General features: G+C 41.8%; 2 protein-coding genes across 12 annotated transcripts in view; both read right to left on the bottom strand.

Annotated features, from left to right (window-relative positions):
* The window catches only part of Sdc1 (syndecan 1), a 21,480-nt gene extending 2,191 nt beyond the window's left edge, over positions 1-19,289 (bottom strand). The window contains exons 1-3 of the mRNA XM_051143381.1: positions 18,916-19,289; positions 889-970; positions 1-67 (exon numbers count right to left, since the gene is read on the bottom strand). The exon at positions 1-67 is cut by the window's left edge and continues 418 nt beyond it. Of these exons, the coding sequence (XP_050999338.1) occupies positions 1-67; positions 889-970; positions 18,916-18,981 (215 nt within the window). The 5' untranslated portion in view covers positions 18,982-19,289. The remainder of the gene's footprint in view (positions 68-888; positions 971-18,915) is intronic.
* A 23,967-nt stretch (positions 19,290-43,256) lies between these two features.
* Pum2 (pumilio RNA binding family member 2) lies at positions 43,257-122,053 on the bottom strand. 11 transcript variants are annotated; one of them, XM_051143292.1, is made up of 24 exons: positions 121,918-122,037; positions 114,077-114,122; positions 102,389-102,457; positions 101,310-101,436; positions 100,298-100,371; positions 94,775-94,883; positions 88,757-88,944; positions 87,914-88,080; positions 85,279-85,549; positions 84,954-85,047; positions 76,822-76,947; positions 75,276-75,418; positions 73,422-73,560; positions 68,764-68,907; positions 68,348-68,635; positions 63,700-63,936; positions 50,418-50,685; positions 49,917-50,046; positions 49,087-49,221; positions 46,571-46,708; positions 45,703-45,828; positions 45,394-45,515; positions 44,960-45,152; positions 43,257-44,390 (listed from the first exon to the last, which is right to left on the bottom strand). In XM_051143292.1, exons 7-24 carry the CDS (start codon positions 88,934-88,936, stop codon positions 44,259-44,261), a joined length of 3,033 nt encoding a protein of 1,010 aa, XP_050999249.1. In that variant the 5' UTR covers positions 88,937-88,944; positions 94,775-94,883; positions 100,298-100,371; positions 101,310-101,436; positions 102,389-102,457; positions 114,077-114,122; positions 121,918-122,037; the 3' UTR covers positions 43,257-44,258. The 11 variants fall into 11 exon arrangements, with proteins under 11 accessions (XP_050999249.1, XP_050999233.1, XP_050999245.1 ...); XM_051143276.1 differs by lacking the exons at positions 100,298-100,371; positions 101,310-101,436 and adding an exon at positions 113,120-113,268 and having other exon boundaries at positions 121,918-122,036; XM_051143288.1 differs by lacking the exon at positions 114,077-114,122 and having other exon boundaries at positions 121,918-122,015.
* Positions 122,054-144,179: the final 22,126 nt, after the last annotated feature.

The following is a 144,179-nucleotide window of genomic DNA, read 5'->3' as shown; positions in this document are numbered from 1 at the left end:
GTCAGGAGCCACACATCCTTCCAAGTGGAAGATGTCTGCCGCGACAAAGCGATATCTGGCAAAGAACCTGCAGGGTCAGAAGTGGGGGGAGGGGGGTCAGGGGAGGGGAGATCTTCAGGTGTCAAGCCTGACGCATTCATGCTATAAGGAGGCTGTAGCCTGGGCCCCCCACGGTGACCTAGCCAAGGCTGAACTCATGTTGAAAAGTAGGCCAGAAAAGATGCCCTTTGCAGCTTCACCTGCCTGGGAGCAGCCTGCTCACTGAACTGTGAGAACGACCTCAGGAATCTGGGAGGACCCTAGCCCCAAACCCACACCCATTCTACCCTCTTCCCCAAAGGCTCAGGCTCTGGAGAAAACGTAGCTGCATCTTATCTCTAGCTCCCAGCCCTCTGCTCTCATCTTCTTCCTACTGCTATTCCCTTCTGGGCTCCCCCTTCTGCTGGGAGACCTCTCAGGCTAGCTGAGAGGCTAGCTGTACCTCAGGGCCTTCTCTTCCCCCAGAGAACCGGTATCTATGGAAGGAGGTGAGGGCTACTCTATAGCCAGCGGGCTCTGTGCTACCTGCAGCTCCCAACAGCCTCTGGGTCAAAGTACTCCCCATCTCACAGATGGAAATATCAAGGCCTAGAGGAGTCAGCTCCTTCTCCAAGGGTTGGCTCTTGCGGCTGCCCATGGCCTCTTGGAGCCACTTCGCTTCACTTCTGGGAGGGTTTCCCTCAAGCCAATGGTTTGATCTGGATACCATTCTTCCCTCTGGTACTGGCCCTGACTCCACTGGCTGAGAACGGGATGGGGAGGAAGGGGGCTCACTAAAAACTAGGCGACAGCCCACTCACCACTCCGACCATGAGCTGTGGCCATCTTAGGGCTCTGGGTCAGCCTTACCTGTGCCTGAGCCAGAGAAGTTGTCAGAGTCATCCCCGGAGCCATCCTGGTCTTCAGGAGGCACATTTACGGGCACGATTTGCTGCGAAAAGATCAGAAGTGGGTGTGAGATGAGGTGTGGCCGATGCGCAGCATCCCTGGGTTCCTCTCTTAGCAGCTGAACGAGCTCAGCCAACCATCCCAGGTGCCACTGTAGAAAAGCATTGCACGTGGCTCCTAATTCTGAGAAATCCCTGGTCCTCCTCATATCCCCAATGTTGTAATAGTACAGCCTGGTGCCAGGTGGAGATGATGGGGCATGGTCCTACCCCCAGGGTGCTCTGTCTAGTCAGGAAGCCCAACCTGGGAACAGAAGCTGTGATCCCTCTTAAAGCCATCAATTGACACTACCCCGAGAATCAGGCTTTGGGGCCATCAGTGGGGAGCTTTTGCACCTTTCCCCCAAATAATCTGTACTTAGAAAATCAGTGTCCAGCTGAGCTAGACACTGTGGTACAGGCACAGAAGCCTCAAGTGTGAGAAGCAGGGCAAGGCCTGGCATGGTTGAGCTATCTGTGCTGAAGCAGCTCTGCCCACACAGGGTGGTCTCAGGCCTTGTCACAAGGACCATTTTTCTCAGCCACAGGAAGGACCGTATCCTGGCCTTCTTAGTGAAGAAAGGAACAGGGCGCCCTTTGGGCTGGGGATAGTAGAAGCTAATTCGAAAAGGCGTCTGCATTAAGGAGGCTCCAGTGAATGGGCAGTAGGCCTGGGATGGGTTCTCCTTGGCAACAGCAGCTGCAGGAATGTGGCCCGCCTTGCCTGCTCCAGCTCCAAAGGGGCTGCAGGTGGTGGAGGACAAACACAGTCCCACAGGACTTGGGCAGGAGTGGAGCACCACCCCCAGCTAGGCAGGCTGGGGAAGGGGGCAGAGAGTCTGGCCCATGGTTGCCCCCAGCACTGGTTCCAAAACAGCAAGTGTAGGATGACCCAGGTAAGCCGGTGGTGGGGAGGGGAGATATGGGAGCCCCGCTCAGCAATGAAAGCAGCCCAAATAACCCAGTTCAGTACAGACCATCTTACAAGACCCCAGCACAGACCAGAACAAAGAATGAATTAAAAACACAAAAACAAAACAAAAGCATAACAGCTGGAAGGAGTGGCACATGCCTACAATCCTAACATTTCGGAGGCAGACGTAGAAGATTGCAGCAAATTTGAGGCCAGCCTCATCTTTATATGAGTTCTGGGCCATCCAAGGGTATAGAGAGACAGACTTTGTCTCAACAAAACAGAAAAAGAACTACATGGTTCAGCTAAGGGATCCAGAGGCCTCCTGACCTCTGTCACTTACCAACTGAATGCCCTTAGGGATGTCATTACAAATCTTACAGCCTCAGTTTCCCCACGAGTGCCAGTGGCCATTAATGGTGCCAGCACTAATATCTACACTACAAAACAGTCACAAAACTCCTGTGCAAGTTAAAAAAAAAAAAAAAAATACAGCATGGCAGGTAACAAGTGTCCGTGCCCATTGATCTAAGTACCGAGTGAGAGCCTCAACTTGTGACAGAATAGCAGGAGGGAGCCAGCTCACCGGGAGCCTCTACAGACCATCAGAGTAGCCCAGCTAAGGCTGGGCACCAAGGAAACAGGGTGACCTTGGCCCAGGAAGCCTGGCAGGTCTAAGACACAGTCCTACTGGCCTCACTCGTCAGTGGAGCAGAGCAGGGAGAGTCAGGCACAAGACCCACGAGAGGAAACTGCTGCCATGTAAGCACTCCCTTTAGAAGTACAAAAAATAGCAAACGCTTCTCCCCTGGGACAAAGGTTTTGAGCCTAGACAGGCCCATCTTCAAGGACAGTGGGTTCCCTGGGGCTCAGCTCCAGAGAGCAGTTATAGCCCGTCACGGCCCAGACCCAGTAAATGAGTGCTTCTCAACCTTCCTAATGCTGTGACCCTTTAATACAGTTCCTCATGCTGTGGTGACCCCCAACCATTAAAGTATTTCGTTACTGTTTCATAACCAACTTTGTTTGCTACTGTTGTGAATTGTAATATAAATATCTAATATGTAGCCCCAAAGGGGTCGAGACCCACAGGTTGAGAAGTGCTGCAGTAGACACTCAACGTTCACTGTGGCCCACGCACGGGAACAGTTAGACCCCATCCCCTTACCACATATCAGGCCACATCCTGTACACACTGCCCCAGGGGGTACCCCAGATTCCTGTGGTAGCCTTCCTTGTGGCTGCCACCCTCAGCGATGGAGAACAGCCCCCCAAATCATAGCTTCCTCCCCATTCTGGGTCCCAAACTCCACCCTCTCCTAGCCCACTGACTCCCTCTCCGGGAGGGAAAGCTGGAGGTGGTGTAGAGGTTCCAGATCCAACTAGACCAGCCCAAGCCACATGTCAGAGATGCAGACATTGTTCAACATGAGGTAGCTAAGGCTGAGAAAGGAGCCCAGGCAAACACGGGGTAGCTAGCATCTCTCCTCCATAGAGAAGTCCCAAAAGTCAGCAATTTCTCAAAAGGGAGGGCTTCTCTAAGAGCTAGATAAGGTTGGGTCTTCACAGAGAAGCAATTTGTTCACCCGGCTTTGCTCAGCTTATCCCACTGTGATCGTGTTTACACAACAAGCTTCTACAGGAAACCTCCACAGAAACCAGCAGACCAGGCCCAGGGCAGGGAGAGGGGGAAGAAAGGCAACCCCCTCCTATGCCCTAAGCCTCCAGCCTCTGCTAAAGGAAGAGAAGCTGCTCCCTGACTGCCCCACCCTCACTGTCAGCTGGGACCTTTCTGATGGTATCACACACACACACAGGGGAGGGAAAGAAGTCTTCAGTTCCAGAACCCTCCCAGGTCCTAGCTGACTGACTTCCTCCACATGCCTGTTGGGATACATGTACACCAAACGGATACAGGAAGACACACGCACACACACACACACACACACACTTTTAAAAGAATATAGAAGAAACCTCGTGGTAAGAAAGATTTTCACTGTCTGTGCTATCAAGCCCAGGGCCACTCAGCTCCCACCTACTGGAGCAGAGCCTGGAAGCTGGCTGACTTGAAAACCCAGAGTTAGAGGTTTGGCTACTTGGAAGGATCCTGGAGGCGGATACATGGAGTGTGGACCCAGAGCAGAAGAAAAGACTAGTCAACACATGTCCTTCAGGCATCCCCTGGGCCTGTATAGTATGGACCCTGGAGAGACAAAGCCCAAGGCAGGGGCCCAGTCCAGGAGAAAGGAGGCAAAGGCCTCAGCCTTCCCTGGGGATGGAGATCATTTTCACCACTCATGCTGTTTCCTACACCTCCCCAGCAGCTCCTCAGATCCTGCTGAGATTAGCATCTCTGATGGATGAGGAACAGCACTTCCCAGGGTGAAGGTACCTACCCAAGGCCATCAGCCAACAAGTGTCCCCACACTGAAGCACATCTTTTCTTCTCCACTCCCCAGGCCCAAGGACCACCACCCTAGGCTGAGCCCATTTGTTTCAAGCAAAATGGCTTCAGCTTCTTTCCATGGCTGTAGCACCAGGAAGCAAGATAAGTGCCTAGCAGCCCAGGTGGGTACCACCTGGTACCACACACTTGGATGGTACAGAAGGAACGGTATAGGTCAGGACAGGGTATGGGAGGGAGTTCACCTCCAGCTGCAAGCCATTGCCGAAGAACGTGTTTGGAGCTGTGGGTAGAGGGCTGCCTGGGATGCTCAGAGGCAGCCTGGAGCCACTTCCTGCCAGCTCCCACACCCACACTGACTGGAAGGCAGGCCACCCTCTGTGGCAGGCACTGCAATCTGATGGAACCCTGTGTCCGGGCTGCCTGGGACTGCGGGGTGGTCTATATTCCAGCACTTTATCATATTATCCTGAGTATGAAGACACCTGGGCTGTGTCACAAATCATGGTACCAGGTGATGGCTCTAAGAGGTTCAGAGGTTACAGGTGTTTTAGAGAGAATGCCCATCTGCAGCCACTGGGATACAAAATCTTACAGCTTCCAATCAGCATCCCAAGACACTGCTGTGTTGCCTGCTGTACAACTTCAGTGACACCCAAATCACACAGCCCTGACTCCGCAGGACTGTATACTTTGACTTTTGAGGATAAAGCATACACCTCCAAGCCTGATGACCCGCGTTCAGTCCAAAGGACACACATGGCAGGAGGAGAGAAGGGCCTTCGCCGAGTTGTCATGTACACACACACACACACACACACACACACACACACACACACACACACACGTACACAAAATAATGTGTAATAAAAGAAAAAATTTTTAAGATCACAGAATTTTGATATTAAATGGATCCCTTAACTGCAAAAATCTGGACTCATCGCCTGGGAACTTGAAGGTATAAACAAGCTAAGAAATAGCTTTGTCATGACCCTAACAGAACTCCAGCAATGTCTAGCACCCCACTCCAGGGGCTTCAGGAAGGAGAAGCCTCAGAGGCTGGGTTAAGAAGAACTCCAGTAGAGGATAAGACAATTCAGAAGTCGCTAATTGGGCAGTGCTGGGATGTCACTTCTACGAGTGGGAGAGAGAGACAGAACTACAGCTTGTCTGCAGCTGCCTGGTGCCATAACAGAATCCTCCACCACCACCCCCAAGCTTCTATGGGTGGGAGCCAAGTTACTGAATCAACAAGTCCCATTAGTCACAACATCCAGTGACAAAGACCTGCTGTTATCCAAGGAGTTGGGTCACAGCTATTCCCAAGCAGCCTCGATCCCAGCTAGTCAGGGGCCCCCCACACTTGTCGCATGGTCTCAGTCCACTCAACATGCTACACTGGGAAGTGCAGGGATACATGCCCCCAACCCCACAGTCACAGCAGGATAAACACTCCAGGGTGATTCACACAGGTACACAGTATGCAAGAGCTCTATTCCCCCCTCCCCCAAGTCCAGGGTCTTGGTCAGACTTGTGGATGTAAGAGCTATGGGCTATTCCTCTCACTCCTAGAATCCACAACTCTGGGGTGCTGAGCTACAGAACTAACTCTTGGTTTCACACCTCCCTCTGTACACCCGGACATGTGACCTGAGAATAACACCCAAACTCCCACCTACACCCAGGGACCCCCAAGAACTGCCACAAGGTCAAATGGCACTTCCTCCTCAGAAGCTGAACTCTGAAAGCAGCCACCTGATGAGGAAAGGTTCCACTCAGAGGGGCCTGTGGCCAGGAGTTGGGGAAGGCAAGAATTCAATTCCCTAACTGAATCCTGTGTTCAAAGACAGGTAGCACAGGAGCTCTGTAAGGCAGCCAGGAACAAAGCAACCTGGGAAGGCTCTTAGATAGTCCTTACTTCGATGCCTTCACTCTTAGCAGACAAACACCATGGTAGCAGGAGGGCCTGCCTCACCAAGGAGCTGAGGGCAACATCCAGCCTTCTAAAGGCCCTTAAACCCACCAAGAGAAGCAAGAACCTCCTTCCTGCCAGGGTTCACCAGTAACAACCTTATTTCCCCAAGTACTTGGCTTCCCAGTCCAGCAGCCCCTTCTTCACACTAGCTGCCCCACAGTGTAACCTTACAGCCATCAGGAAGACAGTGACAATACTGAGCTATCCCAGGGGGCCCAGAGGTAGAGGTGGGGCTCAAGGGTGCCTGTGTTACAAGGTCCCTGTGTGTCTCCAGGCGCTAAAACCTACTCCTATCCTGGTAGACCTCAGCTCGTTTCTTGGTGCCACAGTCTGGGGTCTTGACCACTCTCCTCCCCACAGTCATCTTTTCCTCTAGTCCTCCCTGGAATGCTGGGAGCATGTAACAATAGGGTGGACTGACCCAAAGCTTCTCCAAAGGGGCCCTGGGGGACGGTACCAGATCAAGTGCAAATACTCCTACGCCGGGTGTCTGGGCGGCTCCCTGTGTGTCTCTGTACCCATCTCGCTGGTGAGAAATGAAGGGGCCTAATTGGATAATCCTGAGCTCCCTTATGGCTGTCACAGGTCAGCCTGGACAGTGTGTGATGACAGGAAACCAGAGATTCATGCTGGGGTGGTGGTACCCAACCCCTTCTGTCTCTCCCAGGGAACTGAGAAACTACAGGGAGGCCTCAAGACCCAGAAACCCTCTCCTGGAGCCACCTCCAGGAGGGAGGGGCCCCATTGGTACCTTCAGTCACCACCCACATTTCCCACTGACAGGTACCACGATTTATCAGCTTTCTGTCTCTCTACCAAGGAGCAAGCTGGAACCTGCAGAGAAGGTGACTGGTGACCCAGCAGGGAGTAGGGAGTGAATGAGGGACCCAACCCAGGGTGGGGCCAAGGGGAGGACTGGCAGGTAATGAGGAGTGTTAGCTGCCTAGCTGAGGAGCACAGGACCCCAAAGCACCTCCAAGGCCTAGAACCCTAGCAGCAGCACTTCCACTGCGAGGAACAATTTCCCAGAATCCCCTGGGAGCACATACATCATCCACATCCCCACCCCAGCAATCCCTGCTGTGGCTCCACGATCCCAGTGTGTCATGGGGGTAAGTATGGCTCTAATGACCCCTTTTTGTCAGCATTCCCCTTTAGAGTAACATCAGGTGGCAACCCAAGGTCAGTGCTGTCTCCCAGGCCCAGCCCTCCCCCCACCCGCTCCCATCATCCCTCCAATCGGTCAGTGTCACTTGAGTACCCTGATGCCCACACCTCCCTGAGGGACTCGCACCTGCCCTGCAACCCACATGCCAGGACTAGTCTCTGAGCAGGCTCAGCTGAGAGCTGGGTGTGGAGTGGGGCTGGAAGACCAGTTCCTCTGCAGCTCCCACCTGTCAGGAGGACCCAGCCAGGACAGGCAGAGTGAGATTTCAGGCGGTGTGGAGCAAGGGCACCTGGCCCAGGCCCAGCCAGCTTCTCACTAGCCACTTGCTCCTGGAGGGAGCCAGGCAGGACCTATTGCCCAAGACTTGCCATGCCAGCCACCTCTCTTCAAGTCCTTTGGCCCTGACCAGCTGGATGTGCCAAGCGAAAAGATGGCTTATAATTCAGGCTGGGTTTGGAACATGACAGAATGAAAGCCAAGAGGGCTCCCAGGGCCCAGCCTACAGCTTTGTACACCACATGTTCTCTGGCTCGGGGGGGGGGGGGGGGGGGAAGGGAGGGGGGCATGGGGGTCTGGCTCCCCATCAAGGGGCGACCAGACACAGTGGCTGAAGCAAAGAGCAGCAGACCATAAGCATGATATCCAATAGTGGCAGTCAGTGGAGGGCAGGGAGGCTGAGCCCCATGACTTAATGTCATCTCTCTCTGCTTTCAAAGAGCATTATGGCCCAGGTGGCTGCTGAAGATGTCTAGAATCAAAGTGTCTCTGGGTAGCAGCCCATGTAGATAGAAGGGCTAGAAAGGCGTTCCCACACTATCCCTACCCAACCCCTACCATGCTGACCACTGACCCCAAGCTATCCTAAAGAGAAGCATAGTGCCTCAGTTTCCCTTGGGCGCATCTTGTTGGTCAGGGTCAAGGGACTTGAAGAGAGATGGATGACGAGTCTGACGAGTCTGACAGTCCTGTCTGGAGCAGTGTAGGAACCCCACCACTCTTGCTTCTGGGATGTAAACTAGTCTGCCAGCACCCCAAAAACTGCTACCTAGCTGATTATAGACTCAGCAGGGTATGGGGGTACCCAACACCTGTGACACATAGAATTCCCATGGCTGTTCTGCCCCTGAACTGGCTAAATAAAGAATCTTCAAGTTTCAAAGAAACTGCAGCTTTCAACACACCTGCATCAGCCAGAGCCCTAACTGGGAGGTTGGGGACAGGGCTCCAACTCTAATCATCAAATCTCTTCTTCACGTCCCTGCAGTTGTGCAATACCCTCTTGAAAATTAAAATGCCTGTGGGAGGGGCTAAGGGACACTAGTCATTCACATGACAGCATAAACCGGCTTCCTAAGGGGGAGGGGCTGATTCTGGAACTGGGGCACTGCAGTCGGGGAGGGGTGCAACTGATGGGAAAATATTATAAAACGGAGACTAGAAGATACAAAGAGGAAATTTCCTTGATCTCTGTCAGAGTGCAGGTGACAGTAACACCACACCCAGGAAACACACTAAATTTCCTCTTTCCCCTTGAGCTACGAGATGCCTGTTCTTCTTGAAAAGGCACCAAGGCTACTGGGAAGCAAACAGGAGGCAGAGCATGCTGGGAGTGGTCCTGTGGCAGGGTAGGCTAGCCTGAGGTGTAGGACTCTCTGGGAGGAACCTGTATTTGAAAAGGTGGAGTTTTCTCAGCCCACACAAGAACAAAACAGCTTAGGCCCTTTCACTGACTTCTCACAGCCTCAATAAACTGCAGGCTTGCGTAACGCCACAGCCTTTGTAGTTGACACAGAGGTGGCTAGAAGGGAATTTGGGGGCAGACCCAGGAGTGGGTGAGAGAACCTAAGCGCTCAACCCTGGCCCGTAGGGGCACATGAAACACAGAAGCAAATCTAGACCTTAGGAAACCAGCCTTTCCAGCCACTACTTCTTGAGTAATGTGCCAAGTACCGGTCTGAGCACTTTCCCTGTATTAGCTAACTTATCTTTAAAATCACTTTTCAGAGCTGTATCCATCTTGCAGATGTAGAAATTGAGGTAAAGAGGACAGTCACTTGCTTAAGGGCACATAGCCATCAAAGTGAAGAGAGGTCAGGCAGGTTTGTTTTGCCAGACCCCAGCCACCATCCCAATGCAGCCCAGAGCTCTCACTCCACACTGGCACTGGGTGGGCTCAGGGCAGGGGCCCACGCCCACCTTGCACCCTTGCCCAGCCTTTTAGAGTTGCTCTCTCTCAGGGTTAGTGAGAAGTTCCAGGCACGGGCCACAGCTCTCTGCTCTCCTGAGCCCTCACTCCAGGTGCCCAGTAGTTGTCTGGTCTCCCCTGACTTCCTCCCCATTTGCCAGCCCCGCCTACACAGCTCAGGCTCAGTGGAGATGTCTGGTCTGCCAGGAAAGGCTTGGATTTCTGAGGCAGGACAAAAGCCATGTTTGCAGACCCTGTGACATCATGACTAGTCTGTACCCTCCTGCTCAGGAGCAGCCACTGGGAGTGTTACACACTGCAGGCCATGTTCAGTACCCCTGTAGACTTGCTCCAGTCAAGAAGAGAAAGAACCCCAGCCAGTTCACTAATCTTTTCAAGAGCCCTTCTAGGTAGGATATGAGGAACCCCATTTCACAGCTGAGGAAACTGAGGCGTAGAGGGAAAAGAGTCATGTGTAAAATCACATAGGAACTGGTAAAGCCAGGATGTGGTCCAGGTAGGCCAGATTCTACACCATATTTCACTCTAGCACAACCTGGGCTTAGATCAGGCAAGGTGAAATAGCCGGCTAATAAGCTAGGAATCCCTTACTCAAGCCCTGAAGATTGGAGTTAGCTTGGACTCCCAAAGGCAGGCAGATTCAGACCTCTATGGAAAGACAGGTGGCTGGCTGGTGAGTCCAATGTACACTCAGCCTGTCCTGGTCTCAGATTCTCCAATGGAGCCCTCAGGATCATTTCTAGGAATCTACAATCTGGGCCTGTGTCCTCCTGGGGATGAGGGAACAGAAGGAACACTGTGCCTACGTGGAACGGCCTTCAGAATGCCTTTGGGGCAAGGATAGGGATGTAGGACAGAACCTAGAAACCATGCAACCCACAGACTGCAGCCTACAGGCCGGAAGCAAGGGCTCCGTCCCTCCTCGGCATGCCATTCAGGGAGAGCGGTGATCCTAACACTGCACCACACCCCCTTGGCTTTCTCTTGGAGAAGCTGGGATGACGTCAACCTCTACAACGGTCTCGGTGGCTCCTTAGACACTCTACAGCCTGGGGCCCTACGAGCCCAAACTTGACCCCCATATCCACCTAGAAGTCTCTTAGAAGGGACCTCTGGGTCAGCAAGGAGGCTGAGAGCTGCTGCAAAGAGTATCAGAGTTAATGCCACTCTCTGCTCCTCAAACACAGTCAAGTCCCCAACCAGTGAAGCCCCAGGGATATCCTTAGCCACTACTGGTATGGCATCCTAGGGCCAGCACATGCTAGGTGCCACAGACAGATACTAGTTCCCCTAGATCCCCCAAGAACCCCTATCCTAGGGAGAGTGATCCCAGTCTATCCACTCACCCCTGGTCTAACATCCGCATCCTGTGTTCTCAGCCCACCAGATCTGGGTCCTCTCTCACCTGGCCAGCCCTGTGGCGATAGGTGGGCAGACCCAAGCATCAGGCCAAGAGAAAGATGGTGTGCTAGGAGAGGGCCACTGTGGCCACAGAAAGAGCTAGGACAGACCCAAGTGTGGATAGACTCTCCCTGTCATTGTACTGGAAGGGTTCTCTTACCATCCTTGGAGATGGGGGTGCCCAGGAGATAGCAGTGCCCAGTCCTCTTCTACTTTCTGATGCTCCCACCTGTAAGACCTTTCCAAGTAGTTACAATACCCAGAAAGACTGTAGGCATAGAAGACCACTTTGCAATCCAGGCTCCCGACTGGATCCTATGGTCTTGCAGAATCTGAGATAAAGCCCTCCAGCTGGCCAGGAAGACACAGGCAGGGGCTGGATCGTTATTGCCCTTCACAGTCAGTGTCTCTCCTAAGCCAGAGCTTAGTAGGCCTACTCCGTGGATGGGCACTCTCCCTTGGTGCATTTCCTGCACCCCAGCAGGTGCTCTAGGCAGGTTGGTACATTAAGGCAGACTCTCCCCTGGGACAGCAGAGACACCCACAAGTCCCACGACACAGCCAGGACAGGTCATAAACACCTGAAGTCATGAACTCCCCTTTACCTCTCAGCCCCCAAGGCCTGTCTTGTCGCACTGCCATGCCCCACCTCATGCCAGTGGGTCAAGGTGGATTGGGTGAGTCTCCCGGGAAGACTCATGGGGCCTGGCATCATGACTCAGCTGATGAGCACAGCGATAAACACGCCCACTTGCCCACTGCCCCAACCTGCCCGGCACAGCTTTCATTTGTACTGATGAGCGGACCTTGGGGAGGGTGCCAGGATGCCTGGGTGTGGGTGCAGAGAACAGCACCTGGCCTCCACCCCCAGCCTGACCTTGCCCAGAGGCCTCATCTACCCTGGTTCCCACAATGAATGCCAAGGGCACTGATCTGAAAACCTACCTCACCTCCACCTCCTGAGTGGTCTATCCTGAGCCACCTGGAGCTGCTAAGTCCCCAGAAGGAATAAAGACAGAGCAAAAGAAGCTCAGGAAGCCCGGCAGGGTCACCTTTACCCATCCCAGGACAAGGTCTCTCTGCCAGCACACGACTCTTAGAAATGGAGGCCAGTGGTGGTACACATCTTTAATCCTAACACTCAGGAAGGAGGCAGAGGCAGGTGGATCTCTGTGAGTTTGAGGCCAGCCTGGTCTACAGAGTGAGTCCCAGGACAGGCAAGGATACACAGAGAAATCCTGCCTAGAAATCCTCCCCCTCAAAAACAAACAAAACAAAACAAAACAAAACAAAAAAAAAAAAAAAAAAAAAAAAGAAAGAAAGAAAAGAAATGAAGGCCCTTGAGATTTCACAGGCCCAGAGGGTCAATTACATACCTGGGCCACAAGGAGTCAAGGACAAAGCTAGGACAAGGAAGGAATACTTTCTGCATGAGCCTAAGCAAAGAGCATGAAACCTGAAGTTAAGGGGAAGCACCCAGAAAGGGAGGGAGTTGCAAACAAGAGGTGGCCACGTTTCCCAGATGTTACCACTGCTCAGAACTGAAAGGAAGCTTGACAGGGCGAGCGAGAACACAAGCACTATGAAGGCTGAAACCAGCATGGCCACGGCTCCTGAGCATGCCTGTGTGCCTAAGTGCACACGGCTGCAGGCCTCAGGTGAGTCACTGGGCAGAACTTTCCGCAGGGCCGGAGGCCAGAGGAACATATCCTCCCTATGTAATTAGGCAGCCCACGAAGCCATAAACACTAGGAGATGGGGAGACCCTTGAAAGGCTCTGAGTGGAGCCACCTTTGGAAGCCTGAATCCCAGAGTCAGCAGGAAAGATCCCTGGACAAATCTAAAGGAAGAACAAGTGTACTGTCACCACCGCCATTGCCGCCACTACCACACCTGCCTGTCAATGGTCCAGTCTTCCTATTGCGTTCCCCCGGGTCCTGCTAAACTTGCCTCCACTTGCAGCCCTCACCAGACCTCCTAAGTCTCCAAACATGCAGTACATGCCAGGCAGCAGGATGCCCCTCCTCCAATACCCACTCCTTGTCAGGACTTCCCCAGCCTCGACAAAGGGAAGTTAGCTGGGAGGCAGACAGCAGTATCCTAGACCAGAAGAGCTAGCCACCCCGAGAGGGCTGTGCAGGAGCCTCCAGTGTCCATCTGGAGCTGAAATGGCACTAAGTTCAGGATCTCACTCAGGGGACCTAGGGACTACAGTCTGCACCTGAAGTTACCTGCTTATGGTAAAAGACAAACAGATGCCCATGCACTTCTGGCACTTGTCAGGGCACCCCTGTCACACTCAACAGAAGGTTCTAGAATGTGCATCTCCTCCTAAAACCCAGTTTCTCAGGAAATAGCCAATAGGGATATGACACCATGCTGACTCTGCTCCAAGGCACAAGGCCCTGGAGATGAAAATACTTTCTACAGACTTCCTGCTCCAATCTCCTTCCTCTTCACACACTAAGGCAGGCTCTCAGAAGGAATTCTCAAACCCAACCCTTCAAAACGAGGGGGTGAAAAAACAAAAAAGGCAATTAGGAGACAGTATGTTCTGTGTGCTTTGGGACTTGAAATAATTTCATGTCCAAAACGTTCCCCTAGCACACTCTAGCCCTGGAAAGAGCCATGGGGGGATGCAACATGGAAGCCAGGAGTCTGGGGTCCCAAGCTTATGGCCACGATGCCCACCTACCAGGTGGGCATCTATTAAATCTCTAAGTGTATGCCCCAAGCTCAAGATAAAAGACAGCATAAGTTGGGTACTGCCTGGGGAAAGCAAGAAGGCACTGCCCAAGCCAGATTCCTCTGCACCCAACCAGCAGCTTGTGAGCTTCGTGTAGCCCCAGGTGCACACTGCCCACCAGCAGGACCCCACTGCTATCTCCTGAGATCAACTTTCTATGAAAAGCTCTTGCCTGTACCCAAGCAATCATCAGGTACACACAGCCAAGGCCTGGGGTGTTGCCCAATATTCAGAGTTTGCCCAAAGGCACAGTGTAGGCCACAGCCCAGCCAAACACCCCCTCCACACAAAACGCTCACAACCAGGAGTGTCCAAGTAAGATCTGCAAACAAAACACCAGGCAGGGCCTCACGGGGTTCACCCAGAACCCTTGTGGAAGTGTTCTTGGGGGTTGTAGACATTTGCCAGATCTACAGTGTATGCACACCATACATATACATAAGCACATGTGAGCATGGAAGCAAGTATACACGTGCAAGCGCGCGCACACACGCGCGCACACACACACACACACACACACACCAAAAGGCCTGTTTCTGACATTTTCTTCTCTTTGCAGAAGCTGGCCTCTGGAAGCTCTTTCTTCCTCACTCAAAAGGCGAGGCAATGATACATATCATAAAGACTTAGGAGAAAAGACTAAGGCGGAGTCTAAGAAAAGTACCAAGCACTCGGTAACAGGCAGTCGATAAAAGGTGACCGTAGCTATTATCAACAGCTAACTGCCCCCGGCACTTCCATTACACAGCACTTTCACACCATCTCTTATGAAATGAATACGTCAATGACAGAATGAGGGCAGAAAGAACAGGTATGTACAGTGATGTCTGTTCTACAGATAAGAACAAGACTTGGACATAAGCGAGTCATTTGAAAGTACATAGTAAATTAATGGTAGAGTTGAACTTCAGCGTGGGGCTCTACCTGACCCAGTGCTGTTTCTGAGCTGCCAAACAGTATGGGTGCTAGCTTAGGTAGAACGGGTACCAAACCGTACACCAAAGAAATGGAGAATGGACCAAAGCCAAGAGCCATAGTCAAAGATAAAGTCCAGTCACGTATGGTGGCTCATGGTGTAATTTCAGCAATTTGGAAGTCGGGGCAGGAGAGTTGCTAAGAGTTCAAGGCCAGGCTAGGCTACAGAGTGAGAATCTTTCGCAAAACAAAAAAACAAAGTCCTTTGCTCATCAGTATAGATAGTGAGCTGACCTTGTTAATCAAAGGTGGCTGGCGCTGATAAGTCACGCATGAGAATGACCGCAGACCTGGGGCTCATGGGCACATGTGCTTATTGGGATTGTGCGCATCTCTTCACAGAGGGAGTTCTCTAGGTCCTTTGCCTGGTCAATGCCTCTTCATCACTCTAGGTCTAGGACAGTAGGGTTGGCAGGACCCTTTTGTCCATTCTCCATCCCCCCAGCCCCCCAACCCACACTGCAGTGATCTCAACGGCAATCCCTACAGGACATCAAATTCACATAGCCTGAGAGTTACCCAAAGGTGAGACCTTTGATTTTTGTTTTGTTTTGTTGTTTTCTTTTTTTTTTTTAAACAAGAATTATAACCAATCTGATTTGTTTTTCAGGCTGCTAAAGAAAATAAATTGGAATTGAACAGAAAAGCTGCTATGCCCAGGCACACCTGGGTCACTCTGGCTCCTAGAGACTGAAAAGGAAAAGAGTTCAGAATTCAAACTGCCAGGCACTGGGACACAGGCTCTTTAGAGACACCCAGAGCCAGGAGACTGCTTGACCTGGCACCACCCAGGGAGGAAGGCCCATTATCAGGAGGGACTATAGACACCTAGTATTTTATCATTGAAGATAATGGGAAGGAAATAAGGGTCCCAGAATCCTGCTCAAAATAAATGTACTTTGTAAAATCGGGACATAGTGACACACAACTTTAAAGCCAGCACTTAAAATCAGAGGCAGATGGATCTCTGTGAGTTCAAGGCCAGCTTGGTCTACATAGTGAGTTCCAGGGCAACCAATGCTACATAATACAGAGACCCTGTCTCAAAACAAAACAAAACAAAAAATCAAAACAAGGATACTTTGTAAGGAGGAGACTTTTAACTCACTTAAAAAAAAAAAAAAAAAAGTCTGGCTACCATGATGATACAGTCTCAAAGGACTTCAAGAATCCAAAGTTCTGGGGGGAGGGGGAGCAGGCGGAATACCAGACTCATGGTAGGGACTGGAATTGGGACTGGGACATTTAGAAAGTACTGCCAAAACCAAGCTTTCCCATCATTCTTTCCAGGTCCTTTCCCCACCAATGCGTGTTAATGAGATTTTACTGAGGCCCATCAAGAGTCACAGGTAGGCTACAACCAGCTCCACCCTCCCAGGGGAGCTGAAGCCAGCAGTGACATCATCTCCAAAGTCGGGCCCATGACTCCCCCACTCCCTCCCACTTTGCCAGACCTCAGGGGAAGTGTCTCTACTAGTCCAAATAATTAAGGAAAGGGAGAGGAAAGAAAGAAAGAAAGAAAGAAAGAAAGAAAAAAAGCAAATAACTATTCCAGAGTGACTTTTTCCCCCCTTCTTTACATAGGCGAAACGAAAGAGCACAGGACACGCACACTGAGGGACACCTTAGACAAACCTGTTTCAGTCTCTGGGGAGAGGTTCCTAGCAGCCTCCCCTTGCCCATTCAAAGGCAGGCACCCAATAGTCACTCCCTATCTGACTGCTCCCCAGGGGTGTGCTGACCTGCTTCCCACAGGAGCTTAGGGAGCCCTCAGAAGGGGACCAGATCTCTAGCAACTGTGGGGAATCTGCTTCCACCAACTGTGTCCATTCATCAGGAATCGCGGAAGCTCTGAAAATGCCCTCACTCTTACTCACCCCCTTTTAAACAAACGTGGATTTTTGCTGAAAGAGAGAAAACAAACCAAAGTTTATTGAAAAAAAAAAAAAAAAAAAAGGAATAAGCAAAAAGAACTTCCAAGTGGGAGTCTGGTCCCAAAGCTCACACAGTGACTTGGGGACTCAGCCCAACTTCTTCCTTCAGGAAGCCTTCCCAGGACTATAGGTCCTACCATTGGGACAATTCTGCTTCCTAGGCCTTGTGTCTCCTTAGAGGGTCCAACTTCCCAGGCCACAAAGGCCTCCTGGTGTAGTGCCTGCTCCTTAGCAGGCACACAGAAAATACCAGGAAACACAGTCCATAGAGCCTTGGTACCTCCAATTGCCTTCTCAGTGTTAATAATGGGTACTCGAGGGGCCTAGCTCACCGGGATATCTTCTCACCAAAGACAGCAGAAAAGCAACCGCCACCTTTCCAGGTCTTGTCTGGTAAGAAATGCAGAACCGCAGGTCTACTGCCCCAGTGAGGCCTCCCGTTGGGCCTGAAGAGTGAGTGGAGCCGGAGGTAATGCCAGGCGGGCCAGGGAGGCATGCCAAGTGACTCCACTTTCTTCTCCACAGTGGTAACTATGATTCCAGGCATAATCTGAGTCCCACAGAAACCACAACGCTCAAGAGCAATTTTTTGGACCTTAAAGCTAGGAGTGCACCAGAGACTCAGTTCGGAAACCCTATCCCTCCCTGAGAACCCTGATTTGGCACCCCACAGAACCCCATCTCATAGACAATTCAAGTATGGAGGCCCTCTCTTGGGACTCCAGAGTGATGGAGAGCACAAGTCACCTGGGAAGCAGCAAAGACAATGCCCATTAGCAGCGACTGGAAACGTATCCAGGTGCCACTTTTTATGTGCACGACCTGGGTAGCTACCAGCGCTCAGCTCGCCTTCCCTGTGCACGTGTCTGCCTTTGCCAGGACTATCGAAGTTAAGAGAGCCAGATGTGGCGGTGGCAGACTGCCACTTCCGGAAGGGATAAAGCCTAGGGCTCTGCACCTCGCCTCTGCCTCCCAAGGGATGGCCAAGTAGGTCAGTGGAAAGGACCCCTGGGACTCCACATCGGGTGCGGGGGCTAGGGGCGTGGACACCCGGAGGGCAGCGCTGACACCTGGCGGCGGCCCAGGACCCGGCCCACGTCAAGGGCTGGCGCTGCGGGGCGGTTCCCAGGGAAGGGTTACAGGGGCCGAGAACAAAGCGCCCCCGTTGGGGAAGGCGGGCTAGTGGACGGGGGCTGGGGCGGGAGAGCACTTTCTGGGGACCCTCGACCAGCTCTTTGTCGGCCAAGTCGCTCATTAGAGAGACCGACCCCCGCCAAAGGTGGATGGCTGCATCCTACCCAGAGGCCTCCCCCTAACCAGTCCCCAGCTTCACGTTCGTCCCTCTTTCCCCGCGGCCCTACTGGGCGGGCCAAGGGACCCGCCTTCCCTGCGCGCGGCTTCAGCACAAAGCCGAGTCGGGGGAGGGGAAGGGCCGTACCGGGGTCCACTCGCGGGAAGGGTCCCCCGCGCGGGCCATGCGGAGGAGGCCCTCCGGAGGGCAGCACAACTTCAGCGACCCCAAAGTTGGGTTCTTAGGGTCTTTAGCGTTGTGAAGCCAACTTCCCGAAATCTCCCTCTGCCAGCTCGGCCCGGCTCACCTGGGACGGCCAGAGAAAAACCCAAGGACCCCGCGCCACCATCCTGTGTCCCACGCACAGCACTGATTCTGTGCCTCTAGCTACCCGCATGTCCGCCCCCTCCCGCTCCCGCGCCGGCTCCTCTGCGCCCAAACTTGTCCCGGTGCAAAGGGCCGGGCGCTCCGGATCCGCGGCGCTGCGGGCGCAGCCTGCGGTCTGGTTTGAATTAGGACTATGGAAAGGGCGTTGTGGCCATGGCCACTGCATCCCGCCGGGTCACTGGCGGAGGCCAGGCCGCTGAGGTGGCCAGCAAGGCAGCAAGCCGAGAGAGCGACTCTCGGAGCCGCCGAAGGCCGGAGCACTCAGACCCATGTGGAGTCATTTTACTTAATTGAGCGCGGGGAACCAATGGAGGCTCCACTCAGAGGGACTCCGGGACCACGAGCTGTGAGACCGGCATGGCATCCATGGACCGTGGAAGGAATTGGGACGAGTCCTCATTTAAGGGCTCACCATTCCTAGATCCGCCAGGCAGCGCGGGAAGAAGTCCCCGCTCCCCTCCCCCTCCACGTGCCGCCGCCTGCATGGCATCGGCGGGTGGCGAGTACCAGCTTCCCGCCGTCTTCCAACCCTGCCCCGGGCCACACTCACCGGGAGGGCAGGCTGCAGGCGCAGCGCCAGCGCGCAGAGCCAGAGCCAAAGCGCCGCTCGCCTCATGCTGCCCAGACCGGCGGCGGGAGCTCGGCGGGCTGCACCGGTCGGAGTTGCGGGTTGCGCGGAGCTCCGGGCCGGCTGTGCTGATTGCGCTGCGCTTTGCTATGCCGGTGCCTGCCCAGCGCGCTGCTGTCCCGGCTGCAGGTTCCACCGGCTGAAGTCAGCTCCCGACTGCCAGATTCCTTCTTCTGCGCCAGGCTCTGTCTGTTCTAGCCCGCACCTCTCCCGCCGAGCTCCGCCTTATAATAAACCCACAGGCTCTTTGCCGTTGCAGAAACTAGCCGCCCACCCCCGGCTCAGCGGGCCTGGGTAGCCCCAATCCCACCCGTAGGGCCCCGCCCTCTGGACTGCCCCGCCCCTTGGAGCGCCCCACCCCCGGGGATCCAGCCACACCCCCTTCCACGCCTCCTTGGATCTAAGCCCACCCAACTTCTCGGCTCCAGCGGGTCTGAAGCCAGCCTTCCTCCCCTGAGCACTGGTGCGGGCAATCTGTGATTCCCGCATCGCATCTTCGTTGATGCGTGCTTGATGGAGACCCAAGTGCACCGGCTACTAGGGCCTGGTCCCGAGTCTCGGAGGCGCTGCCTTGGAGAAGGGCGACTGTTGGTTCTCCAAGCTTGAGGCTGCAGCGCCCTCTGGGAGAGCACGCCTGGAGCCCTCCAGGTGAGCAAGATTTTGAGGCGCACCTCAGAGCCCCACAGCGAGGAGGCTATATATAAACTAAGGGACAGATTATGGTTCCTACCTCCCCACCGGCTGAGGATGGAGCCCCTGGAGTCCTGAAGCACTTGTCCTTCCCCGCAAATTGCTGGAAACTCCAGGCCTTTAAAGAAAGGGCACTATCTGGAAGAGCTGGCTTTTTGTTCTTGTTGTTGTTTTGTTTTTTAAATTTTTGGTGTTTTTCTTAAGAGACAAAGCCCTCTGTCTTCCTAGCCCAAGACCAAAGGAAACAATAAATGGCCTCTTTGTTTTCAGGTGACCTCAGGCATAGCCATCAGGGAAGCTCCTGTTGGGTTCCTGCTCTTTAATGATTCTCTATAGGGCTTGGACCTCATGGTTTCCAACACCCTTCAAACACGCCAGTCAAAAAAAAAAAAAAAAAAAAAAAAAAAAAGCACAGAGAGCCTGCGGGTGTGGCAAGCAGCAGTGAGAGCAAAGGGGAAGAACCGGCCCTGTCTTGCCCGCAATCTGTAGATGGTGCCAAAGACCTTTGCACCTGAAAGGCAAAGGCCAAAGACAGCATCTTCTTCATCCTTGTTCCTTGGACAGAGATCAAGGCCCACCTTGGTCAGCCTGGACTGAAGCTGGGTCTGACCTCCAGTGTAGAGTCTACACTACGGAGCCCACCTGCTGGGAGCTCAGCAGCCTCACCCTACACACACACACACACACACACACACACACACACACAGAGGCCAGCTACCCATCACCCAGAGTCTCATAGGGAAACTCTCCCTTTTGGGGGTCTCAGCTATCCTAGGTTTATCGACAGGCTACAGATCCTGCCAGGGTTTTGCTTGGATCCTTGCGGGTCTTGGTAAGGAACGCTCAGTGGCAAGGCTCAGGGAGGCTTAGGACTTAAAAAGCATGTCCCTCCTACAGTGTGGCTCCAGGGCCTCAAGTCTGCTCTTCAGTGCTTTGAGCCCAATATATGGAGGAAAAATAGGACACATTGGTATCTTACCTTCCTGTCCTCTCAAAATAGGAAGGAAGAAAAAAAAAATGGGAACAGGAAGGGACTGGTGAGGGCGTTTTCATGTTTTAAACATGGCCAGTTTGATGTTTCCTTCAAATTGAGTAAATTTAGTCCACGTCAGTGAGGCTGTTTAGGGGCAGACAAGGGAGAGGCTCCTACAGGGTGACCCCAAGAAAGACACATACACAGAGGAAGGAGGCAATGGTCCTGTCACTCTTAGAGCCACAACCTTCCCTGGCTTGTGCTTCCTTCCTGCCCTCAGTACCAAGAGAGCCTTTGTGGGGGGGGGGTCCCCCACCTTACATTTAAGGAGTGATGCCTCCTGGTACCTCCTACAGCCAATATATAGTTCTGTGACTAATTGTCCCTGCCTGTACAGGAGGGCCAGGAGACTCGGTGCCCTGTTCACTAGAAAGTTAGTAGCTGGCTCAAAAGGAAGCCCCTAACCTTCCTGGTGAGGGGCCTCATGCCAGGACACCTTGGTTTGTGTTCTAACCATGGGTTATTAAATAGTTTGCTTTCATCCCTAAGTTCTCCCAAGGACAAAGTCATTCTCCTATGGGTCACTTTCTTATTCTTCCTACAAAGTCATGTGGCTGCCCTCTGGGAGAAATGCATGCTCTTGGTTGAGATGGCAGCTGATGGAGCGTGGGTAGGAAGCTTAGCACCTGACTGCAGGGCTGCATGCCACAGGCACCTGAGCTGGAACGGACTGTCTCTGCAGAGGCTGACAGCATCTGTCAAGCTGAAAGTACACCAGTTCTCTTGCCCAGGAAGACTTCCCAAGGCCATGGCTCTTCCCTAGTGTCTCTTCTGTGCCTCAAAGGCATGCCTGATGCCCAGCACTGAAGGGAAATAGCTGAGTGGCCCTGCATTTGAATTCTATGTAGTATTTCTAAAATGAAGATCGTTAGCTCCTGACATGGAAAGCTTTTTCAAAACTTATTTTGAGCAGGCACTGGTGGCGAATGCCTTTAATCCCAGCACTCAGGAGGCAAAGGCAGGCGGATCTCTGAGGTCAAGGCCAGCAGAGTCTACAGAGCTAGTTCCAGGACAGCCAGAGCTACACAGAGAAACCCTGTCTCAAAAAAGAAAACAAAACAAAAAAATTATTTTGAGGCAAAATATGTATTTTAGGTGAAATTTGTCTAAATATATACCACATATCATGATATATGTACATATGTTTATTAATGGCCAAAATGTTCTTTAAGAATGTATATACTAGCCAGGCATAGTGGTACATGACTTTAGTTCCAGCACTTGGGAGGCAAAGGAAGTTGGACCTCTGTGAGTCTGAGGCTAGCCTGGTCTACATAGTAAAATTCTCAGACAGTGAGATGTACAAAGTGAGACCCTGTCTTGAAAACCCAAAAAAATTAAAACAAATAACTAAATAAACAAAAAGTATATAATAAGGAGGATCTGGGGGAGAAAGAGGTATTCAGAACCATGGAAACAGCTCTTGTGTTCATCCTCTATTTTTAAAGCAGTTAAAATGAAAATATTTATATTACTTGTTTCATTTTTGTTGGGTTTTGGTAGGTATTTTCTTTGTAGGCCAGGTTGTCTCAAACTCACCGGAATCTCCCTGATCAGCCTATCAAGTGCTGGGATTACAAGTATGCATCATTTTTTTTCCTTCCTTGAGACCCATGTATGCCAGGCTAGCCCATACTGACTATATAGCTAATGATCTTGAGCTTCCAATCATCTTCTGCTGCCCAGGTGTGGGGTGCATGGATGCACCACTACAGGTGGTGCTAGGCAGTGTGGGAGACCACATCCATGGCTTCACACTAGGCAAGCTGAGCCTTTAACATGCTTTTAACTTCAACCAACAAACGTCCCTCCAGCCTGAAGAACAGGGCCACTACGATTTGTGTCAGAACTTGCACCCTAGCCAATAGCCTTTACCCACTGAGCTATCTTGCTAAACCCTTTTTATTTTTTAATTTATTTTATTTTTTTTATGAAATGGAAGATTATAGATTGTGGTAGTTAACTTCATGTGTTAACACCACTGGGTTAAAGGTACCCAGAGAGCTAATAAAGTGTTTGCAGTTTGTGAGGGTGCTTCCTGGAGAGGTAAGTATTTGAAACAGAAGACACAGTAAAGAATATCCATTCCCACCAAAATGGGTGCACATCACTCAGTCTGCTGAGAGACTGGTGTAGCCATTGATGCAAAGAAGAGCCAAGTGCGCTCTCTCTCTCTCTCTCTCTCTCTCTCTCTCTCTCTCTCTCTCTCTCTCTCTCTCTCTCCCTCCCTCCCTCTGTCTCTGTCTGTCTGTCTGTATCTCTCTCTCCCCCTCCCTCTCTCTGTCTATGTCTCTCTCTGTCTGCCTGTCTGTCCCTCCCACCCCCCCACCCCCATTCTGTGCTCTCTTGCTTTCTTGCTCTCTTCTGGAACTAGACGTGCATTCTTCCCCATTCCCGGACATCAGAGTGTCTAGCTCTTGAATGCAAAATGAATTACACCACCACGTTAATTTGGGGTCTGTAGCACACAGGCAAGGAGACTGTGGGGCGTCTCTACCAAGATCATCTCAAGAACCAATTCCCATAGTAAATGTACTTGTTTATACTTATATCCTGTTAGTTCTGCTTCTCTGGAGGCCCCTGATTACTACACAGACACAACTGGCTTCTCCTAATTCCAGTTCTGTTTTAAGAGTTAACTCCTGTTGACACTTGTATCCCTGATTCATGTGTTTTAATTGCTGTATTATAATCCACCTCATTGTTGCAATATAAAAATGCCACAGTGTATCTATGGACATTTTGTTGTTTCTGGTTGTTGCTGTGCTGTTGGTTTTCAGATGTTATATACAATGTTATTGCCAGTTCTTTGCTTTTGTTAGTGTGTGTGTGTGTGTGTAGGAGAGAGAGAGAGAGAGAGAGAGAGAGAGAGAGAGAGAGAGAGAGAGAGAGAGAGAGAGAGAGACTGAACACAGAATATGCTAGGCAGGTATTCTCCCACTGTGCCCTGAAGAAAGTCTTTATGTCTTCCCCTCAAGTGTGTATGTGAGAGTTACTGTAGAAATGCAATCCCTGGATTATAATACAAATATCCTCAATTTTCTTTTACATTATTTTAAGCAATTTCTCTAAACAAATTGGTCTCCAAAAAGCCCATAACTGTGTATACTCCCAATGGCAGGAAAGCTGGCATTTCTTCTTTTGAATATTTACAGGTATTTATTTTGTGTGTCTATGGAGAACGGGAGACACTATATGGCGCATGTGTGGAGATTAGAAGGCAACTTCTAAGAGTTGTTTCTCTCCTTCAACCATATGGGGCTTGGAAATCAAACTCAAGTTACCAGGTTTGGTGGCAGTCGCCTTTAGAACTTCGTGGTTAGTCAGCCTGACCATCCTTCCACGTTCTTTTCTAAGCCTCGGTGTGGATGGACCCTTTAAGGTATGTCAGTTGGATTCAGGTCACGTCGCAGTAGCTGTTGTTTGATTTTCATCATCCTTCCTATCATAAAGCATCTTGCTGAAGCTGCTTGTGGCTGCCTGGTTGGGAAGACATCTCTGGTGGCTTCCTGGCCTGTTCTTCATGCCTTTCTCAGCAGAAGTCTCCCTAACTTGGGTCAGCGAGGTGGCTTAGCCAGTAAAGTGCTTTCTGCACCGGCTTGATAGTTCTACCCCTGGACTCCACCTACAGGTAGAAGGGGAGAACAGACCCCACAGAGTTGTCCTCTGATCCACAATAACAATAAATACTATTTAAAATCCCCTAACTGCCGGGCGTGGTGGCGCACGCCTTTAATCCCAGCACTCGGGAGGCAGAGGCAGGCGGATCGCTGTGAGTTCGAGGCCAGCCTGGTCTACAAAGTGAGTCCAGGACGGCCAAGGCTACACGGAGAAACCCTGTCTCGAAAAACCAAAAAAATAAAAATAAATAAATAAATAAAATCCCCTAACTTTCTTTCTTCTTTCTTTCTTTTTTTTGGTTTTTCGAGACAGGGTTTCTCTGTGTAGCCTTGGCTGTGCTGGACTCACTTTTTAGACCAGGCTGGCCTCGAACTCACAGTGATCCGCCTGCCTCTGCCTCCCGAGTGCTGGGATTAAAGGCGTGCGCCACCATGCCCGGCTAAAATCCCCTAACTTTCAGACGCGTTCATAACCACTGCAAGCAAAGAGTACCTCTACCAGCATCTTTTTCAGGTGTGTACAGCCATGTGATTTGGAGTTTGCCCATTGCCAGTGATAAATGATCAGAGATGGGGAGCAAAAGGAAAAAAAAACACTTCAGGGAAGCGCTAAGAGAAGAAGGCATAGTTCCCCTCACCCCCCCCACCCCCTGCCCTCCCCACGTCCCCTACCCCCCCACCCTCCCCACCCAACTCCCCCCACCCCCAACCCCCCGCCGCTGCCTTCATCTTTCCTCCTAACTAGAACACGGGCACAATGGCTGCCGGTGAACTAGCCATCTCGGGCCATGAAGGGAGCTCAAAGCAGAAGCCACGCATGGTAGAGCTGCTGCGTGAAGCTGCATAGGTCCCTCGCAGACCATCGTACTAACCCTGGACTGCCCACCCAGACTTGCACATGATGGCAGGCTTACTTTTTTGTTGTTTAAAATGCTTATTCAGGATTTCCTATCCCTTGCCAGCAATTTACAGAGTAAATTGGCCTTTTATGCATGACTAAGAAGATAATCCCAAAAGAGTGTGGGGAGGATATATGGGAGAGGGAGAGAGATGCCCAGGGAGTGGACAGGGAGAAACCACTTTGAAGGTGCCGCTAAAAGCTTCTAGGAAATAGACTAGCCACTTTCCCAGGATGGACTACATGCTAACCTTTGCACATAACTCCAGCGATCTAACAACTCCTGTTCCCAAAGAAGAGTAGACAGAACGCAAGTGAGGCTTTACTTAGGACAGTGGTTCTCAACCCGTGGGTCGGGACCCCTTTGGTGGGTCCACACCAAATATTTGCACTATGATTCATAACAGTAGCCAAATTACAGTTATGAAGTATCAACAAAAATTAGCTTGGGGGCATCACCAGAGCATGAGGAACTGTAGGGAAGGGTCTCAGTGTCAAGAAGATTGAGAACCACTAACTTAGAAGAAGCCCGTCTGGAGGCTGGTGCAGCCTTCCATCCTCTCAGGCTTTGTGGCATTGCTTCATTACTCCAACAAAACATGGCCTGACTCCCGGGGTGGGGCACAGCTAGGAATTAGTTACTGCTTTTGGTGTTGCTGGGACCCATTAACTGACAAGAAGCTACTTAGGGGAGGAAGGGTTTATTTTGGCTTACAGTTAGAGATGATGTAATCCATCATGGTGGGGGGAAACGCGGAGGCAGGAGCATGAGGTGAACTGGCACACTGAGTCAGCAATCAGGAGGCAGAGCACAGGCAGGGAGTGGGGCTCGGCTATCAAGCCTCAAGGCCCTGGGTTAGCAAGTTGTCTCAGTGGGAAAAGACACCCCGCACCTGCCACCGCCATGTCTTTAACAGTCAGGAGTTAAGTCCCCAGGACCCACCTGTGAGAAAGAGAACTGACCCCCTGTCCTCTGACCTTCCCATGTACCAATAAATAAGATAAGCAAGGTCTGCCTTCACTGGCTCACTGCTTCCAGCAACGTTCCACCTCCTAAGTGTTCCACAAACTTCCAAAACAGTGCCACCCACTGGGAACCAAGTATTCAAACACACGAGCCTATGGGGGAACATTTCACATTCAGACCACAATCGTCTGAGCCCCAGCTGCTGCAGGGCTGTTCTTGGGCGTGTGGGGATACACAAAGACATAAGGACTTTGGAAAAGCATTGTTTTCTGCTGAAGAGATGGGTCTACTCCCATAGATACTGAAAGCTGTGTATGGTGGTTCCAGTTTTGCTTTTGTGTCCCACAGCTCGGAAGCAGCAAGTGACTCAGTATGCAGCATCCTCCTTGGTCAAGTGTGTCATCGTCCTCGATCATGTGTGTCATCAGCCCCAGTCATGCGTCGTCCCCAGCCTCGTGTCTCTTTCCAACACATAGTCACCCTGTTGCTAATATTTGGTAGAACATCAACAAGGTGGAGAGGGAGAAAGAAACGAATACACTTCTCACACATATCACTAGACTCTACACATCCATGCCAGACTACCTGCTTCCCCAGTGCAGCCCAGCCCAGCCCAGCCCCTGGCCATCACATTCCACCATGGTGCTATTCCCGAGAGTGCAGAGACCCAGGGGCCTTCTCCAATGGGGAAGGTGGTTTATAATCATTCACTTGATAAGCCTGTCCACAGTTGCTGCATCACTTGAGCCAGGAACCATGGTTTATAGCCTTTTCCACAAAAATGGCCCCAATCGTCCTGTGTGCTAAGAATTCAGATGTGTTTGAATCCTGCATGAAGGCTGCTGTGAGAGCTGGACTACCCCGCCTTGTTACAGCTGTAGAGATCCTATGGACGTCAGGCCTAGGGCTGGGTCCTGGAGATCCACAAGTGAAAACATACGGTTCTCATTTTCTAAGAGTTCACACGGTCTTTGGGGAGAAAGAGATATAAACAACCTTTATAAACAACCCTTATAAAACAAAGGAGTGTGTACATTACTGGCCTGTTTACCGGAAGCTGGGGGCAACGGCTTCCAAACACAGGGACAACTTTCCAAATGGCCTCATAAGTGAGAGTGGAGGCAGGGGACATTAAAGCCGTTTGAACCTGATCTCGGATGGAGAAAGAGAGTTGGGCGTGTATATGAGTTTCCTGTGGCTGCTGTGACAAATTACTACAAATTCTGTGACTTAAAATAACACACATACATTCTATTCCAATGCTGGAAGCCAATCGCACAGGACCGCCATCAGAAGCCAGCAGGCCTGCACTGCCCCGTGAGGCTGGGGTGGGAACTGGTCCTTCCTAGGTCACCTAGAGGAGGGTATGCCTCTCCTCATGGCTGCATGCCTCCATCCCTTACAGCCAGAATCTTCAGTTCTTTTCCATTCCTCCTGTGTCAGTTTTCTCTGCTTCTCCTCTGTGTGGAAAAGCCTTCCATGGGCTTGCTTTTATAATAATATAAACAAAAGACTGGGGAGATGGCTCAGCGGTTAGGGACTGCTCTTCCAGAGGACTTGAGTTCAGTTCCCAGCACCCGTGTGTGTGTGTGTGTGTGTGTGTGTGTGTGTGTGTGTGTGTGTGTGTGTGTGTGGTGGAGTGGGGGAGGGGTAGAAAACATAACTACCTGTAACTCCCAGAGCACCTCGCACCATCATGACCTACATGCATGTGCCACACTCTCACAAAGACACATAATTAAAAATGAAATAAATCCTCTTAACAAACAATAAAAATAAAAATGAATGCAGTGGACATGTTGGTTCATGCCTGAAGTCCCAACACTTGGAGAGCTGAAGCAGGAGGATTGCTGTGAGTTCAGGACCACCATCTTGGGCTACAGAGTAAGGCTCTGTCGAGAGAGGGAGAGAGAGAGAGAGAGAGAGAGAGAGAGAGAGAGAGAGAGAGAGAGAGAGAGAAGGGGGGAGGGGGGCTACTATACATGATCAAACTGAGACAAACTCAATGGTAGGAGATTTGCCTTGCTTGCACAAAGCTCTGGGTTCAATCCTACCACCACAAAATAGATAAATAAAATGTATGATTACTTTTAAACTTCACTCAAATGATCCAGAGTAATTGTCCCCTATCTCAATATGCTCAACTTAATCACAACTGTAGACACCCAGATGCCTCTGCCCCAGCTCTATTATTTTGTCCTGTTAGGTAATACACATAGGTTCCAGGGATTTGAATATAGTTTGATTTTTGTTTTATTTTTTGGTCGATGTGCCTCAGGATGGCTTTGTTCAGGCAGGAGGAACTCATAACCTTTCAGAGCAACAGAGACAGGTTCAGCAATCCTCTGGCCACTTCATGGAGGACCAGATGCAGAGAAGAAAGCCAAACCATGGAACATAGGGACAGCAGAGACATGCAGCCATCCTGAGTGTGGCAGGATGGGGACAGGAGGAGGTAGAGAAGTGAGATGAGGTGGCTGGGGTAAGTAGGCATGCGAGGCTGGAAACCCAAGCTATGGTACAGTTCCAGGCAGTATGGGAAATGGTTCCTGGGTACTGAGGTTAGGTGGTGGGCTCCACCCAAGGCTGGTGACTCAGTCTAAGCTGTCTCAAGATGCAGCCTTTGTTGGAGGCTTGGACAGGAAGCTCTTGTGAAGGTAGGTATGCCAGCATCAGGCACACCCTCTCAGGTGTGCCAAGAAGAGTCACTCTGAGCCACTTCCTAGGGTGGGGCAGCTCACTCCTGGCCCCCAGCAGCTATCCCACACAGCATTCATCAATGATCCAGTGTCTGAGCAGTCTAGGCTCCTGTGACTCCACCCCAGCCACTGTGGGAAGGGGATCAATATAAAAATGATCCTAGTAAGGGGACAAGTGGAAAGGTGGGTCTCTATAGGGATTCACAAAAGTCCTGCAGACAGGCAGTGCCCTTCTACACACTCTTAGGGCCACTTTGCCTGGGTGACGCTGGGCAGGCATGATGACACTTTAATTTGCCCCTCTGAATTAGAGAATCCTTAGGGACTTGAGATGGTGGAAGAGGTAAACCTGGTGACCATGAGCTTGGGACACACATGCACGAGACACTCCCTGCCTTGAGGGAGACTAAAGATGTCCCAGTCAGAAGGGTTGGAGAGAGGCGGATATTCACGGACTCCTCTCCCTGTTACTTTGAGGAAGTTCCTCAAGTATTCTGACAAAACACATATGAAACACCAAGCATTTCATGTACACAAAGGCGGACCCTAGAAATGGTGACACTGTAAGTGGGGTGAACTCCAAAGAGACACCTGGGCTCACCAGCAGCTGCATGAATCACTGGGTTTTGTTAGTACAGCGCAGAACCAAGTGTACAGGAGTGCCTCACTTTCAGCTCTGAGATCCATATGCAAATTTACATAACACGTCAGCAACTGAGTTCCTTCACCCTAAAGTGACTGCTGATTCCTTTAATGGGACTGTGTGGGCAAAGGTTGCAAGGTGATAGCTTTGAAGATTATGTTTGACCTGTAGAAGTGATTTGTCCTTTGGGGACAGAGAGAGTCGGGGAAGGCGAGGGAGAGAATTGATTATAAGAACCTTGATTTCTGAGCCGGGCATGGTGGCACACACCTTTAATCCCAGCACTCTGGAGGCAGAGGCAGGGGGATCGCTGGGAGTTCGAGGCCAGACTGGTCTACAAAGTAACTCCAGGACAGCCAAGGCTAACACAGAGAAACCTGTCTCGAAAAACCAAAACCAAAAAACCAAAACAACAGCAACAACAACAACCCCTAATTTCTGACATTTCCAGTAGAGCCAGAAGAGCTAGCATATACTATACAGCAATAAACTGAAGCCATGAATGATGCAAGTGTCCTTCTAGCTCCCAAAGCCCCCAGGGATCTGAATGCCGGGGCCCCAGCACAACAGCGAAGTGTGTAGGCTCTGGCACCAAACTGGATTCAAACTCCAATCCTGCCAACGTTGGACAAGTCACAGAACCTCTCTCTAAGCTTCATTTCCTGTTCCTATGCGAGGACAACTGTCAAAGAGTTCGAGTGAGGGTTGTCTTAATCTGTCTTGTGCGTCTATAAGAGAATGCCACAGGCGAGGAAACCTATATTAAACAGAAGCTTATTTGGATCGCTGTTCTGCAGGCTGGGAAGTTAGTGCCTGGTTAGGGTTTTCTTGCTCCATCCTCCCTTGGTAGAAGGCAAAAAGGAGAGAAAGGACACAACAGGAAGGGGTATGTGGGAGGTTAAGCTGATCTTTTATAAGAGAATCCTTCTGAGATAATTGCAACCCATTCAGAGTCCCCATGACCTAAATGCCCATCAAATGTCCCACCTCCCGTCTCTACTCTGTGCATGGGTTGACCAGAACAAGGATGTTAGAAAATATCTTGTAAGCCCAGCCAGGATGAAATGAGGTAGTATAGACAAAACAGTGTCTGGCTCTTAATAAGTGTTCTAGAATATTCAGTGATTGCTTTTATTATAGTTTGTAGCATCGGTCTGTGATTTTAGAACCCACATCTGTGGAGATCTGAAGAAACCTTTTGAGACTGGCAAAGCTCGCTTTTCTCCTGTCTCACTTCTGCTGTTGGTGATCCCTGGAGACCTCAGAGGCCCTGGAAACTGCTCCTGGGACCCGAGGCCTCTGCTTTTCCTGTTTGCTGGCCACCTAGTATGGAATGTGCGTGTGGAGGTTGGGTGTGTGCGCATATGCACGTGTGCATGAGTGTGTGCATGTATGCATGGGAGTGTGGTCCTGTGTATGTGTAATGTTTGTGTGTTTGTTTCTGTATGTGCATGCGTGCCCATGCACAGACACATAGACTCACACACTGCACAGCTTATGTTGCACAGGCCCCAGGAGGTTTTCAGTAGTCTTTATCTTCTCTTTGTCCTCTGGAAGTCTGGCAGTGTGCTTGTTAAAACAAAGAGGAGCCCATCATGGTGGTGTACACCTTTATTCCCAGCACTGGAGAGGCAAAGGGAGAAGGATCTCCATGAGTTCGAAGCCAGCCTGGTCTACTGAGCAAGTTCCAAGACAGCCAGGGCTACACAGAGAAACTCTGTCTTGAAAACAGACAAACAAACAAACAAAATCAACCAAACAAATAAAAAATAGAGACAAAAGGGAATTCCCTCAGCTGCCAGAGTAATGCTGTGGGGTGCTGGGTAGGAAGATAGTCTTTGCCCTCCTGGCCTCACCCTCCCAAGACAGACTTGTTAAACTGATATTCTGTCAAGATACTGAGCCCAATGGAAGTAAGCGGTACTGTTGGCCCGGAGTACAGAGTGAAGGAAGGAAGGGCATACCAAATAGAGTACAAGTGTGAGCCAGTGGGAAAGCTGTCAAGGGGCCTGGTCTGTGGAATGTCAGCCTCTCAGCAGGGGAAGGTGGAATGAGGTGGGGCCACAGAAAGGCTGAGCGCACACTGGGTGGCAGCTGTGCGTGGCAGGTAGAAAGGGTACCATAGTTTTTCCTAAGCTTACTTTGACCAGGATCAGAGGGCTGAAGGGAAAAAAAGCCTAGCCTCACCCACAGATCTCTTTATTGGCCATTTTAAGCATCGCTCCAACTTTCCTTAGAAAACACTGCTGTTATCCTAGCCTGAGGCAGGAGGGAGACACCAGTTTATGAATAAAAACTAGGCTTTGTTATTATTTTCACAAAATTAATATTTTCCGGTTGTAACAAATTGAAGCCATACCAAAGCTATGCTAAAAGCTTAGTATGAAAATTTCCAGGTGGTGTCCTGCCGGAGTGAGTTAACACTTTTATGTATGATGGACATAGGTATAGATTCATCTCATTAAAAAAAAAGTGTGACATTAGGGAGCTGCGCAGTAGTTAAGAGTATTTGCTTGTTGGCTCTGTTTCTTAATAATTAAACTTTATTATACAACCCAACTAGCTTACACAAGAAGGAAAAAAGGTTAAAGGGACAAAAGAGTGAACCTTCCGGTATCCGTTCCACGGGACGGGTCCTTAGGTGTCTCTCTGGCCTGCTTGCTGGTCCAGCCGGCCTGCTGCTCCACAAGCACTCAGGCCCGGGCTGAACTTGTTCTCTCCTCCCCAGCTGCCTGAGTCACATGGGAAGGGTGATCTCCTTCTCCCGTTGAGGGTCAATTAGAAAAACAATAGCCCAGTTGGGGTTCCCAGGTTTGCTTCCTGAATTCCAGGCCCAGGATGGCTCCACTCAGTCTGTCACAAGGTATTCATGGGGTGCCCAGGGGTAAAGCCCACCAAGACTGCTTCTACCTGTGACAAAGCTTAATCTTTCCCACATTTGCTGCTCTTGCAAAGGACTAGACTTCGGTTCCCAGTATCCACACCTTGGATTACAAGCATCCACAATTCTAGCCAGGAGTTCTAGCGCCCTCTTTTGGCCTCCTTAGGTACTGAAAATGCACACAATGTGCTTACAGTCAGGTAATTACAATACACATAGGTGTAAAACAAACATATTTAAAGTGTGTGTGTGTGTGTGTGTGTGTGTGTGTGTGTAGTGTCGAGGTCCATGTGGGCTGTCTTCCTCTATTGCTATCTGTTTTAATTTTTTTTTTTCAAATAAGGTCTCTCACTGAACTTGGACCTCACCATCTCAGCAAGATTGCTTTTACAGCAAACCTCAGGGATCCAGTGTCTCTGCCTCCCCAGCACTGGGATTATAGGCACATGCAGGGTTGTTGTTGTTTGTGGGTACTGGGAATCCGAATTTAGGTCTCCGTGGTTGCATTTACTCATTTGCTTACTTGTTTTGGTCAGCAATCAGCCTGCCTCAGTCTCCCAAATAGCTGGGATTACAGGTTCACCAGCAGTAAATGGCTTACAAGCAATTTGTGAAACTACAATCTTGGGGGTGGGCGGTGGTGGCACACCCTGAGTTCAAGGTCTACAGTGTGAGTTCGAGGCCAGCCAAGGCTACACAGAGAAACCTTGTCTTGAAACAAAATAAAACAACAAACAAACAAACAAAACCCTACTGTCTGGGAGTGCAGGTGTGAGCCTAGAGATTTTAGTATTGGGGAGGAATGAGGATTAGGAGGTTCAAGACCATTCTGGGCTAATGAGACTTTGTCTCAAAATAAAAAAGTAATACATGGATTACTACAAGTAATGCATGGATATACCCATTCACTAAAGACTTCAAACAAGCCAGCCAGTGATGGCACATATCTGTAATCCCAGCATTTGGGAGGCAAAGGCAGGTGGATCTTTGAGTTTGAGGCCAACCTGGTCTACAGAGCGAGTTCCAGGGCTACACAGAGAAATCCTGTCTTGAAATAAAATATAAAAATTAATTAATTAATAAAAAAAAACAAGGTGTGGAGGGGTAGGAGAGGGGGAGGGAAGGAGCCTGATTTATTTAGCCTTCCAAGTTCTGATAGGTAATTTGTTTGTTTTTAAATAAATACTTTGCAGTTAGAATCAGTGCTATTGGGGGCTGGAGAGATGGCTCAGTGGTTAAGAGCCCTGGCTGCTCTTCCAGAGGACCCTGGTTCAATTCCCAGTGCCAACACGGCTGTTCAAAAATATCTGTAACTCCAGTTCCAGGAGATCTGACACCCTCATACAGACACCATACAGACAGACAAAACACCAATGCACATAAAATGAAAATTATTAAAATAAAAATAAATCTGAAACTCAATAAAATAAAATGTATAAAGAAAAAGAATCAGCACTGCTAGGATTTTCAGGGGCACACATCCCTACAGCAATCTCTCCCAGGACCAAAGTGGGCAAGCTGCGGTGGGAGAGATTCTTACCTGTCCTGATGACCTGGATAGAGGCTCTGTTCGCATAGGTCTTGCCACAGTTTTTAAAAATTGCGCCAAGCCCTATTCGGAGCTGGGCCCTGGGGGCACACAGTGACTCAGGCAGAGTGCAGCTGAGGACTAAAGCTGGTGGAAGAGAACACACGACCCAGAGATGGGTGATTCGGGCATAGGGGACCCGGCACTGGGTGGGTGGGGAGGTCAGGGAAGGGCTCCCAGTGGAACAAGCGGCAAGCAGTGGCACAGGTCGGAGAAGATGCCAGCAGGAGCCGGGCTTGGACAACTGAAACCCTGAAAAGGCCAAATGCCTATGTAGGGCAGGTGAGTGAATGGGAGCAGGTGGGGTTGACAGGACGCTGGCTGTGGCTGGTGAAGGGACTTAAACACCAGGGTAGAGTGACTATTGCCTCATATAGGCTTTAGAGACCTAGGGCAGGATATTGACTACACTTCCAGACCAGCATCTTGGTTTGGGAGGGCACAGACACCCTGTGGGTTGGGCCAGAAACTACTAGGGGCCTTACCAGAAATGAGGAGGGGTGTCCATTCCTCCCTCTTCTTTCTCTTCTTTTCCTCTTCTCTCTTCTTCCCTTCCTCCCTTCCCTCATTTCCTCCTCTGCTTTTCTTCCTCCTTCTCTCTCAGTATCCCCGCCGCTGCTGCCGCACCCCCCCGCACCCCCGCCGCCATCCTACCCTTTGCCTAGGCTTGATTCCCCCTGCTGAGTGTTCTGAATAACCAGGACTACACATTTAAGGCACCTACCAACTACTTTCACCTGTTTGGTTCTTGCATTGTTGTGGTATATCTACTTTAGTTGTGAAGTGACATGGGTACATTCTTAGTCACAATCCTGGGATCATTCCTGGGGGTTGTGCTTGTCAGTTAGTTGGTCAACTTGACACAAACTAGGGTCATCTGGGGAAATGCCTTCCATCAGATCACCCGTAGTTAAGTCTGTGAGGGTTTTGGACTAATGATTAGTGTGGGAAGACCTAGCCCACTGTAGGTGGTGCTAAAGCTGGACAGGTGAACCTGGATTGAATTAGAAAGCAAGCTGAAACTGGGCGTGGTGGCGCAGCCTTTACTCCATGCACTTGGGGAGGCAGAGGCAAGAAGATTTCTGTGAGTTCAAGGCCAGCCTGGTCTACAAAGCAAGTCCAGGACAGCCAAGGCGACACAGAGAAACTCTGTCTTGAAAACAAAAACAACCCCTTGCCACGACCTTCCCCCTCCCCCCCCCAAAAAAACCCAAAGCAATCAGAACCACCCATGAAGAGCAAGCCAGGAGGAGTGGTCCTCCATGGTTTCTGCCTTAGCTCCCGTCTCTGGGTTCCTGCTTCTGCCCTGACTTGTCTCTCTGTGCTCAGGACGTGTAAGTTAAATAAACCCTTTCCTCCCCAAGTTGATTTTAGTCTTGGTTTATCTCGGCAACAGAGAACAAAGATAATTACTGAACAGTATTCCACCTTTCAGTTGCTCCTGTAGATTTATTTGTTGGGATACGTTGGCTGCTTTGAATTTGTAGCAATTATGAATAGTTGTTATGTTAGCTTCCCATCCCTGACATAAACAAGATGATTTGGGCTCAACTGGGCATTTGCAGCTATGATCGGTCCTGTTGCTTTCAAGCAGTAGAGATGCATCCTGTCATGTTGTCTGCTTGCCTTGTAGCCAGGTCACAAAAGAGAGAGGGGAAGAAACTAAGATCCCACAGTCCCCTTGGGGAGGGGACATATTCCCAAATGGGGGCAACTTCCCTGTGGCTCCATTTCCATACTTTCACTGTCCAGCGACCCAGCTTTTGACATGGGGGCCTTGGAGTGACAGTCCAGATGCAGTCTATCACAGCTGCTATAACCACGTCATGATGATGAGCCTTTCGATGAGCACCTACCTTTTTGTACGGTAGGGGGGGAATAGCAAGGCGCAGGGTCACTGGGGCCTGTGATAAGACCCTTAAATTAATCATATATGCAAGCATGTGTGTTGGCCCTGGCCCAATTTCACGCTTGTCATACTGGGCCAGGGTGTGAGGCAGCCAGCTGAGGATGAAGTACAAGGGATGGGATGTGGCTTTGCATTCTGGAAGTAACCTCTTCCTTGGGAAACATCAGCTGGGTGAGGCATGGGCTGGGGGTGGCTGCTTGTGATTTGGAGGGAAATGTGATGTAAAAAAAAAAAAAAAAAAAAAAAAAAAAAAATCACAAGCCAGGACAATGGGAAGAGTGACCTTCAGGTTCTGTGCGTGGTGCCTGATGGCGAGAACAGAACCTCTCACACAGCACAAAACCAAAGAGTAGGTTAGGTACTCTTATTGGGAGGAGATAGAAAGGTCTCAGGTTTATGACTTTGAGCTGGAGACACCTTGGTGGTCCACAAGAGACGAGTAGAAGGCTGCTGTATATCCTCTTTGGACTCCGGGAGTAGAGCAGTGGGTGGGAGGTGCAGGTTTGAGGTGAACTTGTCACGGTAGCAGTTAAGAGGGCTGAGCTCATGAGGTACAGGACACAGGCTGCATACGTGAGGTGTGCTGGGGACATGTGGAAAGGCTAATAAGCCATCTCTGTCTGTAGGAAGAATGGATCATGAGTCCCATGGCAACATCCAAGCCCCTGCAAACAGTCTTCATGAGTATGTCCTTTCTATGTGATCTAACACACTGAGAAGGTCTCACAACCACAAGTGAGGAGACTAATGTCAAAGAAGTAGGGGAGCCAGGCTTGTGTGTTAATTTCTGTCATACTGTTCAGTGGACAGAGCTGGAGAGGTGACAACTGTGAGGCTACCTTAGATTTGTTGGAACCAGTTAGGAACCTGACATGCAACTATGGCTGGCTGACATGTTCCAACCCCCCTGGGGGAGTATGTTGAGACAGGGTTTTTTTGTGCATGTAGCCTTGGCTGTCCTGGCACTTGCTCTGTAGACCAGGCTGGCCTAGAACTCAAGAGATTGGCCTGGCTCTTGACATTAAACAAGTGCACCACCACGCCCAGCATCAGTGGCATGGTTCTTGACCTGACATCTCTTCAACACAAGCCAGAGATGCTGATTCCTCTAGAGACCCTAAGGCAGAGGCTCTCACCCATCCTAATGCTGTGACCCTTAAATGCATTCCTCAGGTTGTGGTGACCCCCCAGCCATGAAATTATTTTCATTGCTACTTCATAACAATTATTTTGCTACAGTTATGGATTGTAGTATAAATTATTGTGTTTTCCAGTGGACTCAGGCCACCCCTATGAAAAGGTCACTTGATCCCCTCCTCCCATAGGTTGAGAACTACTGCCCAAAGGAATCTTAGGGGGAACATACTTAATCAGTCAGAAAGATGAAAATGTTTGAACCCCATTCCTTCCCTGTACCCCCCACCCCCACCCCAGACAGGGTTTCTGTGTAGCCATGCCTGTCCTGGATGTGCTTTTGTAGACCAGGCTAGCCTAGAACTCACAGAGATCTGCCTGCCTCTGCCTCTTTGAGTGCTGGGATTACAGGTATGTGCCACCGTGCCTGGCTCTGAGGCTCATTCCTCAAGCCTGTTAGGCATCATCAAGGCCTGGATCTGTGTTTTCCATACTAGATGGATACATGAATGAATGAATAAATATATTCTTATTTATTAGGTAATACTTCAATCTGTCATTTAATCAATAACTGGAGATTGAGGACTGGTTTTTATTTCATCCAGACTTTACAGTCATTCTTTCATTCAACAGAAATTTACAGCAGAACAAGGAAATTTTGTCCTATGGAATTTACATTCTCACTGGTTCCCACCAGTAGCTCAACTTAAATTTACTTAAATAATTCAGTCTATCAGTATGTAAAAGTGCTTTAGAAAAAGAAGGGAAAAATAAAAAAGACAATGCTAGGTGGAGAGAAATGGAGTTATGAGCCAAAGGCTTGTAAGGGCTAGGGGTAGAGCAGTCAGACCAGGGAAGAACAACCAGTAGTGATGAGCTAAGAGCCAAGGAAAGGAAGATGGGAGAGACAGAGCCAGAACAGATTCTATGAGGCAGTGGTTCTCAAGCCTAATGCTGCGACCCTGTCATACAGTTCCCCACATTGTGGTGACCCCAAACCATAAAACTATTTTCATTGTTACTTTACAACTGTACATTTGTTAGTTATGAGTCACAAATATTTTTGGAGACAGAAGAGGTTTGTCAAAGGGGTTGTAACCCACAGTTGTGGGGTCTTTGCTGGTTGAGGAAAGGGGCCATGTCTATTGAGCAGAGGAACGCTCCTGTCTTCCTGCAGTGTGGTTCTTGTGGCTGGAAGCTGATGCCCATAGCACTGGGGTACAGGTCTTGCAGCTACCATAGCTTCTGGTTGGTTGTATTTAACTGTTTACATTTTTTAGTTTGTGTTTAGAAAGGATCTCACTGTGCAGCTCTGGCTAGTCTGGAACTATAAATGTGGACTAGGCTGGCTTCAAATGCAGTGATCCATCTTCCTCATAATCTGAATGACAATGCCTGGCTAGGTTTGTTTAAAAAAAAAAAAGGAGCAGTGCCACATGGCCTTAAAGTCAGGATGTGGCAACCAAAGATTAACCTGAATTTATGATCCATCTGCCTCTATACAGGCGTGTACCACTACATTCAGCTTTATATGGTGGGAATGAACCAAGCTAGGACTCCAGCCTTCTTATATGCCAGGCAAACACACACTCTACCAACAGAGCGATAGCCCAGGCTGGTTCTGTTGTTTTTGACAAGTATTGAAGCCGGGTGTGGTGGTGCACGCTTTTAATCCCAGCACTCGGGAGGCAGAGGCAGGCGGATCGCTTTGAGTTCGAGGCCAGCCTGGTCTACAAAGTGAGTCCAGGACGGCCAAGGCTACACAGAGAAACCCTGTCTCGAAAAAAAAAAAAAAAAGTTGTTGTCTGCTTGGCACTTGTATACCTTTAATCCCAGCATTCAGGAAGCAGAGGCAGGCAGATCTCTGAGGCCAGCCTGGTCTACAGAGTTGCAGGGCAGCCAAGGCTATTACAGAGAAACCCTGTCTTGAAAATCCAAAAACAGGTATGTTCTATCATCAAGAGACCATAAAGTCTGTTTCCCATGACATCAGTAGCCCTTTACCTGTACTGGGGTTCCTAAGGCCACATACTGCATTATATAAGCAACAGAACTAGGTCTTCTCAGTTCCAAGGGCCAGAAGTTTGAAATCAGGGTGCAGGCCACACTCCTCCCCAAGTCACCAGGAATCCTGGGGTTCCTAAATTCTGCCTCTGTTTCCATCATCATGAAATGGTATCTATGTTCAAATTCCTTATGTTTTCCCCGTTCACACAGGATTTCTCTGTGTAACTCTGGAACTCGTTGTAGACCAGGCTGGCCTCGAACTCAAGAGATCCAACTCCCTTGGCCTCCTGAGTGCTGGGATTAAAAGAACATTGGCCATATTGGATTTAGGAAAGAGACTTCATTGCAAAGACCTGTTTATTAAGTTGGGTTGCATTTGTAGGTTCCAGGTGGCCATAAATTGGTGGGAATCAATATTCAATCCAGTACACCACTGATGGTGATCATGAACTAGACTCAGTACTGTTAAGTTGAAGTTAGACAAACTGACTGCATTTTTGCTTTATATGTTCATGGGACTATTGAGGAGTAGAACTAAGTGGTTTGAAAGATAAATGTCCTCCTCGTTTTCTAGCATTTGAATGCTTGGTCCTGTTCATGGCTGGGGAGTCTTGGTTAGGTTTTGAGGTGTGAGCTCAACTGTTCCTGCCACAATGTCTAGTGCTTGCTGCCAAGCTTCCCACTGGGATGGAGACACATACACATACAGACACCCCTACCCAGTTGGGCTTCTGGTTTGTTCCTGCCCATCTTATTGTTCAGAGATGGTAGGAAGGAGTAGTTTATGCCAATAGGCAAATTGGGCAAAAATTCCTTAATTCTACCTTCTTTGCTATAAGCTAAATTAGCAGGTTTGTTTTTAGTGTTACTGTGTTTTCCTTTTGAGATAAACCCAAGTTTGATGCACTGGATGGGTGGGCACATGCTCAGACTTACCACGTGGCTGAGGCGATCAGACATTTATGCCTATGTGCTTGAGTAGTGTGTGTACTATGTGAGTGAGTGCTCATAAAACCAGTTTCAGGAGGTTGTGAGCCACCTGGTGTAGATAGTGGAAACTGAACTGACTCCTGGAAGAACATTAAGCGCCCTTAGTCACTGAGTAAGATCTCCAGCTCTAGCTGGCACTCAGCAGAACTGCCAAGTTTCTACTACAGCACAGTCACAGTGAAGCCGCCTCCTCTAGACGTGCTCCTGTGCTGCTGGAGATGATCCAAGGACCAAGAGCCGCACCACTGAGCTATTATTCCTAACTTGTCCTGACCTTTTAAACTTTAATCTCATGTATGGAATCTAGAAGATACCGGAGAAAGGGCATGAAGGCCCACTTTGTAGTTAAAGAACAAAAGAGAAACTTCTGCTTCCTTCTGCACCACACCTTGAACACTGCAGGCCCTGGTCTTCCTGACTTCTCTATTCAGAGCGCCTGAACCCCTCCAGAGGCCTTAACCCAGACCTGGGCAAGTGGGGGAGAAAGGGCAGACAATGAACAGTGTTCCTCTGAGTCCTTCATTCCTTCCTGCTCCACAAAAACCATCCAACACCTTCCTGAAGAAATAGTATCCTGAGGACATAGAAATGACTTAGGCCCCTTTTGGGAGCATAGTAATGGTGTTTCCTCTTCCTACTTAGCATTATGAAGAACTCCACTTAAGCAAACAGGCACTGCATTTTACCTTGAAGCTAAATAGCTGTTTCCATTAAGAATCAAGCCCTGGGAGCGTGGTGGCACATGCCTTCAACTCTAGCACCCTAGCACTCAAGAAAGGCACTGGCAGGTGAATCTGTCTCTGTCTCTCGCTCCTTCCCTCCTCTCCTCCCTCTCTTTCTGAGGCCAGCCTGTTCTATATAGTGAATTCAAGGACTAGTAAAACCCTGTCTCAAAAACAAAACAAAACAAAAAAAAAACCAAAGACACACACATGCCAACCAACCAACAAACCAAAAAACAAAAACAAAACCCCACAAAACCAAAACAATAATCATAAAATAAAAGAATCAAGCCCTGGTGCAAAGATGGTTCAGCAATTAAAGTCTTGAATTCAATTCCCAGCAACCACATGGTGCCTCACGGCCATCTAATAATGGAACCTGATACACTCTTGTGGCATGCAGATCTACATGCAGACAGAGCACTCATATATGTAAATACAGAAGTAAATCTTTAGCTCATCAGGGTACACAGGCTGTTGACATAGCTAAATTTACAGAATCTGGAAATAGGATAAATCTCAAACTCAGACTTGTACCCAATATGCATTTTCCTAGAATACAGTCTCAAGTTTATGCAGAATGGAGGCCACATGTTTTTGTGAAGTTAAATGACATAAAATCAAGCAATCTCGACGGAGATACAAAGGGATATTTTATCTAGAGAAAAACACAAGACTGGGTTTATTTCATACAATGTTATTCACACATTTCATTTTCTAGTTTATACATAATATACAAAGAAGTAAAGATAACATTTCATATGAGCCAATAAGAGCCAGGACTTAGACAAACTGGTCCAGAAACAATCTATATCAAAAGGAGACACTCAAGAGTAAAGCCTAAGCAGGTTCCGCCCAATCAGATTTCTTTATTCTGAAATGTCTGATTTTTCTAAAGTTCCATGCCAACATACTAGAAGGTGGAATCAGGGTGGGCACCAAAACTGGCAGATCATAAAATCTCTACACAAACAGCTATTTTTCTAGAATATGCCTAAAGTATCAGGAGGACTGGGTTGTCAGCACTGGGAAGTATGAATCAGGACTGCTAGAGGAGGATTCAATTCCAAATAACTTTCTCTAGGACTTGCCACTTTCTGAACCGAGTGACAGCTGCCCGCGCATCCAAAGGGAAGGGCAAGGGCAAACCATGATGGGCTGCATCTCTGCAGGAAGAGCTGTTACCAATCTCTAACACCGACAGTTTTGATCTTGCAACCATGGGCTGATGTGGGGAAGTTAAGTTCAACCCAGGGCCAAGACACTCTGAGGCTGGGAAAACAAAGTAGAAAAAGGGGAAGAGAGTCATTCTATATGGGAGAAAATACTGCTACTGTGACAGGGACATGCTGATGAACCAGTGTGACTGAGAATGGTGACAGTGGCTAGATTTAAGGGCCTCACCAAGAAATGTTGGGTTAGAAAGCTAGATAACTCAACATCAACGTGAAGGAGACTCCTGGCATCCCAAACTTCATGCCAAATTTTAAGGTTCATGATACAAGTAACAAAATGATAGAATCTTTATACTCAATATTGTGCTCTGATTGTTTTTCTTCTGCAGATCGAGTAAAAAAATCCCTTCTATAATTCATCTGACAGAAATAGCATGTTCATTTCAGTTTTTAGCACTGAACGTAAGTGGGTCAACATAAATGTTTATACAAAATACTGACTTCAACAAAATACAAAGCACTTTCTTTATCTTTCAGAAACTGAATATACAAAGCAATTTTTTTCCAAAATATTTTCATAGGCAAAGGATTAAAAACGATTTTAATTATACACATATGGTCACAATTTTGCCTTAAAAAGATTGTTGGGAAATGTACATAAGGCCGCTTGTAAATGTACATCATGTTACTGTTATGTCTTATGTCCAGAGGAAAAAAATGTTATCATACAGATTTGCTCTTACTTGGGAGTAGGCTATTCAAAAATACAGTACTCTTCTGTACAAAGAAAAAGTCACATCACATTTAAAGATGGAAAAAGCATTGGCCTCTATGGTAATCAAATCTCAGTCCAACACTTTCTATTTATTATGCACAATACCCTGACTTCAATTGAAAGTGATCCAGATCCTAGCATGTCCATTATTAACAGAGTCAACAACTATGTTATAAAACAAAATGTTTTCCACAATAATAAAAAGAAAGCTGGTTCATACTTTTGAAACCATATAAAGATAAAAAATTCTTAAAAATCACTCTCAATTTGGAGAAATAAATTTACATTATACAACACTATATTGCCAGGTTAAAGAGGGCAGGGATGTAAATGTACACTAAAATGCAAATGTTTCCCAAAGAGATAAAACAGGTTCCATTTACAGCATGAAGGTTTACAAATGTACACCTGTACAACCAAAGAAAATCACTACGAAATTAGCAAGGCTTTCATAACAAACACTGAAACAAGATCTGCTTTCAAATTGTAAACTTACATCTACCCCTACACACACAATGCGTTTATTTATAGGAAGGAAAAAAAAGCTCTCTGAATATGCAATCATGCGTAAATGCTGAGCTATCAGCTCACTTTTCAGTGGCCTCTTTCACCTCTATCGGGTTCCTACTTTATGTATCTACTATGAAAACGCAGAATAAACCAACACTTCCTCAACAGTCTTGTAATTCTGTAATTTAGAACAAAATTATCCATCCGTTATTGTTGCAAACCAAATTGAAAAGTTAGTGTGAAAGTTAACTTTTCATTCAGTGCAGTTTAACTGAACGGAAGTGCCACCATGATTTTGTTTTCTAACTCATTACAATTATAAGTATATACAATTCTTCTATACATTGCCAGGGACATTATAGGGCAGTAATTTTATTAAAACCACATCCACTGTAAATAATGTTATCTCAAATGATTTTATTCTTGTCTGAGTTTTTCTTTGCATGATAGTTTGTGAATTACCAAAATACAACTTAACTTTCCTTTTAAAATATTAATAATATTTATGCAGTTGATTGTTAATCTGTTATAAAAGGCTTCACACAAAGGAAAAAAATAAGAACTATAATTCTATATACATCTCTATAAACCTGTTGTGCTATGGGGTTGTAGACCTACCAGACTGCAAGCCAGTTTATTAAAATACTGTACTTTTCCCTTTAAAAACTATTTTTTTTTGTGACTTTACAAGGTATAAATTTACAAAATATGTGACAACTTTTTTCTTTTTTGTCTTTTTTTTTTTTGTGTGTGTGGGGGATACAGTTACATCATGTACAGGCATTCTGTGCTTCACCAGAAATCCAATCTGATAGGTCTCCACTCAGGGCTGAATATAATTTATAATTCACCACCCCCACCCCCTAAATATACACAAGAACCTTAAAAATTTACAAATGGATGAAGTCAATAAATAGTTTTGCTTTAAAAAAAAAAAATCAAAGATCCATAGTTGAATTGTGTTTTGATAATTCACAAAGAAAACCCATTCTTTGAACATGGTTAAATCATCTTCTGTTTTCCCTTACAGCATTCCATTTGGTGGTCCTCCAATAGGCCCTAGATCTGGGCTATTTTTCAAATAATATTTTTCCAGCTTGGCCAGTATATGCTTCCCATATGTGTATTTGCGAAGAGTAGTAATGTGAGGTCGAATCTGAAAAACAAATAAGTTCATTAAAAAACTAAGTTATTATGGTTTCTGGGTTTTTATTCATTTTGTGTGGGTGTGTATGTGAAAGTCAGAGGACAACTTGAGAAAGTGTTTTCTGATTTAAAATAGCTCCCTCAGGTCCAGATAACCTTGCTGTTAAAAAGCTACTGAGCCATAAAAATCTCTCAAAAATGTTTAAAAGGGCATTTAAGCACTCTTTTCTTTAGTGAGTAATAAAGCCACTGCTGTGTCACATGCAGGCAAGGGCAGTTCTACAGAGTGCACTAGGGAGCTGTGCACTGTTCCTTTCCAGCTGAATACAGTTAACAGTCACAGATGAGACTGGTGAACAGACACTCTTCTCACACGGACATGTAAGCTTGTAAGATTCCTGAGTACAACTGGGCAGTATCTAGGAAGTCATTCTTCAAAAATACGTATGATTGTACTGGGTGGACTAAGCTGCCCATGTGCTTAAACTAACTGTATTCTTCCATGGAGAAATTAATCCTACAAAAAGTTCCTGTGCAGTCAAAAGTCATACAGATGTATGGTGCTAAGCACTGTATTACCTTGTGCATGATTATCTTTCTCTGAGCAGGTTCAGCCATATCAATCATCTTCTGAACCACATAATTGGCATACTGATCCTTCATCATGGTGTATAAGGCACTGTGAGGACCATCATTCTGACAGCAAACCTCGTCAATCAGTAAAGCTCTCTCAGCACGGGAAGCATGAGTAACACACTTTTCTACTACGTTGCTAAAAATTAAAGGCACATAAATATAAACTTTAATATTTTTTTTCTTTACAGCCAAATATTCTTGACTTTTCAGTTTGTTCCAATTACTAGAAAACAGACGCAAAATATCTCATTTTGTAATTACTTTTAAAACAGAAATTGGTATCACAGGATAGCCCACAACTTGATATCCATAAATTTAATTATAGACCTACTAAAAATATATATATTAGGAGTTGGAAGAACTGACTATTGTGATACCTGGCAAATTTGTGTTGACTCAGGGCTAACACCTTTCCTCTGATTTCAGAAACAATTTTGCTCTTGTCTTCAGGTCGACCGTGTTCCAATACATGCTGAATAACGTAATTGCCATACTGATCCTATGACAGAAATTTAAAAGTTACTTTCCATCCTTAAAAATGTCTATTTAATAAAACATAAATCAACTGTTTAAAAATCCCAGTAGAAAAGACTGCAATAAATTTTCTTCACCTATTTTTACAGTTTAACAAATTACATACATTTCTTAAAAAAAAGCAAACATTTCAACTTTTCAGGGAACTATACCTGTACTAGCTGCTCTGTGTGTTGGTGAAGCTCTTCTAAGATTGGTAAGGTCTGCTCTGCAGTGCAGTGCTCCAAGATTCGCTGAATGACTCTGCAGCCGTAAGGATGTGTTGAAAGCACAAACACCTTGAAATAAATAGAAGGACTGAGATGTACATTTGCTGTTATTTTAACATGCCCCAGTACTTATGACAGAAGTCAGAGGCCAACTTGGGGGAGGAAGTCTGTTTTTCCTTTCACCATGTGGGATCTGGGGAACCAAACTCAGGTCATCAGGCTTGACAGCATTTCCCTTTTACTTGTTGAGCCACCCAGTTGGGCTGAAGGTAATTTTGATCAAAAAGAATTTAACAGGCAAGAGATGTAGCTCAGTTGCCTAGCATGTGTAAAGCCCTAGGTTCCATCCTCAGGACAGCAACCCAAACCAACCAAAGCAACAATAAATAGAACTTAGCCATAAGACCAAGGATGGATGACAGTGAAAATAAATGGATTCAGGAGAGAGGGTCGTTTAGCAATGTAACCAGGGATATTAACCACTGTGTTTTTTGTACTAGTTATTTTGGCCTTTGTAAACACTGTTTTATGTCTTTTTCCTCCTCAGGACTATAGAAAACACTTTTGTAGCTATTTGTATCTAATGACTTTACTAATAAGGCTGACATTTTGAGACATGTCTCATATATAGCTGAGAATGACATTGAATTTCCAATTCCTTGCTTCCATCTCTCAGGTGCTGGGATTACAGCTAATTACATTTACTAATTTCTGTTTTTAGCAAAAGTGGTAGGTATAATCTTGTACTTAAAATGCTAATATTCAAATTATAAAATGTTCTAAGGAAATTAATGTCAAAAATTAATCTTACTTGTCCTTTGAAAGCATCAATGATGAACTGCAGTGACTGTGGCTGAACACATTCAATACATTTTTGTACAACATGGTTTCCATTCTGATCTTTCACACACTTGAGCACATGACCATCTAGCTCCTTGACCATTTCACTCTGCAAAAGACATTTAAATTATTATTTCACCAAAGAATCTAACAGAATGAAAAATATTCACATGGAATAGTTAAAAAAACAGAACAAAGCACACTCAAAACTATTTCCTGTTTCTTAAAGTATTAAAAAATTAAAAAAAAAAAAAACCATTCAAGATAAAAATTATTAAAGCATATCATAGGACAGTAATGTCAATGATACATACTGACATAAAACAGTGATAGTGAACCACAATTTTCATTGTGTACATGTCCTGCAACTATCTTTTTTTGTTTGTTTGTTTTTATTTTTCGAGACAGAGTTTCTCTGTGTAGCCTTGGCTGTCCTGGACTCGCATTGTAGACCAGGCTGGCCTTGAACTCACAATGATCCACCTGCCTCTGCCTCTGAGTGCTGGGATTAAAGACGTGCCCCACCACGCCCGGCACAACTATCTTTTAAAATAGGTATCTAATATACATTTTTAAAGTTCTATTTTTGTGAGCTATCTACCACCCCTATCCTTTATTCCAAAGGGATCATTATTAACGTCTGCATGAGTTTACCAAAGTGATGATAACAGAATAAAAATAAGATACTAGGTTATTTGCGTTTCACCTATTACCAGTAATTATAATTACTAATGGGCATTTTTTTGTTTACTGCTTACAATAAAACTGCTTACAATAAAATTTTACTATTACTAACTTGTATGTCTTATTAGGACAGAAAATTATTACTACAAAGAAATGGGGCACACATACGCAATCTAAAGGTATTTAAATAATCTTTAACTCAATTATATTCCAACACAATTATGGAGGAATCCTGGTAAGTCAACCTACAACACAGACTTATGCCTAAACTAAAACAGTCTACATTACAAAATATAATTAACTTAAAAATCCAAATTAAAACAATAGATCCTACCAATTTACCCACCTCCTCCTTGCTGGCTAGTTTTACGTCAACTTGACACAAACTACAGTCATTTTGGAGAGAGAACCTCAATTGAGAAAACATCCCCATCAGATTGGCCTGTGGTAGATTTTCTTAATTAGTGATTGATGTGGAAGGGCTCATACCACTGTGGGCAATGTCACCTGGGCTGATGGTCCTGGGTAGATGCTATAAGAACACAGGCTGTACAAGCCACAGAGAGCAATCCAGTAAGCAGAACCCCTCCACAACCTCAATATCAGTTCCTGCCCTCACTTCCAACACGTGAGCTGAAAAACCTCTTTCCTCTCTAAGTTGTTTTTGGTCATGGTGTTTATTGCAGCAATAAAAACTCTAACTAAGACACCCTACTCCCTCCATTTTTAAACTGCAGAATTTACTTTTATTGTATAACACCCAAAAATGACTTTCTAAATTATTACTATAAACTTAAAAAAGGAGCTATTTCATTCAATTATATATTTATGTGGCATACGAACACAAATAACTTCATATTGAAAGTAAACTGAAAAATCACACAAGAACCTACTAAACACACAAAGCATACACTTAAAAACCTGGTAAATTAACTTTATCAACTTACTCTCAATTTTGTTGTCTGTTTAAATTATTTTAAAGGTGACATTCATAACTTAGAAGGAAGTACAATGAATATGCTAACAATTACATTGGTCCCTTATTAAAATATTCAGACCATCATTCAAACCATACATATTTCTCTTTTCTTTTAAATCAGTAAATTTTTTTCCTAAAAAAATTATGTGTGTTTATCTGTGTGAGATTATGCCACGTATGCTTGGGTCTGAACTGAACTTGGGTCCTCTGGTACAGCACCAAAGAAGTCAATCTTGTTAAGAGGAATATTATGTTTCACTGGTTAGACGTTTTTAGTATATTTTCATATATATTTATGTATATACTAACTGGAATATAAGAATGTATTTTGCTTATAATTCCTTTTTTTTTTTAATGGTTTTTCGAGACAGGGTCTCTCTGTGTAGCCTTGGCTGTTCTGGACTCAGTTTGTGGACTAGGCTGGCCTCGAACTCAAGAGATCCACCTACCTCTGCCTCCTGAATGCTGGAATTAAAGGCGTGCACTACCACGCCTGGCTGCTTATAATTCTTAAGATAGAAATATAAGCAGACCTCAAAATAAACTCCGTAACAGTGAAGTGCTTGCTGAAACTGCTGATAATAAAAAGGTAAGTGATAGCAAAGCATTCTCTGCCAAAATGCAGGCACTACACAGAGAGGCAGTGAATGGATCAAAGTTCTGCTTTGGAAATTTTAAATAGCAATGAGCTGTTTAAGATAGACTTTATGAAAAGATCTTAAGTCTTCTGGTAGAAATCTTTAGGTCATTTTCCCGCAAGATAGTAAGATAAAAAGAAATTCAATTTTAAATTAAATATTATGAAACTTTTTATCTCAACTTACAATTACCTGCTGATCAGAAGAAATAGACTCTAATGCTTTTTGAATAACACGACAACCATACATTTGCAAGGCTAATGGTAGAACATGACCACGAATACGAGTAGCCAGGGCTAATTTCTGATCCAAACTTCCAAACTGAAAGATAGCAAAAGTAAGAAATTAGCATGACAATACTTTGCTAAACTTGAACAGCACACTGTTTGCTGTACTTTATACCTACAGCAAAATCTAAGACTCAAAAGATGCTTCCAGTAATGTTAAGTTATAATCTACCTGCCTCTCTCTGCTTCCGGAGTGCTGGGACTAAGCGTGTGTACAACCACGCCTGGCTTATCTTTACTCTTTTCTTCTTTAAATTTAATCATTTTTAAAAATGTGTGTGTGTGTGTGCGCCCTCAAAGGAGGTATCACAGTTCCAGACACTGACATTACAAGTGGCCGTGAGCTTCATGGGTACTGGGGGAACTGCTCCCAACTGCTAGAGCTATCTGTCTAGCTCCAGACAGGATCTGGACATTGGTGACTCAGATAGACTGCCTCACCAGAAGGCCACACGGGTCCTCCTGCACGGATTCCCCAAGTACTGAGGTTACAAACACATGCTGCCACACCTAATTGTTTTGTGGGTGCAGGAAGGTCCTAATTTGGGTCTTTATGGATGTATAAGAAGCAGCACTTCACTGACTGAGCTGTCTCCTTAGTGCTGGAATATGATTTCCAAATATTTGATCACAGTTTTATATGCATCTTTATGTGAAACTGCCTATTGTCCAATTTTAGAACTATCTGCTAGCAAAACTGGACAAGCATATAAACAAAAATGCACTTACCTCAAAAAACTTCTGTATAACATAGTTCCCAAAAACATCTGTCATTAATTGATAGGCTGCCTGTAGAATTTCATTAAATACCATCTGCCGTTCAGCTGGAGTAGCTCTCTCTAGCTTTTGCTGTATGAATCTATATAGGAAAAAAATTTAAATCCCAAGACAATAAATTAAAAACCTTTGTAAAATCATCTGCATGCCTCATCATGTGTGTGGGGGCTGGCGGGGGAAGAGAAAGGATCTTGTGATATAGCTCAGGCTGACTTAAAAATCACTATGTAGCTTAGGGTAGCTTCAGGCATGTACCACTAGTCAGCAAAATGAAAAACTTTTCTTTTATCCTTTCTGGCTGGGGTGGGGGTGGGTGGGGATCGGGGGAGATGGGAGAGGGCAGACAGATAAGTCTCACTCAGGGAGATAAACATTTAGGCTCCTTTCTTTTTAAAGGCAACAGTATTCAACAAAAACAGTGTGAAGTATGAGTGAGAAACCATAAACACCTACCTCGAGCCATGCTGGTCTTGAGAAAACTCGACTATATGTCCAATCAAGTCTCTGAGCTGAAGGTTGGGGAAGCGGTTGTTCCTGAAATCTTCTAATAGCCTACTGCGGCCGGAGGGCATGATATCAGATCTATTATAGCGGAGCCGAGAAGGAGGAAAGAGCTGGCTGCTGGAGCTAAATAGACTGGAAGTGCTTGAAGCACTTCGGTACTTGGCTTCTGCCCCAGGGGCCGCAGAGATATACCGACCACTACCATTTGTCAGTCCTCCTACAACAAAGCAGCTATGGTCAGCAAATATTTCTGACAAGTTATTCTACAAACAAAAGTTACTTAAACTATAAATGTAATCAAATAAGCTTCAACAAAGCTTTCAATTATATTAACAAGTTATAATCAGCTAGTAAAATTCCGATCTGGAGCAATGAAAATGCTTTAAAATTCATTTGCAGTCTCAGGAAGTCGTTCAGTGGTACAGTGTTTGCCTAGCATAATTAAGGGTCTGGGTTCTATCCCCAAGGACACAGAATAAGATTTATATTCAGTATAATGGAGTAACATTGATTGCTAAATCTGTACTTTTAGGAAATACATTAAACATATTGTTAGACATACTTTCAGGTAAAGACAAGTCATTTTAGTCGATTTATTAATGTTTGAAACTTAAAAAAAAAACCCATAATATGAGTAATATCTAAAATATACTTCTTTGAAAATTTGGAAATGTTATATTAAAAATACTCTCCATAAAATGCTATTATCTTATAGATGAGAAATAGTAATAAACAGCAATTATTGCTATAGCCATAACCATTAGCCTCCAACTTACATTTATTCCATACAAGAAAATAAAAGGCAGTAACAGAAACATACTTAAACTTGAGGAAATTGTTTCTATTATAAATAACAGCTAAAGTACTTGACAGTGTCCTTTTAAAACAGGAAAATGTAAAGACAGTTATAGAACGCAAATTTAGTAGTTCACAAGAACAATATCCACCATCAGCTGTACTTATACTAACTGTACATATAGTAGCGCTAGACAGCCAGCCCAGGCCAGAGTGTAGAGATGATCCCAATACCATGCAAAGTCAGACCTTAGAGTCCAAAAGAAGTGAAAAGGGACCAGAATAATATTTTAATTCTGGAATGTGAACTGAGTTAGAGAACTTTCTTTCCCTCTCAACTTCTAGTATCTACTCTTAACCTATTTTTTCCCTATGAATTTCCCACTCTAAAGCACATCAAACATTTATTTGAATCATTAACCCTTTGTTCAATATTAAACTACACCAAATTTCATGCTAGATACCTAGTGCCTAAATATGTCTAAGTATATAGTAAATACCACATAAATGACAAATAGAAATCATGAAGAAAAAAATGTTATTTTTAAAGTATATGTATGTATGTAGGTGCACGCACAAAGGTAGTGGTTCCCTTAGAGGACAAATGGCAGATCTCCCTAGAGCAGAACTCTCAATCTGTAGGTTGAGACCCCTTGAGGAAGGGGGTTACAATTCAGATATCCTGCACACTAGATATTTACACTACAATACATAACAGTAGCAAAACAAAGTTATGAATTAAGTATTGACAAAATAATTTGGTGTGTGTGTGGGTCACCACACCATAAGGAATTGTATTTTAAAAGTGGCAGTATTAGAAAAGTTGAGAACCACTGCCTTAAGAGATTCTTATGGAGAAAGCCATGTGTTAACTTGATGGTGATTAGAGTTATGCATCTTTAAGCCACAGAAAATCAAGAACTGTCATCAACCACCTGAAATTCAAAGAGGGTAAAGAAAAAGCTATCCTTTGGAGCCTAGCTTTCAGAGTATGGCCAAAGGTGCCCTAGTATTTCACATTTCTGCTGTCTGAATCCATTCACCGACTGTAATACTGAGTGTTAATATGCTTAAGCATATGAGTATCTATCTGTACCTACCTCACTGTGAATGATGGGAGGATAATAAAACACAGAAATGTCACTTCAACTTGAAGTTGCAATAATACAATATTTTCAGATTTATGACTCAAATGTGTTGTTTTTCACTTGTTGTATTTAAAAGCTCTGTATTTACACACATTAAAGTATACATATGTCTATGTCCCTCTGCACTGGCAGCATTATTGTTCATTGTAACAATAGCATATGTAACAGAATGTAATTATTTTAGGAACCCTGCGACACAAATGTATTTCCATTTTATTTGTGGGAAAATGGGCCTGAGAGGCTAACTTAATCAAGAAAGCATAACTACTCACTAGTTGTGCTGAATAATTAACTTAAATTTTTCAGTAATGCTCTGCTGCATTTCAAGGAAAACATTTAATATTATTTATAGTACATAAGCTTGGAAAATGACTAATAATATTATTTAGGGTATAAACTATATAAAAATTTCTAATTATTATTAATGATTTTATACTCACATAAATAACATTTTTGTTGGAGAAAAGACAAGGACTACACGCTTAAATACTGACATGATCCTAGTAATAGGTGTAACTTTGTGTACCATTTTAATAGGTATTATAAAAGCAGCTATGTAGCAACTCTATATCATGTTAAGTATATAATTTTGTGAGACTATGTACAGACACTGGGTAATTATAGACCAAATTCTGCCACACTAAGTATCTGGTGTTTCTATTGTCTGTGATTGTTTTCTAAAACCAGTGGAGAAGCCTTATCTTGTCATCTCTAGAGCTTTAACTAAAGGTATGGGTATATGACAGCATCACCACCAGGTACTTAACCTCCCTCCACAGACCAAGTTTTAACATATGACCCACATAGACTTCACTCTTCAGACTGGTATTATATTATTTCCCTAAAAAATTTACTGTGCTAACTCCATTACTCAATCAAAAGGGAATGATTCTGTACGGTTTCAAAACTGCCTGGATTTTACATCTTTCCTACATCCTTCTATGATAATGAATACAAGAACACTTTGAAAACTTACTTCCCCATCAAAAGGGTCAGCAGGGTAAATTTCTAATAGTTAAGTACTATGAACATGTGGACAAAGGCTCCTTCATCCTTTCTGGATTCATCTGACTTCTCCTTGACTGACACCTCTTGCCACAGTAAAAAGACCATTAAGATACATCTATATTTCTTTTCTAATATTCCTGATGAGATTTCATTGCTAGCGGCCTCAAAAGCCATTTTTTAAAAAAGATTTATTTATTTTCATGAGTTTGAGTGCTTTTCCTGCATGTATATATGTGCGCCATAAACATGCCAGTTGCTCTCAAAGGTCAGAAAAGGGCATGAGTGACATGATAGTAACGTAAATGCTGGAACTGAAATCCAGTCCAAGAGCAGTTGAGTGCTCTTACCACTGAGCCATCTCTCCAGCAACTCAGAAGCCTTTCTTGACTGGGGTTAGGAAACTATCAAGTGTTTATGTCGTATCAAAGTTTGTTCTGTAAATTATGAATATAAATTGTATCTTGAACACACACAAGCACATCTATTTTCTCCCTTGTAACACCAAGGTGATTATAAGGTAGTTACAAGTGGTGGCGGCATATGCCTTTAATCCCAACACTTGGGAGGCAGAGACAGGTGAATTTCTTTGAGTTCGAGGCCGGCCTGGTCTGTCTACAGAGTGAGTTCCAGGACAACCAGAACTATACAGGCAAACCCTGCCTCAAAAAAACCCAAAGGACTCAACTGGGAAGGTACTGTGAAAGATTCAAGTATGCACATACAATATAAAGTGAAAAATCCCCACAACTGTAAAAAAAAAAAAAAAACAAAAACAAAAAACAAACAAACAAAAAAACCTTCACTTTTATAGTACAATACTTACATACCAAATAAAAAATAGAAACCTTAAATCCACAATGTTTTGAGAACCTATATGCTACCACAAACTGTTGCTCAGGATTACCTTGAAGTTACAAATCTTCCTGCCTAAATGCTTAACTGAGTCTTAACATTTCAAGTTATAGGAAGGTCTGGACTTTTTTATTTTTAATCTATTGGGAAAAACAAACCTAAAAACAATTCTAACCACAAACCTGCTAGCAACAAACTTAGTATAAAAACTACAAAAGAAAGCTATTGTTTCTACTGGAGAGAATTCTTCCTTCCTACAGAACTAAATGATTTAATAAAGTAAGGTAACAAACAGAACCTCAAATGTACAAACCTGACGATAGTGAATAAAGGCTATGGTTTTTCTTAGAACACATCACAGTAAGTATTCAAGACTGGGTACATTTGGGCTGAGTAACAGGGTTAAGTGTTCAGTACTTTTTTTGGTAAGGTCTTGGGTTTAACTCTTCGCATTACAAAAAAGACCACACTAAACCAGACCTAAACTAGTAGTTAATCAACTACATGAAAGACAGATACTGAATAAGCAATTCATTCAGTACTTATGAGTAAAACTTTATAAATATATATATATATATATATATATTTTTTTTTTTTAAGTTTTTTTTTGAGACAGGGTTTTTCTGTGTAGCCTTGGCTGTCCTGGACTCGGTTTGTACACTAGGCTGGCCTCGAACTCACAGCGATCCGCCTGCCTCTGCCTCCCGAGTGCTGAGATTAAAGGCGTGTGCCACCACGCCCGGCATGTTATTTATATTTGTAAAGTCATAAAGTCTTACCAATTAATTATAATTTAAAAACGAGTAATAAAACATTCTAAGACATTCTCTTGAAATAACTTATATTTAATGTATAGTCAACTAGCAAGTAAAAGGCTAAGGACAATATATTAACAAATTCACTTTTCCAACAAGTTATAATACATTCAGTCAAATTTTGCTATTTATGGTTCTAACGTTGTAGAATAAGATCCTTCTCATTTATTCAAACATATATTAGAAAGAAATAAAAGAATCCTTTGAGAAATATACAAATAAACCATATAGGCACAAGCTAATTTTGTTGTATCTCTTCATTTTATGACTGAAAACTAATTTCATTTAAAAATGGTGTGTGTGTGTGTGTGTGTGTGTGTGTGTGTGTGTGTGTGTGTGTGTGTGTGTAGGGGGGGGGGAGGAAGACTGAAGCAAGGATCAAAGCTTTATTGCCCCTCATTCAGATATACAATTGCTCCAGGTCAAGTCACTGATTAGTCCATCTTTTTCTTAAAGTAGCAACTATGGACATAAATCAGGTAGATAAATTTACACATCTATCTCTGGGTACTCTATTTGTCGGCCTGTGCCAACGTCAAAGTTCTAGTGACTACAAGTGTGTAAATGTTAGCACTTGATAGTGTAAAGTTCTTAAGTGCACTTCAAGACTGTCTTGCATATTCCTGGCTACACTTTTCCAACTAGAGTTTTTAAATCACTCTATTAAATGTACCCATTTAGAATAATGTTTGTATCTTTATAATACTTTCAGTCTTGTGACCCACAAACACAGTGAAAATGAAATGAAACGGAAAGGGGAACAATAGGAAAAATAAGGAAAATTTAAAATGACAGTGAATGATCAACACTTAAGTCAGCAAAGCTGGAAAAAAAAAAATCAAATATTTTAAAGCAAATGCTCACTACAAAATGTCCCAGGGGTGGACATGCATTTTTAAAATATACACAAAAAAGTCAGACCTAATTTTCTATGTCTTGTCCCATAAATCCTCTCCTCCACTTAAAAATGTAATGACCTGTAAGAGTTCAGTTCCATGAACAAAGGAAAAAAAAAGGGGGCGGGGGGGAGACTACATGAGTACATGAGGGAGACGATGGCTCATGTGAACACACATGTGGTCCTTCGAGTTAAAGCTCACACAAGGGTGCCACTGGAGTCAACTGTAACCACAGATTACTTCTTTTCATACAGAACTTGCAGATAGAAATTGCAGTGAGGATTGTGTTATGAAAGTGCAGCCTATGCTGCTGAGCACTTACTACCAGTCACCACTGCAAGCATATTTCCTAACTCTTCACCTCCTAAGGAACTGTGTTCTTCATCTAAATGCTTAAAACTACATATGTTTGAGTTTTTTACATTTTAGAGTATTTATGTAGAATTCAACGCTGAGCATCCTGATAATTTGAATGTAAATGTTTCAATAACAGAGACTTTTGAGTGCATAGAAAGATTCATGTTTGGGTAAGATGCCTAACGTGTACTAATTTAAACATGTGCCTCGAATGATCTATTGCCAAAATAGATCATCCAAGTATTCTGTCTTAAATCTGTGATCATCTTAACTAAACTAACTGGATAAATGTTGCAGGGTATTTTGATCACACCATGAATCTCAAGGTTGTGTTACTTACTGGAGAAACCTGTTTTTAGTTGTAGTGTGGCTCATCCTTAGCACACACCTTTAATACAAGAGCTTTCTGCTTGAATATTGTAAACATAACTAAATAAAGTCGATCATACGTCAAGAGGCAGGAGCAATCTAGTTGACAGGAAGTGAACACCGGATTATTAAGAAAAAAAACTATAGGAAGAGGAAATCAAGAAGACAGACAACACAGGAAGTAGAAAAAAGAGACTTTCAGTTCAGGAGGTTTTTAGAGATGGCATGGGAGAAGAAGATTCCTTGTGGGGCACTGGCTGAGGTGCCCCCCCCCCACCCCTGTCTTTGCTTGTAAAAATCGAACAATTGAGATTCTGTTAAAAACAACAGAAAAAAACATTCACGGACATCAGAACCACAGAGTCACAGACATGCTTAATTGGTTCAATGGTTAATTTTCAATGTCAATTAACTGAATTTGGAATCAACTAGGAGACAAACCTCAAGGCTCATCTGTGAGGATGTCTCCAGGGAGGTTTATCTGAGGAAAACTATCCCTGAATGTGGACCAACCCACCCCATATTCTGTTTTCCCAGAATGAACAATAAGGGATGAAAAACTAGAATCACTAGCCATCCTTCTCTCTGCATCCTGACAGGAGATACAATGAAACTAGCTACTATCCTGATGCTATGACTTCCCTGCTGTGGTGGATTATATCCCCAAACCGTGAGTTAAAATAAATTATTTTCTCCTTATTACTTATTAGTTATCTGGTGATAGCTGTAAGAAAAATAACTAACACCAAGGGTAATAAACCAAATTATAAGAATAAAAATAAAACCAGCAAAACCAAAACCAATACATTTTTATGTGTAGCCAGCTGTGGGTAGTTCATGCCTTTACACCCAGCACTCAGGAGGCATAGACAACTCTGTGAGTTCCAGGCCAGCTGGAACCACACACATAGTGTGAGAACCTGTTATAAAAACAAAACAAAATTTTATACACAAAGCTGATCATAAATTGTCCCATAAAACACAATTTTAAATTTGTATGTTTAACTGTTCTATGAACAAGTAAACAACTCTCAAGACATCTTGAAGAGTTGCAATACTGCCTTAGCATACATGAGAACTGGTACAGAATCTTTTGAGAGTTGAATGTGATGCTGTACAGCCCGTGTGTGAGCTGGCCATCTTAGGTTAGGAAATGTATCATGGAGTAGGTACATACTTGAACCATCAAGGTGCTTAGACAACATCTCTCACGTAAATCTCAAGAATAACTAAATGGAAAAAGGCAATCTAGAAGTCTGATGTTATATAGTAAACCTTAGGAAACACAACCCTTAGGAGACATAACAACAGACACCAAGGAAATCCAAAGAATCATTAGGTCTTACTTCAAAAGCCTGTATGTCACAAAACTTGAAAATATGAATGAAATATAAAATTTTCTTGATAGGTACCAATTACCAAAATTGAACCAAGCTCATGTAATTAAATAGTCCTCTGTCTCCTAAGGAAATAGAAGTAGTCATCAAAAGTCTCCCAACAAAACAACAACAACAACAAAGGGGGGTGACAAAACACTCAAGATAATGTAAATATGACTTCCTGAAAGCCTAGTTAAAGCACAGTACTCAAACACCTTTCCACATCATTCCACTCTTTAGTAAGAGCGTAATAGAGAAGTAGTAATTCATAGGTCAGAACTGTATGATGGCCTCAATTCACTCTGTTGTAAGTATGAATCTTTTGGGCTCGTTTACTTTTTAATTTCAAATTTTAAATGGATTTATCCTTGAGCCAGGCTATGTCCACGTTAAAGATGAAATGAGAAATGTAAAGGTGTCTTAAGGAAAAATAACGCTATTTAGTTAACACTTCAAAATATTTCATACTTGTTTTATGCTTTTAACAATCATACTTAAGCACAAAGATGGAACATAGCCTTCCTTATAACCAACTTAGCCACAAGTGTTCACTTGTACGCATTTCCTCTAAAAGGAGCAGCTGAATGAATCTGTCAAAGTCAGCAATCCTTTTTTGTTTGTTTTTGTTTTTCAAGACAGGGTTTCTATGTGTAGCCATAGCTGTCCTTGATCCACTCTGTTTATCAGGCTGGCCTTGAACTCAGAGATCCCCATGCCTCTGCATCCCAAGTGCTGGGACTAAAGGCATATGCAGCCACCACCACCCAGTTTAAAGTCAACAACTCTTAGCAAATAATCACGAAATAGGAAAATTAAACAACCTTCATCCTCCAGCCCCCCCCCAAAAAAAAGAAGAGGAGGAGGAGGAAGAGGAGAAAACAGTAAATAATGACCTGTTTTTAATATGAAATGTTCTGATTAAGAGAAAAGATGAGTTCTAAAAATGTCGAACCCAGACTGAATATACTCCTATTTACTTACTTATCATTAACAATTCAGAGCCACCTTTCACTGAGTTCAAATCTCACACTAGACATTTTAATAACTCTTTTCTTAGAGGTGGAAGCACACATCTTGAGAACCCATTTGGTCTACCAAAACCATGCAAAATGGTGGTTTGTACTTAAGCTCAAAATTTATCTAAATACAAGCATTAGGCAAATTAGAAATCACTAACATATATTAAGTTTATTAAAAGAAGGGTAGGGGAGAAACACAAGAAGGAATTAGTTGTCTACCTCCAAGTAAGAGTAAAATAGTATCGTAAATACTCAATGTGCCTGATGAAGTGTGAAGTACAGATATCCCCTGACTTAGGCTGTTTCATTCCAGTAAGTTCACTGTTAACTGAAAAATCTACAATGCATGAAATGTACCTAACCTACCAAGTAGCATAGCTTCGTCTAACCTACCAAATCAACAAAGTCTGCTTAACACCATTTCATGTAATTCACTAACTACTACACTGAAGTGGAAGAGAGATTATACGGTATGCTCTTGTATTATAAAGTCAACCAGAATTTTACACTAAACTTCAAAAGGCATGTGGTGCACACCTGTAATTCTAGCACTTTCAGGTCAGGAAGATGACAAATTCAATGTTAGTCTGAGTTCATATAGTGAGCCTGAGCTTAGCATGGGCTACTACACAAGATTCCCTTTCCCCCGACCTAAAAAGTAGTGACACAGAAATGACCAAAGTTGGCCAAAAGTAGTATAACTTTTGGCTCAAAATTAGACATCAACTAATTATTCTGAGAGTCAGAGAATAAGAGAATGAGGCATTATCCTAACTACTACAGGAATGGCCTTTTATAGCAACCTCAGAAGTTTTAAAGGAAATTGTATCATAGAGATTTTATACATTTATTAGGAATGATAATATTGGAACTACACTACTTTGTAACTCCTGAAGAAATACTTTAGGCAATGGCCATAGGTTGCTCAATACATCTCTTAGGCTAGGCTGGCAATCTCACAAAGGAGACAACCACATATATCTTGGTACCCAGAGTCATACCTTGCCAAAAAGAAGCCTATCAGCTCACTTACTACCTAACTAAGCTTCTAGATAGAGTTCCATTTACAGGAAATACCAGAAAGAAAACTCATAATTACCACCACCGTATGGAAAGCAATCAGCAAACTCAAGAATGGAAGAAATTCAACAAGGTGGTTTCGTCAACAAATGAATGAAAAAGAAAAGGGAGGGGGGAGGATAGGGGTGGGTAAACAAGTATAAATGAAAAGACAAACTAAACAAAGGCAATATATTTGGACCATGGCATAAACAAAATGATTACAAAGATATTTAAGCCAATCAAGAAAAATCAGTCAATAAGAAATTAAAGCATAATAACAATGTTATGGTTATAGTATTTTAGAAAAAGAAACCTGGTTTTATACTACATATTGGAAGGCTAAGATCATTTTTCATTCTTCATTCTTACAAACACAGGTTGTAAATCTAGGGGGCTTTTTTATTTTAAAAATATTCAAAACTTATGAATTAGAATTGTTCTCCAATAAAAGGAACTTAAGCAATTCTAATAATATACGTCGACTAAATATTTTCTCTTTGAAAAGAAAAAAACTTTTTATAAGTAGATTGCTTTTTGGCAGTTTCTGTGGAATTGATACAGCTAGTATAACAAAAAAGATCTTTTTTTCCCTTTTTTTTAATTTAAATTTTTTTGTAGAGAGATGAGGTTTTGTTTGTTTGCTTGTTTTTGTTTTTTTGAGACAGGGTTCTTCTGTGTAGCCGTGGCTGTCTGGACTCGCTTTGTAGACCAGGCTGGCCTCAAACTCATTGATCCATCTGCCTCTGCCTCTCGAGTGCTGGGATTAAAGGAGTGTGCCCCCACGCTTCGCTGAGAGATGGGTTTTAAAGCTAGCATCTCATTAAATACTTTGGGAGTGCGGATCCCAAGAACCACTGACAACTGTAACAGTTGTATGCTTATTACTTCAAATCTTAGCCAAGAATAACCTAAAATGAATTTCAACCAATTCTAGTAAACGCTTTTTCTTTTTGATATAGGGATCTCGCTAAGTGCCATAAATATCCTTAATTTGTGACTATCCCTGCCTTGGCCCCCAAAGTAGCTGGGATTACAATCTGATGCCACTATGTCCTTACAGAGAATCTTATGTGGGCCAAGTAAGATGACTTATAAAACCAAATATGCAAACTCTACTTCCATAAGGTATTTTACATATCAGCAATCTTGATACTGACTCACAAATAAATCTAACCCAATGATATAAAGTTCAAAATCACTATAGTTCTGAGGCAGCAAGGGCAGAAAGATATCATTAATATGAAGTCAGCTTGGTCTATCAGCAAACTTTAGTTAGGTCAGCCACAGATCAATAGCCACACCCTGTTTCAAATTATAAATAATTTTATTGTTACAAAGCGTAGAAGCTTTGCATCATGATCCAGTCATGAGAGTATAAAGAATAGATTATTTTCATCAATAGGGTATAAAGAATAAAATCATGAAATCTGAATTATTTTTAATTTGGTAGGAAATAATTTGTTGAAAACACTGCCAGTATTATGACTAGAACTAGGGGAAATTGGGAGCTTACAAAGAAGATAATACAGGTAATTACTAACTGCATCAGAAGCAAGCCTGAACATCTGATGTCCAGCCGATGCTTTAGGTACAACAGTACTAGGCTCTAACTCAGGACTCTTGCTGGGATATGACTATTTCCCACAACTGACTACAATTCCTTGTCTAAGTAATTAGGCCGGATTCTTTACTGTCTAAAGAAGAGAAACACACATCCAGAGTCTAGTGTAATTACAGACACCTGAAAAGTCACTTATATTCAATTTCTTAGCAAGTCATATAAAATGAGTCCGTTTACACAGGCTCTAAGCAAACAAACACACGCAGAAACAGTTAACAAAACCTGATCTGCAACTTACCTATGAAAGATGACAGGACACAACAAAGATAATTTTAACAAACACAAAACTATTGGGTTATACTTATTTTTATGGTTTTCCCACCCACCCCCTTTTGTTTTTGGTTTAAGACAGCGTTTCTCTGTGTAGCTCTGGCTATCCTGGAACTAGGTCTATAGACCAGCTTTGCCTGGAACTCAGAGATCCACCTGCCTCTCCCTAGGATTAAAGGTGTGTGCCAGGCATTTTTATGGTTCTTTTGTTTTCCAAGACAGGGTTTCTCTGTGTAGCCTTAGCTGTCTTGGACTCTTTGAAGACTAGGCTGCATCGAACTCACATTGTTCTGCCTGCCTTTACTTCCCTGAGTGTTAGGATAAAAGGCCTGCGCCACCACACCCAGCTCATTTTTATGGTTCTAACATCCCAAGCTTCTGCGTGCATTTCAAAGGCATGTAGTATAGTAGAGCGGTGTCTGGAAACAACAGAAGAAACCAAATAGCTCTTGTGACTAAGAAAGTTGATAATGGAGGCTTAGGCTATAAACTAGGTAAGTTTGCTAAGTCTATGAATAGTGCTACAAGGCAGACCTCAGGATTGCATCTGAATATACAAACTGGTACATATCCAGTACATATCCATCATATTCAAAAGAGCAAAAATTTCAGAATTTGGGATTCAGGACCCGAGTCTTCTAAAAAAAAAAGAATCTAGCTCACCATGAAACAACATAAATTAAAATAATGATGACTGCCAACAAATACCTTTGTTATAAAGACATTTACTCTATCAAATGAGCTTGAAGAAAGAATCATATATCCATATATTGGGGAGTGGATTACTAACATAGATAGTCTATTTATAATAACAATGTTACTTTTTTTGAAATCACAAAATACTTTCAAGCACATAAAGCCAGCAACAGAACCCTTTAGTTTCAGTTGTACTTAAAAAAAAAAAACACAAAAGTTGAAGCCTAATTTTAATGGCAGATTTTTTTTTTGAGATAAGGATTCACATACAGCCTGTAATGTCTCAAAATCCTTCAAAATGTTCTGTTTTCCTTATGAACAAATGCTTCCTACAGAGGAATAAAGTGTAACCACCAATTTAATAATCTGGAGATAAGGATAATTTTTAAATAGAAATAAAAGTTCTAAATGCTTCACCTTTAGGAATACACCACACTCAAAACATTTTTTCCCTTTAACATATTCAAAAGGAGAAGTCAATCAACTTCTCTAATGCACACACATTAACTGATATTCTCTGGTATAACCTCTTGGTAAAATGGCCACTGTTCTAAACTAAATTATTTACATCCCATCACTATATAACTAATGTCTTCTTACAGTGTTCAAAAACTTGATATTAAAGTTTTCACTATCATGTATATAGTTGACTTTTCAGATGCTCTAGAACACACAAATCAAAAGCACAGACAAGAAAAAACACACCATTGTATGTCATAAAAAGAACATAAGATACAAAAGAGGGTCTTTACCTTACTGTACATTAGACCCTCACTTTGAATTTCAGGAAAGTAGAACTTTTTCAAAAGGCTAGTATCTAAAAGCAAAAGCAATTTGGCATGTTTTATCCAACATTCAATATTTTACATATATTAAAACACACACACAAACACACATACATGTATACATACAAATAAAAAGGGTTTTGGGTTTTTTTTTACCTAAATGCAAACTGGATGAGGATCCATGTGATGAAAGTGATGGCGGTGGCGTAAGTGAATGTCCTGGAGTTTGGCTTGGCAGAGGCATGCCTATTGGACTTGGAGAGGAGGAAAATCCCAGACTATTGTAAAATGGTTGCCCTATGGGTGCTAGGCTGCTACTAGATCTTTTGTACAAGTCAGAGCTAGTAGATAGAGACTCTCTCCTTGTGGCACTACTACTTGCAGAACTGCCAACTGAAGAAGAAATAAAAAAAACCCTAATTACATACAGTGTTAACTGAATAAAACCTATCCCCAACTCTTGCTGGGCAATAATAGAAGTGATCACAATAATTATTTTTAGAAACATTATGGAGAAGATAATTACTGTGATAACTATATATAACAACTTACTAATCATAAAAGGGTATAAATGCACCCCAATAAATAAGCAAATCCTTAACAGAGCAGTCATATGTTTCATTATTTCACACATATTTTACCACAGACACATATGATTACTGTGCTTTAATACCCTGGTATGATCTGAATTGCAAAGTTGTCTATTTTAGGACATAGTAAAGATTAAATTCAAATAATGTTTGCTTTGGTATTATCCTAATATCTGGAACCTGTTGTTGTTGTTGTTTAAGATTTCAACTCAATGTCAAAAATAAAATAAAATAAAATAAAAAAAGAAAAGAAAAAGATTATCTTAATAAATGGAATATTTATAAATTTCCCTCACTAGTCATATCTGATTTGGATTTTAGCTGAGTTCAAAATGAAGACCGTTAAGTCCATATTGGCCCGAATATGCTATCTTCTCAGTGTTGTTCATATAACTTGTTAAACAAAAAGATCCCCAACCCTCAACTTTCTCTTTGGAAATTAATGCCTCTCTTTACTAAATCAAACACCACACTTTTACTTCTTTACCCCCCACGACCCTCATTTTTTAAAAAGATTCCAGAACTGGCCTCCCAAGCTCCTTATTAAAGTTAGATGGTCCCTCCAGTGCCTGAACTAGCTACATGTGCATGCTCAGAAGAACAATCCAAGATCTGGATGGAGAGTAGCAAGCATGTAGACAATCAAATCCTTCACTGAATCTATAAAAGTGATGTCCCAAACCCCATCTCAAGAACAATATTTTCAAATACATGTCCTTACACTGAAGTATCAGTCTCTTTTAGCCAAATATCTTTTATGTATTAGAGAGTTTCATATAACATTTCTTCTTTTCCCCCTCCTTCTCTCTTTTCTTTAGTTTTTTTTAGTTTTTTTTTGTTTTGTTTTGTTTTTTTGAGACAGGGTTTCTTTGTGAAGCTCTGGCTGTTCTGGAATTTGCTCTGTAGACCAGGCTTGGCCTTGAACTCAGACATCTGCCTGCCTCCGCCTCCTGAGTGCTGGGATTAAAGGCTTACGCCACCACCACCAGGCCACACAATATTTTTTAGCCTCCCTCCTAAGGACAAGCTCTATATTCGGACCAATATGGCAATTCTTTCCAAGGAATTGTAAAGTCTATTAAATCTTGGCTTTATATTGCAAGTCATACACATAAGTAGGTCAAACCCGGTATGGATTAAAGCAAACAATTGGAGAACATAACAAGTAAACCAAGATGAGCTTGTAACAGACAGGAACCATGATTATCCTGGTTTTGTCAAATTCAAACACCTATACAGAAAGGATGGGGGCATGGCTTATGACACTGTACCAGGCAAAAGATTATAATGTATTATTTGACTTTCATAGCATCCAATGCAGCTTTTATAATGCTGGTCATGTCTCATGGAAAATTTCCCATTTTAAGATCTTCTTTATGATAGTTAGAATCGGCAAGGAAGCTATATGAACTTCAACAGTAAAACTAAATTAAGCCTTAAATAATAAATCTTTTTGAGTTGGTGTTGGCAAAATTGTCAATATATCCTATATAAAATATTCTAATTTAAAAGGACACTGTCAACATGATTGATTGAAATATGTTACATTATATTTATCTAAGACTCCTATTTATTTTAATAAGAAATTTGGCTGATAAGGAAAAAGACACAAGCTTTCTGTTGAGAGCAGCATTATCATTCCTTTTGCAAACAACCAAAACAAGCTGGCTATGACACATGCAATATATTCCTCTAAAGAACAAAAACAAAAATAAAAACAACATAAATCTTATTTAGAAAAATTCACTACTTCAAAATATAAGCTTTTTAAATTTTGTTCTGTACATAAATTACCTGCAACACTAACAAACAAAATGTACCTAAAATACTAAGAAGCCAGGCAAAGCTGGAATCACTACTCACTCATCAACTATGCATAAAATATTAAATCACAAACTTTCAATTAAAAAAATCACCCTAGAAATAACAGATCATAGAAAAGATGACTTAATTGTTACATTAGAGTAGCTACCACTCCCTGGTCAAGTGTATTATAAACTGGGGTGTTTACTACTACTCAAAAATAAAACTATCATATGGGTAAGAAAATCTGTGTAAAAACAGACAACTACTTCTTTTAGCTTCCACTTGTAAGTGGCATGGCAGCAACAGGTTTAGGAATACATATGTATAGCACCTGAATGGACTCTCACCAATTGTCCAGAGGGGAAAATGGAGATGAAATTTGATTATTTAGAGGCTGTTATAGGTGTCAAGTATAATGCTCCCTATTTTGTAATTATTAATCTAAATTTTTAATTTCAGTTTTCCATGGTACTATGAATTGAATCCAGGGCCTAATACATGCTAGACAACTACTCTAACCCTGTGCTATGTCTAGTCCTAATGTTCCTAAAACCAAGATAAAATAGCTATTTCCTAGACAAGGAATCAGAATTCAGCATGTGATACTCAAAAGTGAGTGAGGTATGAAGGTTAATTCTGAGACTAGTGCCTTAAAGTAAGAGAAAATTCCTCTAACTCTGGGACAAATGGGAATCTAAAAGAAGAACTAAGTAGAGTGACTTAGAAATCTGCACCAGAGCATCAATAACATATATTAGAGAAAGGAGTAATGGAGTGGGTTTATCAAAGCTGCCCCCCACCCCTGAGTATAAGGTGACACCATCTGTAATTAAAAAGTAGTTATGTCCAGGATATTTCTATTTTAAGGTATATGTTCTATCAGTTTTGCTTAGAACATCTGGGATTGTTTGGGGGATATTGTCTCAACTGCATTAGAATCAAAGGATAAGTCTCAACGAGTGCAACATCTGGACATAAACGAACAAAATAAGTAGAAAATTTAAAGGATTGGGCAGAGGAGTTGGCTCAGTGTCTAAAATTGCTGGATGCTCCTCCAGGGGACACAGGTTTTAAACCCAGCATCCAAGTGGTGGCTTACAACCCCAATTCTTGTCACAGAGGATCTGTTGCCCTCTTCTGGCCTCCGAGGGCACTGCACACATGTGGTGCAAAGACATACATGCAGGCACAACACCCATACACATAAAATAAAATGAAAAAAAATTTTAAAGAGTGAACACAATCTCCAAATTCACCAGATTTGTCCTAAGTTGTGCTCATTATTTAGAAAATTTTGTTAGGCAAGTATGGCATTCCTTTATTATATTTCTTAGAACTGAAAGTGTCTTTTATTCCCTCAAGTTTATAGCTGTTCTAGGTCATTCCTACTACAAAGATGAGTATTTGTTGAAGACACATAAGGAAAATGGTATTACTTTTGCCATTTTCTTTCTTTACTGGGAGGGAGACAGGGTCTCATGTAGCTAGGTTGGTCTCGCGCTCACAGTAAAGCAAAAGATGACCTTGAACTGATTCTTAACATTTCTACCTGTCAAGTATTCGAATTAATTAACTTGAATCACCACACCCAGTTTATGCTGTGCTAAAGATCAAACCTACAGCTTTGTACATGCTAGGCAAGCATTCTACCAACTGAGCTACACCCCCAGACCCATTCTCATTTTCCACATCAGAAAAAAATCTGAAGTGGTAAGGAAACTGATGGAAAATGAATAAGGATTCTGGAGTATTAAATGCAAGTGTTAAGAATTTTAGATTATAGAAAAAACCCTTTGAGGTCTAAATGCGTATCTGTGCCCTCTTCTAGGCAGTCTGTCAATTATATCAAAAGAATTGGGGTAAATTGTCCTTACTTAATGTGAGGCTGTTTTAAAATTATTATTTCTTAAGCCAAGTAAAGACAATCTATTACACTAATTTTAATGAAAAAGTCTAAAAGTATTAACGTATTCTGGTAGTTTCTTATGGGATTGTTTAGTGATTCAAGATATATTTATTTAGCTATAAGGTCAAATACAGAAAACCATAACCAGCTACCCAAACCTAATAAGAATGTACCACTCAATAATGACTGTTTTAAGATTATCCAAATTTTAGCATGGCTAAGTATTTACCTCCTCCAACATTATAGAGAATAAGGAAGAGCTAGAAATTAGTAAAAATGAGAGATTTAAATTCTTAAAAGCCAGGGGCAGGGGAGTATGGCTGCTGGAATGAGCTAAACATTGATAAATGCCTGGAAGATTAGCAGGAATTCTGTAAAATTAAACTAAAAGCCTCATATTTTATTCCTATCCCTCCTGTAGTATTACTGCTTCTCTTTATATTAAAACTCAAATACCTCAAATACACTTAGCAAAGTATACTCGTTTTTAAAACAGACTTACCTGACGAGCCAAATCCACTGAGGGCTGAGCCTATCGCAGCTCCCAAAGAGCTACCACTTCCAAAGCCAAGAGATGCACTTCCAGGTTGGCCAGGACCATGAGAAAATAAAGAGCTGCTCTGGGAGCTATTAGTCAAAGAGCTGCTCCCATAAAATGAGTTAGACTGCAGGTTAGTGCTCGGCTGCTGTTGCTGCTGCTGCTGCGGTGGCTGAGTGCCAATTGGCCGAAATAGACCATTTGTGCTGCCTGTAAGACTATTCGCAGTTCCTCCAGCTGCTGCTGCTGCTGCTGCAAAATAAATTTCAGACAGTTCTTGAAACTACCCAGAAAAGAATATATACTCATTTAATTTAATAAAAAAAACACTGAACACCAGAAAAGTAACTAAAATCTCTAAAAATGGTAGTTACACTTACCAGCTTGTGCAGCTGCTGAACTAATTAAGACAGGTGTTGGAGCCATTAATCGTACTGGAGCTCCAAGGCCAGTTCTTGCTCCAGGGCCAACCACTAAGGCACCAGTCTGATCATAATAGGCAGTTGGAGCTAGTACTTGATAGCCTAGATAACATTAAAATGGGGATTTATTAATGAAAACATTTTGCAGTGTAAGATTGTACACCATACTTACATTCCCTTATATTTCTGTTTTGTCAACTATTTTATCCTATTACTACCAAAGTTTTGAATAGTGACCATGGAAAAACACACCTAAGGAATTCTAATACATACATTTTGGGGGGGGGGGGGTTGAGACAGGGTTTCTCTGTGTAGTCACGGCTGTCCTGGAGTCGCTTTGTAGACCAGGCTGGCTTTGAACTCACAGTGATCCACTTGCCTCTGCCTCCTAAGTGCTGGGATTAAAGGCATGCACCACCAGGCCTGGCCTAAAATGTATTTTTTAAAAAGGTAAACATTCCCAAAAATTTTATGGAGGTTACCTTTATCAGCAATGTCTTTTACTTACAGATTATGGAATGAGTTATTTCCTTAAGACAGAAGCTATAGGATACTAAGACCTAAATATTGGAAATATCACCATTTGGTCAATTATGAAGAGAGTAGCTAGAAAGTGATTTAGAACACTGTTAAAAAAAAAAAAAAAGCTTATTAGATCAAGTACCTTACTATCAACATTCCCTTAGAATTTTACTTGTAAGCATGCTATAAAATCTTTAACATGGGGGTCAGAGAAATGGCTCAGATGCTAAGAGCACTCTTTGTTCTTACGAAATACACAGATTCAGTTCCCAACACATGGCAGCTTATGCCTACTTTGAAGGAATCCAACAAATACAGGTAGGCAAAAAACTCATACATGCAAAATAAACTTTTTGGGGAGGGGTGGGGGGAGAGGGGGGAGGAGAGGAGAGGAGGGTGTTCAAGACAAGGTTTCTCTGTGTGGTCCAGGTTGTCCTGAAATTTACTCTATAGACCAGGCTGGCTTTAAACTCAGAGATCCAACTGCCTCTGCCTCCCGAATGCTGGGATTAAAGGTGTGGGCTACCAATGGCTGGATAAAAATAAATATCTTTTAAAAGGTTCTGTGAGTTAGATGCCAGCATGGTCCAGCTAAGAGCTACAGCTACACAAATGAGAACTTGTTTCAGCTTCCCTCTCAAAAGTTTTTTAAAAATTCAAAACATAATAAAATCAGAAAACAAGATTTCTGTTCTTCTAGAGTTCAATTCCCAGCACCCATATGGTAGCTCACAACTGTTTGTAACTCCACTTCCAGGGGATCTGACACCCTCTTAACAGACATACAGGCAAAACACCAACACCACCCCCTGACCCCCACAAAAGATTCCTACGAGTCTATCTGTAAAGATTTTCAGACAGAGGCCAGGTGTGGTGGCGCATGCTTTTAGTCCTAGCACTTCGGATGCAGAGGCAGTGGATCGCTGAGTTCGAGGCCAGCCTGGTCTACAAAGCAAGTTCAGGACAGCCAAGGCTACACAGAGAAATGCTGTCTTGGGGGGAAAAAGTTTCTCACACAGGCATTTGTTGCAGGATATTTGATCCCATTATGAAGCCTGTGATTGTGAACTGTAAAAACCTGTTTCTTGTTTGGTATGCTTCAGCCCTAATAGACACCTTTAATCCAAGAACTTTCTGTCTATTGTAAACAGATGATTATGGTGTGGCTCAGTCCTCACACTCACCTTTAATCCAAAAGCTTTCTGTACACAGGATTTAATAAAGTTAACCCTAGGTCAAGAGATGGAGCAAGAAACCAGCTGACAAAAATTAAAGAGTAGGAGAGACTTTGAGAGAAGAGTATTTAAGACAGTGTGGGAAAGAAGAGCTCTTTGGCTTTTGGTTTTTTCCTCCTGGGCTGTTGGCATCTGGCTCCTGAGTCTCCACTGGTAAAACTGAACAATTGGGGATTTTCATTCTTTATAATAAGCATTTCGTTTTATTGTAGGTTTGTATGTGAGGAAGATAACATTTTCACATTACTTAAAAATACAGGAAAGTGAAGTTCACCTCTAAGCAGCCTTTCTCAAGGAAATTCCTCCTCTGAACCAAAAAACACACAAAACAACTCATGACAATTTTATTAATTTTCCCAAGGACAGTACATAATATTTTCCAGAGTCACAGGAAAAGGTAACCATGAATAACATATTTTGGGGCAATAAGATTTAATTCTCTCCTGAAACTCAGGTTAAGGTTTGTCTTATAGTGACAAGAGCTTAACAACTATCTGTAAAAATGTATGTATCAACAGCCTCTCATGTTAGTAAGTTATAAAACATGGGACATACCAAATTACACCAACACAGCAGTTCTGAGCTATATTTATTACAACCATACATAGTAAAACTATAAGAGTAAAGTGACTTCAAATATAGGCAAATTCAGTTCACATTAATGAACTATGATAGGATGTAGAAGCCAGCTAACAGTGCTCTATGGTGCACACAATGGTCCTAAATTCAAGACTCAAATAGTACTCCCATTCAAAAGCACTATGGTCTAGCTCACAAGAAGGCTCAGCAAGTAAAGGTGATTCCTGCTAAGCCTGATTGCCTGAGCTCTGTAAGCAGAATTCTCCTATAAGCTGTCTTTTGATCCCTACACACTTGTTCTCCATGCTGCAACTAAATGAATAAATGCTTAAACAAACAAACAAACAAACAAACAACTAAAGAATATTGTCTATTTAACACCTGAATTCAAAACTAAAGACTACCCCATTTGGATACTAGGTTGCAAAAATCAAACAAACAACAACAAAACCCCCTAAACTATACTTAAATGATGCATATAAATCCCCAAGAGCAATTTGCCTAGTCATTTCAAATTTCCTAAGGACAACATGTTTCTTATCACCACAGGGTGTACTGCTTCCTTGCTTCATGTTTTTCTCCCCCTTCCTATTTTATTGTTTATACACTTACCCACCTGGCATACTTATAAAGTAACCATTACAACACCAAGTAGGAAGAACTAAGAGAAATACCTCTGTTCTCAAGGAAATTATTTTCTAACAATAAACAGTAAGTAAAAGATGGGCTAGAAAGGTGTCTCAGCAGTTGGGAGCACACAACCCTTCTGGCATCCATAGGCACCTGTGCACACACCGGTAATAAACCTTTTTTAAAAAGTAAAAGAATATGGCAAAGAGTTTTAAGAACTGAAGGGAGAGAAGCTAAAGACATACTAGATTAGTAGCACTGGCTAGTGACAGCAGGGTCAACAATTTAAATAATTAAAAAAAACAAAACAAAACAAAACTCTGTAACACAATGTCCTATGACAAAAAACACCAAAAGAAATTGAGAGGACAAGCCAGAAAGATTTCAGCAAGAAGCACTCTCCTAATAGTGGAACAGAAAATAAGCCTCTAATGCTGGGTTGTGGCAGCACACAGCTTTAATCTCAGCATTCAGGAGGCAGAGGCAGGTGGGTCGCTGTGAGTTTGAGGCCAGGCTGATCTACAAAGCGACTCCAGGACAACCAAGGCTACACAGAGAGACTCTGTCTTGAAAAACCAAAACCAAACAAAAAGAAAAGAAAAAAAGAAGAGTTAGCCAATTAGGCAAGAAGAGCCTACTGTAAGGACTTGGGCTTCTACTCAGAAGAGGAAACCATTAGAGGATCAATCATGAGACGAATGGAGCCAACTTAATCTCTTACAGTCTAGATATTCTGTAAAATATAGGCTAAGGACAGAACCTCTCTGTAAGGACAGAAAAATGTAAAGATGAACTACTAGATATATGGAAAGCTAATCCAGGCAATATGTAAGGCTGGACAGGCCAAGTGATTGGGTTCTAAAAGCACCTGTTAAGAATAGATGTGGCTATGAGGGGAAAGGGAGCTATTGCTTCTAATTTTGATCTAAATTTTAAGATAGATCTGGCATTTACAATGAAACAAAGATAAACATAAAACTGTAAATTTAATCCGTCCATATTTCTCAGTTTATTAACATGGGATTCTATAGAGTCTTCTCTTTTAAAAAATGTATATAGGTTTTGCATGCACATCTGTATACTACATGCCTGCCTCATGCCAGTAGATGGCAGCAGAGGGTGCTGTGTGTCCTGGAACTGAAATTACATGGTAGTGAGATACCATGTATATGCCAGTATTCAAACTGGGAACCTCTAGAGGAACAACATCTTCTCTTCACCAGTCTTCTGTCTTCCCAGCTCCACCTCCTGGCTTTTGGTGATAGGTAAATTTCCCTAATATTAGATAACTACATGTGACAATTCTGATATATTCCTGTTGTTCCCCAAACTGGGTTTCACAAAAACACTTAATTTCAAGTATTAGTATCTGGATCTGAGGTTTTTCTTAGCTTTTGTTTTTATCAGTTTTGTATGGCCTCAAACTCACTCAAGAGTTCTGCCTGTCTCTGTTTCTCAAGTGCAGGGATTAAATGCATGTACCATCACTGCCTAGCTTGGATCTGAGTTTTCAATAATGTATTAACAAGCAGGCAAAACATCAAAGACTCTGACTCCTCATTTACTATTTTAAATCTTTTGAGCTACTACCACCCAACACCTGGAAACACTCAAGCAAGAAAACATCATCTCCCCAAACTACTTATATACCTGGCATGCCAGCAGCAAGACCCTGACCGAAAGCCAAAGTTGGGTTTGCAGCTGCAGCTGCTGCAAGTGACTCTGCTTGCTGCCCTTGCTGCCCCTGACTGGGAGTAATAGGACGCTGTCCTGCTCCAGGACGAAGAACCTAGAAAGGACAAATGACTCTGTTAAAAGCAATATAATAACAAAACAACCATCTTAAGACAAATATGTGCTTATCACAAGTAGACTCTGGATATTCTCCTGAAGAATGAAATGTTGATTTACTGTGAAAAGTTATGATTTTTTACCATTAAAAAACAAACAAACAAACAAACAAACAAACCCAGACTACTGATTCTTGACAACTATAACAATCTCTAAAGCAACACGAAGGTTCAAGGTTTTGGGTAAAAGTTACTTCTAGTATTTATGCTTTACTAAGGCACTAAAGGGGAAATAGCTAAAGACTTAACTTTATTTAATTTCTAAGGCCAAAAACTGAAATTTAAGGCAATCCACTTTTATGTGACACCAAGCACAAAACAAAACAGAAACCCCACAAAAAAAAAAAAAAAAAAAAAAAAAAAAAAAAAAAAAAAAAGGAATTCAGGAAAGTCTAGCAAAAGAATAAGAACTCATTTAAACATGAAACGTTAGTGTGAAAAACAACAAAGTAACTTCAAAATAAGGTAAAAAGCTCTTAAAGTAATAAGATAAAACCATGATTAAATTACATTTTATAAATATCCAAACAATTCAGGGCAGACTGGATTCATCTAAGTTCACATACACATAACACACTTCAGCAGCATATGACTAAAGATACAGGTTAAAGGATGCTACATGATATACAAAAGGCTGAGATAAATAATAGCTTCCACAGAGTATCAATATAGCATTAAAAAATATTAAAGAAAATATATAGTAAAAACTACCAAGCAAGCAACAAGGAATTTACTAGGTTGCTTTCATAGAAATAAGATGAACATAGCAGTCAGAATTCTTATTTACCGACATTGTATTTACATTTACTAAGATTATTTTATTTTAAGCATTTTCAAAAATTATCTCTGGAGGCACAGACAGTGTCTCTGTGAGTTTGAGGCCTCCATGGCTACATAGTAAAGTTCTGCTAAAAACAAAAAACAAACAAAAAACCCTCCACCTAATTAATACTATTTGGGAAATTAAAGGTAATCTGTAGTGAAATGTTTTACCTTTTCTTGATAAAAAATATAATGCACTTAAATGTCTCCTTGTACTAAACACAATGATGTCATGGAACAGCTTAAACATCTGAAGACAAATGAAGGAGCAAGCTCTTGATACAGACAACAAGAATGTGTATTTTGTTGTTTCTTGAAGCAAGGCCTCACTATTCATGATGGGCTGGCTTCAGCCTCCTGGTGGTAGTGGAGGTTAGAAATATCCAGCACCACTTCAGGTGTTATTATTAACTTTTAAGCTTTAAAACTGCTAGACATTTGAAGAAAGCAAAATGACAGAAATAGAACACAAGAAACCTTTCTTGTTTGGAGTTTTTTGGTTTTGTTTTTCTGAGACAGGGTTTCTCTGTGTAGCTCTGCCTGTCCTGGACTCACTTTGTAGACCAGGCTGGCCTTGAACTCACAGAGATCCACCTGCCTCTGCCTCCCAGTGCTGGGATTAAAGGTGTGCACCACCACTCCCTGGCCACACTAAACTTTTAAATGAAGATTAGAAAATTAAAATAAAAGTCAGGAAGTAGTTATGAATCAACTATATACTAAGTACTATGCTTAGTACTTAGCATATAAGAAACAGATATCTTTTAAAAACAGAAACTCAGAGAATTTAAAGAATCCTTGGGTTATTATTCATAAAGAAAGAAAGGCCTACCTGCTGCTGTCCAGGCTGAGCTTGTGATGCTGCTTGCTGATTGGCTGTGTTGTTTGCCGCAGCTGCAGCTTGTTGCTGAAATAAATTGGCTGGATACACCCCCCATGGAACACCGTAATACTGTGGTGGAACCACTGCTGGACCTAAATGCCATACAGCCCACCAAAAGAAAGAAAAAGTCACTAGTTTTATATACGAGATCAACTACCATTAAATTATAAAAGGAGACAAGCCCAAGACTTAAAAGCTGTCATTATCTTTAAAATCTTCTATTTACCTACAGTTACTATATCACACTCTTTTTCTGATGCTATTAAGACACATTATCATTCAGGTATGGATTTGTTTTTGTTAAATTGAGACAGTCTCAGTTTGTAGCCAACTGGTCAAATTCATGTTTTGCCTCAGCTTCCCAAGTATTTGTACATCGCCATATCCTGCTTAGTACTGATCATCATCAAAGACAAGAGTGTTCGTGATTATCAGTGGCTTTACTGACTAAACTTGAAGCAAAACTCAAGGCTATCTACCAATGAACTGGCAGGACACTTACTCACATGTAATGACTACCAATATATGGGTCTAGTGTAGACACAAATAATGTGGTAATATAAAACTGTAATGCTTAAGAATGATTCATTAACTCAGTAAGAATATTTTTTTTAATTTTAAAAATTTAAAAATTTTACTTTGTAAGAAAACTAGGGAACAAGCTTGCAAGAAATAACAGTATATGAACTGCAAGCCTTTAAAGACATTTTTCCTATTTGAAACAAAATTAGTCACTGTCCTTACAAAGCAACTGAGAATTATATGAAAACAAACATTGAGAAATCAGTGTTTATGTGGTCATTGAAATGAGACTAGTAGTCAAGAGAAGAACTAGATGATTCAAGCAAAGAAAATAAGGGTAAAGAAAGCAAACTAGGAGACAAGCATGAACTGCTTCTGCTCTATTTTGTTCAAGATATTTGATTATACAGCTTATACAGAGCAAAAGGTATTAAGTCCACCAAAAAGGTAATGTCCTGATTTCTGAAAGCTACAACAAATATCCTGATATCCCATCAAAACAACAGTCACAAATACTGATGGCAATCATTTCATCTCTGATAGTCAGAAGTAGTAGCTACAATTTCAAAGTCAGTCCACCAGCAGCCTGTCAATGAACCCAAGAAAGACAGTAATGCATTCTTGTCTTATAATCAATACAAACCATGTTTAAGGTCTGAACTTATTTTTATATATGTAGCCAATTCAACCTAAATCAAACTTCCCAATGACTTTACATAAGACCAACAAACTGTTCTGTCAATAAGACTGCATCTGATAAGCATGCACATTTCCCTTAAGAAAACAATTTATATAGCTTTGGCTTGAAGAACAACTTTCAATCAAGTTCCTTCCATACTGTTTAACATTTAGCAAATGTTTTGGATATGCATTTTCTTTTCAATTGCTCATAGACCCCTCCCACCCAAATAAACCTTACACCCAAGATTAAAACCAAACTCATAACAAGCAATGAGAATAAACAGTAAGTTACCTGCTAATGTTGCTGCTGCAGCCAACCCTGCTGCAGTGTACGGATCGGTCCCTGGAGGAGCAGCACTAATAATATATGGGTTTGGCACAAATGCAGCTGGAGCAAGGCCTGCTGAGAATACACCAGCTATATTTAAAAGGGTGAGAAATAATAAACGAAAATGTAAAGTATTTCTTTACTAGGTAAAAACATTTCTATTCTGAATCTGGGGTGGGACTACGTATGCTAAGGGTTTAAATTCTTTACTGAACATTCCTATTTACACAACAGATATAACACCAGCTATTTTATAGAATTTTTGTAGACACTGAATGTATGAAATAAAATACTAAAAGCATGAAATGACTATACAGTATCAGTTAACAATTAGATGTATGATATTAAAGTATAAAATAACTACAGTGTCAGCTAACAATACAGTGTTTAGATCTAGATTATTGTTCTGTATTTCTTACTTAATCTTTTAGCGTAACTGAGCTAGGAATTCAGTGAGAATTATTGATAGGTAAGTAAATTATCAATGAAAATATAGTCTAATGTGTTCTATTAACACGGAAAATAATAATATCTATCAAACTTTGTGAGTGGTCAGCAGGAAAAAGAACTTACAGAGTATGACTAAGTATAGCTGAACTATACCCATAAGACTCATCAAGAGCTTCCTTCCAGGTTCACCCTAAGCAGTTCAGTCTTTGTACTCAAGGAGATCGGGAAACAAGAAAGAGTGTAAAAGGGGGATTTTAAGTATCTTGCTGATTTATAAGTCTAATTTTGAGCTTAATATAAGATCATATGGATTAGATAAAAGCCAGAAAAGAAAAACTGTTCATTTTCAGTATTCTTACCAAAAGAAAAGGAATTTCTAAGCATTAAACAATTATCAAATATACCCCTTTCCAGTTGCTGAAAAATGTACTGTTAAAACTGTCTCTTCTGGAAAGTAACTAAGTCAAATAAAAAATGGAAGGAAAAAAACGAAAATGAAAGTATTTAAAATTAAGATAGAGACCCAACTTTAAATGATGATGGAGAATGATGAAGATGAATGGTATTTCTTTTTGAGATAGGGTTTCTTAAGATACAGGCTACAACCTACATAAGTTCATGCCCAGATGCCAACAACTGCCCAACTGCCTGTAACTCCAGCACAGGTGTATCTGATACTTCTAACCTCCTTGGGCACTCATGTACACACATTTGCCTGTGCAGGAACACGAACACACACACACACACACACACACGCACACCCCTCCCCTTCCCATAAAGCCAAAATAAATTTAGGCTCCCCTTGGTTTCATCTATTATAGTTTTAATTATTATAGGAAAAGAAAATTATATACTCGTACTGATTCTCTACTTAAGCCACTAAAAGAAAAACCAAATTTACTTAAAAACATTTTTTCCCTCATCTCCAATCCCTCAGCCATACCAAAAACCAACTGATCACAGTTGGTTGTGTGAGGGTTCCAGATCCTCTGGAACTGAAGTTACAAATAGTTGTGAGCTACTATGTGGGTGCTGGGATTTGAACCCTGGTCCTCTGGAGGAGTAGCAAATGCCCTTAACTACTGAGCTATCTCCCCAGGCCCCTAGGATTTATTTATCAAATGTGCTTTTTCACAGAATTTTATGGCACTTATAACTTGTCAAAAGAGGAACCTATCAAATTTTGTTATCACCTACCAATCTGATCAGTAAAGTAAAAACACTGAAATAAGCAAAATCAGTTTTAATTCATGGTTCTTTTACTATCATCAGAGCAAAATGTATCAATATTTCATAACTCTTATTTTTTGGTTTAAATTACCAATCCAAGAAAAGAGATTCAATTATCTCAAGCTGTTTTCAAATAGCTATTTTTATTTACTGCTTTGAAATATAAGACTAAAATAGATATACAGCATCGTGGCACACAACTGTAATTTCAGCACTGGGAAGTAGAAGAGGAATAGAGGTTCAAGGTCATCCTTGGCTGTATTAACAAGTTGAGTTTTGAGGGTATCAAGACAGCTCAGTGGTTAAAAATGCCTGTAGCCAGGCCTAGCAAACCTAAGCTTTGCATACACAGTACACACTAAATAATTTTTAAAGATTATGATTCATACTATCAGCCTTCCCTAAACATACAAACACACCTATTTTTAAAGTGTATTTATCCACCAATGCACTTATATTTCCTAGTCTAATGCCATACTTTAAATCACAAGTAATAACTGCCTTCATATAGTTGAACAAACCCCCATTTTACACTTTAGTTTGTTTATTTGTTTTTTTTTTACTAACGTCCTAGTTTCATTTTCCTGAGACAAATATCAAAACAAAACTTCAAGTTTCAAACAATGAATCTCCACTATAATTCTGACAAGAATATATTATACCAACATAATTTAGAGAACTGACATTTTTACAATGTTGACCACCCCCATATTTTTGCTTCAATTTTCAAGTAAGTTCAATACAAAGTAGTTCCTTCTTTGTTGTCTGCCTTCTTTCCTTCCATTCATCCCATCTGAGTGAAGAAGTGTAGCCTACATTGGCCTGGAATTTACTGCGTAACACAGTGGCTCTCAACCTTCCTAAAGCTTCTACCCTTTAATACAGCTACTCATGCTGTGGTGACCCTCAACCATAAAAACGATTTTTGTTGCTACTTCATAACTGTAATTTTGCTACAGTTGTTAATCATAATAAATATCTGATATGCAGGATATCTGATATGCAACCCCTGTGAAAGGGTTGTTCTTTAAAAATGCAGTGTATATTGTTATTTTCTTTTCTTAAAGCTTCTTTTTGTCTCCTGGTTACTACAGATTCTTTCAATGTTCTATAGGATTTCTTAGTTAAATACTCTTAGGTAATAGTAATGCTGTCTACTTAAGAATTACTCTTTCAATGATTTTCCCATTATGTTGCAGTTTCAAAACTTCCAAACAATCTTTGATGTCATAAATTTACCACCACCACCCCCTCGACGAAAAAGATAGGGTTTCACTATGTAACCCTGACTGGCATGGAACTCTCTATTTGAGGCTGGACCTCAAACTCACAAAGACCTCGCTGGCAGTCTCTCCAGTGTGGTGATTAAAAGAGAGTATATCCATGTCAAGTTTTGTGGGGAGTGAGGAAGCCCTGAGCCAATGTGTGTTGTTGACACAGACACACAATGTCAAAGACCCTACCCAATGTCTCAGCCCCATAGGAGTGATAAAGCTTTCCCCAGACAAGGCTGAGAAGAATGGCAAGACAATGTTGACAGTGTGGCTAGCTTTCTGCCTCCACATGTCATAGCCTGAGGACTACTTTCCTAGAGAACCTGCTTCTAAGAGGAGTTAAACCTACTGCCTTGTTCAGCTGTGTGCAATAACCACATTCAACAGTGTATCAGTAAGCAAGCTGAGCTTATGGGGTGCTGAGAAGTGCTTCATCGGATTGCCCAGTTCACTCAATGTCTGTCTGTCTGTCTGTCTTGTCTTCATTCTCTTCTGAGACCCAAACCATACAAGGACATAGTAAAATTGATCTCTAAATGTTGTGAATGTACTTTTAAATTTTTTATGGAACTTTAACACTTTATTTATATTTCAACTTCAAATTTAAACTCCTGTTAAGACTGTTTTCTAATTGATGATTCTTATTTCCACTGTCATTTTTGTTCCAAACATTACCCTACGTGAGTTCTTTCTCATCTGTTTATCCAACAGTATCATGATCACCTCAACTATATTCTCCAAGTCAAATCTCGCCTAATCTATAAACACCCTATGGAGGAGGAGGTAGCTCTTCCTTACATAGTTTGCATGGTTCAGTCTCTCAACTCTGGTTATTTATCTTCTATCCTGCTATAGGCTTTTACTACTACAGATTCTCAGATTTCCTGTTCTGTAGGAATTCCTATCTATCTATACAACCCTGCCTTTTCCATCTGACTTAAGCATGTATTCTCTCTGTACAATGTCAATTTGTAAAAATATGTTATACTAATACTTATTTCCTTTTTCTTTCTTTTTTTTTTTTTCAAGACAGGGTCTCTCTGTGTTAGCCTCGGCTTCCCTGGACTTTCTTTGTAGACCAGGCTGGCCTCGAACTCACAGCAACCCGCCTGCCTCTGCCTCCCAAGTGCTGTAATACTTATTTCTAACCTACTTTTATATGAGCCAAGTCTAGCCTGCTACTTATTTATATATATATATTTATAATTATATATAAATATATAATTATATAAAATATATTAATATATAAACTATAATAAATTTAAAACGCTGTTCTGTAAATTTTACATGTCTGAAAATAGCTTAATATGAAAAACAAATTTTAACTTAGCTGGGCAAATGTGGTACATGCCTATAAATCCCAGCACTTGTGAAGCAGTGGTAGGTTGAACTCTGGTCTGGTCTACACAGCTAGTTTCAGGACAACCAAGGTTACACAGAAAAATCTCTGTCTTGAAAATAAAACAAACACAATGCTAACTTATATACACAAACTTGTACAGAAAATAATTATCCTCGTTATGTATCACTTACAACAACTTTCATGCTACTACAATGGAGCAACTGGTTGAAACCGTACAGACTGAAAAGCCTGAAGTATTTGCCCTTCTATAAAAAAATGCTTGGTCAATCCACTTTACAGTTATTCTGAACAAGATGGTACTTATTAACAATGTAATTCCAGGGAGCATACAAAATGTGACTAGCCTAACTTTAAAAACAAAACAAAACAAAACAAAAAAACCCCCGCTTATTTCAAAATTAAACGAATGCAAAATTTCCCATTAGTTCTTACTGATATTCTGAAATAGGTTGGGACAATCCATTTTTGGATGAACTTTTATGATGAACTTTTACCCAGTTCATGTTTTAAGCATGGTCACTTTTTTCCTTTCTTCCTTCTTTCCTTTCTTTCTTTTTTTTTCTTTATTAATTTATTCTTGTTACATCTCAATGTTTATCCCATCCCTTGTATCCTCCCATTCCTCCCCCGCCCCCATTTTCCCATTATTCCCCTCCCCTATGACTGTTCCTGAGGGGGATTACCCCCCCCCCACATATGCTCATAGGGTATCAAGTCTCTTCTTGGCTACCTGCTGTCCTTCCTCTGAGTGCCACTAGGTCTCCCCCTCCAGGGGACATGGTCAAATGTGAGGCACCATAGTACGTGAGAAAGTCATATCACACTCTCCACTCAACTGTGGAGAATATTCTGACCATTGGCTAGATCTGGGTAGGGGTTTAAAGTTTACCTCCTGTATTGTCCTTGGCTGGTGCCTTAGTTTGAGTGGGACCCCTGGGCCCTCTTTCTTTTTTCTTTTTTTGGTTTGTTCAAGACAGGGTTTCTCTGTGTAGCCTTGGTTGTCTTTGACTCACTTTGTAGACCAGGCTGGCCTTGAACTCAAAGATCCACCTGCCTCTGCCTCCTGTTAAACTGTTTCTACGGGATCATGCTATTCTAAATAGATTATAACCTAGCCAACAGATGACTAAGTACAATTTGATTAAAAAGAATCAACGGTCAACAAATACTTAGATGTGAAATTAAGATTAAAATACAAAATCAGTTTGATAAATCTTATTTCCATAAAAACATTTTCAATTTTTAGGATTCCAAAATTTGCACCAAGTTGACAAGACTGTTTCAGTTCTCGTATGTTGACACACACATCAACTATTGAATGAACTCTGACACACAAAAACAAACATTTCTAAACTCATTTCATTAACGCAAATATTTTGATAACAAAACTTGACAACTGCAAAAAACCAAAAACTGAGGTCACTTATAAATGATCCTTAGAGTTGAGGTTAGCTCAAGAATTAAATACATGTGCTGCTCTTACAAAGGGTCGAGTTCTCTTCCCAGCACAGAGGAGACAGCTCCTAACTGGGCTGCCTCAACTTCAGGGACTCTGACAGTCTTTCATGCTCTCCCAGCACACTCACAAGCACATGCTCACACTAACTGAACCCACATAATAAAATACATTTTAAGTTTTTTTAAATAAATGAAATTGAAGGATTCAAATCCAGGGTTTCATGTGTGCTAGGCAAGCACTTTACCAACTGAGCTATAATCCACAAAAGTTTTAGCACTTATAAACACTAGATTTGAGAAACAACACTATGCATTCATTAATAAGGGTAATTTATGCCATGTTAGTTTTTCCTAAGTATATTTTCAAAACCCAATCTTCTGGAAGTAGATTAGACTATTCTGAAACTATGAAAAAAAAAAAAAAAAAAAAAAAGAATCACAACCCCAAATTTTCTAAAATGCAAAGATCTACAGTCTATGAAATATTTTAAAACGCCATAAAATCCCAAGTAATAAAACCTGTTGTTTCATGAGCCGAGAAGAAACAGTACATTTTCAACAATAAGAGTTAAATTAATAATATGGATAATGGAGGCCTGGGAATAAAGAAAGGACAGATAAATACTGCATGTGCGCGCGCGCGTGCGCTCTCGCTCTCTCTCTCTCTCTCTCTCTCTCTCTCTCTCTCTCTCTCTCTCTCTCTCTCTCTCTCTCTCTCTCACACACACACACACACACACACTCTCTTGTAAAACACCAAAGTAAATTCCCAGGAAGCTATAACAGCACTAATAACAGTGAACATTTGAGGGGGGAAAAAAAAACAAAAACAAGTCAGTCCTTAAAAGTACTTGAGAGCTGGAAACAGTTCAGTGGGAGAGACCCACTGGTAAGGCCCTAAGTCTAATTCCTAGCAACAAACAAAAAACAAGAAAGAAAGCCCACCACAAAACACTTGCAACTTATCCAACTAGAAAATAAATCAAGGTTATCTAAGATCAGATAGTTAGACAAATCTATAGTGATAAAAAATTACAAAACTATATATGCTCTATATTAACGTCATATTGCTAGTTTTAATGTACCATGATTACATCAGGAAGGAGAGTTGGAAGATAACAAGAGTATGAGGAACGTTCCATACTTGTTGAACTTTCATGAATCTAAAATTACCTTTTTAAAAGTCCCCAAATATACTATGTTTAAACTTATTTCACTCCTTATTCTACTTAAAGAAGGGTCAGAATCAGATAGCTGAGAGAAGAAAAATAAAACTACTATTATCAAGAACAGTAAAGATGTTTAAGTAGTAGGAAAAACAAGAAAAGAAGACAAAACTAACTAAACCTAATAAAGATAACAAAACATGTACCAAACTTGAATTTTATCAGTGATAAATATACGGTTGTGTTAAATCTCATTAGACAGAACTAGATGCCAAAAAAGTTGCTAGAGCTGAGCGCGGTGGCACACACCTGTAATCCCAGCACTCAGGAGACAGAGGGAGGTGGATCTCTGAGTTCAATGCCAACCTGATCTACAAAGTGAGCCCAGGGTAGCCAAAGGCTACCAAAAAACAAACGAAACTGCAGGGTGGTCATGGTGCACACCTTTAATCCCAGCACTTGGGAGGCAAAGGCAGGAGGATCTCTCAGAGTTCGAGGCCACCCTGGTCTACAGAGAGAGTTCCAGTACAGCCTGGGGTACACAGAGAAACCTTGTCTTGGAATATAAACCAACCAAACAAAAACTAATGATTTTAAAGAGTACTTAGGATTCCTGTTCTTTAATAATTCTAAAAAAGAACAATCTGACTGGCTAGTAGATATAAATAATAACATTTCATTCTAGACATCTGATTCTCAGCTACCCACTGAAAAACATCTTTGGGGCTAACAACTAACAACTTTTTATCAAGTATCAATTTTCAAATTTTAAAATGTATGTATGTGTTTTCATGCAACAGTGCACATCTTGGAAGATATGCTGAAAGAAAATTTGTGGAGGTGGTGCTCTCCTTCACTATAGATCCTGGTGGTTAAGGTACATTTGGGCCATTAAACTTTGTGACAAACTCACTGAGCTATCTTGCAGGCCCAAATTACAAACCGATATAAAAGCAATAAAGCAAATAATCAAAAAACAATTTCCCTCATTAATCCTTAGTATTGACCTATTACTACTAACCTCAATGGCGTTTCAGAAAGTAACAAAATGTCACCAAGACCTTTTTTTTCAAGAAACGAAAAAGGAAATATTTTATATACTTTAACATACGACTTTTGTGACAATAATGAAAAGAGTAATTCATAAAAACTTACCTATATGTGGCTGCTGAGCTGCTGCTAATGCATATTGCTGCTGTTGAGCTGCAGTTAACTGCTGAACTGTTAGTGCATTAGTTCTCTGAAAGAGCTATCCAGGAAAACATTTAATACAAAGATTAATACCAAAACACTGTGATTCTTATTTGAAAGCTATAAACATTTAAAACACTCATCTGAAGACCTTAACCATAATGTTATTCTAATCAATAAAGCATTAAGTGTCTTTCCTATACGATTTCCTATCATTCCTAATGATTCAGAGCACTTCACGTTACACCTGTATATTGTTAAAGAGATTCCTTAAAGAAGCATGCTTTACCTGCTGCTGGGAATTGTAGTCAAAAAGGCCAACAGTAGCTCCTGAAGAATCCATGGGAACCTGATTACCAGGATAGTCAAACTGTAAGGAATCCAGACCAACTTGGTCCATGGCATCCAGATTCTGAGTTTCAGGATTTGAAAATTCTTCAACAAGTGGTTTATTAGCTGTCGGATTAGGAAGAGGACCCAATCCTTCTGGGGAGTTAGTGCTAGGGCCAAGGCGCTCAACTACTTCAGTTGGAGAGGCTTGCCGACTTCCGGGAGTACGACTAAATAAAGAAAACAGAAAAGCACCATGAGTAAAAGTAGCAAGGCACAGAGTAAAATGGTGAAGTATTAAAACTGATCAGAAATCACAGTTACGGCTTAATGACTGAAAGATTTCTAAATGAAAACAAAAAGCTGACATACAACTATGACTTTTAAAGGTTTTCTGAGCAAATCCATTTCGCTTCTGGGCCTGTTTCCTTAATAAGAAATGAATGTATGACTGGGTATTTCTAGGTAAATGAACAAAAGAGGGCAAGAAGAAAGTAAGCAGCAGCCAACCAAACAGCTTGCCTTCAAGAAAGCCCTAATGCAATTAGCTACCCCAAAGACCATCTTTACTATATCAAGTTGTTTCTGTTTAAACCACCATAAGAAATGTAAATGTAGACATTTTTCAAAACTGAAAAAGTATACAGAACACACACATAAATCCTATAAAAACAAAACAAAACCTAACACTGCTCTACCATACTACCCTAGTTTTCCCAAGAAATTCATCAATACTGGATTAAAATTTCAGCATTCACTTCTCTTTGCATCAACATCCTTCCTATTTCTAACATTATTTTTAAACATTATTTTTAATCCTTAGTCCTCTCTTCTCCATATTTTACATAGGAAATGTACTCTTAAGTATACTGTTCTGAGAAACCTTGCATTCACAGCACATTCAAAGCAAATTTAGTGGAAACGAGTGTTTTACTTGACTTAACACCAGGTGTTCCATCAAACCTAGTAGCCCCTAACTTTTAGGTGTTTACATTGGCATGTTTGCTATCATATACAGAGTAGCTTACAAAGTAATTCTTAATTATAAGAACAGATCACTAGGCATTTAAACATTCATGCTATTTCCAAGTCAATCAGTACCTTTGCAATGTTAGATTTCAAATTTGTTTTTCCTCTAGCCATACCTGCTTTGCTTGGGAACAACAGTTCAACAGTTCTTTTTTTTTAAACATTTAAGAAACAAAACAACCCAAAATAAAGAGACTTTCCAGTTAGTCAATTAAAAAAGGTGAAGTGGCCCTAAACTTCATTCATTTCAGTTTTATTCCATATATGTAGTATTTATCTTTATATATTCCATATAAATTTACATATAATTATACATGGAATATATAAAAATATATTCATGATGTTACTAAAAATTTTAGTGATAAACTTGAAAAGAGACCATAAAGCCACAGCTATTTTCTAAAGCAGTTTTATATGTCAAATAGTAACTGATATTGTATTTAATTAATGATTTAAAACACAGATTTAAAACTTAATATAACAAAAATACTAATTCATATTAATATGTAAAGGGAAAAATAACCTTTCACATAAAACAACTTAATATAGCAAAAGCAGAGGACAAAAGAAAATATTGCGCTATCAGTGGTGCTATTTTCTTGCTATAGTTAATGGTGTATTAACACTTCGATTATAAATATATATTCAACTGAGTTTTAAACACCTGACCTTCACTATAACTTAGCAAAAACAGAAAAATCAGGAACACATTCTAAGTAAAGAACATTAACTGTATTTCTCATCAAAAGAGGTTTACTGGTTTTGGATGCTTTTTTGCACTAGGAAGAGATGGCAATTTAACAGACTATTATTCTGCTTTGTTACGTGAAGGCAGAAAGTGCAAGAATATAAAATGTATAACTAACTATGCTTTTATCTAAAGTTCCACGGTCCACAGTGAAGCTTGCCTACAGACCGGAAACTGCAAGGTTCAGCCTGAATCATCAACTTTCTAGCATCTAGATAAGTGTTCTGTGCTTAATCTAAAACCAGTAACTCAAAGAAAATGCATTTAACTGCTTGAAATAGCTTAAAAAAAAGAGTATTCAAGAATTCCAAGCTTAAACACTACTTCTTATTTGAAGGAGCAATGATATATTAACACAATTCGTATAATATAAGAAAAAGCACTGGTTCCTAAACTAATTTCACCTCATATATCTATGATAAAAAAAAAAAATCAAATGGCAGGGGATGGCAAAGTAGTTAATACAGCAATACAAGAGAAAAAAAATCCACTGGAAGGTACTCAAGCCAACTCAAAGAGAGAGGAAAAATCACATCAAACCTGTAATTCACTAATTAGCAGAGAAAAATGTTCTAATTTAGTTCATAATAGATAAAAATAGCAGCTTCTAACGTAGCACCCTGTTTTAGATACAACTTTGAAAATTCTTAGTGACTCATGATTATTAATTTTATGAAAAATATTCATCCAGATTAACCCAAGGCACAAAGGAAATTAAGTAACCCTAAACTGGAAAACTGTCTAAATTAATCACATCAACTAACTGTAATAACTCCTAAAAGAAATGCTTTTCTTTTTGAAAAAGTGAAAATCTTACTTAAACTCTTTGCAATCGGCATCCATTCCATTTGGCAAACCTCTGCCATTTATTTTAGAGTCCTCCTCATCTTGTTTAAGATCTCTGTTTTGGTCCTCCTCAAATGGAGAAGCCTTGCCTTTTTGATCTCCTTTCTCAGGTCCATCTGTTTCAGCATCTCTAGTACCCTGAGGAAAAAGAATCTGTTTGATTCTCAATACTTAATAGAACAGAAAAAAGGCACCAAAAGGTAATCTAAAACTACCCTGTAGTGCATGTAATGATAAAAAACAACAACTTAATTTTGTATGTGAACTAATTTAGCAAATGCCAAAATCTTAGTACAAACTAGAGATTTATAACAGAAGAGCTAAGTCAACCTTAACTATAGCGGTACAGGAAAAGCAGTAACACCACAAATAAGATTAATATGTTTAATTCTTACATAATTTGATTTAGTTATAGATTAAGTACTATCAGGAGCAAGCAATTTTATCTTTACAAAGTAGATTTTAAAATATGATTTGTTTTTTGTTATCATAGTTAAAATATAAATACTAAATAATATAAATTATCCAACAATTTCATGAACTAAGTAAAGAAAGTTTCTTTCAGTTCTACGGACAGAAAAATAAGCTTACTAAGCTGGAAGCAGTGGCCCGTACTTGTCATGCAAAGACATGAGGATGAGGCATGACAACTGCCATGAGTTCAAGGCTAGCCTGGTCTATACAATGACTTCCATGCTAGCCAACAGTATATAGTAAGATCTTATGTCAAAAGGAAGAAATAAAAGAACAAAATACCATAAATCAAAAAAACAAAAATCAATGAAAACATTCAATTTTTATTCAAAATACTTACAAAAGTTCCCTTCCTAAATCGAGAATCCAATTTATCAGCAGGAGAGGAACTTAATACATATTCTACCATGCTCACACCAAGGCCTCCACTTTCTGAGCGCGGAGAAAGAATTGCATTTACTTCACTGTTTCCATGAAAACTCTGTCCAGATCTTCTCTGTACCATAATAGGCTGGGACATTGAATGATCTGTTTGGAAGACAACCACAATACAGTTTTACTTTTAAACCAAGTAAAATATAGTTATACAGCGCACACCTGTGATCCCAGCACTCAGGGAGCCAGAGGCAGGCAGATACCTGTGAGTTCGTGGCCAGCCTAGTCTACAAAGCGAGCCCAGGACAGCCAAGGCTAGAGAAACCCTGTCTCAAAAAAAACACAAAAACAAAAAAATAATGCAGTAGCACATTTGGGGAAATCATGATAGACTTGGAAGTGGCGCCATGTTCCTTATGAGCTGAAAAGAAGTTATAAACGAATTTTTATTAGTGTATGTTTGCCATTTTGTGTGTGTTTGGCAAGTAATAAATAAAAAGAAAAAAGTCCTCAGAAAAAAACTAGCTCCTTGGCAAGCAGCAGGGAAGGAAATGTTCCAGGGACTCAGAGTTGTATTGAGCTGTAGAAAGTAAAAGCAGCCGTTCCTGAACCTAAGAATACAAAAGGTCCCATTACATTGATTTCTTTAAATTTAATATTATTTATTTTATGGTATATGTGTTTTTCCAGCATGTATATCTGTGTATCATATGTGTGTCTGGTACCTATAGAGGCCAGAAGATTCTTGGTAACACAAGAGGTTACTTTGGGGAAAATAAAGTAGAAGCCAATAAAGTATTAAAGAAATCTTTTTGTTAAATTAACCAATAAACTAGAATTAAAAAAACAAAACAAAACAAAACAAACAAACAAACAAAAAAATATAGTTAAGAAAAATAGGTAATTCCTTTTAGTATAATATTTTTGTTATACTTATAATAAACAAATTTTCATTCTGAATAGTGGGGACATCTTTTTTCAAATGATACATCTTATTTATATTTACTTTGCATTTATTATTTGTGTGTAAGTCAGAGAACAATTACATGTAGATAGTTCCCTCCTTCCACCTTGACAAGGTACCAGGGATCGAACTCAGGCTGTCAAGCTTTGTGGCAAGTGCCTTTACTAGCTAAGTCACAGCCTAAAAACATGTTCCTTGGAAAACAACTTAGTGGAGTTGGTTTTCCCATCTTTACAGGAGTTCTATTTAGTGATAAAAGCTTATGTAAAAAAGTCAAACCAAAAATGTTGATGAGGCAGAAAAATGACTCTGAAAGCTCAGTTACTTTTAAGACTTAAACCTTTAGGACCAAAAAAAACAAACAAACAAACAAACAAAAAAAAAAACCTTTAGGACTAAAACCTAAAAGAACAAAACAAGCTCAGCTATACATTACACAGACCTAGAACACACTGCATTAACAAAATAAGTACTAAGCAGTTTAGAAAAATCAATTAAATCCCAGAAAAACCCAAATATCAAATAAAAACTTTAAGAACAAAATTATGTACCCAACATAAATGTCTTTGTTGAAAATAAAGAGTAATTAACATCTGAGAGCTAGAATAATTTAAATACAATCCACAAATTGGAGGCAGCATTCAAAATTTTTACTGCTGAAATTGTTTGTAAAGAAACCAAAGAGCTCCCAGCACTTGGGAGGCAGAGGCAGGTGGATCGATGTGAGTTTGAGGCCAGCCTGGTCTACAAAGTGAGTCCAGGACAGCCAGGGCTACAAAGAGAAACCCTGTCTTGAAAAACCAAAGCGGGGAAAACCCCCAAAAGCTATTAACTCTGGCTCATTTGTGAACAGAAAAAAATACTAAATTAGTTTTAACTCTTAAACTATCCAAGTTGAATATCATGGGTGTATTCACTTCATTACTATAATAATTTTGAAGTACATGGCACTTTCATTAGTCAAGAGACTTCATTACTAAGTCTCTTCTATTTCCCACTTGTATTATCTATAAGAGCTTTGTCATTATATCCTTTCCTTTAATCATTTACCCTCACTGTTTAAATACTAGCATATACTATGACTCATGGGGAATCCAAGAACAAACAAGACAACTTGCCTTAGAGTTACTATGACTGTCATGAAACATCATGACCAAAAGCTGCTTAGGAAGTAAGGAGTTTATTTCACTCACAGTTCCACCTAACAGTTCATCATCAAAAGCAGTGAGGGCAGGAACTCATTAAGCAGGTCAGGAACCTGGAGACAGGAGCTGGTGTAAAACCCATGGAGGAGTGCAGCTTACTGTCATGCTCATCATGGCTTGCTCAGCCTGATTTCTTACAGAACTGCAGGAGCAGCACAAGGACCATACCACCCATCATGGAATGTGTCCTCTCCCAATCACTAATGAAAGAAATCACTACAGCTGGATCTTATCTATGCATTTTTTTCAATTAAGACCCCTCCTTTTACATCACTCTACCTTGTGTCAAGTTGACAAAAGTAGTCAGCAACCTTTACCCTCAAAAAGAATGAGTATGGAGACTGGGAACGTAGCTTAGCTGGTAGTGACTGTCAAGCATGCATGGGACTGGCCCCTAACATTGTATCAGATGGTTGTAGTGGTGCACACCTGTGATTTCAGCACTCGGAGGTAGAAGCAGGACTATCACAATCTCAAGGCTAGTGTCTACTACGTTGTGAGTTCCAGGCCAGCCCAAGGTTACATTTAATAGAGAACAATCAGAATAGGGTAACGTCCCTCAAAAATACTCCAGATTATTACAGAAATATATAAGCATGGGGAACTGATTCTCCCTTGTCTTAAGGTGAATCCAAAAGAAAAAATTATATTTAACTTGCATATGAAGGAGGAGTAGACTTACAAGACAATAGAAACTAGCATGTTCCAAAGTTCCAAGGTTTGGAACATGCTAAAAAGTGTAAACAAACTGATTACTATATATCACTTTAGCTGCAAGAAAGTAATAGTATATATGATAAGAATTCTCATGTAGGGCTGGAGAGATGGCTCAGTGGTTAAGAGCACTGACTGCTCTCCCAGCAACCACATGGTGGCTCACAACCATCTATAATGTGATATAATGTGCACTGTATACATAATAAAGAAAAAAAAAAAGAATTCTCATGTTGCAGAAAAATTATTTTAAAACTTTATTATTTTGTATATGTGGACGCACATGTGCCATGGAGCACATGCAAGTCAGAGGACAACTTTGATTGGTTTCTCCATTCACTTTTGGATGAGTTATGGGAATACAACTCAGGTAACCAGGCTTGTGCAGTAAGTGCTTTTGCCTATCTCACTGGTCCAAGAATTTTCTTTCTTTTTTGGAGGCAGGATTTCACTATGTAATCTTGATGGGTGTGGAACACACTATGTAGACTAGGCTGGCCTTGAACTTACAGAGAGATCCACCTACTTCTGCATCCTGAGTGTCGAGAATAAAGACATGCACCATCATTCCCTGCCTCAAGATTTTTTTAAAAAACAATGAGTAATTCCTTGAGAGCAAGAATGCCATTACTCATATTTGTACATGCCTGACATTCAATATAAACCTGCTAAGTAAACAAAATCCCATTATTTCTAATTTCTCATAATTTCAGGTAAAACTAATGTTCATCGAAATTTTAGATACATGCTAAAGTTAGGTTAAGAGGAATGACTCATGAACTGACTAAAATTATAAAACTGACATTTTCTCTGCCATTCATCTTGAAAATAAATCTTTCCACGACCAAGTTTTGCCACAAAATATTTGGTTTGTGAACATCCTAAAAATGTAACTTACTAATTACCCCTTAAATTTTAAATTCAGTTTTTAATTTTTTTTGTGTGTAGTGAACACACTTTAGTGACATGCCTACTGTCTAGAAGCTGGAGTTACAAAAAGTTGTAAGCCACCTTATGTGGGTGCTACAAACCAAGCACAGGTCCCCCACAAGAGCAGCATAGGCGCTTACTCATTTCTCCAGCTTGCATCCGTCCAGCTTTGTTTTGCTTTACATTAGACAGGTTCTCACTACTGGCTTTGTCTCAAGAGTTTTGCCTGTCTCCATCACCTCACTCAACTTTTAAAATACATTTGCCAATCAAGTTATTGAGCACCTAGGCACCTAAGTAAAGGATGTGCTACTTACAGGGAACATTCCAGCAAAAACTTAGTGTTTTAAATTGTGCATCTATTCTAAATATAGCTCAACTACAGTACAGGAAAAATATTCTCAAGGGTGTGAATCTTAACTCTCTAATCTCCAAATCTGGCACATTAGCTGTCTGATATATCCTGGCCGAACCACAAAATGTTTAACATGTTATGGAAATATAAGCTTAAACTAGCTGTTAAAATTTTTTTGATCTATAAATTTTCATTAATACCCTTACCTTTGGAGTTACTTTGCAGAATTTACTTTACAGGTAACAAAAAGTTTTACATTACAAATAAATAAACAAATCTCTTAACATAGTTTAATGATTTGGGACCCCTCCCCCCACCAAAAAAAAAAAAAAAAAAGTGCTAGGCTGGAGCAGTGATCTAGCAGTTAAGAGTACTTGTTCTTGACATGTCCCCAGGTTCAGTTCACAGCACCCATAAGGCAGCTCACAACCACTCTACTATTTCAGGGAGCCTGATGACTTCTGATGTCCTGGGCACCAGGTACATATTTGGTGTACATACATACCTGGAGGGCAAAACACTCATACAAATAAAATAAAGGAAATCTTTTTGAGGAGCGCTGGGCATGGTGGCACAAACATTTAATCCCAGCACTCGGGAGGCAGAGGCAGGCGGATCACTGTGAGTTCGAGGACAGGTTGGTCTACAAAGTGAGCCCAGCACCCTGTCTCGAAAAGCCCCACCCCCAAACTTTTAGAGGAAGAAGAAAGAAAAACACTTATTAATTTATTCTCAAACATAAGGCTGTAAAAACAAGATGGCTCAGTGGGTGCAGGCACTTGTACTAAGCCTGACCATTTGAGTTCAACCCCCAGGGTGCCCACAATCAGAGTTGATTCCTATAAGGTGTCCTCTGACCTCCTCATGCATTGCCATGTACATACTTATTCCTACTCACCCCCCAAACAAATTTAATTTGTAAAATATTTGGTTAGGAATTTTGGATTTTTCTTATTTTGTTCACTTTGAATAGCATACCCAACCTGTATTACACTCAGCAATCATACGAAAATATTTGTAAAACATATTTACCTATATGACCCTCAAATCTGATTCAAACATTTTAATGAAATATGTCAAAATATTTTAAAATTTACTAATAAATATCATGACTTCTACAGATTATAACTCATTCATGCCAAGTTCCTTCCCCTTAATAGTTTCTTAGGCTTAACTTTCTTGTTACTTACTAGGAAAAAAAAAATTTTTTTTTACCTGGTTTGTTTCTAGATCTGTATCATTAATTTACATCATTTCTGGAAGTGGCTAATGTTTTACAATGCTAGACTCAAGTGCTATTAGATAAATCTCATTGCCACTCAGTAGAATTTAAGACAGAAAATTCTGGTTAAGTTAATGAATCTTCTGGTAGTTTTCAGAATTTTATCAACAGAGTTAATTAAAAAACAAAAGAAAGAAAAAGCCTATTAAAATATTGTGCTAAATATATCTATCTAATCAGTAGTATGCTGTCAGGTAAGACCTAAACTGCTATTAAAAAAAAAAAAAAAAAAATCTAAACTAAAGCCACGTTGTGGTGACATATATCTTTAAATCTAGTACTGCAGAGGCAGAGGCAGGCTCTGAGTTCAAGGCCAGCCTGGTCTATAGGGCAATTTCCAGGGCAACCAAGGCTACACAGAGAAATCCTGTCTCAAGAAAGAAAAAATGAGAGAGAGAGAGAAAAGAAAGATATATCTAACCTATAATCTTCAACAAAGGTATCACAAAGTTTTTCCTTAAACTGTTTAAGGATAAGCAGAACTTTTTAAAAACTGAATTTTCATAACTCTTATCCAAACCCCAATAACTTACGAGAAGTTCCCCATGCAGTCTCTCTCCATTCATCGTCCCCAAGAAATATGCCTTTTTGTCCATCTTTTGTTGAATCATCAGGTTCCCAAAACTTTTTGGTAGGCAAAAGCTATTTGAAAAGGAAAAGAAAAAAGTTTTAAAGTGTTATACAATTTACAAAGAATGTTAGTAAGGAACTACAAACGTATCACTTCTATGTACATGTTAGCTTTTTAAAAAAAAGATTTATTATGTATACAGTGTTCTGCCTGCATGTACACCTGCATGCTAGAAGAGGACACCAGATCTCATTATAGATGGTTGTGAGCCACCATGTGGTTGCTGGAAATTGAACTCAGGGCCTTTGGAAGAGCAGCCAGTGCTCTTAACTTCTGAGCCATCTCCCTAGCCCTATACATGTTAGCCTTTGAGTACCTTAGAATAATCTATTTTCTAAACTGTCTCATTGCAAATAACTAATTTATGCACTGGCTCTAATAATTCTAGACCTCTAACTTTCATACTAGCTTCAAACATTTTTGTTATTTCCCTATTTTTTTTTTAAAAAAAAATGTTGTTAGATATATTTATTCACTTTGTGTGAAAGTTCTGACTGCATGTATATATGCATATCACATGTGTGCTTAGTACTCAAGGAGATCAGAAGAGGGTATCAGATTCCCTTAAGAGTTATAGATGGTTGTGAACCACCATGTGGATGGATCCTGGGAACTGAACTCAGGTCCTCTGAAGGAGCAGCAAGTGCTCTTAATCACTGAGCCATCTCTGCCCCTCCCCCCACTCCATGATTTTCTTTGTATATAATTCTCTTTAAAAGACAATAAATTTCTTGCTCAAGATAATAAAAATGCACAAAGAAATTATTAAAAAATTATTTAACTTCTAAAAGCTGCTTTTGAACAATCTCTTATCAAACTTCCAGAATAGAAAGGTTTTTTTTTTTCATTCTTCAGTTATTCACCATAAGTAAATTTCACAAGTCTCACTAACTGTTGAATAATACCTATCTGTCAATGACAAATCAGAAAGGCATAGATGACAGAAAATGCACAATGAGAAACCCTAAAAGTATTTTTGAGGTAATCTCAAGGTCTTATGTTCTATTCTACATGGTAACATGTAAAAATTAAAAGTCACTTATTACTCTCTCTATCCCTAACACTTGGAAGCAGAATTACATTTGTTTGAACAGATTCGTTTTCTCAGACATACATTTGGCATTTTAAGTAAGCATTTATAAGACATCATTTTCATCTTATTACTTAAATGCCAAGTTATTTAGCACTCATAATCAGACATGTATATACTTCTACTGTATCGACCACAACTATATACCTGTGTTTGCCTTTTTAAAGGCATGGTGACTTCATCTTCAGAGAATTTACAGACTGAAATAAAACATAACTCAGTAATACCTAATTTAGAGTCTGAGAAACAATGTATTTGCAGTGGGTAGGGCAAGTTGAAAGGTGAGGAGTACAATAACCATAAATGAAACAGGAAACCATGAACAAAAGCAAAACCTAAGAAAATGCAGTGTTATACATATATAAGGTGACCCAAATTTAACACTGGCAAAGCTAACCATGAGGTTATGAAGATCCTTAAAGGTTTGTTAAGGGAACTGAAAGTTTTACTAAAGCAATAGGAATTTCAAGGCAAGTTAGAAAGAGTGACTGTGTTTTGAAAAATAACTCAAGTTATAGTAGTAACAACTGACAGAATGGGGAAAACTAGAGGCAAAGGAGAGCAGCTTAGAAAGGGGGAAAATCACAACAAAGCCAGGACAGTAAGAACTGGTAGAAAAGAGCTGAGAAAATAAATCAATCTCAAAGACATTTTAGAATACCAAAAGAAGTTGGTTATAAATGGTGGAAAAGTATAGATAAAATGCATAAAAATTAAGTTCAGCAATGCTGAATGAAGAGCATGTTCCCAATTTACAGATCTTTTATAAAATAAACTTATAATTTTAATGGAACCAGCTTTTCCCCCTCTTTTTCCGCCATTGAGCTTCTACAAGTTAGAACCTTTCTGGGCTACAAAATGATGTGTTGTAATTAACGTACAGACATTTTAAAGAATAATCTTTCCTGACAATGACTCCAGTAAGAATGAAACATCTTATTTTCTATATTTAAATAATGCAAGATAAAGTTTTAACTAATAGGAGGACTAATCATGCATGGGCTGGCTGAAGCAGTTATCTTCTGTGAGAGTAGAAATAACAGTATTCCACTGAGGACACTATTCCATCTCCAATAATATTTCCTGAATACCTTCACAGACCACTGCTTTAAACTGCAAAGTGCAAAGCTAGGGATAAGCATAATGGTAAAGCACCTGCCTAGCTTATATAAGACTCTGGGTTCCACCTCAGCATCATAAAAACATTAAAAAACAAAATAATGCATATTACTTAAGTAGAGGAGAAAAACCCATGTTCAATAGTCAATATACCAATTTTGCCAAGCACTTCTGTAACAAAAACTGTGTTTCCTATTTTGCAAACATAAATTATTAGATGCACAAGGAAATAATTTATCTAAATTTTCACTTTTAAAAATCTTCAGTACACCCCGGAAATGCTTTTTAATTTAAAAAAAAAAAAAAATGTTTAGTGAGTGTGCATACACATGTAGCGCGTGTCCATCTGTGTGTTTGGAGGCCAGAACAAACTGTCTTTACCTATGGTTCTCTGCATTTTTGCCGTGAGACAAGGTCTCCTACCACACCTTTTTGGGTCGACTGGCTGGCCAGTGAGCTCTTAGAATATGCCCAAGATCGGGGTTGCAAGTCCTGGCAGCTATAACTTTTTACATGGGTGATGGGGATCTGAACTCAGGTACCCAGTCAGCCTAGCTCCTTAGAAAATACCTTCTGTGGCAATTTAGACAGTTACTTAAGTGCTTTTCCTAGCTTGTGGCCCATAGTTTAAAGTAGATTAAACGTAAGAGGAGGCAACTATTCAAGAAACATTGATTTCTTTGAATGAATTCTTTGATTATATATAATACAGTGTAAATAAGAATTCACATTATAGAAAACAAGGCTGAGGAATCTCAAAATCTAGAAATTGTATATATTGTCTTCCTACTAGTGCCCTGACTTACAAAGTTCTGAACCTAAACCATGGTTGGGAAACTCAGTGTTTGTCAACCTGTCCTTCCATCCTCAAAACTCAGATATTACTGACATACACTTTTTTTTTCCTCCAGAAAGAATTTATGGCTTGCCCTCTGTTGTGAAGAAACCAGTATGGACTCAATATATACTGCCTCATAAACAAATCAACCAAATCCCTGCTCCAGCATTTCAGAGGGCACACTTAAGCACCACACTTTTCTACTATAAACTTTTAAGCAAAAATCTCAAGCGAGCCAATTAACATTATGTTTAAAATTAAGTTCATATAGCTTATCTCTAAACTCAGATATTTTCAAGAAAAGGGATGTTATGACAACAGGTCATAATTGAACTACCCAGGAAAAATCAAGGTATAAAAGATCACTTTACTTATGATACAAGTTCACAAAAGACAAAAAACTAACGAACAATCCTCCCCAAAAAAACCAGATGAAGATATAAGAAACAGCAACAAAAAACAAACCACAATGAAATTCCATACATCCCTAAAATGGTGCTTTTCTACATTAATCTTTTCTGTAAATGAAAGTACTAGTTCTTACTTTTCAATTTTCTGATTTGTAAAGAAAACATAGTAAACCTACTGTTGTAAGATTGAGACCACAATGAAAGACCATCAAGAGATTGTCTAATGCATCACCTAGCACATTTAATACTAATAAATCCTAGGGACCTTTCATAGTCAAAGTGTAAATCATTTAATTGGCTGATTTCAAAAAATTGTATTCGGTGTAGCTATTTCTTTTATCTTTTTCTGTGTTAGTGTTAAGAATGTCAGAAAGATGAAACGTTTATTACTTAAGAATAGTTGTCTGATACAGTCTTTCTGCATAAGGAAACACAGCCAGAAGTTTAAATGTCAAGGTTTCACACATACAGCTGGTAAAGAACTCTGCTGAGATCTAAATCCTTAGTGGATTAATTGTAGGGCTTCTCTCTCTAACTACTATAGAAGACAGTACTTTTCAATCTTAGTGTAATTCATCAGTACTTCTAAGAATTCCCAGTATTAAGACTATCTCTAGTAAATAAATAAAAAGCTCAAGATTACCTAATTCTTCCATCTATCATTAGATAAATTCTAAGACAGGATAGCTGAGACAGTGGTTTCATAAATACACTGCAATCCTCTAAAACTACCTGAAATCGCTGATTTTCTTTGTAATACTTTGGGTTTTTTTGTTTTTTTTTTTTGACACAGGGTCTCTCTACATAATCCTTTGTCCTGGAGCTATGTAGACCACACTGGCCTCAAAATGCCCTTGAAACAGAGATCTGCCTGCCTCTGCTTCCTGATTGCTGGAATTAAAGGCATGTGTCATCAAGTCTAGATGACATAGCTATTTACAATTTCAATGATTACTAACCACTCAGATCAGTAAAAGCATTTGAGCTATGCCTTCTGTTTTCAAAGAACTCAGCACTAATTGCATAGCTAGTGAAATTTCTATCAGAACAGAAATCTCCTTAGTCCCTCAAATATGTTTCTACTCTATCACTCTACCCGCAATTTTGTTTTCTTAGCTAGCTTGTAACTCACTCTGTACAGAAGCCTGGCCTTGAGTTCAGAGAGCCACCTGGCTGTGCCTCCCTAGTACTGGAATTAAAGGCATTTACTAGCATGCTAGGCTCTCCTTGAGATTTTTAAGACACAATTTTCCTTAATATTTTCCTAAAATATTGTGTCAAAGTAGGAAAACATTATTTATCACAATAGTTATGGAACTAACTCCCAAATCTGAAGTTAAATTTTGGTTTGCTCAGAAACTTTCAAGTAAGATCCTTTTCTTCTGTTATGTCAAAATTAAACAAGAGCCAGCTATATGCACCTTAACTGATGACAGTTAATAGGCACGTGCCTCTCTGTATATACTTCAGTAAAATATTGTATCTTTATACACACTTAAAAAACCAAATACCTCTTCCTATGGGTTACACTTGTTGCAAGCCACATGATATAATGGAAATCAGTAAGTCTTTTGCCAAAAACTGCTACTGAAGGGAAAAAGAAGGGTAAGTTTATAAATAGATAAATTCAGATTTATTTCTATCTTTGGGAGGACAACTTAGAGAATGACCTCCTGATGATACCTCAATAAATTCATCAAGAAAAAAAAAAAAAAAGATACATTTAAAACCAGTCCTATAAATATACACAACGATTCTCCATACATTATAGAGATTTTTACCAGTTAAGACCCAATATGCAGAATTTTAAAAGGAAAGAACAGGGCAATCCATTAAAAAAGGGATTGTTTTACATTACAAAAGCAACCCCAACAAGCAATTTTAGAAAATTTAAGAGCCAGATAGTACAGGCTGCTTTAATTTATTCCAATGAGTGAATTCTGGGATAAAACAAACAAAACACCTCACCTGTCAGTAAAGGAGGAGAAGACTGGTGAGAGAGAGACAGGCAAAGAAGGAAATCCCAGAAGGTTCCCTGCTGCCTGTGAGATGAGGAAAGATAGAAAGGCTTGTGGGAGAGAACCCAGAGACAGAAATTTGAGTAGGTTTCTTAGCTATCTCTTAGAGAACAATATTAAGTGGTAAACTGTTTTTAAAAATAACAAAATCAACTTATTTAAAAATACTTTTTACTGGATCAAGGTCACTTATAAACGTGGCCTGTAGCCATCTACCAGATAGCAGAAAATTTAGGCCCTATAGCACTCTAGTTGTCTACATTTGATGTGTCTACTAATAAAAAAAAAAAAAGGACTTTAGCTTATTTCATTTAACTTCCTATTCAACCCAACTCCTCTGCTAAAACCTTCATGTACTCACAGACAACTAATTCAAGCACTGCTTCTGACCATAATTTTAACCACAAAAGTATATTTAGATTTATCAAACAAATTTTCAAATAGTCAATTTGTAAATAAATCCTTAATACAAATGGATGTAAAGATCCAAGTCTAGAATTAATGTAGGGCTTTCACTCACTCTTACAAAAATAGAATCTGTCACAATCAGAAAGGCAGAAACATTTCAAAAATGCTGTTACTATTTTAATACTTGAAGAGAGGGCCTTTCTATGTAACCTAAACTAGCCTTGAGCTCAAAACTTCACTGCTTTAGCTCACAAAATGCTGGAATTACAATGCTCCGAGACCTGCTATTACAATATGCTACTCCAGCTTCTAAAAGTCAAAGAAAACAAGTGACATGGAAAAAAACAAAAGTCCTTCAAACTGCCTCCATTAAGCCTACTAGAGTACAGGTAATACCTGAACAGCCATCGTGCTACAATATATAAGTTTTCTTTTAAGAGCAAAAACGTATTCCCTTTCTCTAAATTTTCTTAGGGCCCAGGTTAGATCTTACTTTTATGTACTGAACTAACAAGTTTATTTTGGCAATACTTAGCTTAAGCACCTTAACTCACCCTTAAATCAGTCCTCTGAAAATGACAAACTCTTTGGAAAACGCTGTTCTGAAGAAAGGGAGGGTTAGCTAGCTGCAGGGTGCCCTCTTGTGGCCCAAAGGAGTGACTGGACTTTCTCTCTCTGCATCTGAAGAGCACAGCATTGGATGGAGTGAGTCTCATGAAGGTCTCTAATCTACTAAAGTAAAATAATCTCCAGGAGCAAGCAATTAATTACATATCTTAGGTCTGTTTACTTTTATTTTCTACTGTAAAAGTTCACACTTGAGTGTGTAATATAGTACAAAATAAAGCTATGTCCATAAGAGCTTTTATAATTTTGTTTTCTAAAAATTCATTAGGAATATGGAAAACTAGGTATTTTAGATGTCTTAAAATATGTAATGGTATGGTTAACTGGGTGACCCAAAGAAAACCATAGATTAATAGAAAAGATAACATCTATTCAAATTTGTAGAGTACCTATTATGCTAAGCATTCAAAGCTACCATTTATAAGAGACAAATACAAAACAAACTGTAATCAGTAACATAATGACAGTATTTATAAAGAACTAAAGGAGAAGTCAGATGAGGAAGTAATTAATTCTACAGCAGATAGCAATGGGATACTAGATACTGTGTTTTCAGTAGTCTTGCCGAGGATTAGGAGTTTAATAAGCAAATATTTTTGGTAAAGAAGACAGATTTTTGGGAAAGAGTAGCAACAATCAAGCATAGCTAAAGCAAACAACATACACATATAAAATAGCAGAAAAGGATGTGTTCTTCTGAGCAGAGCTAACTACGTGATTCATCACTAAAATATAAGACATTATTTAACCAAGTCAATCAAAACCACCTAGCCACAAATAAGCACACTATTAATTACTTACTGGATTCAAGTGACAAAATAAGGAACCAAAAACATCACAACTACACAAGTACATAATCTCAAGGGTTTTTGTTTTTTGTTTTTTTTAAACCTAGAGGCCTGAAAGATATTAACTACTATTTCCAAGATTTACAATTTAAAAATTAAATTTCAGTGACTCAAAGATTAAAGTGAAACGTAAATTTTTAGTACTGGTGAGCTCTTACCTCTCCCATTCCCCGAGATTCTAATGCAAGAGCTTGAAAATCATGATTCATTTCATCCACAGATCAAGCCTGGTGAATAACAAAAAACGAAAGCAGGAATTTAAAAAATTATTAACTAGGTTATACGGGTATTAACTAATACTATCATATTCCAAAATAGGTAAGAACAGATGTTTCTATGATGACAGCTTTTCCCAAATAAATTACACGAGAGCAAGCTACATAAAATGATACAACTTTTAAAAATAATTTTGTGTGCCAACAGACCATTATACATTCTTATGCAACTGAAGAAAAGGAAGTTAAAAACAGGAAAAGTGAGTCCAAACATTAAAGCACTTCTTGTTAATATTATAATCACTACTATAAAATTGTTTTATATTACTTAAGGTTTTGTTAAGATTTTTTTAAAATGCTTACTATTTATTTATATAAGCCTCATCCACAAAATTTTTACTAAATATTTTTAGCAATAATTAAATGGTTATGTATTTTTAAAAAGTGAAAACATTTCCTCTACAGTGAATTAAAGTGTTTGTTGTACTTTTCTCAAGAAAGCACTTCTCAATCCTTTCATTCATAATAGTTGACCATCTCTTATGTGACAATGTATTGTTATTGGTCCCTGCCTCCTCCAACTAAGAAACTAAAGAAAACAAAACAAAACAAAAAAACAAAAGCAAAAACAAACAAACATGCAAGCTTAAGCCTCTCCAAAGTTACAAATCTGAAATTCAACTGGAAAAATCCAATTATTCCTCTCACACCCCATTCATTCTTTCTCTAAAACCTAAAGGGTTTGGCAAACTGAAAGCACTGACTATAACTCCTTCCTGCTCTCTATTCTATTCTGTCTCTATCATAATTATTTTTGCTTTTCTAGGTTTCTAGTTGCTACTTCATAGATTCCTGTTTTCCCCTTTGTCCCTGAAATATTAGTATTCCTTGTTAATCTGTAGAATGTACCCTTCTTCTCCGTCTGGTACTGTTAACAATCTCTACTTGATGCTTTGAGAGCTGTCTAAATTAGCTGGAGACAACACCCACCAAATTTGTATTTTCAAAGGAAATATATCCTCCAAAGCTCCCAGTTATCTCCTTGCCTTTCATTTCGCTGAATGTATCACAACATTTCCAGTTTGCGCTCCTTCGCTTCCTTTCTTACATCCATTTCCGTATCATTTACTAAGTCCTTTTAAGCCAACTTATCCACTTAAAACTGTTTTCTAGCTATCTAGTTGATAATACCCTTTATCTGAAAACACCTCAACCTTCTTAACTTTCCGTTCTGCAACGTACCTCCAAGTTGTAGTTATCTTTCTGAAACTACCCTGACCATGGAACTCAAGTATTTTAATTCATTCCTAAAGAGAAAGCCCAAACTCCTTTCTATGGCTTACAAAGAGATGTCTTAGCTGGTGAAGATGTCTGCCACCAAGCCTAATTACTTGAGTCCAATGCCCTGGAGCCACAGGCACGGGCACTGCCACGTCAAGGGCCTCAATTCCTCAGATCCATGAGAATGGCAAAGCCTCTTCCAGTCTAAGTTTGAGTGTTTGGCCAACAGTATGTACAAAAACTAGCCACAGCTTCCTCCTCTCAGAGTCTGCTTCCCTACAGAGGCCTTCTACGAGACTAGCTAACCCTTCCTCCTTGTGCTGTTCCTAATAAACAGGCTGAGTTTCTGCAGTTCTTGTAGGTGTCCTCTATTAAAGTAAGCACACCCTATACAAGCACACAGCACCCAATTCCAGCTTTTTAAATGTAGTATCTTTATCCCCACATTGCCCTGGTCAGGTTTCCAGGACCAAGCAGCAAATAGTACATAAATAAAACAAATTATAGTTTAGACCTCTGGCAGTTCTATCTCTCTAGACAAATAAACTGATATTTCTATATGTTCTGATATGAAGAGCTGCCACTCACTATATTTGCTGTGAACACTAAGTCAGATAAAGTAAGGTAGGTAAGCATTCAAGACAGTTTGTAAAAGACTTTCAGGGACTGATTAGATGGCCCAGCAATCCAAAGCTGCCAAGTTAAGAGTACCAGACCCAGCATCTATTTCATTCACCTCATTAATTCAATAAGCTTTCACTGGAGTTACTGAAAAATATTATAGAGGAAAAAAAAAAAAAAAAAAAAAAAAAACCTCAATATGGTCATACTTGTCAAGTTCAGTGGATCCCATGTTTCCTGGTGATGAAATAACTCCAATGAGACCCAAACCTTTCTACTATAAACTCCAGACTAAAAAAACCAACTATTCGCAAGTAAGAAAAAAGCTGAACAAAGAAACTGAGAGCCTACATTCAGAAGATCCAAAACAAAGTAGAGTTTTCTTTTATTTTTGTTTTTATTTCCAATGGTTTCTTTCGATTGCTGGTTTTGTCCAAGGGCAAGCAAGATGGGCTCTGAAACTCTTATAGCAAAACCACTCACATATGGCCTAAATAATTAAAAAAACAGTTTGCAACAACCAAAGCTGCTGTACAGCAAGGGAAGAAATCCCAGAAAGAACAGAAATTCTCCATTTAAATTAAAATACATATTTAGATGACACTGGAACTACAAGTCTAGAACCAATTCCAAGAAGCCCAATTAAGGATATAGTTAGAATTAAGCAAATTCCTGCAGCTGATCATAAGAAGTATAGGTTCTTGAGTTACAAGAAAATAAAATCCAATATTCTCCACAACAGAATCTAATCATCAATATATAAGCATAGACTCTGATATTATGCTATTAGACCTATGAAGAAACTAGAAATGAGAAAATTATGTCAAGAGAAATAAAGATAAATGCTGAAATCAGACTATGCCCTGCCCTATGTTGCTCTGTATTGTTTAAAAAATCATTTTTCACACTGTGCCTTGAGATAAAAGACTATCACAAGCAGCTTTCAAGTTTTCAAGACAGGGTTTTGCTATAGATCCCTGCCTCACCTTGAACTGAAATCTGCCTGCCTCTGCCTCCCAAATGCTGGGATTAAAGTCGTTTGCCACCATGCCTAGCTCCACAAGCTGATTTTGACTGCACTATGAGGGATTGTATGCCTAAGTGGACACATTACAGGTACCATCTGCCCAGCACCACACAAATGGCAAATAAATGACGTAGTAAAAAGAATACCAACCTATACATTTATCTGGGTAAATTCAACTGTCAGCGAATATGGGCTTATAAAGAACCACATCAGGAAAAACAAAGCCAAGAATTTATCAGACACATCAAACCAAGCAAGAGAATAACTGCCTACCTGGATCCCACAAAGAGAGATACCTAGCACTGTGATGTCAGAGAAAGAGAACTCTCCACTTTCTTGGATTCAGGTTGGTTTGGACCCTCCTGTTCACAAGGCCTGTCATCTGCCAGCTACTCTTAGCTTTGTTTACTTTAGTCCTCTAGCTCAACCTTGCAGCCTGATTCTGCAAAAGGCAGCCAGCAGGCAGTTCCTCTAACTTGAGGTTATTTAACTCATCAACAGACTCTGGCATTTATATCAGGTTCTCAGCTTTAGTCTCTCAGGCCTCTGCCTCTTTCCTTGAAACTTTGTGCCTCTTTAACCTTTGCAACTATTCTAAAACCTACATATACATATATATTAAATAGATATAGAGATACACTATGTCATGAGAGTTAATGCTAATAAGATTATAATAAAACAGTATGTTCACTTTAGCCAGAACTATCAAGGAAAGAAGGAACATTGGCAAACCATTTAAGTGCCATTCTCTGTGAATTTACTGTTAAATAATGCCTGAAATTGTGGAAAGACACAAATGTGCCTGTCTGTGTTTCTGATATAATATGTTCATAACAATCAGCCAACATCAAGATATCACATGACAGAATTAGGCAATAAAGAGTTTAAAGCAATGGTTCTGAACCTTCCCAATACCGCAACCCTGTAATATATACAGTACCTCATGTTGGGGTGACCCCTAACCATAAAATTATTTTTGTTGCTACTTAAGTGTAATTTTGCTACTATTATGAATCATAAACATCCTTGTAAAAGAATCATTTGACCCACGCCCCAGGTTGAGAACCACTAGCTTAAAGTGACTATCAACTATACAAGACAAAGAAAAAGCATGTTTGTACTATGTGAATCTGATGGTTAGTGTTGTCATCTTAACAGAATCTAGAATGGACCTCAGGGAACGCCTATGGGGGATTATCTTGATTGCATTAACTGAAGAGGGATTACTGACTTTGATCCTCAAGTACACGGAGAAAAGAGAGCTAAACACTAACATTTCTATCTCAGTTTCCCGACTGTGCCTGTGCATATCACGTAAATAGCTGCTTTAAACTGATGCTTTGACTCCCCTACTATGATGGACTGTACTTTACACTTTGAATTAAATATAAATTTTTTCTTCCTTAAGTTGCTTTTGTCAGAGTTTTTATCAAAGCAACACAAAAAGAAACAAAGACAATAAACAAATAGAAAACTTCAACATTTAAGAGAAACTAGGATAACCACATGGAAATACTGAAAAGGGAAAATACCTCTTTCAATGTCAATAGATACAGTTACTAGCAGTGATGAAAAAAGGGTAACAGTTGCAAACAGATAAAAGGAGTTCTAATCTTAAAGACAGAGGAGGAGTAAGAAAAATAAAGGTGGGCCGGGTATAGTGGTGCACACCTTTAATCCCAGCACTCCGGAGGCAGAGGCAGGCAGATCGCTGTAAGTTCAAGGCCAGCCTGGTCTACAAAGTGAGTCCAGGACAGCCAGGGCTACACAGAGAAACCTTGTCTTGAAAAATAAAAAACAGAACAAAACAAAAAGAAAAATAAAGGTTGTAAAGGTGGTCAATGCCTGTAATCCCAACACTTAAGCAGAAGTATTAGGAATTCAAGGTTACCATATCTGGCTACACTATTAGTTCAAGGGCAGGCCAGGCTACTAAGGCTTAGACGTAATTCACCACCAAAAAAAACAGGGGCAAGGAAAATGGCTCAGTAGGTAGACACTTTGCTGCCAAGGTTGATGACCTCAATTCAATCCCTGGAACCTGCATAGTAAAAGACTCCCAATTTGTCTGACTTCCACACATGTGTGACATGTATGCCTACCCACACAAATGTTTTTCTAAGGTTCTTTAAAGGTAAAACATAAAATAAAAATAGAGGAAGAGTATGATAACCTTGCATCACTTGATGATAAATATTCCGCAGGACCTACCCTACTGAAACATGTGCTAGACAATTTGGCTTCGAACATCAGATAGTTTCCTAGTCTAAATGACAGAATCTGCTCCCCGACTGCAAAATCTGACACTAGTAAAATAGTTTTATACACTGTCATTATTATAATATATTCCTTTAAAAGTCAAAACGGATTTCATATAATGCTGAATACAAATGATATCTAAGAATTTACTGTATTTTCTTTACTACGTTTGACATTTTCCATAATAAAACTTAATGAAGAGTCACCCAAAACTCTGTATAATGTTGGAGAATCTTCAGCCTTCTGACCCAATATATCCGACAGACATATTTGTGAGGGAGGAACTATTGAGGACTTGCTTACTGTCTTGGCAGAGTTTGGCCATCAACTCTGCCTGCATCCAAGCTTGCCCCTTTTTAAGGCAAAATTCTGTCTGTGGTAGAAATGAGGACCTTTTGCCCAGTGGCTGTTTTGCCACATTTGAAGCCATCTCCATAAGGAGGTTCTTTGATGCTTATCATCTTCTTTGAGGTAGGCTGGGTGTTGCCAGGAGTTAACCTGTCTCATTGTCAATGATTCTTTAAAGTAATAAAAACATTTTAAAATGCCATACTCAGTATGTCTCTGGGGTTTTTGAAGACCTTTCTATAGTCATATCTATCTGCTGTACCTAAGATGTATATTCTTGTGATAAAAGTAGACTAGCAACTGACATGACCATGATTTAGGTCTAGATAGGTGTTCTAAGTTGATAATGACAGTATGTGATGGAGAATGATTTACATTCAGAAATTTAGATGCACCAAGATAGGAAAGATGTCGTCTTCAAGACTGTCAAATACAAATAGCCAAAACACTAAGAATATAACATTTATATAATTCCTGATTGTGTCACGGTTCTTCTTGCCATAGGTAATCTATTGTATATATGTGTAATATAAATGTGTATGTACAAAAATTTTTAAAAATTGTTTTAAATGAAAAAAAAAAAGGACGGGGTAAAATAAAAATTGCATAAAATAAAAAAAGAAAACAAAACTTAATGAAATTCATGTAATCAGAAACTACATGAAGCAGTAAGTATTTAAAATGAACATATAAATGAGCTGGGGAGATGTTGAGACAGTGCTTGCTACCCAAGTATGAGGATATGAATATGGATTCCCAGAAACCCTGTAATCTCAGTGCTGGGCAGGCAAAGACAGGATGATTCCTGGCACCAGCCAGCTAGCTAGTGCAAAAAATAAGGTTGAGGGCAAGAGGAAGACACTCGCTAAATGTTGGTCTCTGGTGCCACTCATAGTGTGTGAGTACGCCAAGCTCATACATACACCCAGAGAACAGCATTGGGGCTGGAGAGATGGTTCAGTGGTTAAGAGCACTGTCTGTTCTTCTAGAGGACCCGAGTTTAATTCCCAGCAACCACATGGTGGCTCACAATCATTTATAATGTGATCTCTTCTGGCTTGCTGGTACATATGCAGGCACAATACTGTATTCATAATAAATAAATCTTAAAAAAAAAAAGAAATAAAAGTGGGCAATCTTTTTCTTAAACAGAATACTTATAAGCTGCAGCTTGCAAAGACTTCTCAAAGTTAAGTCCACTTAAAAATTTCCTCAATCAAGGTTGTAATGGAGGGTGGATACAAACGGATGAGGAGATGAATGGAATTGGGTAGTGCATGATGTGAAAGTCACAAAGAATCAATAAAAATGTTAATTAAAAAAATAATAATATTTACCTTTAGAAATATAGCCTACAGTACTTCCAAAAGCCATTTTGTTTTAGGGGAAAATGCACTATTGATTTTCATTTAAAAGTCTATCTCATTTAAAACTTATTTTATTCTGACATTGTAACTATTAGGAGAATTTTAGCTGAAAATCCAAGAAGTAGCATATAAATGAGCAATTAGCCTGCAAGTGACATCAGAGCACAAATACTAATAAGTTTTTTTTTTTATATGCCAAATCTTAAGAAATAAAAGTAGCCTCAAACAGCAAAACTCAAGCGAGTGTTTATTATCTTAGATAAAACTGCTTCTTAGTTATGTAAATACTAAACTCATAGTGCCTAAGGAAGGTTGAGCCAGACATTTGAATTGGTGGACTGAGACACTAATTCTAAGAAGGAATCTTATCCTTGACCTCCTGTGGCCTATCAGCAAATGCATACCAACTACATGCTGCTACAAGAGACCTTGGCACACTCTTCCCCAAATGTAGTCTTATGCATGACCATTTTGAAACACAAATGGATCTATCAGTTCACATTAGTCGCCACAGAGGGTTTTCAAACTTTAGCCAGACTCTGACTGTTCATTTCCAATAAAACCAAATAACAAAAACCATTGTCTGGACTTACAAGCTTTTTATGACTATGTAACACCCTTGTATACTAACAAATACATAAATCCCAAGATGTATGCTTCTGCCACATGACTTCTAGGGGGAAATATGGAGTTCCTAGTTAGTCTCGACTATAATGTGCTTTAACCAATAAGAATTCTTCTATAAGTGGTCAAATAGTTATTATTACATATTTTTCAGAGGAATCAAAATGGTTCAAAGCCAGTAAATTTACATGAGTTTGTGTATGCATGTCGGTATGTAAAGTTTAGAAGTGTCAGACAGAGCAAACTGTTGTATGAGTTGTGGTTAATATTATTATAAATATTATCATTGAATTTCATGAAAAATCCATCCTAATTCATGTTAACGCTTATGATTTTTTCATTCAAAATTGTAATACTAATCTGCATTTTATATTGGAATTGTACTTCATTTATATTGCCTATATTATTAAATTTATTCTATCAGTGGGAAAAAAAATTTCCTCAATCAATTTTGACTAGTATATGAAAAATGTCCCCCTTATGAGTACAAACTATTTTGGTCTAAGTTTTAATCAGCTTTCCGCCCAAAAGAGTAGTCAATGAAATCTCTCACTCAAGTTTATGTTAAAGATCACTCTAAGTCTAGGTGAATACAATCCAATGAAATGGGAATTATATTCCTACAAATTAGGAAATTGCACCATATTAACAGACTAATTCACTAAACTTTAACATTATATGTTAATAGACAAGGAAATTAAATTGCAGAGAGTCAAAATAAATAAGACCCCAAAAGCCTCATGACTTTTCCATAAAAACAAAGCAAACTATCACTGAAGCAATATTACCATTTTAATACCAAGTTCACCCTCAAACAGCTCATATACTAATATTTTTACAAAACTGTTTGCTTGTCAGTTTTTCTCTTCACCTGGCTATCACACAAATAATCAAAACTATTATATTAAGAAGCTTCACAGCATAAGAATTGAGTTGTTACTGTACTCTTAATCCTCTCAGATAATTTGGTTTCCTCTCAGAGTACATCCCAGAAATACTTGTACTTTGTAGCTTTCCTGCTCCACACCTCTCTTTTGATGTCTCCTGGACCTCTGCTTTCCTCCTCTAACTGCTCCTCCCCTGGCTGGCAGGAAGTCTAACCCTATTTTCTCCCCTGCTCAATGATTGGCTGTAAGCTGCTTTACTAGCCTATCAAGGGACAGTTGGGGAGTAGTGTTTACACAACACTGAAACAGGAGATTATCAGATATTGGTGGTAGGGAAATCAGTATTTGATTTACATAATAACCTTATGTCCACATACTGAAGGTTCAGTTCTTAAGGCAGTGTTCAGCTGTGGATCTTCCAGAAAGTGGATTATAAAGCCTCTGACTTCATAAATTGATTAGTACACTGATAAGAATCATGATTTGACCCAATTATTAGGAGCCGATGAGAACATGAGTATGGACTGTAACAAGAGGACCAAGTGGCTCAAAAGTGCCTTTTGAAGATTTACTTCTCCTGCCCCTTCCCTCTTCATTCTGCTTGCCAGTTCGATGGCTTTACTCTACCATGAAGTGACTGCCATCTCCACAGGCCCAGCAACACAGAACCAACCCATCATGAAATAAAACCTCTGAAACTAAATAAATCTTTCCTCCTTTAAATTGTTTCATTTATTTGGAACTGTTATGGAATGCTAACAAAGTTGGTAACTATGCGACTCTTTTAAAAAGATCTCTGTCCTTATTTTCCTTTAGCTTACAGTATACAGGTCACCTGGACAGCTTCTTACCAGCTCTATCTCTATGTGCAAATCCTTCAAGACTGAATCAAATAGCCTAAGTTTCCAACTAAAGTTATTTTATCATCAATATAGTATAATAAGAACCCAAATCAAAAGATTTAGAATATATGGATATACAAAATTGAAACAAAAAGTGCTCTCTAGAGTATTAATGCCCTACCTCAATGAATGCTTTTTGTCTGCTTAAAAATCAATATAAAACCCTCAGACCTAAAAGTTTCTCTTCTGGGAATTTTCCTCACACACACAGCAGCATTGACAGAACAGAACTATTTAACCGTATTTACCCAACAGTGCTTAACTAAACAAGCCAAGCTCAACAACAGAAAAAAACAGCTTAATTATAACAAAAGGCCACGTACTAAAAATGTTATTAAAATTAGTTATATGAAAAAAAATAAAATTAGTTATATATACTAATAAAACATCTTATATCAAGAAAGATATTCCAAAAGTCCTGCGTTTAATTCCCAGCAACCACATGGTGGCTCACAATCATCTGTGAGATCTAGTGCCCTCTTCTGGCATGCAGGCGTACATGTAGGCAAAATATTATATATAACAAATCTTTAAAAATATTTTCTCTTCAAAATTTTCAATGTGCATCTTTAAGGGCGGAGGGAATGAAACAAGGATTCATGAAACACAGGATGCTGATCAGCTGGGCGTGGTGGCACAAGCCTTTAATCCTAGCACTCAGGAGGCAGAGGCAGGCAGATTGCTGAGTTCAAGGACAGCCTGGTCTACAACTTGAGTCCAGGACAGCCAAGGCTACACAGAGAAATGCTGTCTTGAAAAACCAAAAAAGAATGATACTGATTCTTCCTACCTCCCCTTTCAAAGTGACAGGCTGACAGCCATACATTACCACCAGGCTCAACAAGATTACTTACTTGTTCTCTTCTTTGAAATAAAGAACTTTAGGGTGAAAGCGGGAGGGAGAAACAGGAGGATAAAAAGTGATGGGATAACGATTGAGTTGTAATATGAATAAATTAATAAAAAAAAGAGTCAGTAACTACAAGATATTCAGAAAAATCTAATAATATCATAAGGACTGCATATAATTCTGATATTTGAACTGAGGTATATGGGCTTTTGATCATCTTGCTTATCTTGCCTGACTTATAATCTGCCATTCTCATCTTCTTTGCATCAGAATAGAATATAGGTGCCTCAGAAATTTGTATTTGCTTTGCAATACATGGAGAATCAGATTAGTTCCTTTAATAAACTGTATACATATACGTACATATATACATATATGAAAGAAAGAAATAAAAACTTAAGTAAAGCTGAACTTAAAGTTTATCAATTCACCCAAGCTATCTGGACAATGAATTTCAACAATATAAAATAATGATTTAACTTTATAATGGTTGGTAACTTAATAATACCTTTTAGGGGCTGGAAAGATGGTTCAGAAGTTAAGAGCACTGTCTGTTCCTTCAAAGATCCTGAGTTCAATCTCAGCAACCACATGGTGGCTCACAACCATCACAGAGATCTGGTGCCCTCTTCTAGTGTGTAGGTGTTGGGCAGAACACTGTATAATAATAAATAAATCTTTGGGAAAAAAAAAGACTCCTACTGTAAGAAGGCCAGGTCTGGTGGCACTTGTCTGTAATTCCAGCATCTGGGAGGCAGAGGCAGGTGGATCTCTGTAAGCTCAAGGCCAGCCTGGTCTACAAAGTGAGTCCAGGAGAGCCAAGACTATGGAGAGAAACTCTGTCTCGAAAAACAGGAAAACAAAACAAAACAAAACAAAAAAACACCACACTTTTTAACAGTTAAAAACTTTAAACTGTTTACTGTGTGGTCTATGAAATAGTATAAAAGAGGGTTTGTGGTAAAAGATTTTTCAGCACAACTTAAATAAAATTCAGCCTATGTTCTTAAACAGAAAATGCTAGGACTATCATAGAAAATAATACAATTTTAATTTAGAAAAAAACCCAAAGCAGATATTGAACAGTAAGACTAGTAATAATACTAGTAAATAAATTCTAAATTTCTGTTTACTGTAAAGCCTAATAACCAGAATTCCACACCCAGGACCCACAATGTAGAAAGAAAGAAAAATCTTACTCAAGTTACATGTGAGACACACACACACACACACACACACACACACACACACACACACACACAGAGTTAAGTGAAATTTTTAGAAAATTATAGTAAAATACTTTAGGTATGAACACCTTTCATTATCCAAAATACAACTAAAGCTTCCTGAACACAGACACAGTGAGACGTGGCAGCTGCCTGCTCCTGTAGCCATTCCTTTCCCCATGCCAAGAAAACAGAGTAATCCTCAAACTTTGGCTGTAGTTTGCTAGGAGCTCCATTACCTGACAACTGAAATGCCTCAAGGTTCCAACAATTTCTCAGATGACCCTGGAAGAAAAAGCCCAATTTCAGTTACCTACCATGAAGAACAACGACACCACTACACTAATTTCAGTTACCTTCTAAATAGCCAGAAGAGGTTAAAACATGGCAGTTTGAACATACCATTTAGGGTAAGAAAAGGACCTCTATGCTAAGTCAAATTTGGAATGTGAGAGGATTTACTGGTAGATACTAGTTTTGAGCTAACAGTGGGCACCTTTCCATTTGGCCCAAGGAATGTCATATCATCATCTGATGTATTCTAGTTTATGATGTGATAAACTACATCTCACTGCATACAGAAACTTAGCTATAAATACTAGCCCCATTGTAAGAATTTCTCCTCTTTGCTTCCCCATCTTTATTCTTGAGGAAGAGCTCAAATATGTCTGCATGAAATATAAGGAGAGAAAGTATTTCCAAAATGTGCTGTTTAGCAAAAAAAAAAAAAAAAAAAAAAAAAAAAAAATTACTTATGGGGCTAGAGATATGGCTCAGTGGTTAAGAGCACTGCTCTTACAGAGGACCCAGGTTCAATTTTCAATTCCCAGCACCCACATGGCAGTTCACAATTGTAACTCCAAGATCTGACACCTTCACACAGACATACATGCAAGCAAAATACCAGTACACATAAAATAAACTTATTTTTTAATACTTATTTTTCATTCTAATGCATATACTTTTATGGCTTTGGTCAGTCTTTTCTTGCTTAACTGCAATATTCAGATTAGACGGGTTTTGACTATGACCAAAAAGCAAGTAATAAGAGTGGGGAGTGTGAGATGGCTTAGTGGTTAAGAGCACTGGCTGCTCTTCCAGAGATCCTGAGTTCAATTCCCAGAAACCACATGGTGTCTCAAGATCATCTATACAGGGGTCTGATGCCCTCTTCTGGCATGCAGGTGTACATGCAGACAGAACACTCATGCATGAGAATACATAAAGTTATAAAGAAAAAAGAAAGTTGGGGAGGAAAAGAGTTTATTTGGCTTACACTTCCAGATCATAGTACACCATTGGAGGAAGACAGGACAGGAACTCAACAGGGCAGGAACATGGAGGCAGGGACTAATGCAGAGGCCACGGAGAAGTGCTGCTTACTGGCTTGTTCAGCTTGCCTTCTTCTAGAACCCAGAACTACCAGTCCAGAGCCCATTATAGGCTGGGCCTTCCTCCAGTGATCACTAATTGAGAAAATGTTCTCGTTTCTTAATTATCAGTTGGATCTCATAGAGTCATTTCCTCAACCAAGGCTCCTTTCTCTGAGATGACTCTAGTTTGTGTCAAGTTGACAAACAAAGCCAGCCAGTACAATTGGTTTACTGATTTTTAAAAAACATTTGGAAAATAACATGAACAAAAGAAATATACCTATTTCCGAGGCAACTCTATCTCCTAGCATTACTGTTTAAAGGAATATTTCTTAGAGAAGGGACAGAACTATAACCAGTAGTGTCTTCAATGAAATTCCAGTAATATTTTTCCTAGTCAGTCCCTTAAGGACAGGTTATATATCTAAGAACCACATCTAACCCAAGGGAAGCAATTCCATAACAATTTTAGAATAGTTCCAGGATGATACTTAGTTTAAATCTTCCTAAAACTACAATCCTGGATGGCCCTGGTCTAAGTGAACAACCAAATTAGATGGCTCCATTATGGTGAGCTCCAGGTGCCACTTCTCTCCGTACAGTCACCATGTGAATCCTGACAATAACATTTCATCTATCTCTTGGCTACATTAATGACTCTAAATCTTTATATCATTATTGGATATGTGTACATGACATGAGTGTGTGGAGGTGCCTGTACCACAAGACTCATGAGAAGATCTGAGAACCACCTGGCAGTCAGCTCTCTCCTCCCACCTTTTCATGCTTAGGCTTGCATGAAAAACATCTTCACTCACTGAGTCATCTCACTGGCCCTAACTAACTCTTTTAAGACTTTTTCTGACCCCAGAGTCCACAGCAACCTTTCTAGTATCACGTCTATGACAGCATACTGCACAAAAATCCCAAGCTAACCCTTTCTCTATACTATAAATTCCTTAAGAACAAGAATCATTGATAACACATCTAAAGACAGTGTAGTTCAAGACCAACCTATGATCTTCAAGTAAGTGTGCTTTTGATAGTATACTTAATGAAATATACTTTATTCTTCAATGTTTAATGAATATTTTCTCAACAATAATTCTGATTTAAAACTGACAATTTTTAGCAAGAGCTTTCTTTTTTTAAAACTGGTATTGAAGCCACAGAATTTACAAATTAAAGCTCTCGCTATGGTTTCTCAAGACAGGGTTTCTCCATGTAGCCCTGGCTATCCTGAGACTATTCTATAGACCAGGCTGGCCTCAAATTCAGAGATCCACCTGCCTCTCTCTCCCAAGGCATGCACCACCACCACCTGGCCTTCTCTCCATTTTTTTTGAAAACCAATTATAATTATTCTTCAATCAAAAGGTCCAAGCTAGGCACAAAGGCTCACCTGTAATCCCAGCACTTCTTAGATGCAAGAGGATCTTAAATTCAAGGTTATACTCTCAGGGGTTTTCCACACCAACCTAGGCTACGTAAGATCCTACCCTTACCTTATTCCGCACCCCACCTACCCCCTCCTCAAAAATCCAAGAAAATATCTGTAGGAAAAAGCTAGACCCATTGTTGAACTTCAGAACTTTATGCAGAACTAGAAATAAAGACTCAGATTTTACTACAGAAATATCCTGTATTTAATTCCAGAAGTACAGATAAAATAGTATGGAAAAGCAAGAGGCAGTTTTACACACCTATAATGCCAGCACTTGGGGAGGCAGAAGCAGGTGGATCACTGTGAGTTGGAGGCCAGCCTGCTCTACAAAATGAGTCCAGGACAGCCAAGGCTACACAGAGAAACTCTGTCTCAAGGGGAGAAAAATAGTATGGAGAAGTGCAAGTAGCTCTTACCTATATTTAATTTGGGGTTTGTTTTTTTTTTTTTTCCGAAACAGGGTTTATCTGCAAAGTTCTGGCTGTCCTGGAACTTGTTCTGTAGATCAGATCTGCCTGTCTCTCTCCCCCAAGTGCCAGGATTAAAGGTATGCACTACCACCACCTGGTGCGTTTCACTTTTTTGGTATTTAACAAAAATCATGTAATTGTCTACTGTTTCCTTTTACAATTTTGACAGCCTGTTATATATTCACCCTGCCTCTATTTTTCATTTACCTGTATTGTCTGACTAAAACCAACTGCATTTTACTTTAGACTCACTTATCCCTAGCAAGTCTTCTGGAAATGGTGTCAAAGGGATAAGGAGACATCTCAGTGAGTAATGCACTTAAGAGTGAGAGCCTGAGTTCAGATCCCCAGTGGTCCTTAGGTAGCTGAGCGATGGAAACATGAGAAACTCCTGAAGTTCCAGAAAACCTGGTGTATGTAATACAAGAGATCCCATTCCCAACAAGGTGGAATGTAAGGACCCACACCCAATATTATCCTTTGATCTCCACACATTCAATGTGGCATATTTAACATCTGCGCGCAAACATTCTAACACACACAAAGAACGTGCTACTCTTGGCAAGTCAACTACCACAACAAAAATCACAAAGATCGACGTTCAGCCAAGGTCCCAGACTTACTAGATACTTTTTAAAAAAGAACTATACATAAACAATACTTTCCTATTTCTCTAATCCCACATTATATATTTGTTGACAGTCAGTTACAGGTTTTATTCCTTCCAGGGGCATCCAACCTTTGGACACTGTGACACAACATTGTCATCTATGAAGTTCACACTTGAGAACCACACAAACTAATTTTTGAAAAGTATTTCATCATGTTTTGAGTTTAGTTTTTTTGTTTGTTTTTGTTTTTTTGAGACAGGGTAGCCTTGTGTAGCCTTGGCTGTCCTTGAACTTACAGAGATACACCTGTTTCTGCCTCCCAGAGTGCAGGGATAACAGGCATTCCCTACCACGTCCAGCCCAGTTTAGGTTTTTATGTTGAGCTGCATCCACAGTTATTATTGACCGTGCACAGCTGATGGGCCTGACACGAAGTTCTGAGTAAATGGTCTTGTAGGGTATAGTCAAGTACTTAGGAAACAAATTTGGGGGGATCAGCATAGAGCCCAAGCAGACTTTGCCAAAAAGTAGGTGATAATGATCTTGTTTCTTCCTGTCCCACTTGCAGTCAATTAAAACATAATGACACCTTTTTCACATTTGAAATTATTTTCTGCAGCCAGAAGCCAGTGTGACATGCACATCAGGTGGGCACATCTGGATGTTTCTGAGTACTCTAAAGTCTTTTATCCCTCCACAAAAGAAAAAAAAGAAAAGTGAAAACAAGTGGCATGTAGCTTGAAAATGGATTAAGACTACAGTAGCTAAACCTGCAAGACTGAGCAAACTAAAGAAGCCATCCTTTCGCCAACAAGCTTGAATAGACAATCACTTTTAATTTCTTAAGCCACTTCATCTTAGATTTTTAAAAAAAGGCAAGAGTCAAAACTACTCAGTAAAGTCAATAAAGTTTCATTAAATTTAGTTCCATTAAAATCTCTTGCTCACTAGGCAAATCCTAAATTCTCATTTATAAGTAAGTTCAATCTCTTGAATTAGTGAAATGAAAAATACTACCTCATATCTAAATATACTATTTCCTGAAATATTAAAATCATTATGCATGTACCATATAATAATTCTATAGTGTTTCATGCACTGGAAAAGTTTGAAAATACCTCTAAGTTCACATTTCAACCACAAAAGCAGTAATTAAAAAAAAAATTGACTTGTCAATGTAAACATCACCATCAGAACATTACAGTTGGCAGCTAGGTGATAGTGGAGGCGGCTGCAGCAGCAATGATGGCACAGGCCTTGATCCCAGCACTCGGGAGGCAGAGGCACATGAATCTGAGTTTCAGAAGGCTACACAGAGAGACCCTGTCTCAAAAAGCAAAACCAAAAAAGAACATTTCAGTTTGAACAAACATTTTTCTACTGCATCAGAATTCAGAACCTACTGAACTGAGAGTCAAGTCAGACTGAGGGTGATCCAAAAATCTTTATTACAAAAAGCAACACTGAAAAGCCTAGTTTAGACTTTGTCCAACAGGGGCTGGTTCTCCAGTACCATGCCTAATTCATTTAGCCTAACACAGTCATAGGCAGCACTAGGCAACTACTATCCTCTCCTACAAAAAGAAGCTGTCTATTCTAGTTGGTCTCATGAGGTAGAACACATTTTTGCAGGGGGCACTCTCCCAGGAAAAGGGAGGAGGGATTCAGCATAGTTTTTAATTCCCTCTTAGAATTCACCTAACAGACAAACAAGTCAGTTTTCATGTCTTCTTAACATGAAATAAGAAACCTTTTAAGTTGGTCAGCGGTGGCCATGCTTTTAATCCCAGCACTTGGGAAGCAGAGGCCTGCCTAGTTTACAGAGGGAGTTCCAAGACAGCCAAGGCTACACAGAGAAACCACCTCAAAAAACAAAACAACAAAAATCTATTTAATGTCACAAGCCAATTTACCTACCTACAAGTGCAATCTTTTTATTAGCCTGTTAGTAAAATGATCTCAAGCTGTGAATGAATGTAAGTTATACAAAGCCATGCCAGATTTGAGTATTCAAATACAGGTTTTTTACAAATATGAAAAATCCTAAATTTTTCCCTGTTTTAGAAACCCAATGAAATTCTAAATTAGGAGCAATGAAGATGTTGAGTACAGGAGACATGAACCAACTTCCATTTCAAATTACTATGATCAGCATACATAAAAAGGAGGCAGGGTATACACCTGGGTGGTAGAGTACTCACCTTAGTATGCACAAAGTTCTAAGTCCTAAGTTCCAACCCCGCTACTGTATACACAAGCACAAACACCCACACACACACACACAGGCAGTATTGGTAGCTGAGAAGATTGGTTTTGGATATCACACCAGGCCTAAATTCCTTAGTACTTTGGATAACTTGAATAAATACATAGTTAAAAGACAAATTAGCTCTTAATATTACAAGAGTAGGAAAGAAAATCCACGTTTTTGTACCCGTGTTAAGCTAAATTTTAAATCTTGCGCAGGCAAGAAAAGTAGTGGCTCGCCTACAGCCCAACCTGAGTTTCATCCCCAAGAACCACATGGGAGGAGAGAACTGACACCCACAATTCGTCCTCTGACCTCCATACACATGCCACAGCCATAGGGAAAGTTACATACAAATGTAATTTTTAAGAAAAGGTTACTTTAAAATCTTACTAAATACTCAACCACTTAAAGGGAAGTTTAGACTCAAGACAAAGAAAATTTTATTAAGTAACCAAACAGCTTAGATTGTATAAAAATGCTTAAAAGTGTTCCACTTATGGTAAATTGGCTAGATTGGTACACAAAATAAGAAAAATAAAAACAAAAAACCCGATTATTGTAGAAAGTTTCTGAAATACAAAAGTTACTGTAACGGCTTCCTGCCGAAACGCTGTGCTCTATCCAAATCACCAAAGACAACCCCATAGAACTTAATTTACCCCAAAATGAATTTTAAAGACATTCTTACAATAAAGAACATGCCATCAATTATTTGTTCACATGACGTAAATCATTTATAAAAAGCAGAATATTAGACTAGCAACCGAGGATTATTAACCAATTTAAAATATCCATCTTCGTGTTTTTAACCGGATTCCTTGCCAGAATTTCCTAAACCATCCTCCAATTCACCCAGTCACATGATGAGGAGGAATCACGAATCTAAGCGGTGCGCAAGCTTTAAGCACGCCAAGGTATCTCCTTAAAACTGCTTTCGTGACACACTGTAACGCTTCCAAGCCCTGCACCTTTTAAGCATTTAAAAGCATTTCCCCTAAAATCCTCACAGAAAACCTCTGCCTCCAGGATTTCTTTAAAATCTGAAAGAAAAAAACGGTCACAGCATGTCTTCTTGTATATAAAATGTCCGGAATCTATTCCCGTCCCCAAAAGTTCAAATGTGTTACTGAGTAAGTGGCTGAGTTAAAAACACGGGGTTTCTAAAGTTGTAGTCTTGGGGAAAGCATCAACTTTACACGTGTTTGAGCACAGTTTATTTCCACCCCCCAAATCTGACTGTATTCACATGCAAAACTATATGGTTCAAATATCTGAAGTCGCTGGCTTCGCCCTCGGCTTTAAAGTTACACGATCTGCGACGTATCGAAAAGACGTTCTAACAAAAACACCACGTTCTTTATACAAAGGCACCTGAACAGGTCGAATTCCAGTCCCTGTTTTCTTTCACATCTACATCCGTCTGCCAAGGTTTTCCCTGGACATTCGCAGGCCTCGAGGACAACCTAACCGCCCCCCCCCCCCCACGTTCGCACCGACCCCGACCCCCCCCCCTCCACCACCCACCCACCCACACTCGTTCTCATCAAACCACTCCTTCCGCTTCACCCACTTCCAACTCGCACGCTTCTCTGCATCCCCCTGTGCTTCTTCCAGACTGCAGGGACCCAAAGGGCTGCCTGCGGGGTCACTAAAGCCGGGGACCGCGGGTCCAGCCGAGCCAGCCCGGGCGCGGGAAGTAAGCCGGAAAGCGGCGAGCTGCGCCCCCCTCCCCCGCCGGCGCACACCCCCTTCCGGCTCCCCTCCCCCGGCATTGTGCGAGCGGGGCCCAGGCCGCAGCCAGCCGCGAAAGCTGCCCAGGTCCCGGGCCTGTTCCCGCCCGAGGCCTGCTCCCGTGGAGGCCGACACACAAAGCCCGGAGCCCGCCCCCGCGGCGCCCACGGACGAGACGGAGCGAGCGCGGACAGACTTACAGGGCTGCTGCGGCCGCGCTGCCTCAGCCGGGGACACCGACCGTTGGGCACCGGCGGCGACGCTCTCGGCCGTCCGTCCTCCCCCTCCGCCTCCGGTGGCGGCGACGTCTTCTTTCTCCTCCTACCTCCCTCCCCCCCACCCCACCTCCTTCTTCTCCTCCCCCCTCCTCCTCCGAACCACCGAAGTACCGAGGGTGAGGCACAGAGACTCACAACAACATGGCTGCCACCGCCGCCTCCCCTCCCCTCCCTCCCCCGCCCACCGGCCGCGCGCAAAGCACTGCGGGAGAAAAAAAAGAGGGGGGTGGGTAAGCGCTCACCCAGACGCGACGCTCCTCAGTGAAGTGCGTAGCTTCTCTCTCCCGCGCGACGGGTGCCGGGGGCCCGACCGAGGCTTGCGCGTGCGCGCTGTCGCGGCGCTCTTCTGGCGCGTGCGGCGGCCATCAGGCGTGCACAACCCCTGGCTTTACCTTGTGGGTTCAGGGCTAGGCTTCGCGCTCGACCTGTGCAGCTCTACTCCCAGGCCCGTCCTCGCCCCTCGTATGGTGCTGCAAACCCCCGACTCTGTACCAGGCTGAATTTATTCATCCCCCCCCCACCTCTTCCCCCCAGATATCTCATTGTTCTCCCCAAACTGCCTGTGAAAGCCCTGCTGCCCACTACCCCAAACTTGGGCACCTATAGGAGCTAGGCCTTAATACAAGCCCCTAACGGTCAACGTTTATGTCCCTTTTTATCCAGATCTTAGAGATTTCAGGATGATAAATTGCACCCTGTAAGTGTCTCTGTACTGTCTAGTTCTAGTGACTGTTCAGTAGGCAAGTGTTGCCAACTCTTGCAAATGATGAGAGCCAGTACTGGCTAAGCACAAAGGAAACTAACTTGCCCCATGTGTCAGTCTAAATGTTTTTTTGTTACCAGTTACAGACTTGACCTGCCCTGATGACGCACTGGCTTCCCTGAAATCTGCAGAGAATAGCAATGACTCCAAAGCAGTCATTGGAACCACTCCCCATCACAGCTCTCTTGGAGAGCACCAGGGACCAGTTCCTGATGGCTTACCTCCTGGTTTTCACAATTCTGTACTTCATAACTATCCAGGGCCTTGTAATTGCCCTGTGTTGCTGCCTTCCCTAGGCAGCTGTGAGCTCCACCAGGCCACCGGCTGTGTTGTTCACATGACGTCTACTAGTTAAACACAAGCACTCTTTGGGTTTTCGTTATTATAAAAGCGAATTGATGTTAAAATTTATCTTAGTGTTGTGTTGCTTTGACAGAACAGGAAAATAGGGTCATTTATAAAGAAAAGAAATTTACTCCTGGAGACCAGGAAGTCCAGTGTTAAAAGCTGTCACTCTCAGGCAAGATCCTTGGTGCTGTGTAATCCCACGGTGAAATGTAAAAGGATAAGAGGACAGGAGTGGGGGGGGGGGGGCTGAGCTTGCTTTCATAAAAACCCACTGTCAAGATAACATCCATTCCCATAGTAATAATGATTCATGAAGCAGAGCCCTTAAACTTAACCCCACCTTTTTCAATATCTATATGCAGGAGCACACGTGTGCGCATGGCACACAGAGGCCAGAGGATGTCACTGGGTGTCTTTCTCAGCCACTGTCTATGTTGTTATTCTTGTTGTGACAGTCTCACTGGGCTTGGAGCTCACCGATTTGACCAGGCTGCCTGGCCAGTGGAGTCGCAAGAATCCTGCCTGCCTGCCTGCCGCTGTGATTACCGATCGTTGTCACAATCCCCTGCTTTTTACACAGGTTCTGGAACTCAAACTCGCATCCGGATGTTGTGCAGCACGCACTGGCCAACTGAGCCATCTCCCCCAGGCCCCCAACCCCACCTCTTGCCCTGGGGTTTTACATTCCAACCTGGAAACATGTCGAGAACCTATAACCCTCCCCTCCGTATCAAGTCTTTACCTCTTGCCCAAGTTCCAGGCTTCCACTTGAATATCATTTTTGTCACCAAGCATGCTAAGGAAGAACCTACGTCATATCTGGGTCCTTTCCCCAACCCTTACTTTGTCTCCACAGTTAGCAATTTCATCGCCAGTTCATTTCCAAATAACTTGTCTGAATCGCTTTTGTTTTCCCCCTTTCTCCCACTCCCCACATAGGTACATTGCCAAGCCTTGCACGCTTTTAACTTCCCAAATATTTCTGCAAGCAATTCCTTCCCTCTCATCCCTCCGCTAATACAAGCCTCACGTTTACAGATAGCTGGCTTGTAACCAGCCTTCCCACCACTGGTCTCACTGCATGCAATACGTTCCTCTTGCTGCCATCAATCATACGAATTCAGCTCAACTCTTGGTAAGCAGATGCTTCAAGCATCGCGTCTCAGTGTCTGTTACAGCAGTAGTTCTCAAGTGCTCTCTCCCCCTCCCTCCCCCTCCGTTTCCCTCCCCCACTCCACCCGCCTGGCCCTGGTGGGCGTTAATAGTTGTTCCAGGCCATGAATGTTGGCCACATCTTTACTCTCAGCACTCAGGAGGCTGAAAGAGAACGGTCTCACATTTGAGGCCAACTGGGACTACATAGGATACCCTGTCCAAAAGAGAAAAAAAGTTCCCCAAATTAAAGGATTATGGAATGTATATAACTCTTACTTGTCTATGTAAAAACACATCCTTGTGCATTCCAAATTACCAACTGTAGAGGACACTGGGACACAGAGCTAGATTATTGAACCCCGTCTTCTCCACTGGCTGGTAACAGAAGTCTTTATTATATACGGTTGTTTAGCCTAGGTGAAAATGGATGGAACCACTGGAGCCTCTTCCTTAGAAAATGGAATTGAGATGGAGAGACACTGCCCGACTAGCAGTCTGTTTTGAGACAGTTTTGCTGCAGGATGTAGATGGAGAATCGCTTGAGTAGAGCTGAGGGAATTGTAGCAGTATTTCTCTTCCATGTGGAAGTTCGTCTTCCACTTGCTTAAGTGGCTGCTGACTGCCTAAGTACTTGGAGTATGAGAAATCATCGTCATTATCATCATCACCACCACTGCTTCTCATTGTCTTTCTTGCTGAGGTTGGGTCCAGTGCATTTCTGCTGCAACACAACCCATCTGTAAACTGTAGTTACTATCTGTTTGGTGTTTATAATATGTAAATACCTTCTCTTCGTTGCCCTTTAATCCTCCCAACATCCTCAGGAGCAGGACAGGCATTCCAGGCATTGGAACAAGACCTCGCTTAGAAGGGCTCTGCAGTTGCTTTAATGCTCTTGTCACCATCTAGAAAGTCCTAATAGTTTTTGGAAGAGCAAGCCCTCATTTTCCATTTGGTGGTGCAACTGCCTATCAATTATTCAATTATTCTCTATTTGAGGAAAGGTTTCTTTCTTCCTTTTTTTTTTTTTTTTTTTTTTGGTTGTTGTTGTTGGTGGTGGTGGTGGTGTGGATAGGGTTTCTCTGTGTAGCCTTGGCCATCTTGGACTCTTTGTAGAGCAGGCTGGCCTTGAACTCAGGAAAGGTTTCTTTACTGCAAGAAAACTTAAGATCTTGAAATTTTAAATTGCCATTATAACCTCCTAAGTAAGAGACACAGAATGCAATGTTTCCCACACTAATTGGACCCAGCAGAGTTCTAATGGTTCTGTGTTCTGAAGAACTGTCAAGGCCAACCCTTTAGTGAACTAACTCTGCCTTACTCCATCTCTCAGCGCACAGTGAGCAGTTTCCTGCTTTTGTGCCTTCACATATGCTTTGCAATCTGCTATGCTCATTAAACCCTTGTGATTATAATTGGCTTCTCTTTAGAGTTACCTACAAGGAAAGAATGTATTCCTCAGCTAATATAAATATCTTGTGTGCTTGGCAGTTAAGATGGACATTGTAATTGACACCTCAACCAGCCACTCTAATCACCTGGGAGCTTGTTAGACATGCTGAAGTTGGCCTGTGGCCAGATCTACTGAATCAGGCTCTGCATTTAAAAAACATTCTCAAGCAATACCTATACCCAGGAACGTTTGAGAAGCATTAGTAAGCTAACACAATAGTTCCATCATGCTCACCAAAAACTGCTTCTGTAATGGGTGTGTCTTATGCATTTTGAATCAGCAACATACAATGAGGTGCCTACTCAGAAAGCCTCCGTCTCTTTCATCTCTCTGTCTGTCTCACGCACACACACACACACACACACACAGACACACAAACACACATTCACGCACACGCACATGCACGCGCGCGCGCGCGCGCGCGCGCACACACAGGTTGTAAACAAGAACACATGTTGCCTTCTTGGTTCTTGCTGACAGGCGTTTTGTGACAGCGTGGGAAGCCATGCTGGGGTCAGACTACTGTCCCCCATCTTGTGTCTGTTCTTCCTTCTTCCCTAGTAACTAGCTCTGGTAGCTAGAACAGAATGGAGTGTCCTGACTTCCCAGCCACATGCCTTGCATCTTGGGAAGTATCCGTGTGACCTGTTGACTCAAGTGGTTCTTGACCAGAGTTGCACATCATGATTACTCCGGGAACATTTAGCACATATCAATTCCCAAGTCCCACTTCTGAGATTTTAGCTTAATGGGTCTGGGCTAGAGCCTAGACATTGATATTTTTTAAAAAGCTCCTTAGTGGTTATAATATGCAGTTATAATTGAGAAGCAGCAATTTAGGCCGATTACATCTTAGAGCATAATTTCAGCTTTATATTCCCTATGCAAACAGTCCTTTCCCCCTAGGACTGTTTGTGAAGCTTCTTGTAAATTCATTTTACAACTTTGTTATCTTTATAAAAATAATAAAAGCCAAGCCAGCATGGTGGTGTATACTTTTAATCCTAGCATTTGGGAGGAGAGACAGGCGGATCGCTGTGAGTTCGAGGCCAGCCTGGGCTACAAAGTGAGTCTAGGACAGCTGTGACTACACAGAGGAACCCTGTCTCAAAAAAAAAAAAAAACCCAACAACAACAAAACAAAACAAAAACAAAAACAAAAAAAACCCACTTGCTGCTTTTCCAGAGGATTTGGGTTTGAGTCCCATCCCCCACATAGTGGTTCAAAACCTGTAACTCACTGGGCAGTGGTAACACACGCCTTTAATCCCAGCACTGGGGAGGCAGAGGCAAGTGCATCTCTGAGTTTGAGGCCAGCCTGGTCTACAAAGTGAGTTCCAGACAGCCAGGGCTACACAGGGAAACCCTGTCTCAAAAAACAAACTAAATAAATAAATATCCCTGTAACTCCAGGTCCAGGGGGATCCAATACTGTCTTCTGTCCTACACAGGCACTAGGCATGCAAGCTAGATATATACCAGGCATGGTGCACAGACATACACGCAAACAAAACACCCATACATACAAAATTAAAATCTAAAATAATAGTAATAATACAAGTCCTTTATAATGATGTCCAGAAATTAGCCAAGCAGTGGTGGTACTCACCTTAAACCCCAGCACTCTGGAGGCCAGCCTGATCTGCAGAGTGAAATCTAGGACAGTTAGGGATACATAGAACCCCTGTCTTGAAACTACCACCACCGCCTCCCCAAAAAAAGATGTCCAGAAATTCAAAAATGGTCCTTTCATTCATGTTTTATTTTCACAGAAATTGTTTTTGGTTTTTAGAGACAGTGTTTCTCTGTGTAGCCTTGGCTGTCCTGGGCTCACTTTGTAGACCACACTGGCCTTCAACTCACAGAGATCCACCTGGCTCTGCCTCCCAAGTGCTGGGAGTAAAGGCATGGGCCACCCGGCTTCATAGAAATTGTATGTTTGTTTCTTTATGGGAAGGATCCGTTGTAGCTCAGGCTGACCTTAAGTTCAACTTGTACACAAGGCTTGCCTTAAACTTCTCATCCTCCTACCTCCACCTCTCAAATTCTGGGATAGAGACAAGCACTGCCACAGAGGGCAGGAACTAGTTATTGGAAACACCTTTAGCTTCTGCATAGGCCATTCTATTGCTCATTGTAGCTTTCTTCTGAGTCTACTATGGCGGAACCAAGTCTTTCCCCATGTCATTAGCCAATTTGTGAATTACTGAGCCTTCACTGCCAAGCCTTGCAGTGGAGCACAGTTGCACCCGCAGTGATGTTTTTGTTTCCAGGCTTCCTTAGCTCTGCGCTTCATTCTTTTCATCTTGAGGTTTCAATCAAGTCAGTTCTGCTGATTTTTTGGTCCCTCATTTTTTAGCTCTAAGGTTACTTGTTAAAGCTTCGCTTGTGGGCTGAAGAGATGGCTCAGTGGTTAAGAGCGCCACCTGATCTTTAAGAGGTCCTGAGTTCAATTCCCAGCAACCACATGGTGGCCCACAACCATCTACAATGAGATCTGCTGCCTTCTTCTGTAAAGCACTCATATGCAATAAATAAAATAAATAAATCTTACAAAAAAAAAAAAAAAAGCTTCGCTTGTGCAGGCTTTACCAGCAAGCTAGCTAGCTAGCAGTTAGGCTCTGAGGACAGCAGGAGGCCAGAAGACATTGGAGACCAGAAGATGTTGGAGAGAGACATTGGAGACCGGAAGACATTGGAGAGAGACATTGGAGGCCGGAAGAAAAGAGAAACCTCTCGGTGCTTCTTGCGTGTATGTAACTTCTGTCAAAATGGCCCTCAAACAACACAGCAGCCCAAATGCAGCGTTTGCTTCCTGTTTTCAGCTTCTTTGCACACTCCTAGAGCTAGTTCATAGTACTTCCTTAGTCTCTAAACAGAGGCTGAGTCACCTCAGACCCAGGGTTATTTATGCAAGCTCCTGCAGTATCAAAGCGGCCAGGCCACGCCTGCCTTAGGAATTCATGTGCCCACTACAAGGGATTTGTCCTCATAGTTTTTCTTTTTTTGTTTTTTGTTTGTTTGTTTGAGACAGTGTTTCTCTGTGTAGTCTTGGCTGTTCTGGACTCGCTTTATAGACCAAGCTGGCCTTGAACTCACAGCAATCCGCCTGCCTTTGCCTCCCAAGTGCTGGGATTAAAGGCATGCGCCACCACCGCCTGGCCATCTTCCTAGTTTTTCAATTCAGATACTCTCCATCTCCTTTTGTTTTACCATTTTCCTTTGCTTCCCCTGCAGACTTAGTATTTACTACAGTTATTACTGCTGCATTAGTTCATTGACCCATTTGGTTTTGTCATTTCTTACATGCCTGTGTAACCAACTCTCTGTTAAAATAGTGTGTAGCTGGTACATTGTGGTACATGCCTGTAATTCCAGATTTCTTACAGGCTGAGACAGGAAGATTACAGTTTTAAAGCTAGCCTGAGCTGCATAGTGAAAGGCCTATCTCAAATAATCTTAAAGAAAAACAAGCAAACCAAACCCTATAATGTCCAGAGATGGAGCTCAATGACAAAGTACTTACCCAGCACACATGAGGCCCTGGGTTCCAGCCCCAGCACCACAGTGATCCTAGCAGTGAAATAATCAATATGGTCTCTGCTTTCTGGACTCATGTGTCATCTTTGGAGCTTATCATATTGAAATCATAGTATTAAACTCTTTCTTAGGATAGGCATCTGCAGAAAATGTGTATTTTTTATTTATCTATTTGGTTGTATGTGTGTTTGCCTGCCTGTGTTTGTGTGCACCACATATGGAGGGATGCACAGAGGCCAAAAGGTGTCAGGTGCACTAGAACTAGGATTATATTGTGTGGGTGCTAAGAACCAAACCAGGGTACTCTGCAAAAGCAGCAAGGCCTCTTAACTGTTGGCTCATCTCTTCAGCCCTAGAAAATCAGATTTTTTTTTCAGTAAGATATGTTTTCTCATGCCTTTATTATCAATTTTTCTACATAGTATTTTGATATTTAAATTTGTAAACAACCTTAGTCCTTATTTTGAAGCAGAAGTATGGAGATACAATTTATATGCTTTATAATTTGTCCATTTTTCTTTGTTTTTTATATTTTGAGACAGTGTTTCTCTGTGTAGCCTGGATGTCCTGGAACTCACTCTGTAGAACAGGGTGGCCTTGAACTAAGAGATCAGCCTGCCTGTGCCACCCAAGTGCTGGGATCAAGGCATGTTTACTATTCAGTGTTTCTACATGGCTATTATTTATTTTATGTGTGGGTATTTTGCCTGCATGAATGTTTGTACACTACATGTGTAGTCCCCAGAAGAGGGCATCTGACTGTATCCTTTAGGATTGGAGTTAAAGACAATTGTGAACTGGCATATGAATGCTAGGAATTAAACCCAGGTCCTCAGTGCTCTTAGTCCCTGAGCCATCTCTCCAGCCCCTCGCTGTTTGTTTATGTCTATAAGTATGTATACCCATTACTATAGCAAACTTTAGGACATTTTCATCACTTCAAAATGAAAGTATATATCTTTGTGCTACCATTCCCCCATCTCTCCCCTTCTTTTTTTTTTTTTTTTAATTTATGTGTGAATGCTCCATCTGCGTATACACCCTGAAGAGGGCATCAGATTCCAGTAGAGATGGTTGTGAGCCACCATGTGGTTGCTGGGGATTGAACTCAGGACCTCTGGAAGAGGAGATGGTGTTCTTATCCACTTATCCACCTCTCCAGCCCTCTCCCCTTACTTCTAAGCAGCCATTAAAGGGCTTTGAGGTGGATTTGTGTAGGGGGATGTTGTTTGTTTTGGTTTGTCTTTTATTTTGTTTGTGAGACTGTGTCATTCAACACATCTCAAACTTGGGATCCTTCTGCCTCAGCCTAAGTTCTGGATTATAATTACACACCACCATTCACAACATTTTTTTATCTAAATAGGTGATTGACTTATGTATCTTATTAAAAGGGAACTATTTATGATTTCGTGTTACTGGCTTAGTTCGCTTAATTTTTTGAAGGTTTGTCCTTGTCAGATGCACCTCATTTCTTTTGCTGGGAAAATAATATCCCACTGCATTGGATGTTTCACATCTTGTTTAGTCATTCATCAACTAATGAATATTTTGGTGTTTTCTACCTTGCCTATTACTAACAATAAACGTTTGTGTGCACGTTTTATTGTGGAGCACCTTTGCTCTCTGCTTCTTCTCTTAGATTTCTTTATATATTTATTCATTTAGAAAGAGGGTCTCATGTAGCCCAGGCTGGCCTGGAACTTGCTCTGTAGCTAAGGATAACCTTGAACTCATGGTTTTCCTGCCCTTATCCCTACTAATAGGACTATAGATGTGTACCATCGCTTCGGGTTAACGGAGTGTCAGGAATGGAGGCCAGGGCTCTGTGCATGCTAATCAGGCATGTTGCCCACCCACCCTCCGAGCCCCAGCCTCAGCCTGGCTGTACTTCTTTCAGGTTGGGATCTTTGTTGTCCTATAAAGTGTCCCCCTACCTTTCCTGCCTGTCAGTCAAATAAAAAGCCCACTGTTTTCTGGGGTTTCTGTTGTGGGTCAGGTTCCCCATGAGCAGATCTAGCATACCTACTTTTTCCTGTAGAATAGTGCAATTGAAAAAAAAAAATTGAAACAGGATCTCTCTGTGCAGCCCTGGCTACCCAGGAACTCGCTCTGTAGACCAGGCTGGCCTCAAAATCACAGAGATCCACCTGCCTCTTCCTCCCAAGCCTTGGGATTAAAGGTGTGGTGTGCGCACCACTACCACCACCAGGCTGAAATGTTTTTAAACTACATTTCTTTATTTGAGGGGTAGGCATGTGGATCTGAGGACTGTGGGAGTCAGCTTTCTCCTTCATCGTATGGGGCCTGGGGATCAAATTCAGGTCATGGGGCTCGGTAGCAAGTATCTTACTTGCTGAACCATCTAATCAGCCCCAAGGAAAATATTTCTGAAAGCTGTGTTACTCACCTGGAACCAGTATGTCTTCTCTTGAGATCTGCAGTTGGAGTCCTGTGCACAGTACTGAGTAAAGCTGTAGCCATCTTGGCAGGAGGGAGCAAATTCTAAATAGAGACTCATGTGGCTCCCTCTCTCTTTGGCTCTCAAGACTATTGACAGAGTGGTTCCCAAGAAATTGACATTTTCTCAATAGTCTCATGTTAGGGAAAGGAAAGGCTGGAGCCTTGGTACCAGCCAGAGGAGGAACTTGTCTCCCAGGAAGAGATTTTATTATCTGACATCTTATCAGACCACCTTCAGATTAGACCAGGAGCCAAGACAATGCCTTGCCCGTAACTGCTGATGTAAGCACACCATTTGGCCTCTATAAACCTGAACCTCCAGACAGTACCTGGAAGACGGACTTAATAAGTACCTCTTTGTTTCTTCCTCTTCCAGATATGATGGCATTGAATGAATTTCCTTTCTCTGATTACCACTACTGTCTCTTTAATTGGCATATTGAGGGTGAGTCGTTGAACCTAGCTTGTTAGGGTTGCCAGGGGCCCAAGCTATATACTACAAACTCCAGTAACAGAGCCATGGCTCTGTATGTGTGGAATAAGAGCTCTTAGTCAGTGCTTAATGGAATTCTTGGTGAATTCTTAGATTCTGGTCACTCAACAGAAACCCCCTGAACACTCTTTGCCAGTGCTGAGGTCCCTCAGTCATGGGTCTGGTTGTTTTCACTCCCATGGGCTTTGGTGTGTTCTGCCAAGTAAGAACAGCCTGATAGATGTCGAGCTAGGATGACATCTGCAGTGTTTCCTGCTACATCTTCTCACAGCATCCTGGTATATTTGAACCTGACTCTAACTCTAAAATAAAGCAAGAGCTCTCGGCCTGCCAATGCACAGCTACCATAAGCTCCCTTCTCTTCCAAGACAGCCTAGTTTTGTCAGGTCTTGTATGTTGGCAGAGGCCTGATTATATCACATTTTCATTTCTAAATTGTGAAGAAGTGCCTTAGTGCCCATCATCTGATGAGCTGCAGTGACAGCTAATAATACAGTGCTTTTTGAGTTGAAACATCTAGTGTCAAATACAGGATTTCTCCAGAGTTTTGTTTCCAATCTTGAAGTACTTCTATAGCTTCTGACGATTTTCTAAGGGGTTGGGGGCAGGGGGACAGCTCATGTGAGCTAACTTGAATTCCACTCTTTTACTCAAAACCTCATGCACAAAACACCCCCACTGTTTGCTAAACATTGACTTCCCACTGTTCCACCATGACATGCAGTAACACCAGATAGCGTTAGATCTCAATGTTTGGGTTCTGGCAACTGTTATCCTACCTTGGATAAACTATGGCAGATTTGTGCCCAAGACCTTTATAACCATGTGTGTTCTGGTATCCCCTTGAAAAAGAGGCCACCTGCTTAGAGGAAAGACCAGAAGGAATGTCTTGGGTAAAGACATACAGGGGTGAATGGGTATATTAATTACTCTTTTGATGCTGTGGTGAAACCCTGTGATTAAAAGCTACCTGTAGACGGAAGAGTTTATCTCGGCTTACATTTCCACAGGAAGAGTCCTTAAGGAGGAGGGAACAATTAGCAGGATGAGGAAGCTGAGAGATCACATCTTGATCACACACGGAAGGCAGAGAGCCATCAGGAAGCAAGGTGAGGCTATAAATCGTCAAAGCCCACCTCCCAGTGATGTACTTTCTCCAACAAGACTGCACCTCCCCAACAGAACCACCAACTGGGGACCACGTGTACAAATGCATGAACCTGTGGGAGACATTTCTCATTCAAACCTCAAAAGGAGGGTTTTCTTACATAGGCTTAGAGTCTTCACAAACCTATTTTATTTGGAGTTCTTAAACACTGTTACCTCCCTTCCAGCCCCCTCAACCTTTGGTAAGAGAGAAAGGATAGGAGGAGAAAAATGGGGTGTAGACCTCTGTACTTCTTCCAGCTGGGTAGGTGGTCAGGTTCTTTTTGGGGTAACACCAATCGCAGCTATTAACAACAAATGCAGCGGGCAGTCCTCAGTCAGTCTTCTCCAGTACACTCCTGGCTTGTTAGGTTTCTTAGGGGCAGATCAGAGCTTCTCTTCACATTGGAGCATAGCTTTCCTCAGCTTAAAATGCAAATGATAGCTGGGTGGTGGTGGTGGCACACACCTTTAATCCCAACACTTGGGAGGCAGAAGCAGGCAGATTTCTGTGAGTTTGAGACCAGCCTGGTCTACAGAGTGAGTTCCAGAGAAAAGCCCTGTCTTGAAAAACCAACAAAACAAAACAAAACAAAAAAGGAAGGAAGGAAAATATAAATGATAGAGCTTAGACACAGGACATCTATGACCTTATTTAATATCTCTGACTAAGGCCGGAACAAAAGCCGACTAGGAGACCGTATACCCCGTTAGACATGCCACACTTTCATAACCTCTCGAGTATACTTGCATAGCACTAGTGTGACTCTCACCTTGTAAGGAGGTGAGTCAAGGAGTCCAATGCTTAGGAATCAAGTAGTTGATGCTTTCAAGGAAAAACTACTGCTGCCACCGTCTACGTTCTGAACTGTCAGCAATGGACATTTTCAAAGGAATTTGTGTTTCTTACTTTGACATTAAACTAGAGATGCTTTCCTCCTAGGAAAAAGCCATGTATAGTATTGAAAACTTCCCAGTTAAACAGAAGGTTTGGATTCAGTGTTCATGGCTTCCTGTGCATTTGGTGTGAAATAGTTCTTCCCAGAACACGTTATATCAGTCTGCTTTCTCTCTTGTCTCGCTGTAATGAAACAGCCAAGCTGGGTTATCTGTAAAGAAAGACTTTTGTTTAGCTCACAGTTTTGGATGGTAAATGTGAAAACAGCTTGGCCCTTGGTGACGGCCTCCCCGGACGTGCTACCTCATCGTGGCTGGTAACACGATGGGAGAATGTGGAAAAGAAGATATCCCATGGTACAGACAGGAAGCCAGGCATGTGGAGAAGCATGTCTTCCTCTTCTGTGACGACCCACTCACACGGCAGCTCTGGAGGTCCTGTGCATGAGACCAGTACTCGAATAATACCTCCTTCAGTCCACTCCAAGGGCGCACTCTGCTGACCTCGTTACCTTACACTGCCCCACCTCTAACGTTCTTACTGGTATCACCCCGGGGGCCAAGCACGCTCCAATACAGGAGTCATTGGTGATTAAGTGTGCACTTAGCCCTATCTACACCCTAGCAGAGGGCTTAAGTATCTTTTCCATTGCCATTGTTCACAGAGAAGGCTGGTCTCCAGGAGAAGCACAGCAGGGCAGGAGAAACACGGCTAGTTCATTATGGGATCTGTGCAGATTTTAAGTAGCCTTGACCGTTGCATTTTATAGAGCATATTAGAAACAAACAAGCCCCCTTGAGACATAAGAAAAGGCCCAAATGCTTGTCCATCAATAGAAACTGAAGTGAATCGTCCACGGCAAACTCAGTGTGCGGGACACACACTGGGCACAGTGTGATGCCTGCTCAGGAGCTGGCTCCAGACGGAGGGAGCCCTAGAGAAGATGACAATACTTTTGGCCATCCAACCCATGGATTCTACACCAGCTTCTGTGTGACGAGAAACTGGAGCCCAAGACCAAACAGTCTGTACAACACTTGTAATTTGCTTTGATAATTTACAGTAAACCAACTATGGTTCTTATGGCAAGGAGAGAATTTCCCAGACACAAAAACCAATGTGAAACTTCAGCTAGTCGAGGAGGTGTACACCTGTAATCCCAGCACTTGGGAGGTAGAGGTAGGCAGATTTCTGTGAGTTCAAGGCCAGCCTCGTCTACAAAATGAGTCCAGGACAACCAGTGCTACACAGAGAAACCCTGTCTTGAAAAATCAAAAGAAAAACAATAATAATGAATAAAAAAGACCCCCTAAAACTGGAGTTACAGATTGTTATATAGGTACCATGTTGGTGCTATAAACTAAATTTTGGATTCTCTACAAGAGAAACAAGTGCTCTTAACCACTGAGCTATCTCTCCAGCCCCTTAATTTTCTGACTATGAGCCAGCCTCTTTCCTACACTATCCTCTCGTAGCCTCTGGAACCACTACTCTACTCTCTACTTCTGTGAGATCATGATGTTGTTGCTATTGGTGGTGGTGGTTTTAGCTTCCATGCATGAATGAGACCATGTAGTGCTATTCTTGTGTGTCTGCCTTACTTTCAGTGTACTCTTCCACTCTGAGAACCCTTTACTAGCTCTGCATGTCACTAGCAGGGAGGTCAGAATCTCAGTGACAACTTTTACGATCTGGCTCCCGGCTCCCGGCTCCCTTTCAAACCCTTCACCTCTCTCATCTTGGTTTAAGCCACACTGGATGTGCACTGCTCTTCAAACACAGCAGGAGCTCTTTTTTTTTTTTTTTTTCCTCTGGTTTGGGTTTTCAAGATATGGTTTCTCTGTATAGCCCTGGCTGTCCTGGAACTCGTTCTGTAGACCAGGCTGGACTTGAACACACAGAGCTCCACCTGCCTCTGCTGGGATTAAAGGCGTGTGTGCCACCACCCACTGCCCAGCTTCTATAGCAGGAATCTTGGTTCAGACCAACCGTGCTAGTATTTCCTTGGCCCCAATCATGTTCCCCTCAAATACACAGGCTGCTCACTCCTCAGTTCCTTAGGGTTCTGCTCAGATGCACTGTCTCTAAAATAACCTTCTCCAAATGCTCCTCCTCCTGTTGCCCAGCCACATCCAGGCCTTGCTTAGTCAATCTGTACCCCTTTGTCCACTGGGCTTTACTGTCTATCACTTATCACTGCCTGAAGTGTTGTTTGCCTGTTTACTGTTGGGTTCCGCCCTCAGTAGAATGAAGCTCCATGACAGCAGAGACCTACTTCTTCGCTTGTTGCACTCCATCTCCCTGACAGCACTGAATACAGGATAGTGGGGCGTGAATGACCGGTGAATGAATACATGCTGGGAAGGGCATCTACTTATCCTGTCTAACTCTCTTTGGGCGAATAGCTTTGGTGGCATTACTTGTACTCTCAGCAGAGTATGCTGCAGGCCTCTGCCCCTCCGAGACTGCTGCCTTCCCTTGGCTTACCTCACCACATAGCCACAGAGGAGACCTGCTCTGGGAAAGAGAGGCTGAGCTGTGGGAGAGAAGCCATGGACTGCTCAGGATGCTGCTTGAGGCGCGCAGGCACGGAGCTCACCAGAGTCACTCTGGTGTAAGGAGTAAGGCCAAAATTTCTGACAGATTTGATTTGGTTTGGTTTTTGGGTTTTGAGACAGGGTTTCTCTGTGTTTTCTTGGCTGTCCTGAACTCGCTTTGTAGACCAGACCAGCCTGGAACTCACAATGATCTGCCTGCTTCTGCCTCCCAAGTGCCGGGATTAAAGGCGTGCGCCACCACGCACAGCTCCTGACAGATCTGAGGCTTGTGGGGACTCCCAAAGGGTACAGGGCAGACTCCTTGCTAAAGCAGTAAAGCTAACTTCTCTCTGCATACAGAGAACGGAAGTTTGGAGTCTGCCATTCCACAGAGGCTTGCTGAGTATGTGCATACCAAGCTCTATGTGAGGACTGTCTCAGATGCTGAAGCGTCCTGAGATACAGCCCCCGAGGGACCCCAGAAGACGCCAGGGAGAGCACCTGTCAACTCAAGAGAGTTTCCAATCTTATCTTCCTTGCCGGAAGCAGCTGTGAATATCCCTTCTCTCTGTGCCCAACACTCTCCCCTCCCCCAGGCTTCTGGTGAGCCAATAAGGCCAGTGCAGGCCCCTGGGGCTTTTGTTTGTTTGTTTGAGACAGGATTTCTGTTTTAGCCCTGCCTGTCCTGGAACTCACTCTGTAGACCAGATTGGCCTCAAACTCAGAGATCCACCTGCCTCTGCCTCCCGAGTGGAGTTCTGTGATTAAATGAATGTGCCGCCACCACCCAGCCCTCCCATCAGTTCTTACCACCATCCCTCATACCCATCACCCAACTAACTACTTCTAACTCCTTGACGGACTGACCAAAGTTTCTATCACCTACTTCCCTGAGCTCTGGACTCAGACCTCTACCGATGGATGCCCTGAAAACCTTTCCCAGCACTGGGAAAGGCTAAGAAAACTCTCTCAAGTGGAAGTGCAGAAAATGCTACAAGGTGTATTTCTCTAAGGTATGGGTGCTTTGGGGGTGCCAGCCAGGGTGGTGGCTAAAGAGGCCTCCAGCAGAGATGAACAAGGGGCAAATTATAAACAAGCCATGTTGACGTTTGGGATGGAGTTTAGCCACTGACACTGGGAGGCTACTGGTGCTTAGGGACAGCTAAGGTAGTGACTGAGATGCCAAGTCCAGAGGCCACCGGCAAATCCAGTGACCTTTCCTGGAAGCATGACAGCTCAACCCGCTCACCTTAGACATGGGGCCAGCTGGGATTAGCTGGACTTATGTGATGGCTTTCTTTTCCCTTGGGACTGGAGGAGTGCCATCACCTATAAACACTTGAGTGTACTTTGAAACAACTGGGTGAGGCTAAGAGCACTCAAAGGCTGATGTGATATCATTTCCAGAATTTGACCACTCCCTTGCCTGGCCCATTCAATCCATCCTGAGCTATGGTTAGGACAGCTCAGCAGGGTTCGTATTGTGTCTACAAGAAGAGATAAGGGGAGATAATATGACTTTATGTCACCTTGAGGGGTCAGTGCTGGCTAGTTTAATGCCAATTTGACACAAACTAGAGTCGTTTTGGAAGAGAGAACCTCAGTCAATCGAAAAAACACCTCCAGCTGGAGAGATGGCTCAGAGGTTAAGAGCACTGGCTGTTCCAAAGGTCTTGAGTTCAATTCCCAGCAACAGCATGGTGGTGGGTCACAAACCAGCTATAATGAGATCCAGTGTCCTCTTCTGACCTGCTGTAACACAGGCAGACAGAATACTGTATAAATAATAAATAAATCTTAAAAAAAAAAAAAAGAAAGGAAGGAAGGGAAGAAGAAAGAAAGAAAGAAAGAAAGAAAGAAAGAAAGAAAGAAAAGAGGAGAACACCTCCACCATACTGACCTATGGGCAAGCCTGTAGTGCATTTTCTTAATTGGTGATATATGGGGAAATGACTCAAGCCAGCTACAGGTACCTCTGGATTGATGGTCCTGGGTTCTCTAAGAAGACATGCTGGCCAGGGGTGCAGGTGAATAGCTTTAATCCCAGCACTTAGGAGGCAGAAGTAGGAGGATATATGTGAGTTCGAGGCCAGCTTGATCTATAAAGAGAGTTCAGGGCAACCAAGGCTACACAGAGAAACCTTGTCTCGAAACCAGAAACCAAACCAAACCAAACCAAACCAAAAACAAAAACAAACAAACAAACAAAAAGAAGACAGGCTGATCAAACCATGTAGATCAAAGCAATAAGGAGCCAGCCAAGGCTACACAGGGAAATCCTGTCTCAAAAAACCAAACAAACAAAAACCAAACCAACCAACCAAACACCAACAAGCAGCTTTCCTCCAGGGCCTCTGTATTAGTTCCTGCCTCCAGGTTCCTGCCCTGCTTCAGTTCCTACCCTGCCTTCTTTCAGTGATGGACTACAACGTGGAAACTACAAGCCAAAGAAACCCTTTCCTTCCAGTCTTGCTTTTGGTCATGGTGTTTTATCACAACAGAAGCCCTAACTAAGACATGGTGCCTTCAGGCCTGAGCTCTCAGACCCAGACAAGGCTTTCAGAGGCCTCCTTTGTGTGTGGACACAGAAGCTCTGAGTACAAGACCTGCATTTTCCCCGTGCATATTCCCGCAAGTACTTCGGAGGGAACCAAACCGAGCCAAAAGGCTGGTCAGGGGTCAGCAGTCTGGCAATATGGATGTGACTGAGCTCCAGACCCTATTCCCCCTCCCCGCCCCACCCCAACCATCCTCTGGTTGAGAGAAGAAAAGTCAATCCTGGACCTCGACATTCCTGAAGGAGGAGCTATTGATCTGAGGGTAGGGGATTAGTGATAGGCGTCCCTTGGCAGTCACGGGCTGCTGAGGTCTGGCTTTTGGATGCTTCAGCACTGAGGTGGTAAAATACTGCACAAAATCAGGGGCATTTCTAAAGGGAGGTCAGCAGCTTTGGGAGCATCAGAGACAGTCTTCTTGGCACAGACGTTGCCATTTTCCAGAGTGGCTCTGTCCCAGGAGAAAGAGGCGCGAGGCACACTCCTTGCAGGGTCATGAGCCAAGACAGTAACAAGGAGGGGCCGGGGCAGAGGAGTGTGGCGTGAAGGTGGGGGCACTATGCAGATGACAAACTGGTATGGGAACATCCAGAGGATGCCCCTGAGCACTTTCGGCACGGTACCAGAAACTTCCAGGGTCCCTGAGTGAGGAGTGGGCAAGTAGGAAGGACAACAGGGAGTCAGTCTGGCCTGTGAATGCAAATGCAGCCTGTCACATTTGGGTGTGACAAGTGAAGGAAAGGCAAGGCAGGAGCCACAGCCAGCATGCCTCAGCCTGCCTTGTCCCCCACATCAAGAAAACCGAGCAGGGGCTGGTACGACGGCTCGGTGGGTAAAGGTGCTTGCCACCAACACTGATGATCTGACTTTGATCCCTGGACCTGTGTGATGAAAAGAAAGAAGCATCTCATGCAAGTGTCCACTCACCTCCGATACCTTCATGTCACATGTCACATTCTGGCACTGCCGTTGTTTTGGTCCACATGGGCAACTGTAGAGCCAGCCTCGTGGTCTGGGTGGTCTTGGTCTTCCTGACTGTGCTAGACACTGTTTCACCCTGGGATTAAGGCATAGCCTTCATCCTGTCTTTTTCTGTCTCCTACATATTGGTCCCGATATCCAGCCAGCCTTCACTGCTGCAGAGTCTAGGCTGAGCTTTGCAGACCACACACTGTCTCCCTTTCATCCTGGAAGCTTCCAGTGGCCGCAGGCCATGGTCAGGCACCAAGACTTCCTGCTGGATTGCCTCCCACGATGCTCTGAGATCATTCGCACACTGACTAGACTCTCACTCTGTGCTGGGCTGCCTCAGTAAGCAGAAGTCTTCCTCACCCACTCTGACCCTCCCACATCTCAGGCCAAACTGCCCTCCAGCAGGAAACTCCCCCACTTTTACCAGGATTTAGACATCATAAGACCAGTTACCCTTCTATCCGGATGTCTGCGTCCATCCAAGTTCCATGCTGCTACTTTGGAGATTGTCAGAGCTCTCTGCTCTTATATGCACGTCTTTATCTGCATGGTGACATATAGCTGTAACCTCAGCACTCCAGGAGTGGAGGCAGGAAAACTGGAAGGTCAAGATCATTCTCAGTTATAGAGCAAGTTAGAGACTAGTCAGAGCTTCATAGTCTGCCCCCATCTCAAAAAGAAAGAAGAATGCTTGCTGCTTTTCTGGAGGACCTGAGTAACTTGGGCAGCTCCCAGTGGCCTAAACTCTAGCTCCAGAGAACCCAATACCCTCTTTTGGCTTCTGAGGGACACATGTGCATGTACATGTACACACACACACACACACACACACACACACACACACACACACACACACGGTCCACATCTTTAAAAAAGAGATATAGGAGCCGGGCATGGTGGTGCATGCCTTTAATCCCAGCACTGGGGAGGCAGAGGCAGGGGGACTGCTGTGAGTTCAAGGCCAGCCTAGTCTACAAAGCGAGTCTAGGACAAACAAAGCTACACAGAGAAACCCTGTCTTGAAAAATGAAAGAGAGAGGGGGCAGAGATAAAGCTATTAAGTATTGCTGTCTAGGGCGCTCCATAAGATTCATTTTTTTCTGCTAGTGAAAGAGGCAAAGGGCAGGACAAATCTTGAGTGCAACAGGGAACAGCAGGGAAAATCTGAGACAAATCTCAGGCAGAGTAGTCAGAATCAGCAGATAGGAAAGGCTGTCACTAGGGGCGAGCACACACACACACAGCAAGAGGCACAGAGAAAGCCGGCAGAGCATGGGGTGGGACCTGTGAAGTCGTAAGGTCATCTTTCCTCAATGGCTGCAGGTTTTAAGGGTCTTTGAGTGCTCTTCCTCCATCAGTCAGTTTGAACAAAGACAAGGAGACCTATAGGTTCACAACTTTGGGGTTAACATGTCCTGATCTGGCCTTGAACTTGTTGGGCTAGTCCCCTGGAAAGGAAGCCTTAGAGAGAAAGCCTGCCAGACCTTCAGGTCAGGAGCATGAGGGAAAAGGTGGAAGTCTTAGCTCCTCTCCCTGTCTGACTGCCTCTCAGAGATCTGTCTAGCCTTTAGCTCCTCAGAAGAAAGGGTCTTATTTCTTTATTTACCACCTAGTAATTTTACTTTCTTTTAAAAATATGTTTTATAGCTAGGTGTGGTGGTGCATGCCTTTAATCTCAGTACTCCAGGAGGCAGAGGCAAGTGGATCTCTGTGAGTTCAAAGCCAGCCTGTTCTACAAAGCAAGCCCAGGACAGCCAAGGCTACACAAAGAAATCCTGCTCAAAAACTAAATATATATGCCTGTGTGTGTGTGTGTGTGCAACAATTATTTATTTTGTGAAAGCAGCTTGCCTGTGAAGGTCAGAGGGCAACTTGGTGGAGTCTGTTCTCTCCTTTTACCGTGTGGGCGCTGGGAATCGAACTCAGGTAATCTGACTGTCTCCACATCCATGTGCTGGGATTAAAGGCATGCACTGCCATGCCCAGCCCTTACTAGTTTTGTTTTTTAAAGAAATTTTACTTATTTATTTATGTTTGTTTATTCGTATGTGTATATCTCTGTGTGCGAATGTATGCACATGTGTATGTGCAGGTATGCAGGCATGCAGGCCCGTATGTTCTTGGAAGCCAGAAGAGAGCAGCTTCTATCTCTCTTTGCATATTCCTCTGAGGCAGGATCTCTCCTTGAATCTGGAGGTCATGCTGTTTTAGCCAGGTTGGAAGCTTGAAGGCTCTAGTGATCTTCCTGTCTCAGCCTTTCTTGATGCCTAGATTGTCACACAGGACCAGGCATTTGAACTCCAGTCCTCATGATTACACAGCAGATGCTCTTAACTGCTGAGCCATCACTCCAGCCCATTTTGCCTTTTCGTTCTGTCTTTCTTTTGTTTGTTCTTTATTCCTTCCTTTTTTCTTTTTCTTTTCTTTTTCTCCCCCCCCCTCTTTTTTTTTTTTTTTTTTTTTTTTTTTGCTCTTTCAAAGCCCAGGCTGACCTGGAACTCAGTATGTAGCTGAAGATGATCTGGAATCTCAGAGCTGCCTGCATCCGCTTCCCACGTGCTATAATTACAAGCATTGGCCATGGTGCCCAGTGGCTCTCTCCTATCTCATTCTTGACTCTCACATTTATTATTTTTGTATGTTTTTTAATTTACTATTTTTAAAAGTATTGATTATTTTAAGAAATTTCTTCTTCTCCTTCTTCTTCTTCTTCTTCTTCTTCTTCTTCTTCTTCTTCTTCTTCTTCTTCTTCTTCTTCTTCTTCTTCTTTCCTCACCCCCACCCACCCACCCTCCGGTGTGTATGTGTGTGTGTGTGTGTGTGTGTGTGTGTGTGTGCGCGCGCATGCCATGAACCTGTGGAGGTCAGAAGACAACCTTGTGGAGTCAGTTCTCTTTCCTTTTTTACCTGGGTTCTAAGGTTGGAATTTAGACCTTTCGGCTTAGGAAGCAAGCACTTAAGCTGCTGAGCAGTGGCTCTGGCTCTCACATTTATTAGTGAGTATGAAACATGACTTAAAACATCATACGATGAGGTCACAAAATTCTTTAGCCTAGAGAAAAAGTTACTTAAGTTATTCTGACTTAGCACAGCTGTTTTGTGGACTCCCTGACACCACAGGATAATAAAGGCTCTTTGAACAAGCTCTTTCCTATTTACTGAAATCCTTACCTGGGTCATATAAAGTAGTGACTGGTACCCAGCCAATGTCTTGTACTGTTCTTGGTGCCCCGTGTAACTATAGTAACTGGTTTCTCCAAAATCTTTCTTCTTCTTTTTTGTGTTCAGTAACAGGACCTTGTACATGCTAGGCTAGCACTCTATCTCTGAGGTACACTCCCAACTTCTCCCTCCTCCCACCTCCTTCTTTTAATCTATAAATCCCAGATCCCTCGGGCAGTCTATATAAGAAGACTTATTGTGTGTGCCTAGAGTTCATGTTTTCTTCCCAGGCTACAAACCTGGCTGGAGTATACTCTCTCTTCACATACTCAATGCGCCTCACCTTGCTTTTTAGGGTGACACATTTGTGACAATCATAAAGTGGATCTTCTTTCACCTGCTGCATCCTTGTCATCTCGGTAGAAAGAATTCAGATGAAGTCAAGAGAATGCTGCCCAACCGATGAAGTTTATTGGGGAGCAGAGTACAGTGCACACCGTGGGAGGAGTGAGTACAGACAACGGCCCAAGAGGCCACTGTGTGGAAGGACCTTCTACGTAGGCATCTTCCTGTTTTCTAGGTGGTATCTAGAGCCAGGAGCCTCTCCTGGAGGACTTTGTTCTGTCCACATGATTGACTGGTTGATTCTGATTGTGTTTTTTGAGGAGGGAGCAATGGTATGACTTTGATCTTTATCAG

Source organism: Acomys russatus, chromosome 1, assembly GCF_903995435.1.
Source record: "Acomys russatus chromosome 1, mAcoRus1.1, whole genome shotgun sequence".
In the NCBI taxonomy this organism is placed as follows: Eukaryota; Metazoa; Chordata; class Mammalia; order Rodentia; family Muridae; genus Acomys; species Acomys russatus.
This window is presented reverse-complemented; position numbering and strand designations above follow the sequence as displayed.

What these genes read in the sequence shown, in the direction of transcription:
- Pum2 (XM_051143270.1), bottom strand. Translation starts at nt 102,439, where the DNA reads ATGAATCATGATTTTCAAGCTCTTGCATTAGAATCTCGGGGAATGGGA. An exon ending in CTCATCCAGTTTGCATTTAG is followed by an intron (nt 50,686 to 63,699) that starts GTAAAAAAAAAC and finishes GCTTTGTTGTAG; the next exon opens with GAGGACTGACAAATGGTAGT. An exon ending in TTGATGCTTTCAAAGGACAA is followed by an intron (nt 45,829 to 46,570) that starts GTAAGATTAATT and finishes ATTTATTTCAAG; the next exon opens with GTGTTTGTGCTTTCAACACA.